The 144,179-nt window shown below is 39.5% G+C and overlaps 1 protein-coding gene and 1 long non-coding RNA gene across 2 annotated transcripts; one reads left to right on the plus strand and one right to left on the minus strand.

Moving 5' to 3' along the window:
• Nucleotides 1-43,767: 43,767 nt before the first annotated feature.
• On the minus strand, nucleotides 43,768-70,826 carry LOC132073683 (uncharacterized). The gene is made up of 3 exons (XR_009418518.1): nucleotides 70,758-70,826; nucleotides 50,701-50,783; nucleotides 43,768-45,849 (listed from the first exon to the last, which is right to left on the minus strand). It is a non-coding gene; the product is annotated as an uncharacterized LOC132073683 (long non-coding RNA).
• A 3,685-nt stretch (nucleotides 70,827-74,511) lies between these two features.
• MTPN (myotrophin) lies at nucleotides 74,512-104,871 on the plus strand. The gene is made up of 4 exons (XM_059473378.1): nucleotides 74,512-74,679; nucleotides 95,988-96,101; nucleotides 97,051-97,134; nucleotides 101,629-104,871. Exons 1-4 carry the CDS (start codon nucleotides 74,608-74,610, stop codon nucleotides 101,713-101,715), a joined length of 357 nt encoding a protein of 118 aa, XP_059329361.1. The 5' UTR covers nucleotides 74,512-74,607; the 3' UTR covers nucleotides 101,716-104,871.
• Nucleotides 104,872-144,179: the final 39,308 nt, after the last annotated feature.

Consider the following 144,179-nt stretch of genomic DNA (forward strand, 5'->3'; position numbering starts at 1 on the left):
TCTAAATTCAGCATTGACTCTGTTTTGAGCAGGAGTTTGACTAGAAACCTCATGAGGTCCTTTCCAGTCTAAATGGTTCTATAATTCCATAAATAATTTGCCCAAGTTCCATTATGTTGTCAGAGGAGCTTTAAAAACCTTGAGAAAGGTCACAAGAGCAGTTCTGCTGGAGAATTGGATGCCAGAGAGTTACTTCCCTGGGGCTGGAGCCCATCTATATGTTGGTGTATTTTTCTTCTTGCTATGTATTGATAGTTACTTCTAAGTCAGACACATATACTGTGAGGCTGGAGCTTATGGAACAGAAGCTGTGCTCAATTCTAGATAGAATTAAGATTTTGGTCTTGATTGTTAGCTTTGGGACTGCAAAATAGCATTGCTTATTAGAGCAGGTTGTGTTTAGTGAGTATAAATTTCTTTGAGATCAGTCTAGTTCAGATTGTGGAAGGATAAGGTCTTCAATTCATAGCACACATTTGTGCCTTACAAGACATTCTTTATTCTTTTGGTTTTGTCTGACTGAAAGACCACTCACATAAAGGCTAATGAGAGTCAGGATAGAGACACAAACTGTTTCCATTCCTTTTTTTTTCTTTTCTCAGTCATTTGTCTGCATCATGTTGTTTCTTTGTTTGTTTGGGTTTTTTAAATTCCTCCTTTTATAACAAGGATTGAACAAGGTCATAGAGTTTCCAGTATTCTTCTTTGTAGCAGTTTTTATGGTGATCAAGATAGTTCACTTCTCAGAGAGAAAATCAGGCAGCTTTCCCATTTGAGTATGATACTCATGATGATGCTGTGTTTGAAGTTGTTTCCAAGGATTGGGAAAAGTGCACTTGGTCATGAATGCTGCAGCACAGAACACCTGAAACTCCAGAATTTCCCATTTGAAGAAATGATCACTTAGCCCAGGTGATGTACAAATGGAAAAGTTAGGTTAAAGTATCTTCCTTTGGAAGAATTGATGAACCAGAATAGATAATTTTTCTGACTGCAATTAATGTGTTGGTTTTTTTGTTATGTAATTTTCTCAACAAAGAGATTTATTAAGCTTTTCATTTTGAAATCTAGGACTGACAGGTTTTAATGGTGATTTCAAGTGCAATTGGTTCTCTGGTTTTGCTGCTTTATTCTTTGGTCAAAATTTTACGCTAATGTGCTGCCCAGTTTTTTCCATCCAGATTTTCTTTTCTCTCTCCTATTTCCAGTTAACTCTTATCAAGTGTGTCAGATGGAGTTATTATTTATGAAATTGGCAAATTTTGTTGCACTTTTTATCTTTTATGTGATTTTATTCAGCTGGAAATATTGATTTTGAGTGCTACAGTGTCACAGCAAGCTTCATTTGAAGTTATTATCACATCTGTCTGTGTTATATATATGAGCAATCCCTCTTCTCTAGTATTTTTTTTTAATTATCAGCATTGAGCCATTTTTGCCAAACCCACTCTAATATCACTTTTCCTGCCTGAGCTACAGCAGCACTCTAAGACATTTCTTTTTTCAGTTTGATAAATCTTTGTTGAAAGTTTATTCTGATGCATGATTTAACATTTTCTGCTTAGCACGAAACCCATGTGTTGATAAGCATTTTGGAATCAGTGATTTTCAGGGATCTCATGCTGAAATTGCAGCCCTGTCTCCAGCTACACATGTCAAATACTTGTTCCAGTGCCAGTAGTTTCAGGTACAACCAGTAAGCGCAGATTAGGCACAAAAGTCTGGAGCTTTTATGTTATTATCAATACTTAAATAAGACCTAGCTCCACTATGGGATGTAGAGGCTGTGCTCACTCTGCTAAAAGTGGACTAAACACTCATACAGTGGAGGACAAGATGGATGGAGGCTCTTCCCTGCTTTCTCCTTTAATGACAATGCAGACAGATTTTATAGACACAATGCAAGTTACTCTATTTATTCTGGGGGCACTGCCAACAGTTAGGGTTAGAATGAAGCACATTCTTCTATGAGTGCATGTATTCATATCTTCATATAGAAAACATTCATTCTTCCTAATGCCCAAAGACTGCTAATTCTGACTGAAAAACGAAATAGTATCTATCTTCCCAATCCCTTGCATGTAGTGAATTTATACTTTTCTTGCTCATTAGTACTTGCTTTTTATTTCACAGGCTGCACATCTGTGCTGATTCTCACTGGATTTCATTTTGTGATTGAAAGCTGCCTCTAAGAATTGCACAAAGGGCACACAAAATGTGGCCTGCTAACATTTAAAGAGTCAGCTCTCCGCAAGAGGAAAGACCCAGGAAAAAGGCAGAGGAGGGGCCTCATATTGGAAAACAGCTACAGAGACCTTCAAAAAAAACCCATCAGATTTTATAGGAAAGTGGACACAGATGAACAGAAAATACATGTTCTTGGGAGAGACCAAATATTGGTGGACAGAAGCAAAACCCATGGGCAGACTGCCATTTCAAGAGGAAGCATTGGCAGAGATAACACAGAAAAAGATACAGAGCTTAAGACCCATACTAACCAATAGCTCACCCCTCCAGGGCACAGCAAGGGAAATTTATCACTATGGATAGCAATCAGGACAAAGATGGTTATCATAAAACATCCATTTAGGGACAGCCTACATGCTCAGAACTCAGGCTGTTGAGGAGGAAAGTGCATAAAGGACATAGGTTTTCATTTCTACTGCTTATGGTGGGGGGCAGAAGAAAGAAAATTAGATATGAAGGAGGAAGACAATTAAAAAATACAAAAAGAAGCAGAGAGTCATTATCCCAGTGAGGAATAATAAAGCCTTTTCCTGGCATATGAACCCCTAGGATGAGATTTGTTGCTGCCATGTGCAGCACAACCAGTTGCAGCCCAGAGGCTCATTTGAGGTATAGATGAGCAAAGGAAACAGCACATTACACTGTCTGACAGCTGCTCATCCTCGAGGCAGATGTGGCTTGGGGTAGTGCTGCCTGAAACATCCTCCCAGTTACATCTTTTTTATTTTTAGCAGTGCAAGACAGTTCACTTTATCATTTTAATCAAAGAGAACAGGCTGCGATGAGCAAGGGAATGCTTTCATCTAAGCCATTGATCACTTCATAAAATTGGCAGCATCTTTTCAGCCTCTCAGTCAATTCAGATTCCCCTTCTGACCCCCAAACATGTGACATGAAACCAAGCAAGTTTTTAACTGTAAAGATAAAATTTATTCATATACTAGGAGTATTTAATTGCCTTTTCCTCTTTCAAAGCTGTTGGATTTTTTTTGTTTTTGTAAGGTGTTGATTCTTGGTGTGCTACTGAGGGTCTGCTCTAACAGTAGCATCAACTGTCAAGTGCCAGCAGGTGACCCTGAAATTAAGCTGTACTGTCTTCAACTTAATAGAAAATATTCCCCCACACACACCTCAGTGAAAAAATGCTTATGGAAAAAATTCTTCCCTGAAACATGATAAAGATCAAAAACACTGCAGGAATCTTTTTCCTCCTGGGTTTTTATACCCAGCCCAACAGCCTCATGGAAGAAAGCTCTACTCAAATAAGTTCAGATTTGTATGCATGCTTGCTTTTACTAGAGCTTTTAACATGCATGATGGAGCAATCAGACTTGAAACTCAATAGAAACATCTGATGCCTCGCTGCTGTACCTTGGGCAAAGAGAGAGAATTTCCATGTTTGGAATTCTCCTCTTGTAATAAATGAAAGCACTAAAATTGAATGACTGCAGGTTCAAAAGAAAATGTGGAAATGAATTATCAATCAGGAATCTGAGGGCATTAGATAAAGGCAATAACAATCTCACAGAAGCCATGGGTTGAGAGAAAGAGCTATTTGAAAGCACACAGTTGCAAACATTGCAATGCTGTGTGAGACACAAACATTTTTTCTTTCTTCTTTTTTTTTTTTTTCTCAAGGGATTTCTACAGGAAGGTAGGCAATGATATCCATTAGCTTTAGCACAAAGCTAGGAACCAAATTTCTTACAAAAGGCAGAATTCCCCTGCTATGGCTTTTCCCTAAGATACATTTGAAATGAAGTAATTTAGCAAGGCAAATGAATGCAAAGATAAAAATGCCTGCCAGGAGTAGTAGATCTAGAGACACAAGCTCTGACCCCACTTTTATACAGAAGAGTTCCAAGAACAAAGCACCTTCCCATGGCACAGTTATTCTTCAGGCAGGGAGAATTTCCGTTCTTCTAATGAAATATCTGTCTTTTGTTTAAGACATTTTCCTGTCCTTTGCTCCCAGGGGAAAAGGAACCATAAAACTTTCCTCTTTTCCTAACCCTAGCTCAAGTTACTATTGATGCCTTTCAAACCAAGAACTTCTGAGGTGTCTAAAATTACCTCTGAAGCACAATTAACTTTCCTCTAGGATGGCTGTACTGCTCCCAGAACTCAGTGCTAGCACTGTTTTAAGGCTTTGGACTAAGTAGACAGAAATAAGGTAGACATCTCCCTCTCCAAAGGAGAGAACCTGACTGCTGAATAAATCTGCCTCCCAAGTGCTCAGTACCTTGCCCAAACCTTTTTAGTCTTCAGCTACAGAGACTAGTGCTGCCTTTTAAATAAGAACTACAATTGCATCTCCTCCTCCCTTCTTTCTGAAAACTGCTATATAAGGCATCTTGGAACAAAGCTCCAGCAGGCAGGAATGCTTCCTCCTTCATCTGGTAGCCTGTGCAGGAACTATTTTGTAAATGACATCTGACCCAGGCTTCAATGGCTGAGGCATGAACCTGTAGTAACAGAGCTACTCCAGATGGAGAACAGTGCATTAGACAAACCCTTCCCACCTGGTTTGTTCAGTGTTTGCACATCAGTAGTGCAGCTAAACTGACAGTAGTGGGAATAGTAACTGTATGAAACCTGGACCACACACAAGACAGTAACCTTAAGACAAAGAATAACTGGGCCTTTGCCACAGTTTTAATTTATTACAAGGTGCAAAGGTCCTATTCCTGTGCTTCCAGTTTTAATCTGAAACACTGATCTTACTTCAGAGGAGACTGTGGGTTAAGGGCTGTCACCAAAGAAATGAGAAGCATGAAGAGAGAAAAGACTTAAAAACATAGGCCACTGAAGAGCAGAAGAGGTAAAACACTTGTGCAGACAGTTGTTAACATGAGGAATGCATGCATTGCTTAGGGGAAGACACAATTCCCAGTGTTTTTTCCTGCTGTTAAGACAAACCAGTAGTAGTGGTACTAGTAGTAGTCTCTATATTGATGTTTTCCTTTCACCTGAACATAAACGTTCTCTGGTCACCTGTGCTACCTTTTATCCAAGCACACATGATTTGTTTTTCACATGCCATAGACTTCACTGGCTTAGGGAACCAAGCATCTTGGCCATTTCAACACACCATAATTGCAGCAGGGTTTTTCAGGCAGGTATAAGACTTGAAGGATGAAAGTTCTGAGGGATGCTGCCAGCTCTCTTGCTCAGTGTTTTGAGGAATAACCTGGTGAAATACACCTATACCTTCTTCAGTCCAGCAGGACATGACTTAGCAATGGCTTGGGCTCATGCATGGCATGAACCCAAAGATTCTGGTGATACTGACCCACATCCCTCTGTGACACAGCCTCCCTCTCTAACAGGAGTTGCCAACAGACCTGCAGGGCTCAGTTTTGGACCACCCCAGCCTGTGGAAAGGTAGGGAAGGTCCTGAGCCCAGTGTACAAAGGGAAAAGCAATTTCCCTACAAGGTTGTTGCCAACAACAGGAGAACTGAACTGAACCCACCTTCAAATCCTTATCTCCTGGAAGAGCCATTTTGCTGTCTAATCTCTAAAGAGATGCAAGGTGCCCAAACTTTATTGAAAAAAAGGCAGAAAGTAGGGCTAGAGAGTCTATGCATATGTATGGTCAGAAACTGGGGCCACTGTTTCCCTAATCTTGTCAAAACTGAGGCAGGCTCCAGAATTCCCAGGAGAATTTCAGAGTAATGACAAATATAATGACTTAATTCCAGGAGTAAAGAATGCTGTGAATTGTGCATTAGCTTTCAATGCAAGCTGCTTAGAAGAGATTTACCAGCCAAATCTGGTTTAGTCAGCTTTAGGTAATGTCCATTTAAAGTAGCCAGGGAGGAAGTAGCAAAGCAAATCTATGTTCAAAAAACAGGAGAACTTTCCACAGCTGGGGAAAGCAGCCAGGAAAAAAATTTCCAGCAAGGCTTAACCAGCAACACAATCTGCAGTCTCAGATGATTTGCTTTGGAAAGTGGAAGAGTCTGGATTTTCCAGTGATGCTGTATGAGCTCTTGTGTTCTCTCTAGAACTTTCCATGGTTATATTTAAGCTGTGCTTAAACACGGCACATTTTGTGCTTTTCAGTGAGTGCATTTCTGGCATGAGTGGCTCAGGTACTTTGGGGTTTGGTGATCTCAGATGAACACAGGGGAAGGCTGTGGAGGTTTTGAAGAGGATGAGTTAAGTGATTACCTACTCATCTTTCAGAATGAGAGTTCTGATTTTCTGGTAATGGCACAGTGCTGGGGAGTGATGATCTGGTGCCATCTAGACCCGTGACAAGGAGCAACCCAATCACTACACCCACCACACTCCTCACCTTCAGAGCTGGGTCATTTCACCAGCCCAGGCAAGGAGCATTTGCCCTGGGCAAAGCTGTGCTGAGTGCCCCTGATTGCTTTCTTGCCATCCACATATCTGGAAATAAACTCCAATAGAATGTGCTCTGTGTTTCCTGCAGGGACTGAGGTGAGGCTTCCTGACCTCAGAGATCCTAATTTCTTTTCCAATTTAAAGGAAAACTGCAACTGAGCAAAAAAAAAACAACAAAAAAAAAAACCACATTCCAAGTTGGTGCTAGTTTGTTGAGATATAACAAGCCCAACTTCAACCTTCTGGTCCCAAGAGCTTTTCAAACACAATTAATCAAATCATAGCAGCCTCCACAGGAATTCCAAATTGTCGAAGCAAATGAGGTTCACAAGCATGTTGCATATTTCATTCCCCTCACACCATTTTTAAGCTGGTGCCTTCTGTACCTTGCAGTTGCATAGCTTTAACCAGTTCAGCCACATAAACAATATATTCAGTGATGATGTCACAAACTCAGCTACTGCTGATGGTCTCAGGATGAAGAGCCATTTGAAAATCTTTTTCTTCATCGTTTATGTAGGCTCTTCAGAAGAAAGATACTGAAGAGAAGAGAAATACTGCTAATAATATTATAGTAATATACTATTTTATACTCCATGCAATCAACTTCCTTGCTTTTTACTGCCTTTCCAGCCTACTGGAGCCAGAATATGAGGAAAGATCAGTGCACTCTCTTACCAGAAATTTTCCCTTGCTATTTAGGAACAGGCAGAACACAGCATGGAAGTGAATTAGGTTCCTTGTCTGGGAAGCCACAAAGGTCTCTTCTGTTTCTGCTCTACAGCATTCCTGTCCTGTGCCCCTAAGGAGAACCCAGAAGGTGCCCCTCTGACAGACAGGTTGACAAGAGATTAAGGAAGAAATAATCCTTTTTTTAGAACTGAAGCTGCAATGTTCTGTATTCTGGAGATCAAGGAAGAGACAGCAACAGTAACGACAAGTCAAATCATGCTGAAAGATCCAAAAGCAATTTTCATTGGGGGGATTATTAGCAAGATTAATCACAAATAGATGTTAGGCTGTCTCTGATTTGGGTTCAGCACCATGTTTATATACAAGTATGTGATAAACAAATCATAAGCTGAAAAATGTAATATGATTTCTCAGAACATCTTTTGATGTTAGATACAGGCTGAAAAATAATCTTCACTTGTAAATCCATGTCACCAAGTTCATAAAATACAAAATAAGAAGACTCAGATAAAAAATAAGAATCATAAATGCAGACCAAGCAAATAAAAAGAAACTATTGCCACATACCTTTTGGTGACATTTTCACCACTTATCAGTGGGCAGTTAGCAAACAAACTTTAACAGAGGGAAAATCAGTATTTTTACTGCTTTTTCATGCTCCATAAATAATCAACATGAGGAAAAATGAATCAAGAAAATCACTACTGAAAGAAAAAGAATAAGAAAGGGCCTTTGTAAGAACAAAACCTCATGTCTCAGTAATGTCAAATCACGACATTTCTGAAGAATGATCTTAACTGTGACATCACTGAAAGAAGCAACATTTTTTTTTGCTGTAACATTTCTTTATCAGGGGGACTAACAGAGAAACTACAGAATGTAAGGACATTTTCACATCCTTCATACTGCAGCTGTTTTGTAACATGCATGGGAGCCCAAACCAGAGAAATCATTAATGACATAAACTAGCATTTATGACATTTTTTAGGGAATGTTTACAATTTTTTTTAAATTCAGATGATTTGAGGTTTGCAAATCTTATGTTACGTCTGTAGAAAAACATGCATTTAGCTAATAATCAGAATTTGCATATTTATGGCCACTGTGCTGGAAAGTACTGCTTCTTGGCACCAAAACAAGCTAAAAATATACCTTCTATTTATTTATTTTGGGTTTTTGTTTGTTGTTTGATTGCTTGATTCTAAGATGCAGATTTCAGATTCTTTTGGAAAAAAATTAAGCATGAAGATAGACAAATTTCATTATTTGCTGTGTAGAACATATATAAACATTATTTTCCCAGTAAATATGCACAGAGCTGGCAGGACACTGTCCTCCAGACACAGAAGGCAACTTGAAGCAACAGTCTTTGAGTGTGTTGGTGCTCATCACATCAATTTGGCAAAGCTGGCTCTTAGTGTGGGAATATTGAATTTTGAGCAGCCCAAATGGAAATGCCTCAGAGGCACCCCACTTTAATTCTCTCCTTCAAAGCTCAGTCTTCCTTTTGTCCAACAGCTGGAAAAATAAGGGCCCCAAACCACTGGTGATTTTTTAAAGTTTGTCCTCAGAAGCATCATGAACAAACTTTTAATGCCAGCAGGGTTAAGTGTTACACTGCTCAAAAAAGGAAGGTATTTATTCACCGAAGAACTGTCCACCTTCCTTTTGATTTTGGGCTATCAATACCAGATTTATTTCTTTATAGACCATTGACTTGCCTGCAGATGACCTAGTTTCCCTTGCCTCTGATAACTAAAAGGTTTCACAAATCAACTGAAACCTCTTACTTGACTGTCCATTTCCTTTTTTAATTTAATAAACATCTTTTTGTTGACAGTGTTTGATGTGCAGCCAGCAGATTGAAACAGCTCCAGCTTTGCAGGTATAGTCCATTATTAACTTTTTGTATGCCAGTGGTTTTCATTTGCTTTTGCCCTTTCTAGAGTGCAAAGCAAGGCTGGCTGCAGCAATCCACAGTGGATTAAATACTTCAAGTCCATAACTGTCACCACAAACCTTTCTCAATGCATTTTGCATTTTTATTGTCACCCACTTTGAAGCCATTCCTGTACCACAGGAAATTTTCAACATAACTTACTTTCTTGCTGTTGTTAGTTGCAACAACATGTTCTGATTCTTCTAATTATGCCAGAGAAGGGAAGGCAGTAGATTGAAATACTTTCAGTTGAAATTAAGATTCTTTAACTGAAACATTTCAACTATTGAATAAATAAATAAATTCAAACACGGTTGCAATAAAAACGAGCCTCTTGAAATTAGTCATAACTAGAAGTTGGCAAGCAGTTTATAATAACAACATACAATTAGCTGCAGGGATTTAACAGGCTTTTGCAAGAATTATTATTGAGTCTGTTGTCTTTCTGATTAATGCTATTAACTCTTGCTTACCTAGCTTCACTGATCCAATTCTCCAGGTTCTATTAACTGTCCACCTGGAAAAAAATAAAATTGGTCCCAAAATTGCCACTTTAGGGTCTGAATGTGACATTCACACAGGATTTAAATAATAAATAGAACATGACTGTTCTGCTATTTGTCTGATGGAGGACTACAAGAAAATTTGATGCCACAATTCAGTTTCTGGCTTTCTGCAGGCTCTGAACATGATGAGGCACATATGTCTGTAGCCTGGGGCCCCCTGCACTCATTCAGGTGCTGAATGTTTGAGCTGCAGCATTCACAGGGCTGGAGACAAAGAGTAATGGGGCTCTGCAAGAAAGAGAATCTGCCCCATTACCTGTGATCAGCATGAATCTCACATAAAGGGAATAGAAAAAACTTTTCCCCTCTCACTTTCTCATACAGACATCAAGACTGTTCTTTGTGAGCATAAATATGCCACTCACCCACTAACACTTTGGGCTCAAATTTGGAAGGAAATTTAAGGATGACCAAGGAGTAATCAGCAGTTATCTATGAAGAACCTAGCTTAGTCAACTTCTACAGTCAGGTCAGCAATCAATATTTAATTTTATCTCTGCATCTCTGCATTTATTTATTCTAGTCATCTTCTCACACACTCATGAGATTAGAAATTGTTCATACTGATAAAAACCATTAATTTGAAATTATATGGGAAAAAAAAAAGCTGTTTGTTTGGTCTTCTGAAAAATCAGGTTTATTACTTGGCAAGTCTCCTTAGCTAAGTGCTTCACCTAATCAATTTCAATATTTGCTTTTTGCTTTATATATAACAAAGCAATAGAGATCATTGATTAAACATGAAAGGGATGTGTGGTAGCTCCTAGTGATGTGAATAGATAAAAGGGCCTAGGTCCACCTTTTTTATTGGAAACCACCCAATTGTTTCAGGGCAGCCTTTGTAGCCCTCTGGAAGCAAAAGCCTAAGCAATGTCAACTGGCCTTACAAAATACTAGATATCTGCTGCATTCTTTTTTCTGTGTCCTTTCAGTCTGTTTAGACAACAATGAAAGGGAAAAAATTATCCAGAAATCCACAGAAACCTGAGCTGCTGTAGAAGGGCTTCATTTTGTGTTTACAGAGAAAACAAACGATACCGACTTCTTTCTTGCCAAGGGGGAAGCTGAAGTTAAAAAATGGGAGCTCCCTTGGGGAAATCTTGCTTCTTACAACCTATTCCACAGCAAGTAAAACCCCTTTTGGGGATATTCCTGACACCAAGCTCAGGCAGTAATGGTTAAAAGGGACTGACAGTGAGAGGCAGCAGCCAGGGCATGCAGACATTCCCAGCCCAGCCAAGGTGCTGCAGCACCCAAGGGCTGCAAATTCCCTGTTTAGGGTTAGGGCTGGAACAAGCCCAGCTCAGGGATGTCAGCAGGCACACAGTGAGCTCCCTGTGCTGCCCAGAGCAGAGCAGAGCCCTGTGTGCAGCAGGGCAGCTGCTGGCAGCCTCCTGAGCTGTGAGCACTGCACAACATCAGCTCTGCTGACATCTGCCTATGAGCAGCCTGGCCACAGCCTCCCCCTGGTTACCAGGAGGTGTTTGAGAGAGCCTAACTTTGTTATCTTCAGCCCCTGTGCATGGAAAGTGTGGGAGTGATGGGGTAGGGTGGTCTGGATGGACAGAGATGAGAGATGTCTGAAGCCAGGTCGTGGAATTTGGGGTTTATTGCAGAGGGCCTGGGTGCAGGGCCCTGCTGGGAGCTGCCAGCCACAGCTCAGAGCAGGCCCGAGAGAAGTAAAGAAAGTGGTAAAGAGAAAGAAGGGAAGAGCATGGTAAAGAGGATGAGAGAGTAAAAGAGAGGATAAGAGAGTGAGGTTCCTGTTGCAATACAACAACTCTTCTTCTGTGCTGAATATTCTAATTCTCACTAACCAATCTAGTACAATATACAAATCCTATAGCATTTACATACAGCCTATAAGAATCAATACATTACCATACTGTGTTACATTTTAAACCCTAAAACCTACTCTTTGGACCCCTTCTGCCAAGCTAGTAGGGTCTGCTCTGACCCTTGGGCCTGTCTGCAAGCAGAGGGTACTCTTTAACCAAAAGGAGATTGCCTTCATCTGGCCACACCATTGTTTTCCAGTTGTTCAGTAACTAAGGCTTGGTATCTCAAAGCTTGCTTTCATTTCAATCTCGCTTACAGTTTCCATATTCTCAAGATCTTTTGCCAGGCAATCATATTCATAAGGCTTTCCTGTTTCATCTTCCCCAACAGAAAGTTCCTGACCAAACACTGCTCTGGTCTTGCTGACCTGTTCCCAGGACTGACACAGATCCCACTGCTACTAGAGCAGAAAAGTCCAGTTTGGAACTGACAACACAGCTGAGGATTTCTCCTCTACACTCCCTTAGGTCTCCACAAGTTCTTAAAGGCCATACACATTCTAAACTTTGTTCTGCATAGCTCCTTTTCCTTCCAACAGGATGCTGTCTGCAAAGCTCAGTATGGACAAAGCAAGACATTCTGAATTTGCTCCACACTGTATACTTGTCATAGATACATGGCATCAACACAGAGACACTGATACACAGCACAAACCCATTAATGCTTGAAGAGAATAAACGTTAAAAATTCTGTTTATCCCTGCTAGTGAAATTTGCTCTGAAATCCTTCCAGGTTTGCACTCAATAGGATATTTATTTAAAAGGGACAGGAAGGAAAACAATAGAGGTAAGTGAAAATCCATCAAAAGGCATCATTCGTCTGCCAGGTGCAACAGAAAGAAAGATAAAACAGATAATAACACTGCTGGAACAGAATGCCGTTAAGGTTGATGGATGGGAAGAGCTGACAGCTCACAAAGACTGTGAGGGCAAGCTGTTGGGTACAGTGTCAAACTGAATAAATCTATACATCCTTGTTTCACCCAAACACAGCTCTATCACAAATGATACAGTCCAGCACTGTGCCTTCAGCTGATTTTTTCAACTTTGAATGTGAACTAACAGCATATTAAAAAAGGTGCGCACTGTTTCCTGCAGGAATCACCACAGGAGATGAGGTATCATATCTAAGAAACTTTGATTCTTCTTTGTCCCACTATGATTTTTACACCACTGAGAATCCATGTATCAACAGAAATTATATTCAGCAAGCTGATAGGATATAGCTCTTGGCATCCTCCTCTTTGGGGATGATGCTAATATGTTAAGGGACATGGGAAATGGAAACTGTTGTAAGGAAAGTCCATGCTTAGGATCTACTGAGAAATCTGGTGAGAGGAAAAGGAAAATAACTTATAGTGCTGCACAGTGAATATACAAAAATCTGGCATTGAAAGTCTTGCACTTCATTTTATTTTTACTTGGTGGTTTTGGGTTTTTTTCAATTATCATGAAAAAGTCAAAATTTTCATGTAGCTGTGGGATTAAATGTGAATAAAATAAGCAAGTTTTTAGTTTCACAAACTCATTAGCAAACCTTAGATTTTTCTCCTTAGATTACAATGACTGTGGCAATGCTGACATAGTTGTCACAGAGCACTTTTTACTTGTGGGCCATAAACCACTGAATAAAGGTTAAAAAATTAAAATATGAGCAGTATCTCATACAGAGAGAATCGGAGGAACAGAGAAGCACATTGATTTCTCAAAGGTAAATGAAAACCATGTGCTATATATCCAGAATTATATCCACTGACCTATCTGGGACTGTGGGGCTTTCTTTTCCCTTTTAAACCTTCCTTAAAATTTCAGGCTTGCCAGTGAAGTTGTATTTGTGGCACCACCTCCAAGGATGCTGCATGACTTCTCCTTAGAGGACAATAACAGCTACAGGAGACAAACACCCACAGGAGATGTCAAGTTCTCAGAAGAGTAATTGCATTTCCTTTTCTAGGCTGTCCTCAGGCAGTCTGAGCTCAAAGAGAGTGGACAGAGCCATTTTGTGAATGTCTCTGTATCCAGTCTCCACTTCCAAAGAGGATTTAAAACAAGGGATTGAGCTTGGCTGGTCAATTTGTAACTAGAGGATGATAGGAAGGTGGGGAATTCTGCTGCTAAATTCTGTTATTCCTTTGGCTTATTCTGCTTGTTACCTTGTGAGTGCATCTACTGACCCACAGAGGACCACAAATAGCATACACCAGGCAGGTGAAAAAATACCCCATTTACTCCAAAAGTAACTTCATTTACTCTCCTCACATTCACAAGTGAAGTTTTCTTCTATTTAGAAGGTATTTCTGAATACCAAACTTTAGATTATATACCAATTTTACATACCTCTATACCTCCCTTACTGCATAACTTTAGATTGCTATGAATCTTGGGTTTGAGTACTCTGAATGTAGTAAAATTTTCTTTAGGAGGAGTGAGGGAATTTGAAACAAAAGTTTGCTGGGCCTTTCTGTAGCTGTCAGACTTGAGAAATTAAATCTGAATCAATGTCAGTGTTTTTATACTGCTCTCATTTTAAAATAGATTTATTTCAACACTTGAATTTTACTCATCATGTAAAATTCCATAAACTTTTCCGTCCATCATCAGTGATGTGTTAAAAGATGATGCATAGATATTAAAATTCCTGGCAAATTCTCATGGCCATTCTCTGCTCCACAGTTGCAAGACAAACCTGCTGCTAATTTAAAGAGCGGCAGGTTTGGCTCTTAGAGGCAGTGCTGGATCAGGAGAAGGAAGAGCCAGAGGTGCCCTTATCCCTTCTAGTGCTCCATGACCCTAAGGCACTGTGAGCCATCTCCAGGCACTGTGAGCCATGTCCAGCTGGCCAGGGCCTGAGCAGCAGCCCCACAATCACACAAAGGGATGCTCACAGAGTTGCCAATGTCTAATTCCCATATGGATTTCTGGTGCATTTATTATGTCCCTCCAAGGACTGCATCTTCCAGGGAGAGAAAAGTACAACCTTTAACATAACAGGCTATAATCAGGAATTCAACTTCCACAAGCTTTAGATCACTTTAGAACTCCAGTCCCAAGTTAGCAGGAAACTCGGGAGCTCTGGGTTTTCAGGCAAGGCAGATTCTCTTCAGAAGGTTTATTTGCTCCCCTAGCCTTCAGTGGCACCTAGTGGAAAAGAAGCAACTCGAAATGAAGAACAGTTGGGAGAGAAAATGAAGTATTTTTTCCAGCTCCATCAAACAACCTTCCTCCAAAGCCTCTGAAGGAATAAGGACGTGGAGTGGCTATTTGAAAAAATAACAAGATGTTGGTATGGCGTAGAGCTGCTGGCAACAGCAGCCTGTTCTCTCAGGAAGGGGTTGCTTTTCAAAACAAGTTCAGAAATTAGCACATGAAGGTGGAAAAAGGGCTTAGTGCAGCATGATGACAAAGCCAGCAACCCTGAAAGAACAGAGAGGGTGCAAAAGGGATGAGGAAGGGTAGATCTGACCTGGGGGACCACTGGAATCATTTAACATTTCCTATTTGAATTACAAACAAGGTGTTTTACCTTTTTTACCAGAGCAGACATTGAGCCATCACTATCTGTTTAAAGTCATACTGGGCAGTTTAAGAAAGTCTCTTTTTGTTTTTTTTCTGACCATGTCCCTGTAATTTACTAATACAGATTAGATTATATCTTGTTCTGGGAGAACACATGCCTTGTTTCCTGGTAGCTCTGTGCCACATTACTGTAATATTGGGGAGTCTATTTACAAACACTCCTTGTGGCTTCAACTACTTTTCAGGGATGGGATTTTAAATTTCCCTGCCCTTTCCCTCCCTCATCACTCCCAGCTGTTGGAGTTCCTGATTCCTTGTGAAATTGGTACTGCCCAGTTATATGTTTATTTTTTCAGATTATCTCTAATTCAAGTGGTACCTGAGGTGAACTGACAAGAAAGATGGGGAGACTTTTTACAAGAGCATGTAGTGACAGGATAAGGAGAAATGGCTTCAAACTGAAATAGGGCAGGTTTAGATTAGATAGGAGGAAAAAAGTCTTTAATTTGAGGGTGGTGAAGCACTGGAACAGGTTGTCCAGAGGAGCTCTGGATGTCCCTTCCCTGGAAGTTAAAGACTTGGTTGAATGCAGCTCTGAGCAACCTGATCTAGTGAAAGGTGTCCCTGCCCAGGGCAGGGGAGTTGGAAAAAGATATTCCTTAAGGTCCCTTCCAACCCAAACCATCCCATGATTCAATGATTCTAATTACATGACTTAAAGAAACGTCCACATTTTTCAGAGAAACATTTTTCAGAGTAGTACTTGGGCTTGTAGCTTCCATGTCTTATTCACCATGGGAGAAACAGATCCTGTAAAGCTCATGTAAAAGCTGTCCCCACTGCCAGTGCCATGCCACATGCCTTAACCCTATTAGCTATTGTGTCATAGAGTCACCTTTTCCATTTTTCCTCAAAACACTGGTAAAACTTCACCAGTGGCAAAGTGAGTTGGGCACTCAGCTTCCACCAAACTTCTAAACATTAGTGTCACTCTGTGGCTTCACTGGGGTTTGAGGAGTGCTCACACGGGTAATGCAAAGGTCTTTGATTAATGTTCATCTCCCCTGATAGCCAGAACAGCTCATTCTCTGCATCACACTTTCATTGCCTTTCAGGGAAACACTTGCTATTGTATTTCTATGTTCCACCCATTCCCATTTTGGTATTTATGCATTCAGTTTTCCGGGATGCTGTCACCCCTGAGCAGTTGGAAAATGACAAGCTAACCAGTTCATAAGTGGGTTCCTTCTCCCTCTGTACTTTACCCACAATGCCAGACACTGGATTTGTTCTTGAAAGAGCAACACACTGCTCACTTCTGTGCTCACATCTCTTTGGCAGAGTTTTCAAGCAAACAACCCACAGAATGCTAAATACTGGACAGATTTTGAAAAGCTCCATTTCTCTCTGTCCTGTGGTTTTAGTCTTTTCCTATATTTTTTTTTGATACTTCTCCAAATACCAAGTGTGATGACTTCGGTATGTGGTTACTTTGCTGGGTAGGTGGTTCTTTGTTTGTTCCACACATCCTCTCCATTCACACAATTTGATATGGATTCATTCCATGATGCTGAGGCCAAAGGACAAAAAAACTCCAGACAGGTAATTTATCAACAGCTGCAGCTCCATCCCGTGGAGCTGCTGCATTCCCAACAACACAGGTTTGTCCTGTCTGGGTACAGCTTGTCCCCATAATGCCAAAAATGACACTGCCAGAGTTTGCTTTTAGCATTAATCCTATGGCATCACTCATGTGAACTGCTCCAGTGGTAACCCACAGTATAATCAAGAAGGGATTAAGACAACCTTGATTGTTAGAAAATTACAGTGCCCTAAACCTGATGGAAATAGTGAGTATTGTCCACTGTTTATTAGACAAGTTCAAACATTAACTTGTTAGGGAGGGAAAAAGTTTGTAAATGTTAGTGCTTAATAGTAGATCCGACAAAGTATTTAATAGGTCCATCAAAGACAGGACTTTATTTCATACTGCAATGGGCTGTGACTGACAGCTCCACCATATTCCATGTACTGACTCGGATTGGATTTGAAATGAAATGTCTTTGTTTCCTGAGACCCTACTTTTCCTAACAAATGGTCCTGCTTCTGCAGTGCCTTGAAATGCATCATATTTTCATGCAAAAATCAAATAGTGTTTTATATTTTTATATTGAGTAATTTCATTCCTCCAGCACACACACTGTTTTCCCTAACTAATATACTCTAATAATACTAATATACATTTATTTTAGCTCTTTCTCCCTTTTTCCTTAAGTGCTAACAATATAATGAAAGCTGCAAACAGATAGGTTTCATATCAGTTGATCTGATTACCTTTAATTTCAAAATAAGGTACTATAATTTCTTTCTCCCTCTTGGGCTGTGCAGTACCCTCTAAAATCTATATTGCTTGTTTACATATCTTTAGAAAACAGTTTTATACCTTATAATATTGCTTGGGGAATCTGGAGTATATAAAGTACTTAGCAGGGTGAAAGGACGTGGCTGCAGTGCCATTTAGAATATTTCTGGGATAGCAAAGCATTCCATTGTTTGTTTTTCTGTGTACTTTTTGTAATAACCAAGATCTTTTCCATTCTCTTGCACTTTTGGAGGTCACTAAAGTCATGCTTGAACCAACAAGTCAAAATTTGCTTCCAGAGTAAGTGCTTCCAGAATTTCTTTAATTTAAATCTGACAGAAGACATTTATTCTAGTCATTGCCAGTAGTAAGAAGCAATGTGAAGTAAGCTGCAAGGAATCTGCAGAGCCCAGCTCTGTACACAAGAAGTCCAGGAGCTTTTGTAAAAGGTGAGATGTTCCCATTACAAACTCTCCCACAGAGGGGATGGCCCTGGTACTACCTACAGAATAGGAAAAAACCACAATTTCCAGTCTTTGTACGAAGAAAGCTGAAGATAGAAGCACATTTAAATCCATGCAGGGACTATTCAGCCTTGCTAATTCCATCCACTTATTGATTTAAATGTGCCTGGTTTAATATGCATCTCTTGGGGACCTTTCATTATGTGAGTAGTTTCAGAAACCAGCACAGCAATAACACAGGTGAGAGTGAAAAAAGTTTGCAATGACATCAGGGTGACAGGTACAAATCTTGTTTGGTGCCTGCCTATGCTCAGGTCAGACTTAGGTACTGCCATGAAGCCTTCCTTTCATAACTTTTTTTAAAAACCCAGAGAGGATAAAATTAATTAGGAAAACAGAGCTATATGGCAGATGAAGGTCCCACCTATCAAAATAATGTGCATCTGTTCAGGACTTACAAGACTAATTTCCCCCAAATAGCTGCAGATTAGTCAACTGCTATTTTTAGATTTTGCGGATAACCAAGGGAAAAAGTAGAATTATACATCTGGAACACTGCATATGTAGCATTAACTAGAAAAGCTTGTTTTCAAAGAACATATTTGATGTCTTTTCCAGATTTCCCTTCCACCATCTGTAATATCCTCCTTGGTCTTTTCCATCTGCTGAAGAACTTCATTGTCCAGGAGCATGATCCTAGCAGGGACCAGCAGCGCTCAAGCAGTGTGAGCAGTTATCACAGGGGTTGGATTCTCTCTGGAGCAGGGGTACTATCTGTCTTCCAGGGACTCTGAGCATTTCACAGCATGAGCTCTGAGCTGGAGGATTATAAAAGTCAATGCTGACTGCTAATGTCTTTCCTCATTAACAACACAGGGAGTAAAATGAAAGGTAGAGCACCACACTGCAGTGAGTGCGGCTTGTGTTTGCAAATCTGAAGATGAGGGAAAACTTTGAAATTTAAGTAGTCAAAAAAAAAAAGAAAAAAATCCTTAAAATAGTCCCCAGTAAAGGCACAGTAGTTTTGTGCTAAAGCTAATCTTGATACTGGGAGAAAGAAACTGGTATTACTTTTTTGGCACAGAAATTATAGCAGATTGTCCCTGCCAGCATCACAGAAGGTGGGAGCACGGGGACATGCTGGGAGAGCTGGCACTGGTGATTTCTTCTGCCTGTTAACCTGGTCCTGCTGCCTCAAACCCTCTCTCTCCCAGATCCTGTCCACACTGGGTCAATGAGCCCCACTTTTGGAAGAGATCCCATGTGAGACTGATTAGGGCCATCATGGCTTATTGTGCCCTCAGAGCTCCAACAGCCCAGAGGAAACGCATGACCAATGAAGAAAAGCTTGTCAAATTATTTTTGTCCCCCTTGAAGAAATTCTGTAATAGCATCCAGCTATATTGTTGCCATCTAATCATGAAAAGGTGCTAATTGTCAGCTGATAAGGAAAAGGTAACACAGAGGCATTGCAGCAGATCTCTGAAGTGGCTGGGCAGTCAGGCCCTGCCTCTGGTGAGAGATGTAAATTCAATATTCACATCAAAGGATGCAGTCATGCACACAGAGAACTAAACAAGCACTGGGCACCCACTGACCACTCACATATTTCATGTCATGGGAAATACCAGGATGGAGAGGAAGGGTGGTTGGAGGCTACATGCAAATGTTTGTATCTAGCCTGGACGTTGTCTGAACCCAAATTCACAGCTGGCTTTGGCCATAAACATAATTATGAACATAATTGATAAAAACATTATCATTTATAATTATAAACATAATTTATAAAAGCAGTTAAGCATCTAAGTATGCATGAACAAAATTTGCAGTGAGGCTTAATCAGCTCCTTAAAAGTTAGGGATATATTTGAGTGTCTTCATGTATTGAGATAAATTTAGAAGCCACACACATCTCCAGAGCTGGGGTCACAGAGACTGTAGAGCAGAGATGATGATGTTTATCCTGTTCCTGACAGATTCCTCCCAGAGTCTCAGTGCCTGCTTTCCATCATCAGGGCACAGACCATCACTCACTGAATGTGTGTGTGTAATACACTGAAATATAGATATATAAATACAGAAAGGGGCAGAGCTGGTGGTGCAATTTGGCTGCTCTGGCAGTAGAATGTGATATCATTACTCTTGATTTTGGTACTTATGTATGTGAATAATAATAATAATAATAATAATAGTAATACACATTCTGCCCCTTAATCTTACATTGCCTTACATCTTCATTATACATATCTTTGGGGAAGGAAGGCAAACACTTCCACAAAGTAATGACAGAAAGGATTTTGACCAATACATGGAGGACAGATTCCTCCTGCTGCAATACAAATTAGGAAACCCTTGTTCTTTTGCTCTCTTGCAAACTAGAAAAATAGTCAGTTTAGAAGAGATTTCTTTCTTTTTGTTTGTTTTTTTGCTTGAGCATAAGAAAATACTGAGTTTCTCTGCAAGCCTGCTAGGATCTGAGGCCAGGACCACAGGCATGTTTACCCTGACCAGCCATGCTCCAACCTGTCACACCCTAACAAGGATAAGGTAAAACTTGTAGCCTCAGCTCATCTCCAAGCTTTGTAGATGTGGGCAGTGCAGCATAACAGCACTTTGTTATACATAACTCCCTCAGAGGGAGGTGTCATGTAAGGCAAAGATTTTTGCAGCTTATAGCAGCTGTGTGTAATGGCTGCCACTTATCTTGTATTAAAATTCCTCATCTGATATTTTTCACATGAAATTTTTATGAAATATTTATTACTTAAAAACACCTCTCTGCAGCTGAACATAGGAACTAAAGGGCTCCCAGCAGTGTGTGTCACAGGTAATGAATGTGGTGATGCTTGGCAAATCTCTCTTCCTCTCCCTGGAAAAGTCAGAGTCTACAGTCTGGGAATAGTCTTGTACTAAGGTACAGTGAGAGGCATTACAGCTCAACACATAATCAAACCAATATTCTTCAAAAAGTAATGAAAATACAGTTATATTAGGGGTCAGTAAACTTATCTGGAGGACTGCTAAATCCAAACCACAGCACAGTGCTGCAACCACTGAAAGCACCCGAGGCAGAGGGCCTGCAAGGATGGTGCTTCACATTTGTATTTCAATTCACCCTTCACTGTACTCAAGGAAAAATAGAGGCCCTTTTGTGAGGAGCTGAGCACAGCTCTTGCCAGCTGATGGGAAATGCACATGGAGGGATTTATGTGGTGGAGCTCCTGCCTGTGGATCACAAAACCCCAAGAGGATTAATGCTTCAGGCTGAGAAATGTGCACAGCAGTCGGTCTTGGCCCTGGATGGGAGAGTCCAGCAATTACTCACTCTTGCTCTGTTTTCTGGACACTGCAAATAAGCAGGCAAAGTAGCAAACAAAACCAAACAAATAAAACAAAATATGAGACTCTTTATAAGAAAGTAGATGTGGCATAGAATTAATGTACTGCACTAAAATACTCCTTGATCATAAATCTAAATGCCAACTAAAGGGTATTGTTGTTCTGGATCAAAACAAAGTATATTTATCTAAAAGACACCAAGGCAGACAGATCCACAGTATTTGTGGTTGAGAGACACATTTCTAGCCTCCAATTTAAAAGGAATCAGAACCATTTAATCTGTTCTTTTATACTGCCATCAGCCTGGGTTTCCGGGGGTATTTTCAGCAAGCATTAGTTTTCAGACACAGACATATCTATGATTTATTTATATGGGACTGAATCAGAAAATATTTAGCTCAAAACAAGGAAACAAGCCCTGGTGTCCATGGAAATTTCATTTTCAGACTAATTACAAGGTTTCAAGAGCCAGTTCATTTAAATGGCTAATTTATATTAGACAAATCTGGCTTTGCATAATATTAAGAGAACCATCTGAGTGGAAGTAAAATTACTCTTCATAGTAAAGAGCCATCAAGCCATCATTTCCATTTTCTAAAAAGTCATTTAAGTATTTTTTACACTGTTATGACCAGAAAACATATCACATCTGGATTTCAGGAGATTTCACTGCATAGACTAAAACATCAAAGTGGAAATATATTTTTTAGATCATGAAAATTTATCTAATTCTAAGTAGATGTACACTCAGTCAAGTTTCAGACATGGGGCAGAAGCTGCATGCAAGATGGTTTGTACAGTAATTTTCGTTTTCCTACAATAACAGGCTTTGCACAGTGCTCACCATGGAAAGTGAGGGGCTGTGCCTTCTTTTGAGGAATGAGATCCTGCCCAGATTTTTCTTCTTCTTCAATTCACATCTGTGAGAATGTGCTGCTCTAATTTAGTGACTTAGCTGGAGATATTAGAAGAGTAGAAAACAATCATTGTAAACCTCATTAAAATGACTCAGGTCCAAGCAGGTCTGGTAGTTATGAAAGTATAAAATAAATTAAGAGGAAAATGCTGTTAAAATTGAAGAAATCAGAATCATGCAACTTTTTCCATTGTTTTGCAAGGCTCATCCCCTATCTGACTCAGATTCCACCTATTTCTAATAACTACCACAGCCATAAAAACAAAATTTCAGACTCTCTCTTGTGTCTCCTTCCTCACCCTAAGGTAATCCCTTTTAAAACCTTCTCAGTGTTTATCAAATCTGATCAGAGAGACAATGCTCAGAGATTGTGGAGGCCTGTTGCTCCATGCTGTTAAGCAAAGCATCCATGCTTTCATAATACCTAAATCTTCCAAAGTTTCAAAATACAGAAGAGCTCTGTAAATAGTGATAATAACCAGAATGGGTTTAACTGCTTGTGGCTGAAAATCAGGTAATTTCATCAAATTTACAGAGAAGTATTTGGGTTGTGATTAAATTTTTGTCCTGATTGATGTAAATACAATTGCTGAGGCCACACCAATTTTCCTAGATAGCTTTCTGCTGAGGGCACAAAGACTCTCTTCCACAGTTCCCCACATTACATGTATATATCCCTGAGCCTGCAGCATACATAAATTATAACAATAATCTATACTTATTTCACATTTTATTTTAAATACCTCATAATTAAACTATTTCTTGAAGCTAATGTAGTCTTAGAGGGAGAGAATAAAATTTTCTTATTAATTTTATTAGGAGCTGATTAAATATTTACCAAAATGCACTCTGACAAATCTAATTAGAAATGCTATTAAAAAACCCTTGCTTATGAAATATTTAAATGTCTGGAATAAAGCATTTTAAAACTGCATTTAGAAATTGCATTGATTTTAAAGAGTGAAATTTTAAAATAAAAGTAAAATCCCCTGAAAAATAAATGCATTTCTCACGACCCCAATACATTTGTGAGCATTTTTCTGTAATAGCTTTGCAACACTGGCTTTTCAGGATGCTGAAATTCTCACATTTTCTGTGGAAAATTTTTAGCAATTTTGTGTAGCCAATATTTTTGTAACTGATTCAAACTGCATTTGCTCAGGTGAAAGTTAAATTCAGATCACAGAAGTACTCTCATGAAGCCACATCACTTTATTTTACTATCACAGACAGATCTAACCATGGACTAAAAACATTTACTGAGCCAAAATCAATTTTTCTCATGTCTGCTGCCTCTCAAACGTCTCTATGAGCATGAACAGCTCAATTTCAAAGGCAGATTCCTTGGAGGAAAGTGAATTCCAACATGAGCATCACTCCCATGCTCAGTCTTCTCCTTCCTCTCCCAGCAGCACCTGAGAAATGTGATTGGAACTGAGGCTTCTGCATTACCAAGCAGCAGGACATAATTTTGGGGTGGAAGCTGTTGATCTTGTGTTCTGTTTCAAGAACACTTAACTTTCTATATTCCTACAATGTTGAGAAATTACCCTTCTCAGGGAGCTCTGTGTGTGCTCCAGGGTAGGGGAGTAGTGGAGTGCTGTTCCCTATTCCCCTTCCAGAGTGATGACTCTTCATTTAAACTTTTCCTGGTACTTTGCATGAAAAGATGAAATTTTAGCTCTCCCTGCTCCTGTTCAGTGCATTGTGCAGTTGAATAGTCTCTTTTTTTTTTTTTTTTTTTTTTTTTAACCCACAGGTGGTTGCATGAAGGCAACCTCATCATTCAGCAGTATGGAAATGTGTCACATCACATAAAAATTAGTCACTGAGATGTGAGTAGGGTGATTTTCCCAGATTCCTGGATTATGAGGCAAAACAATCTTGTTTTGCAGCAATCTCAGTGTCCCCTACTATTTATGGTTCTTTTTGATAAGTGAGGAGTAGTCGGGAAATTCCTTGATGTCACTTTGGACAAAATTGCCCAAATTTGCCTTCAGGCATTGTTGCTGTATCTTTAATCATGTGGTGTTTCATCTACACCACATGATTAAAGATATAGCAAGTCTTTGAAGAACAATGCTAACTGACCAAAATTCATTTCATGAAGGGCATGGATGTGTCACACTAGCCAGCACTAACATGTGCACACTTCTTTTAAATCTCACCTAAGCCCAGGGAAGCCAGAAGATAAGGCAAATAGTTTTGGAATGCAGTGCCAAATATAGCCTGGGTACTTCAGAGAACAAGAAGGGGAAAATTTACTTGGTTTGCCCATTTGAAATAAGCCCTAACAACCATTTCATAGGGAATTCCTTTGAAGATGACACTTGAAATTTGGCAGAGCTGCTTCCCTTTTTTCCCTTGCACTCTTATGCATATGGCATACATGATGTGCATCTTAGAGCTCCTAGGAAATTTCTTCCACATTTGGTTACAGGCTTTGAAAAATTTCTCTGCAAAGATATGATTGAAATTTGTTTAACACTCAGAGACCCTGTCTGCAGTGAAATGTTCTTACCTGGGTCTTCAGGGACAGAGCAGGACTTTCTCTTCAGCATCTTCTCTCTCTTTCAGAAGGGAAGGAGGTTAGTGGCAGAGCCTCAGAGATATTCTGCAGGGCTGTTTTGCACTCAGGTGCAGCTCTCACTCCCTTTACTTTACTTTTTTTTCCTGTGAAGAGTGCAGAAAGACATGGGAAGTTTAGCCTCTGTGCTCCAGCCCTCCTGAGGGCAGGATAAATTCTTTTCTGGTCTGTGTGTGCCTTGATGCTGGGCTGAGCCCAGACTGGAGAGCAGAAATCCCCCCTCAGTGGTGCCCAGGTCTTGTTCAACAGCAGGGGCACAGCAGTGGGGAAGGCTGTAGGGGCAAAACAGGGCAAGGATGCAGAGAAACTGGGAAGAGATTAGGATTGTAAACAGGAGGCAGAAGGCAGCAGAAGAGAAGGAAGAATTGAACAATGGAGATGGGGAACTGCAGGAGAAAACCATAAACAGGAGATTAAGGAGAGGGCATGTGTCAGAATCCAGGGAATTCCTCTGGCTACCCTGGAGGATTCCAGACCCTGCCCAGGGGGCTCAGAGACCTTGGCACAGAGCCCAAGAGCCCTGTGCCTTTGATTTAGCCCTTGGAAAAAACAATTACCAGCCTTATATGAAGAATTACCGGCCGTGAAAGTTTGAGTAGAATGATAGTGAATTTATCACAAAGTGAAAAAATATAATTTTTTGGGTTTTAGAATGGGGTTTCAGGGGGCAAAATGGAGGATCTGGGCATGTCCAGATGTCCAGCCTTTCTCCTTCTTCTTCTTGGCCTCCATCTTCTGCTGTGATGTTGGCACTTTTAGACTGGTTTAGAGTAGAAGCTCACTGTCTAACATAGGTGATAGGTATTGGAAAGTGATTGTAAACATTGTACAGGTAGTTTTTAGTACAAAAAGATAACACCACTCAGGGGCAGGCAGAGTGCCTCGGACTGTCCAGCTGAGCAGACCTCGTCTAGACAGGAGAAAATATTTTATAGATAAGAAACAATAAACAACCTTAAACCAAGAAATGAAGAGCTCTGACTCCTTCTTCGACCACTGGGCTGGGAAAAGAGACTTTCTAACTCTTCTCAGGGTCATTCTGAGCAGCGAGAGAGCCCGAGAGGCAAGGAAGGAGTAGAGGTAGATGAGAGTGGGGTGGGAATGGAGGCAGGCTGTAGACACAGGGACTGAAGAATTTGCAGCCACTGGTGAATCCCATCCTGCACAACCTGGAGCTGAACTCCAGTAGTTGTGAAAAAATGAAAAGTTCACATATAATTTTTCCTATCCCTTCTTTTATAACTAAACAAGCATGGTAGCTGGGTAATCCAAGAACGGTCATTTACAGAAAAGGAGTTACACAGATAAATAGGGTGAAGATACTGGTTATGTGACAATTCTCAACTCTGACTATTATAAAATCAGAGATGATAAGAGAAAGAGGGGCATAAGTAAAGGAAAAAAAGAAATAAAAAGAGGATAGAAAACAATAGACTTAATGGAACAGAAATGCTGTGAAGATAAGAAGTCAGAATTAAATTGGGAAATAAAAGAAAAGAAGATAACAATGAAGGAAGGTGCTAGAATAGAATTTCCTAAAATTTCTGAAAGCATGAGTGTGCTTTCTCTCATCTGTCTCTGTATGACTTCCAGCGGGTCCAGACACCTGGTAAAACATTTTTGGTGGTGCAATAGCAGAAAGGATCTTCATTAATGAGTTTATTAGTCATACAGGTACATAACTGTGCAAAACCAGTAGTAATAAATGTAAAAATAATATAAATAATTAAACGAAATCTCAGGCATGGAAGACTCAAGCTGCTTGCCTGAAGAGTTGAAGAATGCACCTAGTTCAGCCCCAGAGTACTAAATCTGGCAGTGTAAAATGAATTAATTATAGCAAGGGCTCCCTTGCCATAATTTTGTCTCTAATGTACAAGGTCACTGCCTAATCCTCATCTGGGAGGCCAAACCCAATCCTCACTTCACCCATATTCATACAGTGAGATGATTTCTGATGCAGAGCATTTGGCTTTAAAAAAAGGCTTCAACATGTCTGGAAATCCCTTGGGAGCCTCCTACAATACATGACCTCTTTGTACCACAGGGGCCTTGCTTGTGCTTAAAGGCCCAAAGTTTCTGAGCTCAGAAACATTATCCTTTACACACCTGCGTGATGCTGTCTTTAGCCTGTGAACTGGGATGGGGTTTTGCTCAGTAATAGTAAAACACAGGAGCCAGGGCCTTGGAGTGATGATTAATAAGTAGCTATCACCCTTTACTTCATGGTAGGCACCCTACAAGGAGCTGAAAGGTTTGGACTTGAATTTGTGCTCCTGGTCAAAACTATGTATGCAAATTCTTGGACTTCATTAAAATTGTAAAACAACCACTTGATTTTTCTGATGATAAAAACTCAGAGCTGCAGTTTCACAACCAATTAAAATAACACAAGTAATGAAACAGAAATATGCTAATTGCATGTCATAAAAGTGCCTGTCTCCAGATGCATTTTACGTTGCCTATTTCCTCTCCATAAAAATGTACATATTTATCTCTTTTCACTAAGCATAAAATGAAAACCAAATTATGGTCTTTTATGCTTATCTGGAAATAAATATTAAAACTAGACATCAGCTTTACTGGAAGCAAATTTATTTATCTTCTTCATCTCAAGGGACTTTTAAATGAAGGGACATTCAACCAAGAGTCAGGGAAGGCAAAATGATCATTGATCAGCTGAGCTTTCCATGAGTCTCCAACATTGATCCTAATATCTGTGTGCCCCCTAGGCATTTGTATGTCTAGCAGCATAACATTATGACAAAGAATTTTGGTTTACTTTCATATTAGAAACAAAAGAGCAAATACTTTCCACTGAATTTTTTCAACAGTTTTCAGCTGAGGAGAGAGACATTACAAAAAAGGTGTCTGTACGACATTAGGAGAGCAAACATTATGCAAAAAGGAAAAGGAAACTCCCACCCTGTGTTTTACAGTCAATTCCAATTACTAAAATTAAAACCTAGATTATTGGTTTTGGCACTTGGTTTTTCCCTCTCCTCATAAGTCTTTAATTTTGGTGAGCAGAACTACAACACTGTACATTAAGAACAGGCTCAAGGCCAACGTTCCTGACTTTCCATCTGGCTGAAACGTGGCTGGAGCTGGCTGTGGGTGACCTGTGGGGAACATCTGTGGGGTGTCCTGAGGGACTTCCACATGCCTATGACTCAGAGCTGCCAGGTAGTCGTGAGTGAAACACAGACCTTTAATTTTGGAAGTATAAAAAGGAGCCAGAATCTTAATGCACTGACTGATAGCTGCTGCTGTCTGTGCACTGACTGCAGTGGAAGATGATGACTCAGGCTAAAAAAAACCTGAAAAATAAACACATAAACTTCTATATTATACATATCATAACATCAATATTTTAGAAGTACTGAATAAATTGCTTAGATGTATTGCTCCTGGCCTGAGTCAGGCTTACAGCTAACTTTTTATAATTAAATCATTTATTCTAAACGTGCAGTAAACCAATTCACTCATGCTGAGGAGGAAAGCCAGGTGTCTGTAACTCACTCTCATTGTTGCAGCATTTAAGCCTAGGTGTATATCTAGTACTATTTTTACAGGTCTGTTTCTTTTGCCACTGTGATCTCCCAGTTCCAAAATAGATGCAGTTGGGAGACCCCATAGCATGACTTCCTCACATCACTTACCCCACAAGCCCAGCTGTTCAGTGTAGAAATTCAAACTGATCAACTAAGGAGTCTCCAATACAGAGGGATCACAGGAAATTCAGGACAGAAATGGTTCACAGCTGTTCAGTGTAGAAATTCAAACTGATCAACTAAGGAGTCTCCAATACAGAGGATCACAGAAATTCAGGACAGAAATCAAGAGCCCAAGGATGGTGGAGGAATTCTTCAGGATAGAGTTTAGGAATAGAGAGAAGGCAGGTGGGTGCTTGCTCTTGCAGCTACATGCCAAGCAATTTCCATCCAACATCCTTTCTGCCTTCTCTTCCTGCAAACCCAAGTTTCTAGTTCCTCCATACCTGAGATAAGCTTGCTTGCTGCTGCACACACCTCTGAGGCCATGGCAGGAGATTTGTTAATCTCTGATGATTGTTAAGCCTCTGATGAGAGCACAGGAACTAATTGAACTGTTATCATTGAGCATCTCAGCCCATTCTTCCCTCAGTTTAAATCAGTGTGTTGCAGCTAGGTTATTGAAATAAAGATTATCAAAAGGCTGCTCCCTTTGTGTATATGCATCACTAAATCACACAGAAATACAAAGCAGCTGCACTGCCTCTTCTGTAGGAACTGCACTTGCTAAAGCTTTCTGGAAAAGGCAAAAAGTCAGAAATTTTTTGTCCCCTCCATCCATAAAATGGAGACAAAGTTATATTGCACAAGAGGTGGTGACAGGGAGGAAAACTCAAAAAAATAGTCTAATTCTGCTATTTTATCCATCAGAAGAATGTCCTCATAAAAGCTGTCAATTAGAAAGCTGTCACAGGAGCCACAGCAGGCAACTGACTGCCCAGAAGTGGCTTTTGTCCATGCATGCATGGATGGATCTTCCTCTTCTGTAGCAGAGAAGGTCACACTTTGGGTTTGTTTCTCCAGACCAGCTTCTACACAGTGCTTGGCAAGCAGCTCAAGTAAATAACTGATGCATTTGTAGCATTTATTTCCTAGAAGTCCTGAAAAAATGTTGTCACTGTTGGACACGAAATAACACGACACAGACACGCTGCTCTTTCAAGGTAAAAAGAGACTTTTTTAATTTCTGACTCCAGCATTTATAGGTTTCCAAAAGTGACACTGGATTGGAGGGTGAAAGTGCCACCTCTCCAATGACACTGGACAAACCAACAGTCCATCAAATTTCTCCTCCTCCAATAAAGAATGCAAACCAATAAGTTATTTACATAAGTTGTGTGAGAAAGTTCATTACAAGATTGTAAACATCAGAAGGCTTAGAAAATCTTAAAAAATCAGGGCAAGAAAATTTTCTTTCTATTTTCTCCAAACAGGTGGCAGCCTAAAGGGTAGAAAACTGAATCCCTTGCAGGGATCACTCTTGCTCTGCTAAGCCCTTGGGGCAGACTGTGCAACCAGAGATGTGGAAACTCCATCAACTCCTGGTCAGTCAGCCCTGGCAGAGAGATCCAACCAATGCAGACAGTGACCTGCTGCTTTGGCTTTAAACAGGAGAGACAAAAATGAAGCTTGTAAACTATTTTCTATTATGAAACATGAAAAAAACAGTACTAAGAGTGAAAAATTCAGTGCAGGAAATTACAGCTCTGTTTCTTTGAAAATCCAGCACAGCCTGCTCCAAAAACATCTGAGCCTACAGTGCTTCAGAGGTGTTGGAAAGTGACTGTGAAACAGCAGGAAACTGGAAGATCAAGACCAAAGTCAGACGTGTGGCACAGATGTGTTAACAAAAACTGTGTTTCTTGACTATAATTCAAAATTTTATACTCAGTCATATTGGCCCTTAAATGACAACTTTAATTTCCTTCGCATGCCAATATTATTTTTATAGACTTTTCAGTCAATGCTTTTTTTTTTTAATTTTTATAGCAAGTTATTAAGTACAGGGCTTTAAAAATAGCAAGTATAAATCTTTAATAGCTCTAAGCTGTAGCTGAACATAAACTAATAAATCTGTTAGTATTTATTGCCTTACTTCTACCTCCATGCAAAAGCCCAATCCTGCAATTGCCTCTAGAAGAATATTAAGCAATCAGAGACCTTAGATACAGCAACAAGCTGGATGTGGTCCCACCTAATTCCAACCTTTCTGAGCTCAGCTGAGCTCATAGCCTGTCATTTCTAGATAGGTATTAAGTCATTGCCTTGAATTTAAAATAGAAATAACATCATTAATAAAAAACAGGACAGCAAAAAACCAGCATTCACAATTATTAATATTAATTAAAAAATGAAACCTCAGATTGGACTGAAACTTTTGACATCTGTTTTAATGGGTCTCCTTCAAAGGGACAGCTCTGTGAACTAAAAAACTGGTAAAAGAGCCACAAGGAGGAGCAGGTAATTTAGAAAAGCAGGCAAGACTTTGGTTTTTTTATCAAGAACATGCATGACTGAAAACTGTATCCAAACCCAAAATATTTAACTTCACAGGCAAGGGTGAAGTCAAATATTAACTTCTCACTGATGGGTCCTAATTTTGGAAATTGTTTTCTTCAGCACAGGTATAAAATATGTAGATAAATGGTCCAGTGTCTCCCATGATTAGTCCCTACAGTATTTTATTGTGAGTATTTCAGTCAGCCAGTTGGCTTCTTTTCTCTTCACTGAATCCAGCAGGAATTTTGCTTGCAAATTTAGAAACTAAACAGAAAGGAAGAAATTCATTGCCATAGGACATGCTTGCTAAAACTTAAAACTACAGCAAACACTACACAGCTTAAAGAAATTTTAAGGAAATTGTAACTATTCTCCCTAGACAAGTGATGTTTTTTTCACTTATAACAGTGCTCAGAATTGAACAAATATCCTCAAAAGTCAGACATGCATGGCACCTTGCCATTAACACAATAAACCCTGCTGGTTTATACCTGGTCTTCTCAAACAGTGCCTGAGATCATCTCCTGCTTGTTTCACAATGCCAGGACAAGAAATGGCCATTCCCAGAGGTGGGCTAAGCCACTCTTACATCCATTCACTTCCCATAACTCACAAATAACAAAAGAAACCTAGTGCAAGCAGCACTTAGTTCATTTCATGCTTTAGTTTGTGGGAGAAGGGATTATTTTACATTCTTGATCACTTAGCTGTTGATTCCACAATACATGATACATGAGCAGGAGGAAAAGAGCCATATAAGCATCTACACAAAAATCTTGAATGATAAAAAAAGGCATGCTAAACACCCTAATGTGCATAAAAGGCAGTTATTTCAGGCCATCTAACAAACACTCCCCTCATAACTTATCACAAACAGTCCCAGTCAATTACCCATTCAATGCATTCAAGTGAACAAATGCTGCCTATTGAATAGGAAGCATAATTCAGGCTGAATTCAGACTTTTTTTTTTTTTTGTTTTTGTTGTTTATGATTAGTTCTCAAGCTTTATTTTACTTGGTTGAATGCAATTAGTAGCTTGATGCCAGACTTAAGAATTTCTGCAAAGGGGTATTTATCCCCACTTTTCTCTTTGCAGTTTGCTGTGAATCCTCAGCATTGAAATGTATTGACCTGTATAAAGATCAGAAGTACTTTTTTTTTTCCTTTCTGTGTCCCAAAGACTTGAATTTAATTTGTAGTGCCAGGTTTATAGAGTAATACTTATTCAATTCTCCTTGAGTTCTCATTCTGTACAGCCAAGACCTTTTGTGCTTCAAATTTGCTCTTTTTATGAACAAATATTTTTAGAAAGCAAAAATAAAAAATAACAATAAATGCACAAGCAACCTTTATACAGCTCTTCACAATCTGAATCTCCTGTTCTGACTTTGCTCATAGACTCTGAGAAATTTGGGTATTTTATTCCTTTATTCTTCTCCTTAACCTACAATTAGTTAAAAAGAAAATAACACTTTTCCTAAGGTATTGGTTAACAGGGCACACACCAGCAAAGTGAGATTGCAATTTACTGCCTCTTTTAAGCCACCAGGAAATGTCAATGCATTTGTAGTCCCATAAAATTAAGGAAGTCTGTACACAGTGAGCCTATTTCTATATATAACTCCCTCACCCATCATCCACAGATGGCACATTTGAGATGACGAACACAGTAAAAACACTGAGCCACTATGTTTATCTAAAACATGTATTTTTAATTACGTACTACAGGCCAGCTTTCTTCACAGCTTTCACAGTCGGGAAGGAATAATTTGTTTACACTTGACTAAAGCAAGTATTTCATTTGCCTGTTAATATGGGGCACACATTCCAAGATGGAGCTGAGGAATATAGCAGCAAAGATCAACAAATATTAAAATAATGTGCCAAAGCCTGCCAAGTATAATCATTGGGGCACATTTAACACAAACTACACTTGTGTGATAAACTCTGTAATGTTCATGAATATCAGAAGGGCCTACATAAAAAAAAAGGGTCTTTTTCTTGTTAGATTTATAAGGCTGATCTGCAATGATGGTGAGCAAAAGAGCCACTTCTCTCTCCCTGCCTCACAACTATGCACTTTGCATTGTTTGCTTTTCTGTCACTGGAATGTTGTCATATACAGCAGAGGTCCTTAAAGTTTCAACAGCAGACTGGCCCCACAGATAAATCACAGCAGTAAAAACCAGTGTTCCTGTGTCCTCTTGATCTACTTATATCCCTGTTTTCTCTTTTTTAACTGGAGCTCCAAATGCCACATTTTCTACAGATCCAGGCATAAAATGTTATAAACCTACTAAGCACCAACTGAAATACATTCAAACACTAAACGTGGACAGGCAGCATTTCATGAGCAGTGGGACAGATAAGGACACAAATACCTGCAGTCAACCCCCACATCTTTTATAGCACTCCCATGTTCCCAAGCACAGCTTTTTTTGCAGCCTCTATTAGTTCACTCCTGCCTGGAAATTCTGTGTTTAAGGCCTGGCAAGAAAAAGGTGCCCCATGGCTGTCCTCTGTGAATGGGCAAGGGGCAGAGTTCTTGCTTTTCTACCAGTACTGCTTGTATCCATCCCCTCACCCCATTCCCAGTATCACAAGGATACTGGGAATTCAAGATCTTTCAGCTCCCTGAATTATAACAAGAATGCAATAGCCTCAAAAACTACTGGGAGGAATGAAAGGTATGTGGGCAAGCAGGCTAGAAACCAACAAAATGTACATCCTTTGTAGATAATTGGTATTCAGACTTAAAAATCAACAATAAGACTAACCACATACAATAACTCTCATCTCAAACTGTTTTACAAATGAATAGCAGAGATCATTTCATACTCTTCCAAAGTGAAGCCTTTGGAACAAAGCTGCAATTCAATAAGGCACGTCAACATCACTAAATAGTCTTGGGACAGGGAATGAAAAGGGATTCTGCAGGCAGTGTAATTCCCAGCAAGAAGCAGATTAAAATTCTGTACTAAACAGAAAAAAAATCTTTTTTTTTTAATGTAATGCAATGCAAAGATATCACAAGGGTAGCTAACAGTGGAGCTGGAGGGATGCGCAGCCTCAGAGCCTCTCTCAGGACGTCCTTCCTTACATAAGTGATTATATCTTTTACTGACAGTCCAGATGAAGATGTTGGGAATATCCACATGACCAACCATCAGCACTTTCAGTACAGAAGTGGCTAAATTGGAAATGGGTAATCTGTTCTGCTGATGCCACTCCTTGGGCATAGATTACTCCTTTCTCCCCTGCCTGACCTTCCCCATGACACTGCAGGGCTTTTGCAAACTCATTCACACAAATTTTGTCTTTGTCCAAGTTGTCTGCCCAAGTTTGCCATTTTCCTGTGAGAAAGCCAATTTACCTTTGCTTTATTCAAATAGATAGACATGAGGTAGGTGAAGCCTACCAAGATGATGTGGGGGAGAGCACAGATCTGAAAGAATGTGAGAGACTGCAAGGACTACTTGATTATAGATTATGTGATGTGAAATAATGGGTGAAGGAAAAGAGAGAGGTTAAAAAAAACCCCTAAAATTAAAAAGTGCCTGGCTTTGAAAGCTAGGAGAAGTAGTATACTTTGAGGATAAAAGTGCTAAATTTATTCATTAGTTTATGTCTTTGAGAATTTTTATAAAGTAGCTTTTCTGAAGGCAGCATAGATTCCTTTCCTGGCTGCAGAGGAACTGGACCACAAACTGATGTGCTACACAAAACCAGTGCTCCCTGCACTCCCAGGTGCCACACACTGGATTAACTGATCCTGAAAAAGGTGGACACTTCTTGGAGGTGCCTACCTGAGCACTGATGCAGTCCCTGACTGCTTAACTGTTGCACTAAGGTAGAAAAGTTAGAAAAGTGATAAAAGAAAGGTCTCATAAAATCAGGCCTGCTCTGTTAGATCAGTGGCTTGTAATTTCTTCTAAGCAAAGAAAAAACTTTGCAAGTTCCCATGTGAAAACAATCCTGGTGTGAACAGCTCGTTAACATAACAATCTATTCCTGGGTAAAAATACAACTAGCACCTGCATAAACATTAAATCTGTCCCATGAGAATCAGTGAAGAAAATATGTAAACAATTTAAGAATAGAGAGATTTCATGGACAAGAAAAATACCTTTTACTAACCAATAGGATAATTGGCAAGAAAACTACTAACCAATTGGAGTCACACAGGAGGTCAGTAGAACTGTATAAAAAAAGGAGAACATACAGCACAAAACCAAGCTTTTGCTACATTTCTCAGTGTGTCATTTCTGTCTGTCTCTACTACAACAATCTCTTAGATCTGATGGATTTTCAGCATAGGCTGAAACAACTTACAGGACATCTTCTATGTTTCTGTTTTTTCGATGTGCTGCTACAAAAGTCTCTGCTGCTGAAATGGAGTCAAATACAATTTGTTTAAGAAGTCCTGTGTTTAAACCACCAAACTTTTACAAGTTGCACATGCTCAGGGAGCCTGGAGATGTCATTGCTCCAACTTTAAAGTGTTAACCAGTGACTGGTGCAAAAATGAGCATTTCAAAACCACAAAAAAATTCTTGGGTCCAGTTTGTGAGTTACATTCCCAGTATCCTCACATCCCAAAGTCACTATGTTACTAAATGTGAATGATATTTACTGCAAACAGAGTGTCCAGGAAAGCATTCTCAGCCTTCCAAAGCAATTTTCCAGCCTCTGATTTCTGGTATAAAATCGTTACATGTTTCTTCTTCTCAACTATGCAGTAATTTGAATGGAGTGTGGTTTGCTGCAGGGAATTAATCAGAGGAGGTGGCTGAACTTCACTTTCAAGTCATCAGTCAGGACAGACAGAATCAGTGGCAGGGGTCAGTGGAGTGAGCCACAGCTGTGAGGACAGGAATCCACCTTCAAAGTTTTATATTTACTTTTTAAAGGGCCAGAAAGAGATTCGGAAGGTCACAAAATCTTGGCTTGTAGCCTAATGCCTACAGGCTCATCACCCTCTGTGCTTGATCACTGACTACACTGCAGATGATCTCAGGAGCAGAGACCTTTTCATCCCCTGTCTGGAATAGCCTGGTGGCCTGAAATTGATTTTCTTTGACTTTTAATATTCAGAGAAAATATTAAGATATTTAAGCACTTTATCAGATTGCACTTTATCACAGTATACATGAACACATGCAGACCTACATTATGGAAGACAATGAAATGAAAACAAACTATACTACTGGAAAAGCTTCTCTTTAGAGGAATTATACAAAAAAAAAAAAAAAAACACATAATTATTCTTTAGCTGCAGCCAAAAGAGCTAAACTGAAATTTCAAGACTACACATGAAATGGTCATTGCCTAAAAGTTATCGAGCCCCCCTGTCAAATTAAAGTCACCAAATGCCACACTGCCTTTCCCAGGGGTTGTGCCATATAACAAATCAAAGAGGATTAAGTTTGTTAAAAAGTTTCACCAGTGGGTTTAAAGTTTCTGTATTGAAATCAGTACAGGCTGGGCAATGACATCAGTGGGACTGTCAGATCAACATTAATGCTTTGGAAAAACTTGCTGATGAGATGCAGCACTTTAGCTAATTGAACTTCCTCATTTATAAATGCAATAAAAGATTCTATATTTGTAGTTTCATCTGCAGAGAATTGTTTTTACCACAATAAAAAGAGTTTTACATCCTCCCTCTCTGTTGAACCACTCATTTATTTTCCTTACAAAACATTATACACAGATGTACACAGACTGCCTTTGCTTTCTGAAGTCCCCCATCCATATCTTGGTTGCTTAGTTTTAGATACATTTTCAAGATTACTAAACTGAATTTCCACTTCCATTGCCTTTAAACTAAAAGAAACACATGACAGCCTTGATCTCCTCTCTAATATAGGGGTGTCTTCAGATGTTAACACCAGTACATTTAATTCCTAGACTAAATGACCCATTTCAAATACTACCTATCTTTGAATTTCCCTTTTTTCCATTCTGCTTCAACATAATCTATAAAGAGATGAGAATACTGGCAAAATGTGTGAAATTGTTTCTTTGCTAATCACATATATTTAAACATCAAAAAGATTTGTATTTCTGCTTAGCTAAAATATATTAAATTGCCATACAGTATTGTCAAAACTATGCTCATGTCCTAGATTTGCTGTTTCCTGTACATATTGGAAATAATTTTTTTCCTCTTTTTGTTTTACTTTTGGGGAGAACACGGGAAGAATTTCTGTTATTTTCATAATATGGCCCAGAAAAGTCACTGCCACTGCAGTTTAGCATAACCTTTCTGCCATCTGAGGATTTTTTTAATCATTATAGGTCACTGAAGTTCACATATTGCTAGTAAAACCCATGTTAACATTCTTTTCAGGCCACTGCACAGTGACTGATTCAGTCTCACATCCAATCTGGCTCAACCAGCCCAACCTCTTGAAAACAGACATTATATATACTAGAGTTGTGTAACCATAGTTTGATCCAGAACATTTAGCTGGGAAAAAGAATGAGGAGAAACAAAACCACATGACAACCGGCATGGTGTTCAGCAGATAGTTTTGATATTAAAAGGTGGAAAAATTGCTTTTTAGTAACATATCTCATTTCCTAAAGAAAATTCTCATTTTGATGAAGCATTTGTTATTTTTAAATTTTTAAAAATCACAAACAAACAAAAAACTCAAAAAACTTCTCCTAGGCAAATAACTAGTGGGAAAAAAAGGCTTAGAATTAAAATTTTTGCCCTGTTCTTCTAAGTGCTTCTAAGTCTTCTGATGTTTACATTCTTGTAATGAATTTTCTCACGTGCTTTTCTCTAAATAATTACTGCTTTACAGTCTTTTCTGGAGGAGGAGAAATTTGATGGACTGTTGATTTGTCCAGGGCCATTGGAAAGGTGTCACTGTCACCCTTCAATTCACTGTCATTTTTGAAAATCTTTAAGTGTTGGAGTCAGAAATTGAACTTCCCTTCTTTTTACCTTAGAGGTTCCAGTGTCTGCACCAGTTTACTTCATGTCCTATAGTGACATTAAAATATTCTGCTTAACCAAAGTGATGTATAGCTTAATCCAAGAGAAAGCATTTCAGAGATATTTTCAACATTCTCCAGGCACTAACGAGGGCCGCCATTAATTGCCATCTATCAGTGCTTGAGTCAAAGAAATTCTTACAAGCAGAGCCAGGTTTAGCACACACCCCAAGAAAAGCAGAGCAGCAGGAGGAGCTCAGGCAGGACTGCAGAAGCTGCTGGGATGGAGGGAGGGATGGATTCTGCAGCCCACACTGAGCAGAGCACCAGTGCAGAGCTCCCATGGCACAAAAACAAAACTTGGCCACTGAGGACCAACTCCTGTGCCCTCAAACAGTGCTTGGAGAGCAATAAAACATTCTACAGCAAGCCTAGGCACCAAAGCCTTGCCTGGATGGTTTTCCTCTGCTTGGGCTCTGAACAGTCTTTCTTCTACCAGACAGCCATTTATACCAAATTTCTTTCCTAGCTTCTCAGCTTCTAGACATTTTTTTTTTTTGTGACTTTTTTGTTGTTTTGTTTTTTTTTTTTTTAATGATTCCACTCAGCACGATCTCATAAATTAACAACAAACGACTTGTGGGAGAGACACGGCACGTTTAGAAGGAGTGTCACAGCTTTGGGCACCTAAATAAACCTGCTTAAATTAGGTCACTAGGGGCCATCTGAACACTGGTTGCTCTCTTAAGGGCACAAAGACCAAGCATTTTCTAGAGGATAGTTCAGCACCTCTAGGTGAGGATCCCACCCCCAGTTACAGTGAGAATCTAGAAAATGAAGCTGGGTGCCGCAAAAATGTATTATTTACTCCTTTGGATATCTTAATAATTTTTTTGGTTTTTGGGGGTAGGTTTTTTTGAGTTTTTTATACCTAACAAAAGAGGAAATTATATTTTTTCGTTTATACTTGGGGGGAGGAGATTTAATCTTGGTGTACAATAGAGTGATTCTCTATAGAGAAAGGACTATGGCTGCAAGTTTTCCTGATGCAGTTTTCTGACACCGCTAGAACATGATCAGGTGCTGTTTCTGCAGAGCTGAAAGGCATAACTGAGGCAGCCAAAGCATAGATTTCTATAACATGTTCCTAAATAAAGATATATATTTGAGTTAAAGGGGCATTGCTCGAGGAGTTTTAGCCTGCAATGTGTGGAGTAAAACTTTGGTTAGAAGTTTGGTGAGGAATAAAGTAGCATATGATATCAAATATTGTGTGACACTAAGATAAAGTAGGCGAATGCAAGTTACTGAGGTGCTTTGAATCTTTTTCCTCACAATCCTTTTGAAAAAAAACCATGACATTTTCTCAGATTGATTGCTGAACTTTTATGCCTTTCACTTAGTCATAATTACACTACTTCAAAGCAATAGGGAGGGGTTTATCACTGCTGTGTTTTGTTTGGGTTTGTTCTAATCATTATTAGAACATATAATACCCAATTTTATTATTTTTACAGTTTATATGATTTTCAGGTACATGATGACATCTGTGTAATATAAACACACAATATGACTTTCATATGCTCCAGTGTAAACCTTGTCCTTTGCCTTACCTGTAAATCCTCCCAGAAAACTCTGAAAGTACATTCTAAATTGCTAGGATTAGTAAGAGCAGATTACCAAAGCAGTCTGAAATTAAAACTGGCACAGATTATAGTGATTTATAGTGTACCTGCCACTTGCACCTGTCAGGAACAAAAATGTGAGACTCCCATCACCAATCTCTCCTAGGACATGCAAAGGGAATTCAGTGTTACCTGCAAAGGATGAGGGTGCAGTGCAGGAGAAGAAAACACTTTGGTGTTCTTCTTGTGACCACCCACTCACAGGTACATTTGTTGTGATAAATAAGCATTGAGCTCAAGCAACCAGATCTTTACAAGGGATCTTTACCTTTTTTAGTTTGGTTTGGTTTTTTGGTTTTTATTTTTTTTTAATTATATTCTAATGCCCAGTTAAAACTGTAAAAGCTTCTAGGGATCTTAGAGCCAATTACAAATTCATTGTCCTAAAATTTTGAAGCAGAACAGGTGAATAAGCTTAAAAAGATTGTGAATTATTCACTTGTTTGCTCAAAGAACTCTAACATACACACTTTATAACTAGGCATAACACAATTTCCTTCTTCTGGGCCATACTACCTTTTTTCCTAGGTGCATGTTTGATGATGGAAGGTTCTCTGACTTTCCAGTTTTCAGGTATGCAAACAATTTTTTTTTTTTGTATTGTGGAGTGGAAGCACCAATATATAGAAAATAATCAAATTACTGAAACCCTGGTGTTGCCTGTGGAGTCATTCCAGGGTTTTATGGAAAGCAGATCAAGCCACCAGCTGCAGATGTTATCAGACCCCTTGGAAAATTAAGGCTATGGTGGGGTTTTTTGGTTTGGTTTTTTGTTTGGTTTGCTTTTCAATTGTTTTCTCCTAGCTAATGAAAGCCCTGGAAGAAGAGCAGAGTTGGTTTTGCTTCCCACTTAATTGTGTGCTCTCATTAAGGCCAGGAGAGACACTGGGAAGCACTTGGGGAATGGGATTTGCTCTCCAGATCCAAGTACACAACTGCTTTCCCATTGCAAGGGATAACATCTGATGCCTCAAAATAAGTCACCTTGATAACACAGGAAAACACTAGGGGAAATATTTCCAGAGAGACAGAGCCTTTTCTTGTGCTATTTGCCTCAATACCCAGTGGTGCCAGTTTGTACCAGTGGAGGACAGCCCCAGTTTGTGGTGAATATCAGAGAGTTACATTTTTGTACAACCAGTAGTTCACCATTTTGCTACAGTTTGTGCAGATATTCATGCTGGGAAAGTGCAAAATATTTTCTCAAACCTCATTTTTCTCTTTTTATCTAAATCATCAATTTGGATTCCTGATAGCTAGTAAGTTATGACAAATAAGTTAGAGCATCACGATCTTCATGTACAATATGACTGAAAAAGGTACTCACAGTCTCTTGGGTTGTAGATTTTAGAATATCAATTTAAATGCAGATTTTTAAGTCTCTGGTTAAGCATCCATGAGGGATGTCTCTCATTTGATTAAAATACCAGTACTGAAAATATTTTGGATTTAACATATTCTTCCACACTGTGAACACGATTAATAGGAAGCCCCAGAGAGGATAAAGTTTCAGGGATGAATTTGAGGGAATTTTCAGGTAATGCAGTAATTCTCCTAGCAGACTTACTTCAACATAGGCATAATCACAATATACTTTCAAAGGAGTTAACACATTACAGCAAATGCCTAAGTAATTTTTCCTTTTGTCATCAAAATTAATATTTACCTGTAGAAGAACTCTTGACCAAGGAGTTCCTGCTGGTGAAAAGCCAAAAATTGTAATTTACCACGTTGCATCTTGACTGTGTTTCAGGCAGCCCTGAAACTAAAGTCTTTGCACTGATTAAGTGGAGATGTATTATTTGGCTGTATAGGTACAAAGCTCTAAAGCTCTGCACCAAAACTGATTGAAAATGGTATCCTCTTTCACAGCTCAAACCAACTTTATGAAGTTTAGGCAGACCAGCCAGGCCAACTCAACTGGATAAGATGGATCTCTCTGAAACTTAGGATAGCATCTTCCAGTCATGTCTTTGCTGCATTGAATGCATGCCTGAAACCCAAATTATATCAACCAACTCCAATAAGGCAAATAAATGCTTAAGTATTTCCAGTTTTAAATTATAAAAGATCCCCATCCTCCCAAAAAAAAGTTTAAAAGAAATTGGAGCTAAATATGGCTTCATTTCAGGAAGCTGTATAGCAATTATGAGATACCAAGAAAAAGCCCTTCAGCAAAACTGAAAATTTATCACTGCTGATTCTTGCTTTAGGAATTGCATTACTCTCTAAAACAACCTTGAAACCAAATGTCTTTTATAGATAGGGTTGTCTGACCTGATCTACAAAGCACAGAAAGAAGTCAAGCTAATGTGAGTTGTATTTATCTTAATTTTAAGCCTAGTGAAGGAAAATAACAAAAGTCTGTCATAAGTGGGCTGATAAGAAGCAGAAGGATGTTGCATGATAACTTGGGCATGTCAGAAACTATACACACGTTTCAGAACAGAAAGGCTTCCTTCCCTTTCCATCTGGCTGTGACAGTCTCAGCCTTGTCACTGAAGGACTGCTGCCCTTGCAGTGATGGATTCAGATCCCCATGCAGAGCTAATTATTCAGTCTGCTCCTGGCCCCAGAGAAATGAATTTAAGGCAAGATAGGAGACAGATATCTCCTGACAGATAACAATGTATGAGGAACTATCACTCAGCATGATGATCAAAAGGGAAGGCATGCCAGCAGCCAAACATTCCTCTAGTCTTCCTGAGGCCAGGGACAGTTCAGTGAGGATGGTGAGGGACATAATGAGACACTCTGAGATGCTTACAGAGCTCCTCTTGGTGTCTGACTCCCCAAGTCCTTTCAAAAATATTGTGTTTGCTCAGTGCAGTTCTTTATTTCTCCTCCTTCTGCAGATGTTGTCATAAAGCTGCTGGTCTGAAAATAACATAAACCCTCCAGCATCACTAACATTACATCAAACAAAGTTCCAGGGACCTCTGGAGCACAGCAGAGACCATAACAGGGAGTCTCATCTTAGTCCTTCTGGGAATGAGTCATATATCCAGCTTGGACTCTGTCTTGAGTGACTCAGCAACAAGAGAAGTCCTCCCTGACTTTCATCATAGAACACCCAGCTTGTCCTTCCTCTATCTCTCACTCTCTCTAGCTCTGCCCATCTGAGGCAGCTCCCTAATGCATTTAACCTCCTGCAGCTGTGGTAGAGAATATTTTATTGCTCTATTTCTTTAAGTCCACTAAGTGACATCAGTCACTGAGGCTGATGATGACCAGAAATGTCATAAGCATCACAAGAGTCAGAGCCACACAGCCACCTTAGTTCACATTTTTCTACTTCTGAAATAATTCTATTTTCCAATCTCATCTGAATCATCTAATGATTTTAACTGAAATCATCAGGTACAGCAGATTTAGATGATTAGAAAGCCTTCAAGATACACTTACTCTTCTTTCAAAACAGCAATGGGCAAACTTCTATGCAAGTTGGAAATGTAAAAACCAAAAGAAGTAGTAGTTATTTAATTGCACCACAGAGAATTATTTCACAATGCAGCATGTTGTGTTTAAAGTTTAATAATACAAACCTGTAAAAGTAAAGATCCCCCCCCCTCCGCCGCATCAATTCTATCAGATTTTCCTTGCCAGTGATTGTGGGTGAGCATGGTGGTTATTATTCTGGAACAAACAAGAGCCTGCACCTTATTCCTAGCCCAGAAATTCCTCAGTAACCAGTTGACATCAATGCTGTGTCTCCATAGGCACAGAAAATCAAAGAATAAATCTGACCAGCTCATACTCCAAACTCTGTTTGAAAGTCTTTTTTGTATTGCCTGCAGGATGGAAGACTGGATAGCAGAATGAGTTGTCCAGCTGTTGAGGGAAAAAATAAAATCATCAACACTGCTTACAAGTCTTTCATCTGAATGCCACTCATCTTGCTAAAGTCTGCAGTGGTAACAAAGACCAGGTAAGCAACAAGCATTAGCTACAGAAAAGGAGCAAAAATAACTTGCAACACCTCAACTCCTTTTTCCAAATAGTTCCTGAATCACAGCAGATTTTTGAGCAATTTTTAAACAGTTTCTTCTCAGTTCTTACAAAATTCAGGAATTATTTTATTGAGACTGCTTTTATATGCAGCATCTTTCTTTCAACTACAAGCATCCAAGCTCTTCTATCTAAGGACTCTCCTATCCTGCTGACTGAAATGAGCTCTACAAGACTCAAAGGATGAGCTGAAAAGGAGCCTTTTTCTCCTTTTTCTTATTGAGACTTTAATATTTTTTATTTTTGCAGTACTCAAGTTCTTCAGACAAACTAGGAGGTGTGTATGTATCTTCTGTGTGGTTTCTGGAATTTCACAGGTACTTTGTCACAGGAGCTTGCTGCCAAGGGCAAAGATGAAATGTGTGGCAAACACCATGTTCCCAGCAGCTGTCTGGATTTTCCAGACAATATGCCAAGCACAGCAGCTCATGTAAACTGATGAGTTCTTACTAGATTCAAACTGCAGAAGTCTTCAAGTTCCACAACTCCTCAGAAAGTGGGATTATAACACTTCTCTGAAATACCTCTTTCCAATACTTTTTAAAAGAAAGGCCATCATAAAATCACAAAAGTTGTCTTCATTTTCAGTGCCATTAACCCATCATTTGTCATTTCCTCAGAAAGTGTTGAAAGTGCAGCTCCCAATGGTGCCAAAAAGGGGACCACAAATGAATCCAAGAAATATTTACATTTTTAGGAAAACTCCAAGGGTATAGCTACCTTGGCTACTTTAGTCTTTTGCAATTTCTGTTCATCCTGGCTGTAAACACAAGACTCCACTTCCTGTGACATCAGTCACAATGATGAGGTGACCCAGCTGGAATTCAGAAGATCTAGTAGTATTTTTTCCCCTGACAGATCCACAGGCTCTGAGCAACTCCTTTAGTTTCACATGCAGTAAGATATAAGTATCCGAATTTGGCATAACTGCTTCTGTTAATGCTTCTTTCCAACATAATTTTTAAAAGCACCTTCAATAGCCACCTAACTCAGGAATTACCTGAACTTTTATGATTTTTACCTGAGGTGTTCTCAACAGCTTTTTAAACCCTACATATTATTGCTCTTCCCTTGCACTTCAATTGTTCTTGAAGCATTCCAGTGTCCAGGACCCCTGTAGTGGTTTAGCCTTCAACACATCCCTTCCATCTTCCTTGGAATGTGAGGGATTCCTCTGCTGCTCCTTAGAGATGTGACTAGTCCACATGTTCCTTGCTCTCAAAGATGAGGTGACCTGAGATTGGTCCTTATCACATTTCCAAATGTTCCAGACAGAATACTTGAGATTTGATGGCATTTGAAAGTAAGGAAGTGACCCTGTAGCCTGTTAGGAGATTCTCAAGTGGAACAAGAAAGCAGTGCAAAGCAATCCTCTGAAAGCATTGAGGCATTACCCACCTTAATGTTCTAATGGTCAAAAAGGCAGGCATCACAAATTCAAATTGACTTGGATTTAATTTAGGATAAAAACCAAAAATCTTTGGAACTGCTTGGATAGCTGGGGAATTCAGCAGAAACTCAGACTCTGGCTTCAGTCAATTTTCCACTGTGTTCCTGATTAAACAAAATATTGCTACATCACAAACTAAGACCACTTCAGGAATCCCAGACCATTTTGACTCTCTTCCACACACTTGTCTCATTTTGTTTTCTACAATCTGAAGAAGATAAAGGGTTTCTATGGACACCAAAAGTTTTCCTGAACTGCAACACATGCTATAACTTCGAGTGTCCAAAGAGTGGCTACTGCACACAGAACAGTTGAGATAGAATGGGATCATCCAGTCAAATTCTGCTGCTCTAGCAGGAGTCACCTACAGCATGCAGCCTGGAGTCATGTCCAGCCATATTTTTAATAGACCCACTCATGAGATTGAATCTTCTCTGGGAAGTTGGCTCCAGTGTTTGACCATGCTCATGGTAAAAACGCATTTTCTTGCGCTCTGCGTTTTCTGAATTTTAATTTCTGCTCATTGCCTGTTGTCCTTTCAATGGGTGTTCCAGAGAAGAGTCTGGCTGCCTCCTCATCCCCTGCCATCAGATATTTATATCTGAAAAGATCCTCCTGTGAACCTTCTTATCTCCAGGTTACTGACAAGTTAATGCTTGTTCTGCTGACATAACAGGAAAAATCTGTTTCTGGTTGTGCTTCATTTTCTGAAGAGTTGGAAAACTTTTCTGAATCCCAGGAAAGCTTTTTAAATGTTTGATAAGATGGCTTAAAGAAAGCAACTGGCCTCAGTGGTATTTGTTAGTCTAGGAAACTCTCCAAGACCTTTGCTGGCACTTTGAATCTTGTTCTTGGTCAGGTTTTCTTTGAGACAAACCTGAAACTGAGATGGCATATGGACTCTAATAAACCTCCCTGTGTGTGTGCTCTTATTTATATCCTCACAGTAAAAGGCTCATAAATTCCTTGGAAAAAAAAAAATACATTTTCTAAGTATTCCGTTAAATAAATGAAAAATAAAAGATGTTGCCTATAAATATTTTATGTGTCTTTCAACATGGTTGACATACCAGAATTAGTAAGAAATGCTGGAAGAAGGGTATTCTGCTTAATTTTATCAATACCACCATCAATATATGGTGGAGTGCTACACAACAGAATGAAGATAACCAGAAACACAGCAAAGAAAATACATTGTAGAGTTTTCTGAATTTGTGGCAAAATCAGTCACAGTAAGCACAGAATTTAATCCCACAATTAATATGTTGCCCCAACATACACTGTCATGGATCACTAGATCCAGAAAAAATAACAGCCTCTCACTGACTTCATTTAGGATGGGGAGGGATTAATTTTGTTGAGAAGTCCAGAACTGAATAACAAAAAAATAATCTACAACTGTTGAAAGAGAGAACAGGAAAACTCCTTCCAAAAGTCAAAAGTGATCTCATTATCTTTGCCCATGCTGGGTAAGTTTGCTACTCTGAAGCTGGAAAATACTTTTCTCAACTACAGTAAATTGCCTTCCACTCAGTCATAGGACATAACTTCAAAGTAATTGGTCTGGAGCCCTGCTTTTGTTACCCACATGTCTGACTCTCACCAATTCTGTTTGCAGAAGGACTGCAATTGTCCTGCCTGTAGACATGTGCTGTGCTCCCTGCTGTTGCCCAATGAGTCTGTAAAACATAGCCCAACAATACTGAACACTTAGTTAAAGCCAAGGCTGCTCCTAACATCCCTATAAATGAACACTCAGTGAAAGGCAGGGCTAAATCTATTCCTCAGCAAAACTGCAAATGAGTTCCACGACAATTATAACCTCAGCATCTGTGTAGGTGGAACTCATGGGAGACCTTCATTGTGTTGGAGGGCACAGCCCCTGGGAGCTGACATGGGGAAGGTTAAGTGACTAAAAGCTGAGTGAATGGCAGGGCAGGTAGCAGACAGAAAAGGTTTAATTGAGTGGCACTGTATTTTATTTTTTAACTAGCAGGGAGAACTACAAATGAAGCAGCTGTGCTGTGAAGTAAACACAAGCTGGTGAGCAGCAGAGTATTAAAATAATGGGAATGGATCAAAATATTTTGTTTTCATAAAGGAGAAGGTTTTTTTTGTTTTTATCTTAGTGTCAAGCCTTTTATATAGAATATCTATGCATTAATTTCCAAACTTTTTTTTTTGATTGAAAAGCCCCAGGTATCCCAACACCATCAAAACAAAAAATTGAAATGCTACAATAATATATAATTTGATGGGAAAATTTCCAACTGAAATGTCAGCAAAGCTGACAGCTTTTAAGAATGTTTGAACAACAAAGAGAAAAGAAAATCAGTTCCAGTATATCCACTAGCTACAGAAGATAAACAAAAAAAAAATCATGCCAATCAACAGTTTAGTCATTTTCATCTAATCATTTAAATTCATTTTCATTATCATTTAAAGGATAATTATGAACACCAAGGAGTTTAGAACAAGAGCAAAGAAACTCAAAACACTTGAAGTTTTTTTCTACACTTTGATAAAAAGTGAAAAAAGAGTATATAGAAGTACCCTTGAGTTTTTTTATTTAAATTCTTACAACATCTCACTCCCCTGCTCCTCTTTTTCCTTTCTATTCCATTTCTCTGCATCCTGTGCCCATCCCCAGGTACTGCACAGTAACTGCTCTGTTGCTGTCTCTGACCACACTTGTCTTTTCTGCAGGATGTCCAAGAAACTGCTTCCACTCACTACTGCAGGAGTGACACAGTCACTGCTCTGTCACAGACATCTTTTATGAAAAATCCTTTCCTTCGGATTTTTCCTCCTGAAAAGCTGAGAGGCCTCAGGAACAAAATGTAAACAATGATTATCTGCTGCTGTGGAATGCAACAGGTGCATCTGTGATTGGCCTCATGTGGTTGTTTCTAATTAATGGCCAATCACAGTCCAGCTGGCTCAGATTCTGTCCAAGCCACAAACCTTTGTTATCATTCTTTTTCTATTCTTAGCTAGCCTTCTGATGAAATCCTCTTTTCTATTCTTTTAGTATAGTTTTAAAATAATATATATCATAAAATAATAAATCAAGCCTTCTGAAACATGGAGTCAGATCCTCGTCTCTTCCCTCATCCTCAGACCCTTTGAACGCAGTCACACTGCTCCCCTTCACAAGAGCTGTCAGTGTGAAAATATGTTTATACAAGGCAAATAGGGAGAGCAATGATGCTTCTCCTAGTCATCAAGAAAATAACTCATCTATTGTCTATAATTATGGAAAAACATGGATTATTTCAGCCCCTGTTCTCAGCAAGATCCAGATTTGTGGAAAGGGATGGTGTTCTGAGAAAACCCAGCCCATTCTGGTCCATTAGGAAAGGACCAGAAACATCCAGAGTTGTGACTTTAATTAAAGCAAAGCTCAATCTGAGCATGTGTTTAAGGGTTTTTGTAGAATTTGGGACTGAAAGATGACAGTAGATCCATTAAATATGTGCTTTGGTAGAAACTCTGCATAGAGATAAGATCATCTTTTAATTAAGTGTAGCTAATTAAAGCAAACAGCAGAGTTTATCTCATTTGCTGCACTGAGACAAAAACAACCAGAGCACTGTCACACAAGGGCTGTACAACAATATACAGATCTCAGGTCAGCTGCTCCAACATTTTTCCAGACATATTCAGGATTTGGTCTCTGTGTGTAACTCATGGGGGGCAGATTTGCAGGGAAGGGGGAGTATAACAGGCAAAATCTCTCAGTTTGCAAGGGGAAGGCAGTCAGCATAAAACAAAGAGGAGGAAATCAGTTGTGTTACAAAATCACTTGTGACACATCCTTTTCCTGTGGGAAAAGAAAAAGTAATAGATGCCATAGTACTGGTCAACACTTTCACCTACTAAACCACACAAATTATTTCCTCAGAGAATCAGACATTTAATCTATTAGACTATTAATCTGATGTTACCACAAAAAAAATTTGGAAACATGTACAAAGAAACAAGAAATGTACTGGCAGAAAGCAAGCACAAGGCTCCAAAACGAAATACTGAGGGGGCTCAATCCCTCTGCCTCCACTGCAGTTGTGTCAGATGTGCATGATAAACTCTTCAAGTCACTGAGATGCTGCACACCTACATCCATGAAGGAATGTAAAGTCCCAAGTTAATAGAATGGCTGTGTAATGAAAACACCCCAAGGAAATGAATAATTCTGTTTACATTAGAGAAAGGGAGGGAAGGACTCAAAGTATCCCACCAGATAACCAACTAAAAAAAAAAAAAAAAGAGAAAACTAAATCAGTATTGGGTCCAGTCATTGAATAAACAATTTTTTTCTTCTTTAGGATTTCCCATGGAAACAAATCTTACTGCAAGGACAAAAATTGATAAAGTCTTGTTTCTACTGGATTTATGCCTCTTTCTTGATTGACTTTTTAACTGAATTATAGCAACATTTCCTTTTATCTCCATATATAACTGGATTATGAGGCTGAGGTAACTTGTTTTCCTTGTTCCAACTGTCCTCCAGCAAAGCAGGAAAAAAAACCCCTCAATTCCTCTGTCTACTCAAACATCTCAAGTATTAAGCTAAAGTAATCTATTTCCCCTACAGTATCTCCCACTACCTGCATACACATGAGCAGTCACAGCCAGAAGAACAGAAATTTATCCAGGACAATCTTACAAGTATTTATGAGTAAATGTTTCTTATCCTCTACAGCCCATTCTTCAGCAAATCTAGCAGAACAAAATTGCTTTTGAAACCACTGTTTCTGGAAAACTTTTATGAGGTGATATAACATTCTGGTCAAGTGATTCCCTAAGCATTGTTTCCACCAAAATTAGCATAAAAATATGTGATGCAACAACGCAAGTGCACAGAGAAAAGAAAAAACCTGAAACAAGTTTTCTTTGGCTTTTGAATCTTAGAAGCTTTTGTAGCCTTAACATTTCATTAATTATGAATATTTAGAATACATATAATATATTTTTTACAAAATATAATCATATTTTTAAGTGTATATACTTATACATGTATACAAGGCAGTGCAGTTTATATATTTACACACCTTAAGTTATACACCACTGGATGATAATATTTGGTTTTATTATTATTTATGCATCTGGAATAATTGCTATTCAAGCCTAGTAATTTCCAGCTACGATCTATAACATTTCTCCAGGAAAAACTGCAGTGCAAAAAAAAAAAAAATCAATTTAATCTTTGCTATTGTCACCTGCTCTAACAGAGGTACTCTTAATTGCAAACTGGGGATTCCACTATTAAGATTTCAATAATTGCCATTTCACTCTGGAAGTAAGTAATAGATCTTCTTTGTAGAAGTATCTTAAGTGACAACTGTTCATCTTTACATAGAGCAAAGATCTCTGCTTGACATGGAGTTTTACCGCAGTCAAAAAGATCTCTGCAGACAGCTTTTTTCTTTAGCCTTGAGACAAAAACACAAGTAGGTGACTCTAAGGATGAGTATTCATTATTGAAGTGGTTTAGGTGCAAGCAGCACTGCTCAGACATTTACAAAGATAAACCCATCTTTGCTCTGGAGAATATGCAATTATCAGTCTTAAATGAAATTGATGAAAATACTCTGATGGATAATGGACCAGGATGTATGAGCAGGAAAGGGCAGATCTAGGTTTGAAGTTTCATGCATCTATCAGAACACACAGAAGCTATGTATTATTATGGAAGAAAAACTGCAAAAACCAGGATTTTTCACTGCCTACTAACCTGGACTATCTCCTCTGCTTAGCTGGCTGGTGATTTTTTCTTCCCACATTGAAATGGTCAGATGAAATACAGTTTCCAAACATCTGAAACAAAGGATAAAATCATTAAACTGCCTGGGGAGCTTACATGAAGACATCTGAATTTAGACAGTTTTTACTGCTTTGCCTAACAGAACAGGTAGAATCCCATGCACCACTGGAGTCCTGTTCAAGATCATTTTTCAGGGCTTCATTGTTAGTAACATACACTGGTTTCACTTTCCTCCAGGAAAATTCTCAACAGTGCAGTGAGTGAACGTCTTTAGCTCAGAAATTCAGTTCTACCTCTGTGGTGTGTTTTTATTCCTTTCAGGAGTCAGAGGTAGGAAAGCAGAGAAAGACCAATAAAATCAATAAATTCCTGCAGGCTACCTATGGAATCCAATTCAGAATTCATCCTGATTACTTCTAACGACTTCTAGTATTACCATAAAAAGGTAAATTCCAAATCTTTCACTTTATTTTTATCTTAGTACAGCATAAAGAAAATACCTCATAAATCAGAAGTGGTTATTGTCATAAATGACAACTTTTATTATCTTATAGTGGATCAGTGAGTATTAATTTTCTTTCTTAATTTGAAGCCAATATCTTGTTCTATTTTTGATGAGGTGCATCAAATGAACATAAAATAAGGTTATGTAGTTGAAGTGATAAGACTAATAAATTTTAAGAGCCTTTTCCTTCAGCACAATGTAGTTTTGACTGCACTGTGGGTTCTGGGGAAAAAACCCAAATCCATAAAGCAAACCAGCTCTGAATAGGACGAATATGGCAGTGTCTCAAAATGTCTTCCATCCATTTTATACTTCTAAGTGAGAAATACTGACAAATGTTATCAGTAGAATTTCTTACAGCCTTAATCCAGGAGAAACATCTTTAGTTTCAGGCCCCAGTTAAAAATCACCATTTCAATTAATCACATATGCAATGAGATTTAAAGGAAACCATATGCTTGTTTTGTCCAAATGTATTGTTTAAGAAAGACTATAATTCCCTACAAAAACGGAAAGGCTATTTTTTCAATAGATCTTAGATTAAGAGTCTGGAGACCAGAGAAGGATTTAGGCACCAAAACACCAAAAGAAAATAGAATAGAATAGGTTGAGCACCTGTAAAATTTCACTGGTCTAGGCCTCTAAGGTTTAAGTAATATTTGCCCCAAAATTAAGTTTCTCAAATCATTGTCAAATCAATCTTGGGGATATTTGTTATGCATTTTAAGATAACATGCAGGTAAACCAAAGCTGATAAGACAATGTTTAACTCATTAATTTTTTTTTTTTTTTACTGTTTGCTTCTAAGTATATCTAACAAGGCAGATGCCTTGTTAGATATCGATATATCCATCATTAATTACTATGTCTAAAGCTTTTCCCTGAATGATAAAGAGTTAAAATGAGTTTCTGGTTGCCCTTTTTTGTTACAAATTGCTGCTGTGTTCACAGTTATTTATACACATCTGTCTTTCCTGCAAAAGAAATACTACTCAAGTACATCTTTTCCCTGAGAAAGAAGAAAAATGAAACAAAAACTCTGAAGATTAATATACAGCAGCAGTTCTGATGCTGAAGCCAAAGGGATGCTGTTCAGTTGATTAGGCCACAAAATTGATTTACCTTTAAAGATGCTTCATATTATAGCTCTTTACTGCCAGACTCCCAAACGTGGTTCTATTGAAAATCAGTCTTCATTGACAAATGTTTTTGACAGAGCAATAACAAATGAGGCAGGGAATGGCTCCAAGGGGTGTGCTTATTGCTGCCTCCTCCGAACACCCAAAGGCACTCTTAGGACCTGCTTCATTGTCTTTGCTGACAGTAAATGTCAGCAGCCCAACTCCCTGCTGCAGCCTGGAAAGCATCTTCCAGAGCACTCAGGACCCATATTTAAAGCCATGACTGCTGGTTTAGTGCACCTTGTGGAAGCATAAAATCCTGCCAAGCATTTCTGCTCAGGTCAATAACAAGGTACCCATTTGCATGGGAAGTTCCACAAGGTTCCTGGGACCTCTTTTTAAATAGACAGCAAACAATTTATGAGGACCAATAAGAGCAGAAAAAAAAAATTCAAGGGCATGAATGACAACTATATATCTCATTCCCGTTTACTTTCTGCACAAATTAGGCATTTAAATGACATCTGAGGCTGTGAAAAGCTCCACCTGCTAATTTTAAAGTGCAGGATGGTAGAATGTCGTAAAAAATTAGAAAGCATGTCATTCTGAACAAAAGACATCTTTGGACTATGAATCTGCTGCAGGCTCATCAAAGACAAATGTCACTGGAAATGCATTCATTAAGTTGGTGCATATATTTAATTCCTTTGTGGTGGAAAAGCTGTGGTTTCTGCTGATTGTTAAAAAATTAAGAAATTTATCCCCTAAAGCCATAGAGAAGAAACATTAAACACTAACTTCATGTACATTAAGGCATAAAGGGGCATAATTTCAGCTAAGAAAATGCTAGCTAAGACATCTGGATCTTCTAAAAGTTTCTACAATAGACTTTCATTTTAGGACACAGCAAAGATTTTCTCCATGATCACAGGCTTGTTTACTTCATCTTTTTTCCCCCATAAAGCAGGGCTGACTTAGGCTAACCATTGCAGAGCCATCTGTGAGGGTTAGCATGTTACACCCAAATGTGCTCTCTTTGCATCATCTGATGTGCTCTGCTAAAATCACAGGACAGCATGATGAATTTTATCCTGATTTGATGAATGATGAATTTTAACCACCTGTTGTAAGAACTGGAATATTTGTACTCATGGAAACCTTGGTGGAAGCTAAAATGGTAGTTGGGATCCTTTTCACCTGGACAATTAAAAACCTGGACTTTGCTTGCTTTAAAAATTAAAGCCATTATAAAAGTTGAAATTTTATATATAATAATATTGAAGGCAAAGATTAAGCTCCAGAGAATAACAGAGCTGAGAGCAAGGACTGGAACATGACTTTTAACTCAAAGGTGCTGTGCTCATTTTTCAAGATACAATATGTTAGAAGAATTAATGTGACATTACACAGACATGAGCTGATTTTCTTTGGCTCCATGGAAGGAAGTGAGGGTAAGTGTAGTTGCTCTGGTGCTGAATTTTCTAGCAGCTGTGCTAAGTCAAACTGCTAAGGCCATGAGTTTTAAGCCCCGCACAAAAGCATGATCCTGAACAGGTATGGCAGGAGTGGCTGCCCATCTGGTCTGGCACAAAGGTTTTGTACACAAGCTGGGGATGTGATTCTTTCTGGTGGAAAGCTGTCTCCTGATCTGAGAGATTTGCAAGTGATCAAATGGACAATAGTGCAGAACTCAAACTTCAAAAATTAAAGTGGTAGAAAAATGTTTTGCAGGAGCACAAGCATGTTTCACTACAAATGAAGGCAATGAATATAGGCAAAGAATAACCTGAACCATGGCTGCAGGATATCAAAACCTGAACTGACACAGAGTGCACTAAAAAGACCCCAGAAACAGTTGAGACCATCAATTCATTATGTCAGCAAATCAATAAAAGAAAAAAAGTTGATATCACTTGGAAAAGTACTGAGAGCAAGACAAAGGACTTTATTTTGTTACTGTTAGAACCTTTGTTTGCCCATATGCTGAGTCCAGTGATAGGTTCTGACCCCTCAACTCAAGAAGGCTGTAGCAGAGTTAGAGAAGGTATGGAGGAGAATAACTAAGAGGATCATGGTGGTGGTGAAGCTGCTTGATGAGAAGATGCTAAAAAGGACCAAACCCTTCAACAGGAAAATGGAAAGTGAGATAAAGATTTACAAAATAATTAAAGCAGTAGATAAAGTGAACTGTAATTCACTGTACACAATACAGGAGCTAGAGGTTACCCATCAAAACTATCCAGAAATCAATTTAAAAGGTTGGTGACTCTAACACTTGCCTGCACAGCCTTGATAATCTGCAGTGAAGGAACTGGAAAGGACTCCTTTATGCAGTCATAGCAGCAATATTGCAGGTTCTCATGTATTTCTGGGCAGAATATTGTCCACATGTTAGTTACTGCAGACTTAGAGTGAAGTATGACTGTGCCTTGCAGGAACTGACTGATTAAAAACTGATTCAGGGTTTTTGGAATGCATGCAGAAAAGCTGCACAACCTATCAAGGGGAGACAGGAGACACTCACTGTGCTTAAAATGTGGCAGAGAAGCTGTTTGTTTCAAGCATCCCAGCTCCAGCAGATAGCAATCAACTTCCTAACTAAATCAGCAGGCTGTAGATCAAAAGAACTGTAAGTGTTTTAAAGCACTTCAAAGAAGGAATGGAAGGTCAATTACCAGAAGTGATGCCAAGCTGACAGGCAGCCTGTGGAGGGAACTAAGGATAATCAGCCTTCTTAGAACCTGGAAACACTAAGGCTGGGAAAAAGGGCACACACATTTTGGGCTCACTGATTTTGTGATACACTTTTCTTGAAGACATTTTATTCTAAGAAAATATTAGATGGCTTTTAGAAGAGAGCTTGATCACTGTATGAGTTACTGTTATTTTTCCACAATGAGTGGCAGGATCTTTCCTTGCTGAGAAACTCTCAGAATGTCCTGGAGAGTAAAGGATAGATCACATTTGAGGGTAGGAGATGAAATAGGTCCCATGCAGAAACAGATGATGGTAAGAAGCCAAAAGCAGTAGAATGAGGAAGGCTGCACTCTTGCTGAATTGAAGGTGGCTAAGGGCACTTCCCAGCAGGCAGACAGGCTTTGAATATAAGGTGTGTTGCTAAATAATTAACTTTACCCACAACTCTGACAGTTAAAGTGACCAGTTTGTGTCAGAACTAGTTCCTACCCATGAGGACTGCAGAGAATGCAGGTATGACAGCTGGTAAGAAAATGGGATAGACACCATCTTGCACATGAAGAATGCAAAGATGGGATGATAAAAGACTTGTCTGAAATAGCAAAGGTGCCCCAGACATAACTGAAGAGTGATCCCTAGATTTCTGAATCCTTATCTGAACCCTCAAGCCCCAGACCTCTTTCCCACTTGCACTAATACTGTCATAATTAGGCAGGCACAACCCCAGCTGGAAAAGTTAATACCCTGCATTAGAATAACTCCATATAATCAATGAACTGCAAGGGAGCATCTGGCAAAATAATCCTCTTGCTTTCCCTTCCTTCTGCTCCTCTCCTTGTTTCACTAGCTTGTGATTTCTTCCTTTGGATGGAATATCCTTTTGCAGAAGAAGATTTCAATATCTTTCCATACCTCCCTCAGCCATAACATGAACACAGCTCTTTTCTAGTACCACAAGAACTAAAAACCAGAGTGGAAGAAAAATATCCACCAATGTTCATTGATAGTTTCAATGAAATTCACTTCAGTAATATTTGTGCCTGTTCTTGTTTTTGTGTTACAGGAGGATTTTAGACTGACATGGAGGGAAGGATGTGTGTGTATGTGGAAAGCAGGGGGAAAAGAGACTGAAAGAAAAGATACCTCCAAAGCAGGAAAATTAAATATAATCTATCAGGTAAATGGATAGGATGCCCAGAAACTCAAATCAGCTCTTTCAACAATTCTGCCAGTTATCTCTCTATGGGAAGATTTCCCATAGTTTCCCTACAGGTTTTATCACGTTTTCATTCATATTTAGTCTATTTAGAGTAAAAACGCAAGCGATGGAGGAGACTTTTCTTTGGGAAAATCCCAAAGTTCTAGCCCCACTGAGTGTCCCCATCACATTTAGAATGAGACAATGGAGGCAAAAGAGCATCTTGAAGAGTTATAGAACACAAATTGCCAACTTTAAATGATCAATTACAACACAGTGTGTATTTAAAGCACTTCTGTTTATCACAAACCTGAAAAATAAAATTTTAAAAATGCACTCACTGAAAAATGAATACTGGGGAGCTACAATTCACTCATAGATATTTAAGAAAATTCGCTCATGATTTAAGAAAAACTCATGAGATAAATTGTTTGTTGTGAATTATTCACTTGGGTCTCAAATTGCTACATATTCAAGCAAATACAATGAAAAGCTATGACTCCTTGTCATTGGATTTGCTCTTTGGGAGCTGCATCACACTCATTGTTTTGAGCAAAACAGGCTTTGTGTGACAGTAGCATAACAGTACCAAAAGGATTTTCTTGCCTTTTCCTCTGGATTTTAAATTCACTTCCTCCTTATTCATATTATAACTCTACCTTTCACATACAGACCCCAATCCAGCAGAAGATTTCAACTTCCTTGCCCGCACTTACGCAAGGCTGAAGAAATATCTTAAAACCAGGAGAAAGAATGTATGGTAAAGGGCACGCTTCTCTTCCCTGCTGAATTGGCACATTAACATGTTCCACAGCTGATCTGAACTTTACATTCCAAAGGCAAATATTTTTGTCAGTTAACCCAAGCACAGCTGAGGTCTGACAAAGGCCCTGTTGTTGCTGCCCTTTTAAGCTGCAGCAGCTTAAGAGCCCACCAGAGCACAGTCCTTTCTCCTCACAGAAAAATCACTGGGCACTGCAGAAAGAAATGGTTGAGTAAGGAGCTCACAAAAAAATATCACAAGCAAGCAAAACAAAAGGCTATAGAAAATAACCTTGCTACTGCAAGTAATTGCAGAGAATCAGTTACCAAAAAGAAAAAAATTACTACAACACATTCACTCAAAAAACTTATGTCTACAATTTGAATCTTCTTTCCCACTCTTTCAACTTCAGCCATCCAGAAACACATAGCTTATTGTTTTCAATTTAAGAAGCCTATCTTCCCCTTCTGCCTGTTATATATGAATACACCCATACAAGGCAGTATTTTTCCCCTCCCAGCTCTCTCTATCATGATCAATAATGAACTTATATTTCATTGCCATATCCTTGCCAATCTCCTTCAGCATTTTTTGAAAAGGGATTATTTCAGTTGCAGAGTACTTATAATAGTACTTATATTTTTGTTTTGTCCTGCTTCAGTCAGTTGTCTTGAGATGGATGACTCAAAAATAAAGGAGGTACCATAAAAGTACAGCTGATGCACTATAAATCTGCACACCTAGCTGTGATTAATAGAGACGGGTGTTTTAGCCAGTGACGTTGGTGAAGAAAAGAGGTCCAAGAAACCATATGAAGAATAAATTGCCTTGACAAAAGTGGCAATATATATATATATATAAATGTTAACTATCTGCATAAGATAAATGGTGGGTCAACAGCAGAGAATGTTATTTGCCATAGTGAAAAACTGTCCTTTCCTACCAGGGAGCAAGACAGCAGTGCCTTTGGCTGAAACAAAGTACAGAAAGTACCTGAAAGCATTACTTTTTGGACTGTTTCCCCAGATAAGTACCTTATTTACTTCTCCCAATCCTCTGCCTCCTTATAGGGAGGCTGAAGGAATAAAAGCACTTAGGGAATTGCTCTCCTAAACTGTCAGGTGCAAGTCTCTGGATGTACCACAAAGTGCAAAGGGTCATATTCTGCATATGGAATCTTCTCAGGCTCTTTCATGCCAAGGTACAGGAAAGACTCCCATTGGTACATGAACTTTTGGGTTGGGTCATAGAGACATTTTCAGAAGCCCTCAGGTATATACCTGAAGTATATACCATGCAATAAGCAAAGCAGCAAGCATGTAAGTTTATCTTCTGTCTGAGAAATTCAGCTGCAGATAAAACTAAATGTCATGAGTCATGTTAAGGTTAAGGAAGAAGTGACTTAGGGTGGTTTCTAAAAGTCTGAATAAGAGGTTGAATGAGGGACCTTCACATGCCAATGAAAAGAGTGCTGGACTGTTTTAATGATTGTCTGCAGAGAGGAAAGTGAAATAGTGCCTGTCTCTCACATGTATATCCATACAATGAAAAAACTAAAGTTTTAACTACCCCAGAGCACACAGACATCCCTTCAGAAAGTTGCAAATAGCACTTCAGCAAAGCATGCAATGGTAACTTAGAGAAGCTACCATGAAACTAGACAACCTTTCAAATCCATATATCAAAGTAGTTATATTTCTCATTTCAAGGCCAGTGACAGATAATAAATACAGATCAAAGGAAGCCTGTCCATACATGAAAAGTTGTATTAAATGAAAATTTGATTCACAAAATAGCATTGTATATTTTATAGGTTCTTCAAAGCTCCTATTTAAAAACTGAGCTTTGTTTTCTACATTGAAACTTAACACCTATCATATCACATAGCTATAAACCTTGGGGGGGGGGGGGAAAAAAAGTCACAGATTAAAGATCTGTAGGGACTAGAGATGGGTCCAATCACAGTCCAGAAGCAGGATGGGAATCCTTTCAGATTCGAGGGACATCTAAAATGAGATTTCAGTTGGGAAACACAAACAAATGCTTCAGTTAACAAAATTCATGCTAGAAACCAGATTCAGTAAACACCTTCAGCCATCCTGCTAAGCACACACTGACATTTTAGAATTCTTTTTCTGAGGTGCAAGACAGCAATGCATCTTCCCATCAGACAAGTGGCATTCCTGGTGCTTCAGATCACGTAGGTGGGAAAACCCCCAGCCCTGGGCTTTGGGTGCAGATTGTGCCACTTGGCAGGACAGTGTTTTACTCAATGTTTACTGATGGGTAACCAGCCCCTTGGCAGCAACACAGGGTCCCTGATTCTGCTCCATTTTGTGATCTCAGCCCATGACTCCACAGGTGATGGCCCCTCAGCAGGTTTATCAGGAGAAAATGTCAGAGACAAGCCCTGTCAAAGACAGACAAAAGCCCTTTATGCACGGAGCAGTGAAGGAGAAGTCAGAAGGATGAAGCTCACACAGAGTGGCCAAGACTTGACAGACGCATGGATGCAGTCACCACTGCTGCTTTTGGGACAAAATAAACAGTGGTGCTGATGACCTTCACACACAGCCTGCTTCTCATCCCTTTGCAATCCACCACAAGTGGCAGTGACAACACAGGGTGTCATTTTCACCTTCTCCAGCTGGTTGTAGCCAACCTGGCTCCCTCAAGCACAATAGCTTTCTTTTTGAACCTGACAGCAAATAGGGATTTTCTAGAGAGCTGAAGTCTAAAATTTGGCCATCATCACAGATTTTATAATGTACCTTGTCATTTCTGGCTACTTGATCCCTTCCATTCCTATAGTAAGAACTGAAAAGTTACCTTGAAATTGCAGAAACTGAAAGAGGGATTTTGCATCCCCTAATATCTTAGGGATGTTTGACCATAAAATTTGTACACAGTTTGAAAGCTACCATTATTTTAATAGACTTCTTAAAATTATAAGTGCCAATTTTTCACTTAATTTTCATTATAATTCACTCCTTGGACATATTAGGGAGAAAATTTTAAATGTTCCATGCATTCCAAAGTTTATGCCTGAAGTTTTGTTAGAGTTTGCAATGCATGGAGTGAAATCCTAGCTTCTGATCTGGAAAAAAAATATTGAAACTCTATAGAACACTGCATGAAAATTCTATAGCCTGTCAGAAGTGCTTTATACAAAAACAGCATTTCTACAGATTTTCCTGCATCTGAAAGGCTTAGTCCGAAAAACATGGTTTAAACACAGAAAATACTAATAAAGCAAAGCCAGGAAACAGGAGAAAACGTGCATGTATTGGTGAGAAAAAATCACAACTTCCTGTAATGCCATGAGAAAACCAGGGAAAGAAATGACAGTCCTTTGGGATTAGCTATTCAGTCCCTGTGCTGGCAACACACTGCACAAAACAATGTTAATTTTTCTGTGGTCTCTGCTGAGGTTTGCAGGTTTGAAGAGAAGCTATAGCAATGAGAGTTTAAACATATCTTTTCCTCTCCTTTAATATCTAATCTACACCTGCCTTCTTTCAGTTTAAAGCCAGTACATCCCTTGTAAAAAGGGCCTCTCCAGCTCTCTTTGGCTCCCTTCAGGCACTGGAAGGTGCACCAGGGTCTCCCCAGAGCCTTCTCTTCTACAGAAGAAACAACCCCAGCTCTCTCAGTCTGTCTTCAGAGCAGAGCTGCTCCAGCTCTGAGCATCTCCATGCCCTCCTTTCACTGGAACCTGTGGGCAGATCCCATGTGGTGTCTGCCCTGGCATCCTCTGCCTTCCACACCTTGCCTTTAACTAAAAGTGCAGCAAGAAGTTCTCATGAGAGCATCCTGTAGGAACAGAGGGGGTTTTTTTGTTATATACTAGCTTGAATGACAAAAAGGGAGAATTTTTCTCTGCTCTGCGCAATGCTGTGGGAAAATCTACCCAGGCTCCATCAGATGCTACACAAACAGTGTGACAAATGTGAAAGGAAATGAGATTTACTGGCCTTCTATATTCTTATTATTATTTTTTCCTATTAAAGCAGTTCTCTTAAGACATTTGTTTTTCCTGTTGAGGTTCAAGGAGGATCCTGCACCATCCCTCTCTTCTCTCACCTCTCCACCCCCATGCAGAACAGCTTTCAGATGAACACGGTCTGGTATCATCTCATTTAAAAGGGCACAAAATCACCATGGCACTCCCCAAAAATATCTCCAAGCATTTCTCACAGTGCTAACTCCTCCAAAATTAACACTAACATTGCATTAAGGATGGGAGCTCGAGCTAACTGCCACCTCCATCCACTCTGACAGGAAGGTAATGCAGAATCTGTCTTTTTGCAGAAGGCACAGGCAGTTTACTGACAGGATAACAGAACAAAGCTTCCATCTGCATCCCATTACAGGTGCTGCACTGACATCTATAAATTAACCCTTTCTGCTTCCTCCAATTGGAATTGCTCCTTTAAGGACAGCAGTAAAATATATATGACTCCCAAATACAGGGCATTGTATCATTTTAGATACATAATGAATCATGGACAGGGAATACTATGGTTTATATGATGTTCGCTAGTAAAACAAAATCACTTCAAAACATCAGTGCAGATTAAATCCAGTTCTTAGCTTCTTAGAAAATGAACCAAACAGCTGGAATCACTGCTAGCTAGCAAGACTAAAGCTGTGTTTACTCTTTTCCTGTATATATATTTTTTCTTACAGCAGCTGCAAATGGTGATTTTAATTAAGGCTGACTCCTCATTATCCCACTTCTTAATTTTGCTAAATTTTAGGCACTGGTTAATAATAATAAAGAGGACAATAATAAGTGCGGTACACCCTAATTTAGAAGTGCTTGACCTTGCATTTTTAATCTACTCTCAATAATGATCTCAAGCAGGTAAAGCCAATTTATGATGGCCAAACTCTGCACAGCTACTTCAATTACACAACTGCCAGATTCAGAAAGTCTTGACAGAAAATGTTTAATATTACTAGCCCAAGGCTATAAAAGTCACTAATATGAGAACTGCCAATAGATTACAGAAGTTTTATGCCTCCAACATCATGATTCATCCACTAATTTTTTTTATTAATTAGAGTTTTAATTCAGATTCTATTCTTATGATGCTGACTTCAACCATTAGTTACCCTTTTGATGTCAGATGGTTATGGAGTAAAACTCCCCTAACTGCAGGCAAATGGAACAGCTACCCATTGATGGTAGTGTGGAATATTACAGAGAACATTCAGCTCAGCTCCAAATCTGCAGTTTACTAAGGTAATGCTTCAAATACTGTGCTGGTTCATCAACCATGCAAGGTTCAATAACAGAAAATTAAATTTAAAATTTAATATATTAAAGAACTAGTTAGGTACAACAGGGACAGGCTCCAGAGAAAAAGAAAAAAAATCTGTTTACTGTTTCTCAGAGTACATTCCCACATTTTCTCCTATTTTCTCTCCCTACTTGCATAGGAAAACTTATTCCCTTTCAGATGTTCAGACCATGATGCACTGGGATTTTACACCATTACCCAGTCTGGTGGATCTATCAACCAGAAACCTCTTCCAAATGCAGGAAGGCTTATCCTACCAATTTTAGTATTGCAATACAGACAGCAAACATTAATACCAGGCTAAAAGAAATCAGTAATGCTAACATTTCTAAGCTGAACTGCTTATATTAAAATCATTACCAAAAGAAATTGGTGCAGGCACCAACATTAACCATTTTAAAGCCACATTCATTCTTCTGGGAGAAAAACCTATACACAGAGATCATTTTTAGGATTAGGTACATACTGAAAAGCAAAATTTTTATATTAGCAAGGCAAATGTAGCCAGCAAGATTCTGGATAGAAAAGTGCAGCAGCATCTGGGAATTTGCAGAGCTGAGCTGCTGAGATACAAGATACTGGAAGAGCAGTGTGAATACCTGCCCATTCCTTTCTTAGGTGACTTGGTTATGAACATGTCTGTTCTGGTGAATATGAATTATTTATGCTTCATCCATAGTTCGTTATAGCACTTTTTAAGTAAGCAGACAGTTATGAAAGGTTCAAATTCCCAGAAAAGGAACATGACTAATCCTCATAGGAAAACCAGGTTTGAGGACGTCAGGCTGATTGTGCACCCACTGAAATAGGATTAAAGCAAGCAGAAATCTGCATGAAGATTCAACCTGCAGAAATATGTTCTAACACTTCTCTGCATAACTTACACATACATGCACATAAACAGACCTGCAAAGAGATAAGACCTATAATTACAATGATGGCTTCATTTGATTTTACAAGCAATAGAGACAACCTTTGAGTACCCAGGCAGTGGTGTGTGATAAATATGGACATAACACACAGAGTACACACACCCTAACACAGCTCAAGAAGGTCATTCCTGCTTTATAACCTTAGGTCAGGATAACTTCTATTTGTGTCCAACTTCTTTATCTCTGCTTCATCAAGTCAATCTAAACCCATGAAAAATTTATCCATAGATTTTAAAGTACTTTATAAAGGTGGAGAGGTATTATTTCAGCTCAACAGATGTAGAAGGTAAGACTAAACTCATGCTAGGGGTTTCAAGTCTTTAATCACACACAACTACACAACAACCCTGAGAAAGAATCATAAAATAATTTCGGTTGGAAAATACCACTAAAATCATCTAATCCAACTACTAACTTAATGATGTAAAGTCCTACAACTTAACCATGTTCTTAAGTGCCATATTTACATGTCTTTTACCTCCAGGGATGGTGATTCCACCATTTCCCTGGACAATCTGTTCCAATGCTCATCAACTCTTTCAGTAAGGAAATTTTTCCTAATATCCAACCTAAACCCTGCTGGACAACTTAAGCCCATTTCCTCTTCTCCTATTGCCTGTTTCCTTGGGAGAAGAGACCAAACCTCACCTGGCCACAACCTCCTTTCAGAGAGTTGTAAGAGCAGTAAGGTCTCCTTTTCTCCACCCCCAGCTCCCTTTCATAGGATTTGTGCTCTACCTCCTTCCCCAGCTCCACTGCCCCTCCTCTGGATACACTCCAGCAGGTGTGTCCATGTCTTTCTTGTAGTGAAAGGTCCAAAACTGGACACAGCACTCGAGATGTGGCCTCACCAGCTCCCAGCACATGGGGACAATCAGTTCCCTGGTCCTGCTGGCCACATCCCGGCTGATACGTACTGGGATGCCACTGGCACGCTCCTGAAATCCCATTTAGCTTCTCTTCGTATTGCACTCTCTGCACGCAGGAGATTCACTTCGGGAAAAATCCACTAGAGGTCAGGCGGGGTATAATCATGGACACAATGAGAAGGGAGATTGCTCAGTGTCATTAGCAAGAGAAATGAGGGACCAGAGTGACACATTAAAAAAAAAACTGGCTACTTTACATGTCAGGAAGCAAAACTGATTATATATACTTAAACTGATACATTCAAGACAGATCACATGCACTGGTATGAAATTATCAGAGAGAAAAGAGTTTATTAGATAGAAAACAGGTGTGCAGGTAAATACAGGTGTTCTATATAAACTGAAGTTGTTCCCAGTAAACACAGTTGCTGAACAAACACTCAGAAAATGCTAAAATCTACCCCAAATTTACTTATCTTCAGCTGCCATGTGAAACAGGTTTTCCACCTTGCTTTTGTTATACTAAGGTGTCTGGACAGGACAATATATACAGAAAAACACTAACACTTTTTTTCCTCCTCTGAAGGAGGCCGCATGAGAACTGCAGTCCCAGTCTCAGAATACACGTAGAATATCATACTGAAATGAGCACAACTGCTCAGCAGCTGCTTCCCTGAATCTCTCAGTCAGTTGTCAGTGTTCTGGTGATGTCCTCAGGGACATCAAGCTCACAGGTGACCCCTCCCTGTCACAAAACCAGAGGCACCACTCAGTGGGAGAGCTGACCTGCAGCTGCCACAGCCTCCTTTAGCCTAATAGGCTTTCCTGGCCACAGGAAAAGTGCTACTTCTGTCAAAAATATCCCTCTCCTCTGATATGGATACTCCTTTTCCCCTGCATCCTCTACAGGGCTGTAAGCTCAAAGACTAGATGGCATCTTGTACTTCAGAGAACGATTCAGAGAATTTCCACAAATAATCATGCGTCTTTCTCCCCTGTGCCACTTCACTACCTGGTGCACTCATCATCCTGCCTGATTTGGAGCTATGTGCTCCAACAGCACTTCTATATTTCCTGGAAGCTTATTTCCCAGGAAGCATCCAAAGTAATTTCACCAACACTGACATTAGGGTAGGCTTAGTTATCAACAAGAAGGCCACAATAGCTTTGGTTTGTTTACTCCCTTGCAAATAGCCATATTTTCTATCAGCTACCATGTCCACAGTAAACAGAAGAGATGATTGAAAACTCAGTAACGTTTACTAAGCTTCACATCAAACTGTATCTCCCACATTCAAAATTCAGTATAGATCTGTAAATCTGTAATATTTATATAGCTCTGTAATATTTAGTGATATCTGTTCTCTGATAGTTCTGTGAAAAACAGCACATCCAGGAGAAATATCACTTAACTCAAATTTACCAAAATCTGTATAGGCACTTGCCATCTACTAGACTGAGACAGCTGTCTGAACTAAGTCCTTAATGGCATTAGACAAAAACAAACAAAAAATTTACATGTACTTGCCACAATATGATGGGAAATAAAGAGAAAACATGCAAACACGTTACTCATTAAGAGAATATGCTAATCTTTTAATACTTGCTGATTTCTGACAGCTGATGTAATCTCTAACAGATATTAAAACGTAAGTTCTAATCCATTTAGCTGTTTCAATGTCAGAACCAAATTTACACAAAGCAGAAAAAGCTGAGAACTCCTCTGTTCTGGTTTATGTCCAAATAGACACACAAAAATTAAGGTGTAATTGCTGTCTGTAACAACCTAAAAGTGTTTCTGAAACTGTGGCTAATACTAACTTGATTATTTGCTTCTTACCACTATGAACAGGGTCTACAGAGGCAAATTGAAAAGCGCTTCTGAAGTATGCTCTGGAGCCTGTGTCCCCATACATTATATATGTGTGGCATTGCTGTTTTAGTACTTCTAAACCATATGCAAAGCCAAAATCCATGTATACTTCCATTTCCTTAGATTCAAAAAATAAACAAGAATCCCTCAAAACAACCCCCAAACAAACAAATCAGAGGATCAACTGTTCATCAGTTTCCATGAAGAGGAACAAGAACACACAGACATAGGAAAATTCATTCTTTTTCTCTAACTTGTATTTTAGCTCCACTACTACATCCTGAATTTCACATTGAATAGCAGCTCAAAATTAGAGAGTAACACCTGGTGGATGGATAGAGAAAGATGTCACATCTCTGTGCACAGGCTTTGTTATTAGCATGTACATAATGTAATCTGCAATTGCCCTTCAAATGAGAACTGTGAGAAAACACTCTAAATACTCAATCAGGTGCCATTAGTGGTTCTGCAAGATAAGGGAGACCATTCCAGAAAGAGGGAAGAGATATGGGATAAGACATACACAGCATGTGTTGCTTTATCCAGAGAGGCTATATTAGCACACTGCTCCTATATTCTATCCTCTCTGGCAGAGACAGAGTAGGCACCACCACAAGAAAACTGACAGAGCCCCTGAGCATATTGGCTGGATGGAGAAAAGCATGGATAAAAAGCAGCTCTGCCAAATCATGAGGGATGAGCACAAAGCTTTAAGATTGTCTATAGCTGCAGAAATATTCCAGGCAGAGGACTCTACCTCTCCTTTTCCAGGTTGAGACTTTAACTTCATTAATCTGCTAAAGAAATAAACAGAAGTACCCTATTAGCAGAACGCTGGTTAACTGAAAGTACAAATAAACCATGAGAATCCGGAGGGGCTACCACAGCCCATCTTTTCCATTACTGGGAGTACTGCAGGCACCGTGGGAGGCATGGGACAGCACAGAGCAGAGGCACCTGAGCTGGCTCCACTGCTCCAGCAGGCATCTCCTAGGACAAGAAAGAGCAGTTCAGATGCTTTTGTGCAAAGAGCACACAGTGATGGAGAGCTGCAGTCTGCTAACAGTGGTGATGGCTGGACCCTGTCACTGCAAACATCAGCAGCTGTGCTTCTGGAGTGTGACACACAACAGGAGCAGCCTGACAGAGCACACCGAGCAACGCTCAGATCTTCTCTTGAGATACTCCTGCAGTATTCCCACTACAATGCTGGAATAATGAATGTTACAGGTTTGCTGGGGCCTTCAGTAACTGCACTATAAAGATGAAAGATAAAATTTTAAGCCATTTCAATTCAGGATTGCATTTAGTCCTTCCACTGCCTGCTAGGACCATGGAAAATGCAGCAAAAACATTCCTTGGAAAGATAGAAGGGGCAGCATTGCAACACAACGTTGTTCCAGACTGTACTGCACCAGAGATGCACTCCAAACAGAGTAAAATGTTTCATAATCCATACAACCAATGCAGCAAGATGAATATACAGCCACTCAAAGCTATTCCCTTCTGCAAAAGGAGGCACAAACTCTTACATAGATTATGGTAAGAGCATTACCACAATTCTGCCTCTGTTAGCATAAAGGGATAGCCCATGTATTAAACAGGAAATGGACAAGAGAAAAATATGGAAAGAGAGGAAGGAAGGAAAAAAAAGATTAAAAACCCCAGCTGCTGCTTCAAAGTAAGGAAAAGGTGATTAAAAATGGACATTAAATAATTATGGTTAGCTGAAAAACACTGGAGAGTTCTCAAGCACACCATTTTCAGTTTATATAACCTGTCAGATTTTTACAGGAAAAACCCAACTGGAGACACAACTGAAATACAAGTGACATAAGAATATGATTAGTTCCTGTGAAACAAGAACATTTTCATTAATGGAGATAACTAAATTTTTTCAGAGCTGTACCACAAAAAAGAATTTGTAGTGTGGCTATGGTCTTTCTTGCATCTGTTTGCAAGCATATTTAATTTTTGAAACAAAAAAGTCTCAAAAAACAGGATATGTTCCAATTTGTGAAATCTACATGTCAACAAAATATCCTATTTTTTTCCAATTCTTCTCTAAAGATAAGTAATAAGTGTAACTGATTCCATAGACTTGTCTATTCTGCATCTCAGCATATGATTGTCAGGAAAAACCACATCAATAGTTGCAATATTTTTCACTGATATTCCATTCTTCATCTGAGATTCTCAAGGCTCTCCATTGTAGAAAAGTATTGGATTATAGATGGGAAAACAAAGGCATAAAAAATGACAGCTGGGACAATGGAGTCTCCCTGTGGCAAAGCAAGAGTGACTGCTATTGCTTCTTGTTTGTTAAGCACCACTAGTGAAGAAGGCAAAACCCAAGAAAATAAGGAATTTACTGTCTTTGCCCTTATAGTTATAAGGAGATACTTGGCTTATCAAACACAGTGGAATAATCAAAATATTCATCAAAGTATTAGACTACACCAATTAGCACAAACACACAACTGAATGAGGGTTTTTTTTAAAAAATGTTCTGATTGATTGGAGTATTTTCAGATTTTGGTTTGGCTTATCTTCTGATGCTTATAGAACAACCAGCATAGCTGTGATGAGCCTACACAAATGCAGCACCACACAGCTCTGAAAATGTAGATCTCAGGGTGGAACCCTGAGCAGTACCTCAGTAGTCCCAATTTAAATATGATACTGAGTGGACTATGAGCATAAATTTTTCATCACTGTTGTCAAATGCTCAAATATTAAATCCCCTGTGTATAATCTGTATGATTAATTTGGACATTCTGAACTTGAAAACTGTTGGTTTGATTAAAGCAGATTTATTCTGTATCTGGTAATCACAACTTCTGTGTTTACTAGAACAAAGACAGCTTACAGTACCCATGCAGAGCATACACACTGTAGAGTTTCAGATAGTGCTTAATACACTTAAAATATGAAACTCTTTCAAAAATAGCAAGATTTGGAAGCCAGCAGTCAATGTCTCTCCCACTTGTAAGATCTTTCCACCATGGAAAAAAGGGTCACAGAAAATTCCTATTAAGAGTAAGGAAACCATAAGACACAATGAAGTACATAGTTCATGAGTGGAAAACTGCAGATCTAGCAAGCAAGAGATCATGAAGCAGCTTCCTTGAAACTTTTAGACATTTACTTGGTTTTTGTCTTACTTCTGGTATTACTCAATCTCTCTGGTCCATCTTTCACCCAGCATTTAAATTAGACATTTATGTTCACTTTCCAAATACAACTTTTACACAAAGATTTCTTCTGAATTAGGCTAAAAATACATTCATAGGTGTGGTTTTTCTTTCCCTCAATGGCCACCATTTCCACAAAAGACAGAAATTTGCAATTCAGTTCTTTCATAAAGAGCTGGGAATTTTCCTGTTTTCTAAGTGCTCATAAAATTCTACAATGTCACTTACAGTGTTACTTTAGGCAGCTGAGAAAATGCAATAATAATTTATTTTCATTTGGCTAAAAAAAAAATCACATCGCTATCACTTTTAGTAGTCAGTTGTTTATTGCTTTAACAATAACAACTGTGAGGGGAATAATGCATCAGCCCCTAATGCATGCAACTCTCATTTGCTTACTAGCAGAAGATTTCACCTGTGTCAGCACTGCAAAGCCCAAGCTGTTGTGGAAAAAACCCCAAACTGCAACCTATTCAGGCTCTGGCCCCATCAGCAAAGCTTCAGGCTAAGGTCTCCTGATTGCGATGCTCAGCTGTGCTAAACAGCCCCTGCTTTGGAACAGAGATGTGTTGACACTCACAGGGTTGGATACCTTGATGCTTAACCCTTCATTTCAAAGGTTTGCTTGAAGGCAAACCCAGCCTCCAAAGGAAAATCAAGGACTGACCCTTTTTAGTCATCTCTTGTGATGCTGCAGATGGAGTACTGCTTCCAGGTTTGCACTTCCAGGGTAAAACAGCGGCATGTTGGATGAGTCCATTGGAAGATGACCAAGATAATAAGCTGATTAAACAATTGACCTGTGACAAAAAGCTCATAGGAATTGCCTTGTTTAGCCCTAAGATGACAAGGTTAGGGTAGAGGGATCTCACTACTATCTTCACCTAACTCACAAGAACACAGAGGGAAGATAGAGAAAAACGCTCTTGAAGAGGTAGAGATAGCACAAGGAGTAACAAATAAAGTTACAGCAGTGAAATTGGAACTAGAAAGAAGGACTTTTCATTTGTTTTTTTGAAAACAGTCAAACACCAGAATAAACTCCCAGAAAAAAGCTGTGGTTTCATAACACTGAGATACTTAGAACTTGACTGGTTGCCCTGTCCAGCCACATCTAAACCAGCCCTGCTTTGAGCAGGGATTAGATCAGGTATAACCTCCAGGGGTCCCTTCAAACCTAAATTATTCTGTGTGTCTAGAATCTTATGACTTTAATTTAAAGAAATAACAGATTATCATAAGATTCCTTCCTATTTGAACCTCCACCTCCTTCCTATTTGAACCTCCACCTCCTTCCTATTTGAACCTCCACCTCCTTCCTATTTGAACCTCCACCTCCATTTCCTATGGCCTGCTCTTGGAAACATAGATGAGATAATCGAAATAAAAGGTAACTTGCCTTGTACAAAGGCATAAAGACTTTAGCTTGCTTTAGTTATGGACAGTAGAATAACATAATAGCAACTTACAGGCACACTCCTTTAAGTAAAGGGTGTAGTATGTCACAGTTGAGATGAACACAATAAAAACAGTATCACTAAACAATTTGAGAAATCTTTAAGGACTTACCCAAACAGAGTATCACCATAACACATGAGAAGTTTTCAGGTATTCACCCATAACAGAGCACCATCCTACTACTTCAAAGGGCTGCAAGTATCCACCCTTGCTGCTCCTTAACTTAACTTTTTATACCCCTCACGCTCATGCATTGCACATGTGTGCCCTCTGTTCCCCTTGGTGATTGGTCAGTGCCCCTGGGCACCCATTGCCCTCAATGCTGCTCACCTGTCCTGCACAGCTGTAGCCCATTGGGGATGAGGCTCAGCCACAGCCCCACTCCCAATTACCACACCTGTGTGCCTACAGCAGCACTTAGATGGGAAAGAAGCAATGGAAATTATAATACTGAAATAAAGGAAACCTATAGCCAAAAGGAGATTAGTACTCTGTGTTAATAAATAAGTCCGGCCTGGTTATGTATTATGGGTCAAACTTCCAAACCATTATTCACCTTTTTATTTGGCTTAGAGTATTTGTCAACATTGAATCATCCCTTGGTTTAGTTTACAGAGCTAGCCCCTTGCTTAGCAATTGCTAATTGTGTCTACTATACGGTGTCCAAGGAAAAGGCATTTCCATAGACTGACACCCTTCCCCACCACCAAAGGCTGGCCCCAAGTGACTTTCTGAGGCCCAGCCTCACTGGGATTCATGAACAAGCACCAAAGAATGGGTGGTGTATGTCTGACTTTGGCTGCTTCCCCTCCTGCTTCAAGTCCCACAATGAATGCAGTCAATAATTGTTGAGTTTCCCTGACTGCAAGCTTCACTTGACCTTGGGAAAGAAAAAAATAACTCTTCTTTCCTTTTCCTTTCCACTCCCTCTTCTTTCAGTACAAATACAGGCTAATAAAGAGAAAGAAAATGAATTGTTCAATTTTCACTTGTCACTCTTGTGTCAGTTCCATAACTTTATCTAGGCTGCTATCTGTCACCTTTATTATTTTCTCCTTAACAGACTGAGTTCTATATGAGGGTATTTTATATTACTGCTTGGCTGTTGTTGCTGAACTAACAGCTGTTGGGTATGAATTGTTCAGGATTACACAAAGGGAGTATAACAAGTATGAGATCAAACTCGTGTTTTTAAATCAAACCTGCAATGGGACCAATATGTATTCCAATCTCCTTCTTGGATTTTTATGTTGTTTGTTCTTTGAGTTTTGTTGCCTTGGTTTGATTCTTTTTAGGTGGATAGCAGAATTAATTAGATTATCTTTTATTCTAGACTGTTTGTGTGCTGTATTTATGATTTATACAAGTGGGTACATTATAGAATACCAGCAGCATATAACAGACTGCAACAATGAATTCCAATTTATTTATTAAAACAGATTGGGACACTTAAGCAGTAAGGTAGGACTTCAAAACAAAGCTTAAATAGTAAGCAGAGAGTTGTATTTTATCTCAAAGGGAGTAACTGGGCCACAAAAGGCAGTCTCCCTACACTTTAACTCATTCTTACAGAACGATGGATTCATAGAATCATAGAATAGTTTGGGTTGGAAGGACCTGAAAGATACATCTAGCTCCAAGCCCTGTGCCATGAACAGGGACAACTTAAATTAGACCACATTGCTTCAAGCCCTATCCAGTTTGGTCCTGACACTTCCAGGGATGGGACATCTATTAACTTCCTTAGCATTATAGATGGATAATGAGACGATTTGCTCTCACAATTAAAAGATAACTATTGTGTGATATTAAGAAAAGCTTTAGTGCTGTACAGTTATGTTATTGTAGTTTAGATGCCCTCTGCTCTCCCCACAGTTCCCTTTCCCCCCTGTGTTGCTGCCATCACACAGCCTGGGCTGTCCAGGACAGGTACAAAGGAGCTGCACAGGTGTCCCTGGCATGGGGCAGGGGGGAATGGAAAAGCTTGGGGGTGCTCAGGGGGGCAGCATGGCAACACCTGACCTCCAATCCAGTGACAAGAAAGCATCTCCACTGATAAAGGGCCAAGAGGAGCTGACTGGCAGACCCAGCTGGGGCTGGCTGGTGCAACCCCAGGGGTATTGGGTTGCAGGGATGGATGCTCAAAGACTGAGCATCCATCTTGAAGATGAACCAGCCATGTGGTGTGCACGAGAGGCAGTTCTCAGCACTGCACCTTTTTCCTTATGTAGTCCTTTTGTTGTGTTTTTGTTAAGGTTTAATAAACCTTTTGAAATTTTCAAAGTGAGCAGTTGTGTCTCACTTGGGCAACCGTGCCAGTGACTCACAACCCTCATAGTAAGGAAATTCTTCCTAACCTGTGTGTTTTTGTGAAAAACGCATGTATTTTATGATTGGCTTTTTGCAAATATTAAAATGAATATTATATGTGTTGTGTTAGAAAGTTATGCTGTATTAAGTTTTTTAAGTACTGTGTTAAATATAGTTTTAGGTTATAAAAATTATTAAAATAGAAACTATGCTATGTAAGATGCTTTGTTTAAAAGAAAGGACTTGCAGCGAGATAGCAGCCACAGGACACCTAGATCTTTCAGAGAAAAAGAATTTATTGCCCTCTTATCGGAAGAAACGAACTTCTTCCCGCCTTGAAGGTGCTATTAGGATTAGAGGGAAGAAGTTGACGCTGACCAGACAGAATCCTGTGTTTGAATAGAATTTATGCATTATGTATGTGATGTATGAATATGCAATGGGCTATTGTTTTTAAAGGTTAATCCTTTGTTAACGTGTGTCCCTTTTCAGGCTCTGATGCCCAGAAAAAGGTACCCAGGCATCCATAACTCTTTGTTTTTATTGTCTCATATTGTCTTAATTCAATTTGTCCAAATTGTTATTACTCTAATTGTGTTACTATTTTTATAACCATTTTATGACTATTAAACTTTTAAAATTTTAATAACAAGTGACTGGCGTTTTTCACATTTTCATACTATCTCCAGTCACCTGGAGGAGTCCAAGGAAAGCCTGGATGTGGCACTCAGTGCCATGGTCTGGCAGGCATGGTGGTGCTGGGTTACAGGTCAGGCTGGATGATCCCAGAGGTCACTTCCAACCAAACTGCTCTGTGATTCAGACCGGCTACAGGCACTGCAGAGCAGCTCCAGCTCCGAGGGTGTTTGGGATGCTCTTTGCCAGGGGGGATTAGGGAGAGCGGCTGCCTGCTGGCAGACAAGCCTGAGTCACACAGCAGGCTGCATGTTTCGTAGGCAAAACATGTGGCTTCGTTAAACAGATGCAACCGCCGAGTGCCAACATATTAATTAACCACCACATCCTTCCTTTCATGTCTCCCCGCTGCTGCTTTGGAAGCATTATGATAATTACCCGCAGCTTAGAGCCTCGGGGTTTGCAGAACAGCTATTCAGACACGTGGTTCCCGCAGCAGGCACAGACTGTGAGGGCGGGTCCCGAGTCCCGGCCGAGCTCGGCACGGTTCGGTCCGGGCGGTTCCGGCCTAGGCCGCGTCTCCACGGCAACCGCGGGGCCCGGGCGGGTCTCAGGGCGCATGCGCAGCCCTCCCTGCTCGCTCTCCCCTTTCCCCCCGTGGTATCCGGGGCAACGCGGGGACGCCGACGGCGCGCGCATGCGCTCTGCGCCCCGTGTGCCGCCGTCCCGCGTGGGCGTCGCGGCGGAGCGGGGGGCCGGACACGGGAACCGGAAGCGGAAGCGCGGCCGCGCGCGAGTGAAGCCGCTCCTCGCCCCGGCGGGACCGCCCGCGCTGCCTCGTGCCCGGCCCGGCCCCGCCCCGCGCTGCCCGCGCGCCTTCCCGCGCTGCGCCGAGCCCGGCCCCGCCCCGCCCGGCAGCCGGGGAGGGGCTCCCGCCGCCCGCCCGCCCGCGCTCCCGGTGCTGCCGCCGGCCCCTCGCCGCTCAGCGCCCGCGTCCCCCCGCCCGGCGGCCGCGATGTCCGACAAGGAGTTCATGTGGGCCCTCAAAAACGGAGACTTGGATGAGGTGAAGGACTACGTGGCCAAGGTAGGAGGCGGCGGCGGCGCGGGCGGAGGAGGGAGGGAGGGAGGGAGGGATGGATGTGCGCGCAGCCCCCGGGATGGGCCCGGGGTGCGGGAGCCGCGGCCCGGGCGGGTACGGGCTGCGCTCCTGGCCGTGGGCTGAGCTCCGTGCGGAGCCCAGCGCCCCCTCCCCCTCCGCGGGGCCTCTCGGCTTCCTCCTTGTCTCCTGCCCCCGCCGCCCCGTGTATGCCGCTGGAGTCATTCCGTGTCTAGGGAAACTTAACGCATTGACAGGCGGGATCCCGGCCCCTGATCCTGTGTGGATTTGTGGCCTGCGTTTGGTTATCCTTCCCCTCGGTGCCTCAGGGCTCGTCCTTAATAGGGTGATGCTAAGCTGCCGGGTGTGCTGAGGCTTAATTCATTAACCTTCTGGGAAGTGTGCTGGTGGCTGGGCAGGGCGAGTGCTCGGGAACAGCAGACACCTGTGTGATGGCTGAACACTCCTCAGGTACACGGCAGGGTTGGAAAGCTGCATTCTGTCCTCATTCGCCTTCTCTTGTCACTGAGAAAAGCACACAAGGGCAACGTCCTGCTTCAGTGAATCCTTGCTGTTCAGGGAGATTGTCTGGGAGCTGTTACATCAGAGCAGAGGTGTACATCTAATTTACCTGTAATTATTTTGATCTCCAAACAAGTTAATGATTGTCTTTGGGAGCTTGACACATGCTGACACAACTTGCCGTGATGATTTAGGTTCTTTCTACTCCAGTTGTCAACTTGCAAACTCGTAGTGCTCCTGGCAGAAAGAAAAGTGTGCAAGTACTTCCAGCTGCTTTTGTACAAAGTCCAACAGCTTAGCCTGAATAGTCTTCTCTGACAGTTCCAGCTAAGCTTCTGGACTTTGCATCAAAGTGGCTGTGCACTCACATGCTCTGCCCATAAAGTTCTAGAGGAAATAACTGGGAACAATTATCCCACTTCAGCTGTTTGCCAAGGGTTGTGTACCTGTCTGTGTATTAAAGGTTGGGTAATACATTGGTATGTCTAGTATCTTCTCAGATTTGGGGATTTGCAGAGTGTGTCAGCAGCATATTTGGATTTTCCTCCTGCTTTTAAATGGTTTCCATGTCTAGAAAATTCACTGCACGCTAGTAATTATTGGTTCCTTGTGTATCTTTTGCTGAGGCAAAAGCTTCAAGGCTGTGGCATTGTCTTGGTTCAGTTTCTATCTACAAGTTCACTGCAGTGCTAATTAGAAAGGTTTTTCTGTATTCCCACTCTTCCTGAGTGTCACTGCAACTCGTGTAGCAAATGGATTTATGTGATCACTCCTCATCTGCCTCAGTGCCCAGTCAAATACTTGGTTCCATCTGCTACTCAAAGAGGCTTGAGCCAGCCTGGATGCTGCTGTAGTGGAGAGGCTGAACTCTCTCATCTAACTGCACTAATGAGGCAGACATCCTTAAAAGAGAGATACTCACTGGAATTACATGATTAGTGTACAAGGAGCCTGCAATCCTTGAGTACTCTTACACTGTAGAACTGCTCCTAATGTAGAAGTTGAATAAACTCTGGGTGTTTTCTGTTGGTTTGTGATCTAATCTTATTCATACTTTTCTCACACTTCCAAGTATGTGTTGTGTCTTCAGTTGTTAAACAACCTACAAGAAGTCAAATGTTTTCAGTCCTTTTTGTTTCCTTGACAAATTGGTGGACTAGTAAACTCTTAGCCTGGTTTCCTGTGGAAGCAAAGCTTATATAACCGAGTTTTGGCTGATCCTTATCCTTCCTAGTGGTTTGTAAATCTTTTTTCTGTCTGATTTTTTTGTGAGTTTCACAGAGGTGCAGGTAGGTCAGTTTTGTTAAGGTAAATGAAATGGAGGGGGTGCCCTCAGGGAAGGGAAGAGTACAAGAATGAGTTTGGGTTTTACTGTATAAAGGAAATGCACGTTGAGGAGGGGCAAGAGAACTCTGTAAATCATCTGAATGTAGGTGAAGCCTCAACTGGAACTTCACATTCTCAGTTCTGAGATTAATGAAATATGTGAAGGCAAATCATGCTTTGGTAGCTGGAGTTCTCAGGAAAGTATCTGTTCTGTGCTCTATGTTCTTTCTGACTTTCTTCATTATCGGTTACATGGCTTCTGCTCCCTGCTGCTTTCCTGCTCTAAGTATGATTTAATGTTCAGGAATTTTACTTATATAAACTTTGCAGTGGCATAAATTTCCTCTCCCTGTAATGGGGGAGGCAGTCATATATATCTTACAGTCTGCATCTTCATAAAATTCTTCCTTGTCTGTCTTCCTGAAACTTTTGGTTCCCAGCTTCTCATTTGTTTTGTTTCTTGTTCTAGTCTTGTTTCCTCATTATTTGTTTGGAAACAATACAGCCTTTAACTATGATCTTGCAGTTTTGCCACCAATTACCACATGAAGGGTTTGACCTCTGATTTTGTTTCATGTTTGAATGGCAGGGCTTGAAATGCAAACTAGGTGACCCTGGGTGCTCTAAAAATAATAATATAAATGGATGTTATCAGTGGGAATGTAGGAATTGAACTCCCTTAATCAGACTGGACTTTTCTTCACTTGTGTGTAATAATGTAATAAGCTATGGAGTTTCTGTCTGTGGAGTCATAAGTATCTTTTTTTTTTTTCTTTTAATCTGAGGTTTGGCTAGTAAGTACCAAGAAGAATGTGAATGTTTCTGCTCCTTCAACAGTTCCTGGACAAAGAAAGGATACAGAAACAGAAGCAAGGGTCTCCATTTGCGTTACATATTTTTCTACATAGGGATTTTGCATTCTCCTGAAGGTACTTTCTTCAGGAATAAAAGTTTTTACAGAAAGAGTAGTTCTGAGGGGTGCCAATGAAACAGACAATGCCAAGTGATACTGCACTGTTGCTTAGCAAAAGAGATCTGTGTTGCCAGTCTGCATTTGAAAGATACTGGTGACTTCTATTTTATTAAAATATGAAAGATTATTTTTATAGTTTGAATAGCCACGTAAGACTTATTTCTGTTTTTGTAAGAGACATGATATTAGTGTCTATGTTTCTCAACTTACAACAGTGTCAACTTTATGGTAAATGTAAATTTCTCTTGGAATAGTGTATCTAGTGTGTTATGCTAGCAAGTACAGTGTCAGCTATTTTTATGATGACTAGATTAAAAAGTAGTTTTTTACTGTTTGCTTTCTTTGATGTCTCCCTTTTTAATATAGCCAGCATATGTTAGCTTCAGAGATGCCTACAGGAATCTAAAGGATTGAAGGAATTCTGCACTCTTCCCACGTACATCCACTCAAATTTTTAGAATTCCTCAAGAAGGCAGAAACTTCCATGGGAACAAGTGAATCAAATGTGCAGTTTAATGGGTGAGGAGGACCCACGCAGCTGAAAGAAATTTACCTCCCTCAAGGTAGGGAGTGGGTTAAAAAGTACTAGTTAGACAAAGAGCAAGTTGTATTAAGCCTACAGAATTTCTTAATATGAATAGCGTTTGCTCTTTCTCCTTTTCTTTAACCTTCCTCCCCAGTGGAATTAGATAAGCTGTGCATTTGCTTAGAAAGGACTTCTCTATCAGCCTGTGCACATAGCATTTCCAATCACCAGTAGATTTCTGAGGTGAAGTACAATTTCTTTTATTCACTAGGCATAAAGTTTTTAGCAAGATAAACTTAGATTTGTAGTAGAGGCTTCAAAATATTTGTTCTGAAGTAATTTCATCTCCCATAGTTTAACTGAGAATTCCCCACTTCCATGAGCTGATTTAATCCTTTGCATCATTTCCTAAACCTACCACTGCTTACATTTAAGTTTGGCAAATCAACTAGCCTAATACCATAAGAAGACAGGACAGGCAACAAAGCTGGAAGCACCAGATTTTTACTGCTCAGAGGACTGGGAGGTTGAAGTTATGGTAGGATGTGAAATGGGTATTTCTAGAAAGTGGCCCTCATAGGTATTTCTGGTGTGGAGTCTTGTTTTTTTAAATAACAAAACAAACAAAAGCAGATTCCTGGAGCACCTCCAATAACTCATCTAGCCAACAGCGACCACCTGTGTGTTCCTGACAAAGCTGTGATGCTGCAATCTGCAGTTCTTTGGGATATAGTGAAGTTTGAGTATGTGTCTTGAGAAATGCATAAAACTTGATAACTGCTAAACTAACTATGGAGGCTAAAATAAAAAAAATGTGCAGAAGTAACTTTTTGAACAAGAAGCAGCAGTGAGGGATATAGTTAAGTGTTGTGAAAAAGAGAAGAAACTTAAATATATCTGCAAGAAGAGAGATTAACATGAAGTAATAAATAGCTTTTAATTCTTTGGGATAACCTCTGTTCTCTTCAATGTCCATTCCAATGACTATTACACCTTCAGTTACAGACTAAATGAAAGTGTGTGCTTAAATGGTTGCTGTATACGAGAGGATTACTTGATTTACAGATATAATGGATACATTGAAATTCCCCTTATCTCATCATGCTGAAGTGCACATTGTTATTATGGCTGCATTGATACCTGAATTGCCTCTGGTCAGGTAACAGGTTTCCTGCTCTTGAGTGACAGCCTGGAAGCCTGTCTGGATTACAGTGCAGGGCAGCTCGACCTCACTGCCTTGTCCAGGAGCATATCCCTGATCTGGGAGCTGCTGCACTGAGCTTATTCCCTCTGGAGCCTCTTGGATATCTCTGTAACACTCCCCAGTGTTAGCACTTTTACTATGAGGATTTGTTTTTATTTGCAGATTCTAGGAGTTGTGTTATTTTCCACTTGATTACTGTTGAGTCTGCTGAAGTGTGATTGCTAAAGATAATTTTGTTTTACTGGGTAGTTCTAATTAAGCTTGGCGTTCAATTTACATTTTTCACATTTTAACATGATGACCTAAATCCTTCTTTTATGGAACAAGATAATTGTTTGCTACTGTAACCTGCCATTAGCAGGTTCCATTTTCATGGTGGAGTTGCTCTTAACCAAAATCCCGGGAATGTACCAGAAAAACTTTCAGAAAAACACAGACAGCACAGCTGCCACTTCTTAGTAGTGTGCACAATAAAATGAATGAGGTTGTTGAAAACCACCTCTTCAGGATGGCTAATTAATTTCCCCAGTCTGATCCAAGAGTATCTGAGGACATGTGGCAAAGAATTATTCAAAGATATTAATAGTTTGTGCCTCAGTTCTTAAGTAGTTTATAGGAGCAGCATGAAGTAACAAACTTGCCTGCAAACCTGGCATTGTGATGGAATGTGTGACTCACTGACTGAATGAACATCCCAGGATTCTCAAATCTCTCCCTTTTTTTTGTGAAAGTATGGAATTGATTCTTCAGCCATTTCAATTTGAAATTTAAATAGAGCTCATTCCAGCTGTGATCATTTGAATGATCATGAATCTGGAACTGCAAAATGTAATGTTTTCTTTGGGATGTTGATATCAGGCTATGGTGATTTTATTCATTGAGTTTGTGTCTGTGCTCTGAAAATCTTGGTGGCTTTAACATATTGCTAAGTGATTCATAATTGACCTTTCCATGCTTAAAACCCAAGTTAAGTACTTACTTACTTGATTCTGTCTGGGCTGTTCTTACTGTGCTGATTTCTCCTGTGCCTCATGGCTGTTTGCTGCAAAAAGTAGAGTTATATTAAGACCAGATAATAAAACATTGAATTTAATCTTCTTTTCTTTTTGCTGATGTACTAATGTATTCCACTCCCTAAATTGAAAGCAAATTTTATCTCTGAAATATATCCTGTTTTGTCCAAGTTTGTGGTATACAGCATATGCATTCCTAAGTATGACAGTCAAAGTTGGGAATAGGTTATGAATAACAAGCAGAGAATTTAGTGGTGTGAGGAAAACACTTAATTCTAGTACTGCTCTTTTTTCTGCCCTCCTTTATTCTAACCACAGTTTACCCTGTGGTACCAGTTTTATCTTTAATAAATCCTTGTTTTTCAAGCATAGCTCAATTAGCTATTTTGACTTCAACAGAAGGCTTACAGGAGATGAGCTAAGCTTTCTAAAACTTCAGGAGAACAGTTCTGCAGTGGTGTGGATCTGTATCCATTTGGAATAATATGTGGAAAGTTGAGTTAGATGTGAAGATCATGCAGTGCTGTTGACTTGGGTACCGTGGCATTGGTGATGCAGGTCATAGAAGTAAAAAATCCTGAATGAGTGGATCTTGCAGCACTGTCAAAATGCATAAATAAGGATTCCTTTGGGTACTTCTCAACAGACCAAACAACTTCTGTGTGGTTTTTCTGAAGGACCATGGGCTCAGCTGGTAATATATCAGGATTTGAAGATCAAATATTCTACTGAAGTTCAAGGAGAACATTGTGGACCGAGGGTTCTCATGTCCAAGAATTGTGATGTCTGATTAAAGGTCAGAAGAGAAAATTGAGGAAATATGCAGAAAACCAGGGGATGTGTATGATTATATTGCTGAAGTGATGGGGATCCAGTTTTATGTGAAGCATCAGTTGAATTTAGCATGTTTTTTATAGTTTCTTGTTAATGTTTGTTTGAACTTCTGAATGTGTGTCCACACAAAAGTGTGAGCAAAGTTACTTCTTTCTACCTAATTTCCCCACTTCTCAAGTTGAAGGCTTGTGTTAAATTATCCCTAATTTTTAATTCCATAGTAAAATGAATGTTGAATTTCCCAGTACAGTTCTGTGGAAGGAAGCAGTTGTCATTTCCATAGACAGATCTATTGCCAGGGACAAAAGCATGAGCTGGAATTAATAAGTGCCAATAACTGACCAGTTGGTTATACAACAGTTGTTTTTCTTACAAGTTGCAGTTTCAGCAGTTTTCAACAATTAGATGTTCTTCTGCTTTAGCTCATTATGAGGAGGGGTAGGTACAAATCAGTACAGTTCATATTAAAGTGAATTTTAAACTTTTATCGGATGCTGGGTAGGAGACTGACTTTTTTGTAGTATACTGGTGTTAAAGCCTATGTTGATCATGACCAGTGATGGCAAATTCTACAGTCACAGGCCACAGATGGGGAAGGAAATAATACTTTCATTTAAATGGTTAAGGAACTGCTATCTGTAGTGTTGCTATTTTGACTTTGAATGCAATCAGTATTAATAAATCCTATTGAACAAGCTTCAGTATTTGTCTTAATTCTCTGATTGGAATGTACTTGGGTGTGTTTTGTGGGTTTGTTTTTTTTGGGTTTTTTTTGGGTTGTGGTTTTTTTCGTCTTTTTAATAAAGACTAGGGTAGCAAATAATTTGTTTTCCCAAAAGCAGCTGAAATTCTGATGAGGGGGAGTAGGAAGGGAAATAAAAATACAGTCTTGAAAACTCATAATGCACATGAATATGGCTTTGAAGTCGCTTGAGGGAGTTGGGATTTGGTGCTTTTAGCACTTTGCCCATTTTTACATACTTTATTAGTATTTCTTATGCAGTGTAATTCTGTAGCTCAGTTCAGATACATTGTTTGCCAAGGGCACTGCATTTCTTTAAAGGAAGACACAAAAATTCTTTCTTGCTGCACCAAGAATTAGAATATGGTCTGCAGTTTTGTCTTTGCTTACACACATTGCTGCCTTCCTCAGTGGTTACCGGCCTGAAGGGAAATGGTGAAATCCTTTCACTTAGCCTTCAGCTATGCTTTGGAAATCAAAGAGAGTAATTGCATGCTGTGGCTAATGAGCTGAGCAGACCAAAACATCACTGGATAGGTGTTCTGGAGATTGCCCTGCCACACTTGCAGCCAAAGTTCAGAGAATGTTCTGACTCACTTTATACAACCAAATTGTGTGCTCAGAGTTTCTGATGTGCTCAGATCAAGTCTTGATAATTACTGTTGGATGACTAGTTCTTTCATTTCCCAAACTCTGGTCATTTATGAACTTGCTTTTGAACACACTTGTGACCTATAAATTAGTGATTAGCTTCAAGAAGGAAAGATGAGCTGTTAGGCCATTTGAGACAATAGATAGAGAGCTGTCCATAGAACAGTTACCATCAGCATCTCTCATTTAAACTGATTTGCTAATGACACTATGAAAGCAAATACCATAGGCAATAAATGTTTAAAAAGTATTTTTCTCTTGGTTCAAAAATGCTTCCAGTGCTTGATTCAGGTAATGCAATTGAAAGTGGAAGATTTCAAGTCCAATAAAAAAGAGGCTAGGAGAGTTCCTGTGAGGTGAGATCTGCATTTCTGTTTGTGCCCTGTATTAAGAAAAATCAAACTCACAAAAAACCCCACAGAATCCTTTGTACTCGAGTGAGGCATTTCTGAGAATCTTCATTTCTTGGATTGCTGACTTCTCAATAACTTCAGTAATGCTGTTAACTGTTTCTTGGCTAAAGTCTTGGATATTTAGCATAGTTTAAAAAACTTGAATTTTTCTCATGATAAAAACAGTAATTGTCTGTTATTTAAATTTATCTTCGGTACAATGACAGTAAATATAATTACTTTCAAAATAGGGTCCTCTAATCAGAGTATAACATGAGATACAGTTTCGTTCCATGTCTGTGACAAGTCAATAGACTGTAGTTACTAAAGCATTTTCAACAGTAATTCCTGAAGAAAATAGCTTAACTTTTGTAAGTGGATTATTTCAAACTTAAGTACAATACCAATCTTTTAAATTTTAAGGAAAGTATTATAGTGAAGCTGAATACTCCAATGTGTATAACTGTTTTAGGAGCCATGCAGTAGTTGTTAATGCATATGTTTTTAAGTATATACTGCTTAGAAAGCAGAATTTATTTTATAGATGTAAAAATAGCTTTTCTGATCGAGTTTTTGCCTCTGTGCTTTGTTTTTGCATGACTCCAATCACCAACTGCTTCATCATGTCAACAAAACTCTGCATTAAGGTACAAAACTTCTAGAACTCATTAATGCCGCTTTTGACATTTCGTATCTTTTTATGGATTGCTGAATGAAGAAAATGGAAATTCACTGTGCACAGGAAAATAACGCTTGTTAATCTTATAGGAAAACCCTTTTAGAAGCTAAGCTTCATTGCTTTGGATTTGATAGAACACTTGATTTTGCCTTGGACATATCTTTTGTTCAGTTTCTGGAGAGCTAATTCCTGCTTATGGTGCTAAGCCCCAATTAAAGCACTTAAATTCAGGGAATTTTTAACCATAGCAATAATCTTTGGGAGATACACTCATCTTCCTGTTTATTCTCTCATCTCTTCCTGCTACAGTACAACCTGAGCTTTGAGAATTTATATTTATTATTGTTGCAGGGGTTTTTACTTATTGTGTCTTTAGATCACGCAGAGAATTCAAGATACCAAGCTGGCATCTATTGAAACTGAAACCCAGCAGCTGGCGCCGTGTGTTTGCCTCAAAGGAAAACATCCACTTCCTGTTCATTCCTTGGACAACATGTCCTGAGCAGCTTAATGCAGAACTTGATGTGGGGCTCTTCCAGAAACTGAAAGTGTTTTAATTGGCGGTTAACACTCAATGCAGAATGCATGGCAATGGCTGGGATCCTTTGCTCAGCTGCTTAATTTTTGGAGCAGTTTCTGACATGTTAAGCTTGAAAAAAAAATTCCTTTTTGCAGGAACAGGTGTTGTTTTGTAGATTTTTCTGTTTTCATCGTGTCATCTGTTGTCAGTTTGCTGGTGGTTGAGTACTGAAACAGAATTAATGCTCTGATTCTGGTTTGTGTATGGTTGATGGCTCCTGTTTAGCAATTGTCTGGCACCCATGTGAGCTGGAATATCTTCTGCTTAGTGTACTCTTAGAATAGGTATCATGCAAATCACATCATCCAAAATACACTGGTAAAATATGAAGTCTGGCCAATCATTTTTGCAATAAAAAATCCAATCCCTTTAGGCCAGCTCAGTGTTGCCTATGAAAATGGACACTGCACCGTGTGCACTAGGTGCAGTGCCTAACACTGAACATTATGTCAACTTAAGGTATAAAGGCATTAGATTGATCTGCAGTTCTTTAGAATTAATGGTTAAAGGCTTTTATTTTTGTTTGTCCTCTCCATATCAGGGCTGACAGGTGAGTCCTGATGCAGTAACTAAAGCATTTGAACTTTAATTCTGAATTCTAACAATCTTTCTAAGCAGAGACAGTTTGGGAAGTGTCTAATCATTGGCTGCTTCAGTTCATCATCCAGAATAATTCATGCACTAACATTCATCAGTTAAAGGGTAATCTGAACAGAGAGCAATGATACCTTTCTCTGCAGCAGCTTATTCTGTCAGAACTATTTGCTGTCATTACTCTGAGCTGTTGCCTAGCTAAGAAACAAACTTATAAATGGAAGTTTTGGACCAAACTTATAAATGGAAATTCCTGGGAGCCAAGAGAAGCTGCACAACTGGGCCCTTCATTCCTGTTTCATCCCTTGCTAGTGCAAGTAGTGAGTGGATTGCATGATTTCTCACTCAAATCTTACACAGGTTAAGCATTTTTTGGCGGGGGGGGGGGAGAACAACTGTTTTCAATAACAGTGTTTGGCACATCTTTGAAGCTGGGATTGTAGCATGAGCTTCTAGAAGCTGTAGCTAGGAAACAGTTGGTTCATTGCTGTTCTACAGAACAACTCATGTATCAGGTTTGTTTGTCTCCCAAAATGCTGATACAACTGAAGCACAGATGGCTCAGTAGTTCAGTTTATTTAGCAGTTGTTTCTGGAATTGTATTCATTTGACTGAGACAAAGGACTTCAGATTGCATTTGATTATGGTGGATAAGCTAGATACTTGTTTACCACCAACAAAACCTGAAAAGTATGCTTGTTAAGCACCTTTTTGTTGGCTTAAGCCAGAATAATTGTAGCAGTGCTTTAAAAGCTTTTCAGAGTACTTTAGATATGATATCAAGACAGGCAAAATTCATCATCAGGTTCATCATTCATTTTCTTAACTTTCATAGACCAAGTATTGGTGTTATTATTAGCAATTAAGACTTCTCCTAAAGTAGAGAACTGCAAAGTAGATATCCATTTTTTACATGGACAGACATCTGTCTGCTCTGGTTGTACAACTTGCTACAACATGCCAGCTGGAGACACACACTATCCTCAGAACAGAAACCCCTTTTTGATAAACTGATGAGCATCTTTTAGGGGGAATGTTGTCCTGCAATTCTTTGAGTAGCCTTTTTTTCATATTTTTTTTAAACAGAAGCTCAGTTGGATATTGCAGGATAAACTAATAGTAAATACTAGAAATGAGTCCAGAAAAATAATGAAAATTTGATACTCATGTCTTCAGCCTCTTCCACAGGGATTTAACTTTCTGTGTTCAAGTTCCCTTCTCAGCATCTGTTAACTTGGATTTGGTTTTTGATCACTATCTCTACAGGATTTCTTGTGGATGTTTTTGCTATTTTTGTTTGTTTCAGTAAGATGTGATAAGGGGGAGGTGTTAAATCAGCTTGTCCCATATATTTCCCAAAGCATACAGGGTAGAAAGAAGACATCTGGGAGAAAATTCCTTTTTGCTTCAAGTTATAAAATTTAGAGGACGGGGAATAAAACACCCAGAGGAGTTGAAAAGATGTGATTAAATAATCAGTAGGAAGGCTTTGCTAATGCAGTCACACTCAGCTGTTAAACAAAAACCAACAAACTTCTAGGTTTTCTGAAGTTCTCCAAGTGCAAAGTGGTTATCCCACACAACAAATCTAGGTCATTTGCTTTGGATCAGTTGTCTGCAGGTAAGTGTTGTCCACTCAGGCTGCAGTTGGAGAACTCTGGAATGGTCGGAATATGCTGAACCACTGAGCAGCAATAGCTGTTGTCTCTGTGCAGGCTGAGTGATTTTTTTGTGTAGACTGAAAGTAAGTAATTTTTTAAAATATAGAGGATTCACATGAAAATTTGGATCTGGCACAAAATTTTTGCAGTTACAGGTGGGAACTGCCTACTTTCAGTTGCAGTGAGTTGATTTCCTTGGCTCTGGCAGGATCTTATTGCAAGTTTTTAACGGAAGAAATCAGCTTCAAAATCATAAACAATTCACAGCTTACAACATTAATCTTTTTACTTCCCTTTCTGCTCTTTGGCTTAACCCAGACTTTGAGTTACTGGTTATTTCACCAGGTTCCACTCTTGCTCTTGGTTGGAATATTTAGTGACTATAAGTGAAACATGGTCATTTTTCTTGTGAATCAGAAGATAGAGACAAGAAAACTTAAGACTAAATAAACTTGCTGGGCAGAAATGATAAAATACTCTTGCTTCTTCTTAGGCCTCATGCATTGTTTTAGAAGTTTTTTCAATAAAACAGGTTGAGTGGAAATGTGAAATTTATCTTTTCCATCTACTCTGTCCAGTTCTTAGGTCTGCAACCCTTGAGGCATCATATGGCAAGAGTTTTTTTCCATTTATAGGAAAAAAATGTACAGAAGTTTAAATTATAGATTGCACTGACTTATTTAGAGCTGATCATTTGAATTGTTCTTAGCTAAAACAGATGGGAATGTGAAATCAGCACACTGGACTAGTGTTATGATGAAATACACAAAAGCTTACATAAATTATTTCCTTGTCTAAAGTATTGGACTGGTGGTTCAGTTACCTTCAGATTTGTATTAAGGCAGATGATGTGAGGGTCTGTCTGCTGTATCAATGTAAAGCTGTTTCAGTTCCTGTCACTGTCCTGTCCAGATGCAGAAATTTAACCTCTCTACCCAGCAAAAACTGCTTCAGGCTGGTGCTCATTTCAGTTACCATAACAAAGTATTTAAAAGAAATTTTATAACCAGCTTGGAAGAAGAAATTAATTTATTTTGTCTGCTAGTCAAAGGTGTTTAGAGTAATGTTAATTTTACACTTGAAAGCAATATTTTTTTAGATACACCATGAAATGGATTCAGTAATTCATACCTAAAGTAATTTCCTATTGGTAATCTCCAGGGACTGGAGTGTGAAAGTGCTAGCATGGATTTTGGTTGGCTAAATCAGTTTGTCTTGGCAAGAATGAAAGCTACTTCATGAAAGTCAGTGCTGCTTTTTAGACTCTGAGGCTGTTCTGGACTGATGGAATGTTCTGGGGTCACTGAAGTGAAGGCCTAAAGGGCAGACCAGGTGACTCTTTTTGTGCAGCAAGCTGCTATTCTGTAATGCTGTCAGATTACTTCAGCATATTTTACAAAAATGCATCTCTTGGGTGTGTAGGTGTATTTCATTCCAGTTTGCAGTTAGGGTTGGCAGTGTGTGAATTGGTGCTTTAGGTGAGAACAAGGTTTCCAGAATGGAATCTGTACAGAATCCTTCCAGAGGCAAACTGAGGAGCAGGAAAACACTCTTGTTCAGGTCATATGGGAAATCTAGTACTTCTGCACATAAGCCCAAGGATTGTTTCAATAAAATTCCAATAAGTGAGAAAATTGGGGTAGTAGCAGTTGAGTCTTCATTGGTAAAACTCAGTCTGCTGAGTTGACTTTTTGTGTTTGAGCTCATAATCAGTTTTAGTTTATCTCAAATCTTCAAAGTTAATTGAAAACAGACTATTTGAGGTTCCAGTTCTGTGCTTGATCAACTGATTTGTGGAAGAAGAATTCAAAGGACGAAAGATACATTAAGTTCTGTTTCCATGATGAAAGGTCAGATTACTCTTTTCTGTGTTATTTCATAGAATCATAGAATGGTTGGGTTGGAAAGAACTTAAAACACCATCTAGCTCCAGCCTCCCTGACATAGACACAGACACCTTCCACTAGACCAGGCTGCTCAGAGCTCCATCCTCCCTGGCCCTGAAAACTTCCAGGGATGGGGCATCCACAGCCACCTGTTCCAGTGCCTCACCACCCCCTCAGTAAAGAATTTCCTCCTAATATCTCATCTAAATGTTTCCCAGAGCTGAACACAGCACTCCAGGCGAGTGAAGAGGGGCAGAACTGCCCTGCTGGCCCCATGGCTTTGGGGTCCAGGGTACATTTGGCTCTCAGGGATGTGTCAAAGCTTCTCATCCACCAACCACCCCCCAGTCCTTTTCCCCAGAGCAGCTCTCCATCCATTCTCTGCCCAGACTGTACCTGTGCTTAGCTCTACTTGTGCTGTTGGAATACAAATAAGATGGCACTGCAGCCTCTCTAAAGAGAAGAAGATCCTGCAGGGACCTTTCTTTAGAACTTGGAGCTCTCTTACATGAGAGCAGGAGAAATGCTGAGTGTTTTTCAATACTGCAGCTTGCATCTCGTGTCACATACTTTGAGGAATTTATAACAAATACTCTGAGTTACTGAGAAGGGGAAAGCAAAATGATCCACTGGAAGGAATCTAGAAACCTTGTACAAATATGCAGAGATGGAGGAGGTATGACAGCTGAAGTGCAATTGAAATTAGTTTGGAATCTGGAAGGCATAGGAAGATCTGTACCAACTGTTTTATGAAGTATAGGATCTACTGAAAAAATTATAAAAGCTTTTTTACCTCTAGTTTTATTGGTAGGTGAAGGATGCACAAGTTGATGTTATTAATTGTGGTACTTGGGTTTTTTGGGTTTTGTTGTTTGTTTTTGGGTTTTTTCCTTTTGGGAAGATTTTATAATTATCTTTAAGTGAAAAGGGCAGGATATAGAGAAGTTTGCTTAGCTGTGCACAGTGAAAGAGACAAAAGTTCCAGTTCAAATACAAGAAATTCTGATTAGGTGTAAGAGAAAAAATACTCCCTGTGAGGATGATCAAAATGAAAGTGCTTGTGCCTGGAGAACTTTTGGAATCCTCAGTCCTTGGAGGTCTGTGGAACTCAGCTGAGCAGCCTGATCTGATTGGACCTACATAAGAGCAAATGTTAGACTGCATAACCTCCAAAGTTCCCTTTCAGACTTAAATAGTCTGTAATGGCATGAGTCACTAGACTGACAAGCTTGTAGAATTAAACTCTCCTTATATTTTTAGATTATTAGTCAGATTTCAGAAGTGTGGTATTTAAGTTTTCCCTCATTTCCACCAGTGTTTATGACCCATGGATTAGATATATAAAAAACATCATGTTGTTTTTGCTGTTTGAGTATGGACTGAAGTTTGTGCTTGGCTGCCAATATTTCTGAGCTCAGTGTTATTTTAGAAATTGTAGAATTATTGACCTGTGTGTAGAAAATGGGTGTTTTTTTCATTTGTTTCTATGATATTGATTTTAGGGATTCTCAGTCAAGGTGTTTACATTTTCCTTACTAGAGATGTAACTTGGTTAGATGAGTCCCAGAGCTGCCATGTGGCAGCAGTAAACACTTGAAGACTCCAGGAACATACAACTGAAACAAACACAGGTTAAACAGTAAAGTGCTTTGGCTTATGTACTTAAAACACAACCATTTTGAGAATTTAAATAGAATGGCAAAAATAACTTAATGTATTTTCATTTTCAGAGTGTTTACCTGGTGTTTGTGGATTTTTGTGGAGTGGGAGAGTGGGGTTGTGGCTTTCTTTAAAAGTCTTTCCAGTGATGAATGAATCTGAAGAAAGTTATAGTAGAGAATGATGGAAGGGGCGTGAGCATGCTCAAGCTCGGAGAACATGAAATAGAGTGTTTGGGGAAGATTAAGTCATAATCAGTTCATCCACATACCCACTGTGGAAGTGCAAGATGGTTTTCTAAACTGTTTGAGTATATGGCTAATAATTTTTTCTACAGGTGTGATTTATCCAAGCTTGCTCTTCCTTCAGAAGACTAAGGAATAGATTGTTCTTAAGTGATTTCAGAGCTCAGTTATGTATGTTCCACTGCAAAATACAGCCAGCATAAACAAAGCCTGTGGAGAAAATAGTAAATATGAAGTTTTTGGTATTAGTATTTTCAATGTGCAGCAAAATAGTCAAAATATCTCATGCATAGGACTTAAACTTTTCTTCATAGAAAGAGGATTTTTTTACTCTTCCTCTTTCACACTGAGACAGCAAAGTTGTTGCTATGCTTAAAATGTCAGAGTTATCTAATACACTGTAAGGGTGGCCATCCCTTGTGCGCAAAGAGATGGAAGTAATGCAGCAGACTGTACAGTGAGTTATTTTCTTTCCTATTATAATGAAGACAGGAATTACACAGTAGCTCCTGCAAGAGGCTCCCCTGCCCTCTAAGGACATCAGACTGCATTTAGTCTGATTTCCTTCATTAAAACTGAAATGGAAGGAATGCATGAAAAGGGGAGATGCAGTTATTTTTGCATGATAAGCACAGATGGGGATGTGGAGTTGTTTCTAAATCTGAAAGAGCATTTTAATGCCATAAGTATTACAGGCACTGCTCTACTAATACAGTTAACCTATGCAATAGGATTTAATGAGGCCACAATTGTCAGTTTCTATTCCTGTGGTAGGACTGCAGTGCAAATCCCAGCTACTAATTGCTGGTGTGTTCAGATGCCAAGTCATGGAACAGTTGAAGGAAATGATCAAATAAATTCTCACACTGATTAGTTCCCTCACTGAATTCATCATTCAGCCACTGATTCTGGTGCAGGGGTGGGAAGGGTCAAACTTTGGCTGGAAGTAGCAAGGCTGTTGCTGCCACACAGGAGAAAAGCTGGTGCTAAAGGGAAGGGTGAGCTGTGGCATTTGTAGCCTGGCAGTAATGTTCTAGAACAACACTTCTGACAAACCACAGTGCTCACGTGAACACCTGGCTCAGGTTTGGTTTCAGTTCCTGTGCCACTGCAAAATAAGCCTGTGCTTGAAGCACCTGGAGTGTGCTACAGGGTTAGGTTTAACCTAGATTAGGTTAATGGTGAAATTTAACCTAGATTAGGTTAAACTTGAGTTTAGCTCATTTGATGCTTCTGAAACTGGCAGGAGCTGGGAAAAGAGGGAGTTTTCAGATAAAGGGAGACCAAAGCAGGCATTGAATACAGCCTTGTGTAATAAAGGCTGCAGAAAGGCAGGGGCAGTTGAAGGATGGAGTCAGTTAGGTGTGGTTATTTAATCTCCCTGGAAAATAATGAGCTTCAGAACATGTACTTTATGACTAAACTTGTTCATTTGCATGGAGCTGATGTCATAATGTGCATTAGGGACAGAGTCAGCAAACTCTGGTTCATTCTTTTAACAAGGGCTGCAAAAGAAAAAGTAATTAAATTTGGCACAACTTATTCAGGGCAGCTTGGCTGTCAGGATCTCCTCTCTGAGCTCAGAAAGAAAGAGGGGAGCATAAAAATGGGATTTGGGGGTGGGTACCCAAGAAAAGCACAGACACGTCCCCAGGGTGTGCAGGGATGGAACTTAAAAAGCCAAAGCCTTGACTAGAGGTAAAGAAAAGGACATGAGATGTAACAAGAGATTTAGTGTAGGTATATTGGCAAGAGAAGGTAAAGCAAGGAAAATGTGTGAGAGAGAGGGTAATGAAAGAATCAGGTTCAAGAATAACTATTTTTGACAGTAGTCACTTAAGAAATTAGTTAGAACAGATGTTTCTATGGATTAAATTGCTCCATTACAGAAAGTGGGTGATAGTTGCATTCATAGGGTGTGCTGTAATGATTCCTACTCTTAGTTACTTAAAAAGCAAAGTTCTTAAAAGTATTTGGAAGTGAGTTTCCAGTTTTTATTTTCTTGTCCTCCAGTGAAAAATTGAAAGGCATGTTTCAACTGACATTGATACCTTAAGATCTCCAAATTTAAAGTTCTTCTGTTAGCCATTTTAAGTGACTTTTTGAAATAGGGTATAAAAATCTTCTGTGTCATCTTGCTTAGTAATTCGAGGCTTTTCTTTACTCATAATCAGATTTTAATAGAGGGGATTAAAGCAGATACCTGGGAACTGATGTTTCATGGGTGTAACGTGTTTTTAGTGCTAATACATAGCTGGTGCCCTGGGTCTTTGATCTGAAAAGAAAAATGTGACCAATGTGGTTTATGGCAGACTTAGCCTTAAATGGCTGACTGAGTAAGTTCAGTGTATTCTGGAAGGTCATTATAGAGGTGATCATGTCTTCTCTTTTGCCTGGGCAAATTACTTTCTGAAGCTGTACAGAAATATTCGCACCATTGTTAGTGAATGTGTGGGTCTACACTAGAAAGTGAAAATAATCTTCTTTCAGGAGAAGCCTGACCTTTGACTGGAGCTACATTTTATTTTGAGGGTGATATGATTCCTTGATCCTGGCTTAATTTTATCTCCTCCAAATATACAGGTTAGCCTCCTTGCTGCTCTGTTAGACTCTAGAAAATGGCAGAAGTCCCATAAAACTTCCTTGAAGAATCATTCTGTCACTTTTGGCCTTGTGCACAGCAGATTTTGCTCCTGTGGGTGTAAAGGAAAAATTAAGGTCCATTTTTTCAGTTGCTGTGGATTCTGACCATGCGCCTCTGTAGGAGATGGTGATTTTTAGTATAAACCCTTCAGCAGCTTCATTTCAGCCCACCAATATATTGGTTGCTTTGCTGTCTCAGAGTTCTGTATTGAGAATCATCACCTCATAAGATTGCTGTTCATAACATTCTTTATGGCATGTTTGGCCAGTATTACTCAAAACCACACTAAATCTGGAAAACTTGATGCAGAGGTAATATTTTTCTTTGAGTCTTTACTTGTGTGCTGTTTCCTGCACCAACCTCTGACAGGGCCTGAGAGACCACTTCATCTCATCGTGTTGGTATAATCAGCCACACCTTCACCAGAGCTGTCTCATTTATGAGGCAGGGGCTCAAGTCTTTATCTTATGCCTAAAGATTTAGTTCCAACCCCCCTGCATGGCAGGGGCACCTTCCACAAGACCAGGTTGCTTAAAGCCCCATCCAGCCTGGCCCTGAGCAGGTGGATTGGGACTTGATACTTAAGTCAGCTTCAGTGTGTACTCCTCTACTGTGTAATGTGCCATTATAAAATATGCCCAAAAATGGAAATTAAAGATGAACTAAAGGTGAAATAAATGCTATTTTTACATTTTATTAATAGTACAATATATAGTTTATTTTCACACCCCAGTGGATTGTCTTGCACCCTTCTCTGGGTTTTCACACCTCACTTTGGAAAACACTGCTTGTCCTACAGAGAGATGCCCTAGGCAATATAAATAGGAGACCTAAAGACCTGAGAAAAATTACCTGTGAAGAGTCCTGCAAGTTTTTTTTTAATGTATATGTGTTGGTGACTGCATTTGAAACAAGTGGTTTTGCCGGAGTTTGATCCCTGCATGTTAAATGCATTGGTTTATCTTTCCTTCCTAATTCTGTATTTCTTGGACTGGGAGTAGGAAAGGCCAGTTAAAGCTTCATGACATTCAGTGGTTTGTTTTACAGTGGCTTTTCAAACCTGTGAAACAACTGGATGTTTGACTTGGTTTATTGCAGAATATAGGAGTTCTTGGTTTCATTTAATTTTTGTAACTTAGGTGATGTCTGTGTTCTGTTAATTCAGACTAAAATGTTCTGATGTTTGACTTGGAATATTAATGATACGTGTTCTCAGTCCCAATATTCAACACCATGTAATCTGTGTTTGAGACATTTTTATTTGCAAACCTTTTGCTAGGTACTCCCCTATAAACAAGTTTTCATCATCTTTATGGGTATCTTAAGAAACTAGGAGTTTGGATTTTTTTTTTTTCCTTCTGAAAGCTCATCATCCAGCAGGAATTTATTCCACTGCCAGCTTAGGGAGAGAACAGAGGAACTTTGTTTTATGTTTTAAAAACAAAAGAAAAATTACTATCGTATAAGCCAGTGAGCCAAATAACATTTATAAGCTTAAGAAAGTGAGAGCTTTGCTGGACTGTCCTAATCTTGAGAAGTGATGACTCTAACTGTCCTTTGGACTGTGAACTTTATGGCTTGACTATGTGCAGTCCCAGGAGTTAGCTTGCCTACCCTTCTCCCATGCTCCTTTACTTGCTGTGTTCTTGGCATGTGTCAGGCTTTACAAGCGTTTTTGGAAATTTCTTTTGGTTTGGGTTGGTTATTGTGTAGCTTTCATGTGGTTGGCTTCTCAAACCTGTGCACCCAATCCCTAATGTATCCGCAAACATGATGGGTTATGTAAATGCCAGTTGTTTTAAAATTATGGGAAGAGTCCATGTGCAAATAAAAGTATGGGTAGAGTTTAATGTTCAACATAAGTATATTGCTTCTTTATGTGCTTTCCCAGACTATTTATGTGCTCTTAGCCTACTTTGATCTGGGTGTTTTTTTTTTAATTGGGAACTTAATTGTCAATGAAATTCAGCAAATGAGAAACTACATCACAATACTATCTGCTACAAGGGTATATGATGAATAATTGAATATTCTGTTGAGAAGAGAGGAGAATAACGAGGTCATCTTGTTATTTGACTAGTAGTGTAAAACTCTGATTATGCAGAACATCAAAAGCAGAATAAGATTTCCTTCTGGCAATCTTCCCTTCCATTCTTAGAAGGGAAATAATGTCTAGAAGATGTATGTCAATCCCTCTATTCTGTGCATTTTCCAAAACTTTGGGACAGGAGTGGAGGAACTGCAGGGGCTCTACAGAGAAGTATGAATTGGTGCTTCTGATAATTTTTCTGTGGAGATACAGGGCTTGAGGTATGATGCAAAATTCAGCCACTTCCTAAAACACTAAGTTTCCCTGCACATAAGAACAAGAAGCCACTTACCACACAGCTTGTCTCTAGCTGGTTTCCAGTAACTTCTTGTCACTAAGGAAGGGCAGTAAATCAGTTTATCCTTAGTTGCACAACCCAAGGTGAGGAAACAAAGCTGATTAGGTACTCAGTAAATTAAATTTTGTTTACGCCTTAAGAGATGTCTCAATCCACTCGTATGAGAGGCATTAGAGTACAACTTCCTGTGGCCTGATCTGCTTGACTCTTCAGACTTGTTTGTATCATGTAGAATTGGCAAGTGCTATTTAAAAAACAGGGTGGACAGTTTCATAATTGGGTTTTAAATTATGGATGGCCTGGACTCACTTGCTGGTAGTTATGATGCTGACTTACTTCTATGCAGCTGGTTTGTCATTATGCAAAGCTCCAGTATTCATAGAAGCAGATAAAGGAACTTAGGCAGATAATTATGATCCTAGTTGTGGGGCAAGAGAAGCAAAATGAGCCAAGAGGAGCATTATGTACAAGCTCTAATGATTTTTTTTTTTTTTAATTGGTTTGGTTTTTTAAATCGAGTTACCTAGTGCACTTGTACCTTGTGTGCAGCGACACCTGAGATGCAGTACAGAACAAGGGATCAATGTTGTCTTATAGTCATAAGTGCAGATGTGAGGGAATAGAAATTGAACTACTTAATTTTCATTTTTCTTGGGCAGTGAGTGGAATATTTGGGCGGAACATTCTTCAGCATGCTTAAAGGTGTTGGATTTCTGTCAAGCTCTTCCTCTTGTGTTAACTCTAAAATTTTGCTGATGAGATTATGTTTATTTTAAAGGGTGAAGATGTCAACCGGACACTCGAAGGTGGGAGGAAGCCTCTTCACTATGCAGCAGACTGTGGCCAGCTTGAGATTCTGGAATTTTTGCTCTTGAAAGGAGCTGACATTAATGTACGTATTATTGTATTTGCAAATGGGTCCTAAAGTCTTCCCACACACACCAAAGAGATTGGTGTAAGTGCCTAAATGGTCACTGAATGATCTAAATCAGACTAAACAATTTGATGCATTTCAAAACATTTGAGAGGTGGGATTCTAGAGGTTAGAAGTTCACAGTTATGCTTATTAAATGTTTTAATTCTTTTTGGATACACTGAAAAAAGTGTGTCTCTTTTTTGGAGGCATTCTTTCTTATTTAAGACATTTTGCTGTAGCTTGACATGCATGGCTTCTTGTTTTGAAAAGATTTGACTAAGCTATATCAGCCCTCCAGAAGTTAAGTTCCTAAATACTTTAACCATACACCCCAAATGTTGACAAGCCTTAGAATGCTTGTCCAAAAGTTAACATGTACGACATCTTAGCTTTAGTTCATAACAAAAATGCCAGGATTTTGCTCCTGGATGTCTGGGAAGATTATCTCTTCCTTAGGAATTTTCCTAGCTGGGGAAGAGTTAAAAATAGCATTTCAGTTGTTCCATTTCTTACTCTTTCCAGGACTGGAGTTTAGAGAGAAGACAGCCAAAAGAATATTCCAGCCAAAACTGTTTTGTGAAGTGATGCTGCCTCTGAAATGGGAAAATTAGGAGTAGTGTTTTTAAATTGGGCAAAATTTGTCAGCTAAACTGCACAATTGGCCTAAAATTATGGACAAGCTTTGTGATACCTTGAAGTCTTGTGGAAGACATATCTTGCTATTACCTCTTTTTAAAATTATAACTTTCCTGTATTAAAAAAGAGGTAAAAATTCCTATGGAATGCATTTCTGGCTAATATTCTTAAATTTTTACTTCCTTACTGTTTTTTACTTCCTTGCTGATTAAAGAAAATTAAAAAGTTCTGTGAAACATTATAATGCTGTATGAAATTGTCCTTCAAGTAACTGTATCTCAATTTGCAGGCTCCAGACAAACACAATATCACACCACTCCTATCAGCAGTCTATGAGGGCCACGTTTCCTGTGTGAAATTGCTTCTGTCAAAGGTGAGATAGGAATGTTTTGAACAAGTTATCCATTAGCAAAGCATATTACTGGGATTTTTTTTTTTGCATTAAGATTATGATGCTCCAGATGATATATTCAGAGCATCAAACAGATGCTAAAACAGGGAGGGTACTCTGATCATGGTGAAAGATAATTGAAAGTTGAAGGATTTCTGTTGTGTAGCAAAAGTAACAGTGACCATAAGAGTACTGTGGGCTCCAGCTAAAGAGCAGAGCTGCAAATCAGTGAGGGGGGAAAAAATGCATTCCTTCAGTGGATTTGGCTTTGGCAGCTGTTTAAATGCTTCATGTGATGCAGTCTCTGCTGTGAAGTTGCTCAGAGGTGTGGTTTCCCTCGACTCTTGCCAGATGACCGAGAACCCATCTGGGTTGGCAGAGGGAGGGGAAATAACAGTAGTGAGCCAAGCTTTCTCTGTCCTACAGCTTGTAAATTTTGTCCTGAGGAGAATAAGCTTAATCTGTCTCTGTTTGCACTTCGATTTGTATTAGAAAAGTGATCAATTTTACCAAGCCAGTAGTTAATTCAAGCAATCTTTTTTCTCCATTCACATACACTCCTTCTTGATTACACTTAAATCATTTGGCCAAAGGAATTCTTTCCTTGTAATACTTTCATATGCCACTTCCAGGGTAAAGTTTTCCTTAACTGCCTTAATGCTGCATGAATTTCACTTAACTTTGATCTTGTCTGATACTACTTATGCTTTTTTGTAAACAAATGCAGTGACTCTTAATTTACAATTCAAATGGTGTGTCCAACTTGCTTGAATTTATTCTGAGGATTGATCCTTCATTTAGGATCGTCAAAAAATAAGGTATCCTTTATCCCATGTTGATTTATTTCCATTTCTGGTATGGAGGGTTTTCCAGCCTAGATTAGTTCAAATAATAAATTACATTCAGATTTCTTCATGCAGAGTTAAATGTTGATTGCTCCCATTTACATGGGCTAGCTGATAAAATATTTATAAACAGGAAGTTGGCTTATCAGCTCTGTCTGTTTGAGGCAGGGCTTATGTGTAGAGATTGTTCTGTCTCTTAGCACAGTTATTTTATGAACCTTGTTTAAACATTAGTTTAATCATGCCTTGTTTGTACCATAGTCATATGTTCTTTGGTAGCAGATACCTGGGAATCAGGAGTCAGCCCTTACTGAAAGATCTGAAAATTCCTGACTGTTTAATGTTCTTCCCAGTTACTCAGCCAAATTCTCCATTGCTTTTTGTGGTGAATGGACTGTGGAGGTGTTGGAAACCTTTTATGTGAGACTCTCAAGCTACTGAAGGGAGGAGGAGGAGTATTTCAAGAAATGGTTCAGACATTGATCCCTGGTTTTCTTTAATAATTTGGTGTTTGATTTGTAATGTAAAAAGTTTTGATTTTTTTAGTGTCAGAGAAGCCAATATGTTAAAATAGACAATTAACAGTTTTGAAAGCTTAGAGAATGAGGGCTATTGCATAGGATGCAACAAACTTCATCCATTTGTTCAACTTCCAAAATAGTTCTGCTTTTGTTTTACAAGAAATATCCTGTTAAGCTGGGCAGTTTAGCCCCTTTTTTCTTCTCTGACAGTGGCAAAAGGAAGAGCTGTGAGTATGACCACATCTGCTCACTCATTTCCCTCATTCATGGTTGCTGTACTGGGGATTTCAGAGGTGCATACATCTGTCCCCTGTTCAGGAATGTTGGCAGATCTGTTGGCCATGACTTCATCCATGTACTTGTTGAACAAGAAGACATCTGCCTCTGTTGTGTCATCTGGCAACTCTTTTTAGCAGTTTGCTGCTTGCTGTGTAAACCAGTCTTCTCCCAGCTTCGTTTAGTGCCCCCAGTTCTGGTTTCACAGTTTGGTGGGAGCTCAGCTCTCATCATGGCTTCTGTCCTTGTTGCTTTGGGTTTTTTCCAGAGCTGCAGCTGGAGCCAAGTAGCTCATGTGTGGCTCTCAGAGCCTGTTTAACATTTGTGCTTTGCCTGCTGACTTAAGTGGGCAAACATCCTTGTTTGTTATTACCCTGCCCAGGAGAGAGGGTTTATATTTATTTGTGTATGTGTATTTTCAGAGTAGAACATAACACAAATATTAGGAACTTTTTACTTTGGGGAAGTGGAGAATACTATGAAATCATTGTACTTCCATGAGTTTTTTAATAAAGTTGCTTCCAGGCAGTGTTGTACTTCTACAAATTAAAGTCCTCTTGACCTGACCTTTATTGTTTCCTTCTCTTTTTATTGAATGTAGGCAGGAGTCTTTCTGTCTAGCTAATGGCCAATTTTCTAAATTTATTAGTACTGAGTTTAATAAACGGTGTCCTCCTTAGGTAGTCATGACCCTCTTATCCTACATTCAATAAAGCTGGTTTAGAAACACAGGTCTTGAATGTCAATAATTCTTCTGAAGTATTTTTCTGAGGGGGGAGAGCAGTCCTATGTTAAGATTAAAACCTCTCTTTATTCTTCAAAGTTACCCCAGTTAACTGTTATCTTTGGTACCCTAAGTGCTGGTACATTGGTGGAGAGTTTTATGAATTAAAGTTCTTTAAATTCTGTCAGGTCAATTATTCGATAGTTCCATTTTTCTTCAAATCAGGATTTTCCATCAATGAACAGCTTTGAAGCCTTCTTGATTTCCACGCAGATTTTAATCTGAGTGCTGTCTAAACAGTAGAAATAATCAACACCTGCAGAAGAAGCTATTTGTACTCTTATTTGCCTTTCTTTTCCCTGGACAACTAAGATTACAAGTGTTGTATACCTGCTAAATCTCTTGGGGTTCTCTTAGGGGAAAAATAAATGTTTTACAAGCCGTGTTCCCATGGTTTCAGCCCAAGTGTGTCTTTGCAGTAACCAAACTGTCATTTGTTGGGAACAGGCTAATTCAGCTCATGTTCATATGCCAGAGAACTGCAACATCCTTGTACTGTTTGGGCCAAGGATGTTACATAGTGATAGGAGAGACAAAATACTAAAAATTGCTCCTGTCACTGGAGTGAGCTCAATGCATCTCTTGCACTGAGAGTCTCTAGGGGCCACAAGGAAGATGAGCAGCTCCAAGAGGATCAGTTCAGCCAGTGGACCACAAGACTGGCAGTGCTGCCATAAAAACCACTGCAAAACCATCTTTTTCAAATGGCAGGTTGAGTACATTCAAGTAAAGAGTGTACAAATTTCAGAGAGGGAAATATGCTGCATTGTGAAAAGTAGCATTGGTAGCACATCACAGTGGGATCAGATCCAGTTTATTAGACTGTTAGAGAAGTTTAGGGAACTGAGAGTTGTCTTGGGAACAGACATGGTATTATGTATGGAAGTTCAGTGGGGATTTGTGTGTTTAATTAGTGAAGAAACTATGGAAATTCTAGGTACGTTATGTCCTTAAACTCTTCAGTGTCCTTAATAGTAACTAACAATCTTCCTTGTAATTGAGAAGGGATTTGTACCTACTCTGTGGAGAGCTTATGCATAAACTGAAGACAAGCCTCTGCTGTACACACTTTTGACAAAATGTGTTTGTACCCAAAGTGTTTTTCCTGTCATTTTCAAGTGAGATTTGCATATCATCTTGCAGAGTTGTTCTGAAATCAGTCCTGTGATCTCTAATAACTTTTGTCCCCTTATTTAGCTACCCTGTTTACAGTTTAGCCTGTTTTCCCTTTCATGAATGTGATTACACAGTGCTCAAAGCAAACATGACTAGTTAATCACTCTGTTTCCCTTCTTTTGTTCTCCTCCCATAAATCTGGCACAGTGCTTGTGCTTACTTGCAGCAGTTTATTCTAATTCTTTGATTTATCCAGTTGGTGCATTATCCTCCAATTTATCCACTTGGTGCATTATCCTTCATTTTCCTGTTGCCTCCCTGTTCTGTTTGGTTGCCTTTTAAGTGTAGATGTAACTCTTTCAAAACAAACCTGAGCGGTTTTGGACTTGGAATGATTTTGTGGTGGTGTTTTTGTGATATATCAATAAGGACTTTTTTTTCAGAATGGAAGAGAAGCACGATCCTTGATGAGTGTGGTCATTTTATGACATAGAACTAATATAGTATGATTTGTTAGTAAATCAGTTCTTTCAGGTATTACCTGTGTAATTTAGCATGTGAGAGCTTCTTGCACTGTAGATTTTGTAGAAGTGTGTAACACTGAATTTTTGCTTTTGTAAGAGTAGTAGTTGCTGGAAATAAGAAATGCATCTAAGATTAACTGATAATTTGTTTGACTTGCAACTTTCTGTGTAACAAAAATTGTGGCTTTTTTCCTTATTTTTAAATGACCAAGTTGGAAACTCAGATTAGCTGCATGCTGAAAAGTTCTGTACATAAATCTTGTCTGGTTGGTTTCTGAATGAAAACAAGGCACTGCAGTGAAAAGCTGTATGTAATCAATATAATGATTCAAATTTTGTATCTTTTGACACAATTTGTACTGATTTAGCCTGGCTTTATGAACTGACAGTCCTTCCCATTGTGTTTCCAGGGTGCTGATAAGAGTGTGAAAGGCCCAGATGGACTAACTGCCTTTGAAGCCACTGACAACCAGGCAATCAAGACTCTTCTTCAGTGATGGATGGACTGATATCTTAAATGTCTCTCCTGTGGCCTCACACTGCTGCCTGTCTGTCACTCTTTGCATCTTCCAGCTTCTTCAGCTAAATACTTTGGGGGGAGGGAAATTCTTTATGAGTTAGTTAGGGGCTTCTATCAAAGATAATCGGGTTGGAGAGGGTTGAAAAGTATTATGAGCAGTGTCCCTCTAGGACTTCTTTCCAGTGCACAATCTCTTCCCATTTCTAGTGAAAATGGAAGAAGGAAGACAGATCATGCTGAATATTTGGCTTGTAAGCCTCCTAGATTAGTACTAAGATTTTTTAGATGGATGGAAGTACTTCCTTTAGATGGAAGTACTGTGCTATGTACCTGAAACTAATTGTGAAGGGGACAATAGTCCCATGCTCCTAGTGTCTGCCATAATCTGAAGTGTAGTAATTTAGGTGGCTGGGTTGCTCTTCTCTCTTCTCTCTCACTGGGTAGCTTTATTCTTCTTCTGCCTAAAGCTTTTGTTGCAGTTTTGAGGACTTTTGATACTAGTTATTGGAGCTGTTCTTTATATTGACTAATTGGATGTCACACTAATGTTTTCTGACTCTTGAGCAAACCAAGAAAGACCAGCTGAGGCATGGTGGTGTTACACTCCGTAATATCTGCCAAGGTACTTTTGGATGCTTGAATTTGAAGGCTTTCTATCCCATATTTGTTTCAGTCCAGGACAGACATTTTAAGTAACTACTTTTGAGAGAGACATCAAAATTTCACTGTAGTTTTTTTTCCAAAAGGAATGTAAGATGAAATTTCTTTACTCACCACATCAGCATAAAATTCCTGGACACGTGTGAAAGCTCCAGGCTGTTTGGTACACAAGGATAATCAAGGCAAATGTGGAAAATGAACAGTAGTTATTTAGCCATTCAGATCAGCTGAATATTGTTGCTAAACTTTTCTGGTAAACATAGAACCTTTCTAAGTTCAGATGTAGAAGCAGGAAGATGTACAAGCAGAAGTCTTAACTTGCTCTAACTACTACAGAATTTTTTTAAACTGTGCATATCTTCAAATGAGTGTTTCATTGTCAAATGGACGAACCTCTTAAATTCCATTAAGGCATGAGGCTTGTTCTGGAAGCTCCCAGTGTGACCATATCACATTAACCATTGACTTTTAGATAAGATTTACTATACTAGTATGACAGTCTTGAACATTGATGGGAAGGTATTCAATGATGTTGTAGGCACTCCTGTCACACCTTGTGGTCCTCAGGAATATCTGAGCTGCTGGCTTTCATCCTGAAAACTTTCATTAGACTCCTGGTTCACTTAAAACTGAGTAACAGGCTCTATTCCACAAACTCTACATCTTCCTCTCTCTTGAAATACAGATTTCAAACTTTCTGGTAACAAACAGAGTACAGAAAAACAAATGTATATAATATAACTTCTCATGAATTCTTTTAAAAAATAGCTGATATTATTTTGGTATCACTGTTGAGAGGATATATAGAAGTAGACTGGTGACTACCACTCGTATTTAATGGAGATTTAGTTTTACTTGAATAAACTTGCATATTAGGATTGAATGTCTCGGATATGAAATGCATTGCATTGAGAGTGTAAAGTGAGAGCAGGAACTGATTTACATCTACACATAGCAAAGGAAAAGCAGTGGAGAAAACAATCAACTCTGGCCATAAACTGCACAGTGCAATTACTCTGTTTCTTGGAGATAGATGGCAAGGAAGAACAGAAGGTTGGAAATCAGTAATAAATCAATTGATGAACTGCTGATAAAAGAACAAGAATATTTGGTGAACAATGCTTTTGATAACTATTTATAAGAGGACTCTTTAATCTTATCTCTGATCAGTGCTGGATTGTCATGTCATTGTAATAGTGTGAACACAGACTATAGGTTTAACTCTTCATTCAGCTATGAAAGTAACAATCTTTGGCATCAATTTGCCTCCATATTATGCTATTAAATACTTAGCTATTCAAATACTAGTCTAGAAAACTGCAATCTGTTTTTACGTGGAGAACTTGATTATTCAAGTTTTTTGTGTTGATTAGTATCAAGTTGTCTGGCCATAGTGGTTTTGTATTTTTGTTTTTTTTTTTTTCTTCTTCTGTATTCTTTCCTGCCCTTCCCTTTAACTCTCATTTAAGTGAGCAAAGAAACACCATCTTTGTACTAACTCTTCTGGAGATTCACTGAGGCAATTTTGCCTCCCTTTTTCTACAATTATGGGGACACCTTATTTTTTCTTACTTCACCCTGGGGGGGAAAAAGAAGCAAACAGACTTCAGTGAGTCAAGTGTTAATTTGGCTGTAATATATACCCAAGCTGCCTTTTGAGAGAGTTAAAAAGATGGCATTTAATGTTTTAATGTTTGGCTTTTAAAGAAGAAATACTTTTATGCTTTTTGCACTACATAACAGGTGTTTAATCATTTTGCCCAGGATTAAAAAAAAAAAAAAGGTAAAAACAAAAGCTTATACATTTGTAATTGTCTCAAGACTGGGCTTGTTCATTTGTTTCTTTCTTGTTAGCTATTTTGTGAAAAATAATGGGTGGCTTCCTCTATCTTTGAGTAGGTCCTAACTAGATAAAAATACCAAACTGTAAATTATTTTTCATTCTATAAACAGAATTTAAATACTTTGTCAGACTGGAATTGCATATACTTGGAAATCCACTCTGTTCTTAAACCTTTTCCTTTGAAATTTTGCTGAATAAGTTATAAACTTAAGTATATTTTCAATTTTGTACCCTCTGCTCCCTTTTTCTTACAGGGAGCAAATGAGAAAAGGAGTACAATAGTTAAATGGAACTGAACATAACATTGATTATTTGTAGAAGAGGCTGGCAAGAAGAGAGTGTCCTAGGTCAAGCAATTGCAGTGTTGCATGCAAAATTTCAAAACAAACTTGTCTTAATTATATTTTGTAAATGGATAAACAATCATCTTTCTACGCAGTGACAGAAGAAAAATTAGTGCTCTGTGCATTTTGATATTTGACTTTCTCTTTTCACCATTGTTAACTGTTTTGACACAGTTGGGTTCATCATTATCATGGTTCATAGACATCAGAATGCTAAATGATACTGTATTTTTAAGTTTGTGTTGCAAGAATGAATGGAATAAACTTGAATTGTGCGATATGAGAATTTGGAGTTTCATTTCTTTTTCTATTCCTGTGTTTTATTAACCTCAGGCTACAACTTTTTATTTGCCTCAAAGGGATCTAAGTTCCAGCTCACATGTACAGTGATTAAACTGTTTAGCTGCTGCTTATAAGAAACATGGAATGGAAGCTGCTTTGAAAACTAAATATATAATGTTCTTTTTGGTTGTTTTAGGGGGTTTTAAAGTACACTCATTTAAAGGGGTTTTGATAATTTTTGTGGCCTTGTAGTCTTGCTTTTCCTGTTTAAATGGTTAAGGTTGAAGATCTTCTATTCATGTTAAATTCTAAGAGACAGTCTGTACAGAGAGGAATGTTCCTTCTATTACCTGTGAAGACTGAAGCAAATTGCTTTCTCCTTCATCAAAGAAATTGAAAACAGTTATTAACAGAAATCGCAGCTGTGAAGTATGAATAAAATTGTATAGAAATGTTTATTCATTATTCTTGTGACATCTTTGCAGTGACTTTGTCAGGACTTCCTTTTTTAACTTTGCTTGTCAGTAGAGATTTGACTCTAATTGCCTGAAGTGTTTGATATGATTTATTTTTAAATAGACACTTATAAAGAAAAGTACAGGAAGATGTGTCAAAGTAGAAGAACTATAAATATCAAAAAAATATTTCAAAATAAATTAAATTTTTCTGGTTTTCTCTGCTAAACTTTGAAAAGTTTACAGAACTTCTCTTGCTGTAGGCACAACCTTACAGTCAAATATTGGAGAGAACAAGAGTGTGTTCACTCTGAATACCAAAGCAGTTCAAATGTAATGGCCAATGGCAACTGATGTGTGTGGGCTTCAGTTCTTGTGTTCATATTACTGATTCTTTGTTCTGTGAGTGTTTTTGGTGTGACTTTGGGGCTTTTTTTAATGGGCAGTTTTTCTACAGGAGGAATATTCTCAGTTCAAAATGCAGATTTCTTTCACTTCCATTCCTCAGTGACTGGCAAACCAAATTCATCTATGCAGGTAAAGAGTCTCTAATATTTATCTGTCTATGGCTGGTCTTTTGAAAGAGAATGGTTTCCCATGCAAAAGGATGTTGGGCCATGAAAAGAGTTTTTTTCAATTGCACCACTTGATTGTTTCTCTCAGTTTGGAGAACACTATACTCTCAGAGCTCTCCTCAAAATATTTATGTTTTTTCTCATGATGTGACATCTGGAAACAGCTTTCAACTCTAAGCTATGCCATAAACTTCCTAGATGAGTGTTTGAAAAGCACTTGGTTTCATGCAGTGCCTTCAGAGTCCTCAAACCCATGCAATTTCTGTTTGCTTGGAAGTAAATGAACATTTTTTCCTAGGATGAGGGCTCTTCTCTTCCCACCTTAGCAGTCAAAACAATGTTTTCTAATTTTAAACCTGGAAGTGTTGCATTCAAATACCATTGCTTGCTATCGTGACCTAATGTTGTTTTGGAGAGCCTTCTTTTAAATAGAAATCCCGGAGTCTCTTGTGTCTTCACTCTTCAGGTGGTGTTGGGAGAACACCTGAGTGCACCTCTCCACTCTCCCATGTCCTGAATGTCTCTGGGGTGGGTGCACTGCAGGCTGCCACAGAACACAGGATTCTTCTGTGCTTTTCAGTCACTCCTTGTTTACTACACAATTTTGCAACGTTTCAAAATTAAGAATAGAGGCTTTCATGCACTGAGGTTCATCTCGTGGCCATTCAAGTTAAGAGGCAGGACAGTGTGCCAAAACCACAACAGACTGCATGTCTCAATCCGTTTATCAAAATTAATTAAAGGAAAATTTATTTCAGTTCTCTCAAGCTGAACATAAATTTGAAGGGTCCAAAACTCAGCCTCAAAAATAGTTTCTTGGCTGGCGAGCTCAATTTTGGTGCATATATTAAATAATTCACTTCTGAAACATTTCTTTCTGTGTGTTTCATATTATTTTTCCTCTAAATGAAAGTAATTCCTCATTGCATTTGAAAGAACATTCAGTTTGTTCAACTTAAGCTTTTGTCACAAAATAAACAAGATCTAGTTTGGATTAATGTTTTAACTCTTGTCTGAAAAGTATTTGGAGGTGGGAAGTCTTGAAAAGTATGTAACTCTTCATGGAAGTTATGCTTCCTCTTTCCTTTTGAAATGCACTTTTAATTAAGATATGTAGCCTTTTGTTTTGAGTAGCAGCCTCTTGTGACCATGTCCAGCCACCTTTTTCTTTTTTCTTTAATTATTCTTTTTATTTATTCTTGTATTATTTTCAGTGGAAAACTAAGAGATCTGTTTGATTGACACAAAATATCTTGTTGGTTGGTTGTTGCCAACTTCTCAGTGCAGCCACCAAACCAGATCTATGACAAATAAATTTTGGTTTTACATTCCAGAAGTCTTTCTCAAAGTTCATTCTCCTTACTTATAAATATTTTGATGAGCTTTTTGTTGCAACACTATTTTAAAGAGTTTTTAATTGCTCTTTTTGAAGCAATAATTTCACCTTTTACAACAAAAAATTATCTTCTACAATATTTTGGCAAAAAAACCAAAAAAAATTAGCCTGTGAGTATCTGTTATACAAGAACATTAGTGCTGAAGGATCAATACTTTTGATAGATTGCTATGAACAATTACTGCTGCACCCCCTACCATAGATAAATCTGGGACAGTTTTTGAGATATTGGTGAGCTGCCACTAGAACTGGGATCAATACAACAGCAGCTGGTTTTTGGTTTTGGTTTTTTTTGTGACTGTGCGCATGATGCATTAGTGTGTAACTCTGAACTTCATATAAAGTGCTAGCAAGTTCTCTTCACAGTTTAGTCAGACCAAACAATCCTTTTCCATCCTATATGTAAATGGACTAAAACTTATAAAAGTGTCAAAACTTGGGACCGTCTTGGATGGAGCCATTGCTGGGCTCTTGTACTGCCCAAGGTGTATCCTTGGAAGGCTTTTTAATAAATAACTACTTTATTCCTGTAACACTGTCCAGCTTCTGTTCTAGGTAGCCTCTCTAGGCATCACACAGACTTCTCTGTATTTCAGTTATCGACTTCTTTCCTTCTCTTTTGTTCACTTAAGGTGTAAGCTGATGGGAGGATTATCTCTCAGGTCTTGATACACCTAAAAGGGTTTCTTAGTGCAATTTGCAGTCACTATCAGTAATGTTCTCAGAAGCACAGAAGAGCGCATTTAGAGATGAGACAGATGGAGGAAACACACACAAATTTCTAGTGTCAGAGGCTAAAAACATAAGAACAAGACCTGGAATTATAAATTAATGAAATTGCTGGAGGTAGCTCTACATTTAAATATTTACAGAGCCATATTAAACAGTAACTTGAAAAGAATAAATCCAGCCTACAGCAATGAGGCTGCATAACCTGTACACTTAATAAGGAGGTGTAACCCTTCTGAGGCTGTGTTCTCACTATAAAAAGCTGAATATATATTGGCCATCCTTTCTTTAAAAAAATAGGAGCCCAAGAGGAACTAGAGTTTGGCTTTGCAGGATTTTAAAATATTGCACCAATGAACAAGGCAGGCAAGTGAAGGATAAAAAATAAGATCCCTTAGCGACTGAGTAGTTTTTCACAGACCAGTTTCTATTTCAGGCTGATTTCTTCACAGTTTCTATTGGAGACTAAATGCTTTTCAGTAACAATTATAAGCCAAGTTTATAAAAATCTGAGCTGTAGATTAGGGAGTTGGAGGGCAGTACATGCTGAAGTAAGGCAAAGAAAGGTGTATTGCATTCAGGTTTTGTGTTTGACAAATCTGAGCACCTGCTAATTTAATGAATAAGAATTTTTTTGTGCATCTGTGAGATATAATCTAATTAATTAAAATGGTTGTCTTTTGTTATATTTTGAGTTTAAGTGTTTGGTAATACTTGTGTATGTTCATGCTGAACATAGATTCCATTGCCTTCCTGCTTCAAAATGAGAGATGAAACATGTTCTCTGTGAATTGGGTTTTATTAGTTGTTTGTTTTTTTTTTTTTTTTTTTCAGAAGATCTTAGGTGTCTCTTGCTCCTCAGCCATTTGGGGTGGAAAATGCTGATTTTATTGCCCTGCAGTTTTGCTGTGAAGCAGAGGCCCATGCCAGTGCAGAGCTGCCTGCTGCACACACAAGACTTTCACTCTGGAGAGGAGCTGTGACACTCTGTGACTGGGAAAACCCATCAATAATCTCATGGCCATCTAGGCAGAAAGCTGTTACCTTTAAAAAAAAGATTTCAACCAGATTGTTTATCTATGTTTATTTTTATCTAGTGATAAAATACCAAAGTGAGGAAATGCTGATTTGAAACAGCTTATGTGAGTTTGACCTGCCTGGTGAAAACTTCCTGCAGAAAAAAAAGCAAATCCTACTGGAATCTCTCCCAAGGAAATGCTCAAATCTTTGCCAGGCAGTAGGCACATGTGCTAGGGTGCACCCATGGATGGGTCAGCCCTCAGTGATTTTCTGAGGGTTTGGAATGTTTCTCCAAAGGTTCTGTGGCCAAAACCCCCAGTGTGAAGCTTTGTCACTCTTGCCAGCAGTCCCATGAAGGAATCACTGTGGATGCACACTGAGAGAGTAGCAAGTTTCTTTTTAAGTTTTATTTCCTGTAAGTGCAGCAGTGATGAAGGCAGGTATCTAGTCAGGGATTCAACTTTGGAAAGTATTTGACTAAGAACAAATACAAAGCTTGTCTTGCAGAGGCTTTGAAATTATACTAGATCTATTTTTTGACAGGTTAATAGTAAGAAATGTCACTTTTTATTATATTGTCAGCAGTTGGGATTATTTTTCAGGGTTTCTTTTGTCATAATGAGGAATTCAGTCAGGTTTTTCCTTTGTGTTCAAAAATTCATCTATCTGTAATGGTAGATGAATTCATTATTCTGTATCTTTTGGGTCTTCTAAAGCTGGGAGTCGTGTTGTGTATGTACTTTGATTAAAATAGAATAATTCCTTGTTGCCTGAGGGAAACTTCTGTATATGTAAACAGTCAGAGTAGTACCTAACACAGAAGTAGATTTTTTTTTTTCCCTTTAATTACTATTCTTTCATTTAGGAAGAAAGAGAGAAGGTAATTCATCTTACTCATGGACCATTGATTAGCAGGTAATAAGAGGTAGAAATTTCCCTGATTTTCCTGGACTTTGATAAAATTTTGTGGTTAAAAATTGATACTTTATATCTTTGGCAGGGTTAGATAAGAATAAGAACTGATGAAGTTTTTGTAAAAACTGAATGCTACGTAAATGGATCACATCAGACATCACTGTTATCACAATTGGTACCCAACATGTAAGAATTTCCTCTTGATAACTGAGTAACTTAGGGCTGTTTAATCCCAACAATTTCTTTGTAATGAGGAATTAAATGGTTATACTTTGGTTTGAGAGGCAGCTGGTAAGAAACATTAAAAGCTGGTATGAAAATAACCTTGGTATTCTGCCACTTCCTTTCCAAATGCAAAACAAATAAACAACCTCCTACCCTCCCCTCTCAAAATAAAAAAAAAAAAAAGCTAACTACAAAAAAAAAAAAAAAAAAAGAGAAAGACAAAGAAACAAAAAAAAAGAAAACCAACCAATGAACAAAAACAACCAGAAAAATGACTTTGTGTTTCTGCCACTTACTTAAGTTCTTATTGGTGTTTTGATACCTATGCCAGTACTGGTAGCATCTTATAACTGGTTTCCCCAAGGTTGTGTGACTACATCAAAGAGTTATGAGATACTCAGCCTCAAATGTTTGTGTATAAGCAAAATGTATCTGCTCTGTTTGCCACCATGTCAGGAGGCAAATGTTTCTGTGTGGTGTTCTTTTCATAGATATCGAAGCCAAGTGTCTACAGGAGGCCAGCACTTCCCAAAAACTTTCATCATTTCTACTCCTGTGAGATGTAGTGCTTCCCTCACTTGAGAAATACCAGGGGGAAATATTAGGGAGGGTGTTAAATAGTTTCACTGTCTTAATCTGTGGCGTTTAGGTCTTGCAAAGATAAAGTTGAACTCTGAGTGTTGTTCCTGCAACAAGTTGTTTTTTCAGCAGAGGAATTCAGACTCATACAAGAAGTATGTAGGGAGAGCAAAAAAGAGAATTTTGTTGATTTCTGGTTCTCCAACATATAAATAAACTCAGGGCCCAGAAAATCTGTGCCTCCCTCAGTTTCACAGTTATTTAGCAAGTCCCTCCTTGACAAGACTTGGTTTGACCTTGCCAGTTGTGATTTCCCTCTGGGAAGGTAGGATCAGAAGGAGGAAATGCTCATGAGTTTAAGCACTGTTAACCTGTGCAATGCAATTGCCCAGGGTATTACTGCCAAGTTGAACAACTCTGAATTTCTCCTGCTTGCATGTCAAGAAATAATGCTTGGCTGGAAAATAAGATGTGGTTAAAAAGTGGAGCCTCGGTGGGGAGGACTTTTTAATAAACACAAAAGAAGAAGCTGAAGTGTGCAGGGTTATGTGCAGTTCATGTGGCTGTGCTGTCGCAGCAGCTGGGTCCAAACCATTGCTCTCTTTTTGATTATGAATTGCTGAGTTCTGGAGGAAATTGCATTGGAAAGTGATGCTACAGAAAACATCTCTAGAGGTAATATAGAAATAAGAAGGGCAAAGCAGAATATTTTTAGTGTTATTAGGGAAACCAGAAAATTATCAGGTAACACAATAAAAGGAAAATAATGCACAGTGTGCATTGCAAAAAATTTGGTTAACAAAATTTTTCTTGCAGCAAAGCTTTCTTTGTGGCTGGGGCAAAAGAAAGAGTTTTAACCCTACAGGAAAGGAAAGCAATGAGTGTCTCTTGCAATGCATTCACTAATAAATTTCATGTTTACACAGTCCAGTAGCTTCTGCTGCAGACAGCTTTGACTCAGTATAGTAAGGCAAAAGCTGATAAAGTTCAGGGGACTTTTTGTGCTGCAGTTTGGGAGAGAACAAGAGAAACTAGCCCAAACTTCAGATAATATTTTCAAATTAATTAATTGTGCTTTTTCATTTAGCTTTTTTTATTTTATTGTAGTTTTAAATAGTTTTAAATACATGGAAGTTTAGACTGTTTTAAATACATGGAAGCTGAATTAGTGAATGTTGCAGCTTTGAAGTTCTTTGGCTCAATATTTGCTTTCCAAATGGTGCTATTATTTAACCTTGAACTGTAAAACCACTATATTCTGCTGAGTTGAAAGAGCATTGTGAAATATAGTATTGCAAAATGCACAGGAAAGCAGTTGTAATGTTTCTTCCCGAAACAGGCAAGCACAGCAGCACTTCTAAAATGCAAAAGCCTATTTAAAATTAGCAGTGTATAAGCAAACAATAATTACCAAGAGCTACTTTCCACAGACTTTCTACACTTTCAGACTCTTGTCTTTTTTTGAGAATGACCACATTCTCTTAATTTACATACAGCTGGCTTGAGGTTGTGAAACTTCCTTCTGGTTCGATTACGGAGAAAAGTTTGAGAGCCACTCACCCAAGGCAACAATCCTGAATACAGAAATAACACAGAAAAGTCTGAGAGCCACTCACCCAAGGCAGCAATCCTGAATACAGAAATAACAAAGATAAATGCCTATTTCAATGCAATAAACAAGCACTACGCTCTCTGCACTCCGGAGCCAGCAATCCCAGTGGAGGCTGGGAAGTACAAATCTATCTGGCTGAAGGTGAGCTAATCCACTGTGACAAAGCTGTGGGCTCTCCTGTCCTTGAGGCAGCTCCCTGCCTCTCAGTGGCAGGACTGCCTGCATAGGGTGGCTGCAAATGACTTCATTTTTCACAGCTGTCACCTCCAGGACTGCTTTAAGCTCTGCTGAACACCTTCTATACTCTATGGTCTTGCACGCCTTGCTTGATGAGCTTCCACGAGTCAAAGGAGAAGGACTATAAATTCCAAAAAAAATATTTCAAAATAAATTAAATTTTTCTGGTTTTCTCCGCTAAACTTTGAAAAGTTTACAGAACTTCTCTTGCTGTATGCACAAACATTCAGTCAAATATTGGAGAGAACAAGTGTGTGTTCACTCTGAATACCAAAGCAGTTCAAATGGTGTAATGGCCAATGGCAACTGATGTGTGTGGGCTTCAGTTCTTGTGTTCATATTACTGATTCTTTGTTCTGTGAGTGTTTTTGGTGTGACTTTGGGGCTTTTTTTAATGGGCAGTTTTTCTACAGGAGGAATATTCTCAGTTCAAAATGCAGATTTCTTTCACTTCCATTCCTCAGTGACTGGCAAACCAAATTCATCTATGCAGGTAAAGAGTCTCTAATATTTATCTATCTATGGCTGGTCTTTTGAAAGAGAATGGTTTCCCATGCAAAAGGATGTTGGCCCAAGAAAAGAGCCTCCCACACTGAAGGGAGAGGAAAATTTATTTAAAGAGTGGCATATTGGGGTCTGGTGTGAAGGGTCCTTATGCCAGTGGTGTGACATGAGCTGTCCTGGCTTCTACAAATTGCAGCAGTGGTGGGAGAGTTAGAGATACGCACAAAAAGGCACTGTGGAGACACAGCCAGGAGAATATTGCTGTTCAGTGGTTTCCTCTGCTGAGAAGAATTGCGTTCCAAATGGTTGAATGGCCATCTCTGGATTCAGGAGAGCTGATTTCCTTGTTATTTTGTTTGATCTTCAGACAAATCATCTGTGCTGTGGTTTGGTGAAACAGTTAAAATAACAAATGCTGCTGAAAAAGCAGAATTCCCCCCCCTCTCCTCATTGTGGTTTGAGCCCCAACCTCTTTTCCTGCGTTAGCAGTACTTCTCACCTGGCCCTAAAGAGAGCTGAAATAGCAGAAAATGCAGCCTAACAACAGCAGCAAAACTATGATAACCCTGACACACTAATTTAACTGCTGTTAGGGAGAAGAAGCAAAATTTTCTTTCTTAATTGACAGTACTGACAAAAATTGTAGCTGTCTGTGGATTCATCACATCTGGCACATTCCCCAGGTCTTTGCTGGGTCTTTCCAAAGTTTATTGAAAATGCCAGTGGCCACAAGAATCTAGAATAATCTAGGGGACACGGTCACCTTGGTGCTCACCTTCCCTTTCAATTCCTTAATTCGTGGGTTGAATGTGCTCAGCTCTCTCCTGAAGCTGGTCCCTAGGTCACTCCAGTATTAACCTCTGTCAGTAGTGAGAAATGGCTCCTGATGTCCAGTTCTTTCTGTCTCCAGTTTCAAACTGTGCCACGACTTTTATCCGTGCTGATTGCCACATTTCTTTAATAGCTTCTTGTGAAGTCATTGGAAAACTTAGACATTTTGTCTCCAGAAGTTTCTCTTCTTTAAAATCAATTGGCTACCAGGGGTGAGGGGCAATAGAGAAGAAACTATAGGGACAATTATTTTACAAAGCATAATTCCTTAACAATCAGTAATTATCCTGTAACTTTACAGTCCTTGGGGGCTCGGGACTCTGACTTCAAAGGAAGCAAGAGAATGCAAGAATCCCAAATGTGTAAATGGTCAGGCAATTAAAAGTTCTCGTTTTCCCCAAAGTCCCTGCGAAGCATCCTACTCCATAAACTGCTCTTTACAAGGGTAAACATATGCTTAGGGGAGCAATCGATTCCTTTCCTGAATGAATGAATTGATTCCCTGCCCCTGCCTCTAGTAGCAAACAACAAATTACCAGTGGCTGTTCAGGCAGCCTCCATGCACGACTTCATCTCCATCTAAACTAAGCTGGGACACATCATTAATTTTGCAGGCCCCAGAATGGAGTGAGCTTGTATCTCTGCAATATGTTCCAGAACTCCATTGCAAACTGAAAATCCAAGGTTTCCAGCAGGCTGACATCTCAAACAGCCTGTGACAAGCCATCAGAGTGTCTTGTGTTTCAATTACTTATCATCAGTCTGTGAATACAAACCATTCCTTTGGAATTTGAAGGAATACTTTGAATGGAAATGTATCAACTTTGCTAGAGTTCCCCAACACAATGATAGCATGGGCAAAGAGCTGAAAAACAAAATTAGTAATGCCTGGTTCTTAAGCACCATTTGCATGTGGGAGGTTTGAGAGAGGAAGCAGATACTTGGAGATAAAAGCACCATGGTCAAGAACAGAAATAGAAGGAAAATTCACAGTCTCCAAATTCTTAGTCAAGTTCCTCTGGGGCTTGCTGGTACTAAATCTATTTAGGGCCTTATAGGGGTGTCCAGAAGTGCTGGCCAAACACTGGTGTCTCTGCTCTGTGATACAAAGCACACAGGTAAACAGCTTATAGCAGGCTAATGTTTGGCATCAGCTGCCACTTCAAATAGTTCTGAGAGATCAAAAGTCCTCAGTTCCAGCAGGATAAACTCTGAGTGCTCTGAAAGCAGAGGAAAGCAGCAACAATGATCAAAGGTCCTGAAAACATGCAATAACAGCCCTTCTGATATGCAAAACACTCCTGCAAAGAGGAAGGGAAGCTGTCTTTCTCCATGGCTGTGGTGGATGAGATAAAAATGGGTATAAACTAAAATGGGTATCAAATTGGTATCAAGAAATAGTGAATTTCTGAAGCATTTCTGAGAAAGTCTATGGAGTCTCCATCACAAAATGCTCTTAAAAGCATTTTTTTTCTTTTCTTTTTTTTTTTAAGGAGTTACTCATGTAAACCTTTTCAACAATGTGCTTTTTCCAAACTCCTCCTAGGCCAGCAATTTTGTGAAGTTTCATCTTCTTGAGGGGTGTATATATATTAAGTGAAGCTAAATATACTTTTTAAAAAAGCATTAAAATACATGCCTGACAAAAAAAAATGTATATAAGGCATGCATATTTATGCAATTTATATGGATTATCATATTTTAAAGTCATATTGAGAATTAGAAGTTCAGGTGCCTTTCTGGGCTTGTTAATGGTTGGCTTTGGATTTACCTCTGTACTCTCTGAAACTGAGTAATTCAGCGCACTTTACAGATATTTTCAAATGTTTTCAGAAGTTGTGCTTGTTGAAGGCAATCTCTGTGTACACCTTATGGAAAAAGAAAAGTGACAAAGGTTTGGAATTTTAAAAAGAAAATTATAAATCTTGAAGATGGAGTTGTTTTTCCTTCTTTCTTCCAAGGATGTATCCCCTGCAGCTGTTTGTATTGATTCTAACACTGACTACTCTGCAGAATCCTACTGAGTCACTGTGACAGCTCTGTCTATGAAAAACAGATTGCAAACCACCTGAAAAATATCTCAAAAATGGCTCTGAGAGCCATATTGGATGTTGAACAGTGTTAAAAACACAAAGCTGTTCAATTGATCAAAGTTAGTTCTGAGCCTTACTCAGGCACAGGCTATATGCTGGTGTAATTAATTAATTTCAAAGTGTAATATTTTATTTTTCACACTGGCTGTATTTGTACTCCAGTGTGAAAACAGCTTCTAGAAGTAAAGTTTATTTCAATTTCCACTTAGATATGATTTCTGCCATCACTCATGCCATGCTTAGCTACATCTACAGTGCTAAGGTTGTGCTTCTCTAGCTGTACAGGTCTACAAGTCTAGACAGGATTTTTTTGTTTGCTTTTAATAGGTTTTAGTTTCCTCCATGAAACTAATCATCATTGCTGATTAATGGATCTTTATTTCCAGGAAAATGGGATTTATAAAAAACAAACTGTTTGCCAACTTGCTTTGGAGTTTTCCCCCATTCATTTTAGTTAATTGAAATTATAAAAATTCTCCATCTTCTCCAGCAGAGATTTCTCTGCAGAGTACCACTTCTGGCCATCCTTCACAGCTCTGTGTTACTTCATAGATACAAATAAGATATATCAAGAAATGTGTGTTAAAAGGCCCCATTAATTTGAAATGGCCTGGGGTATTGTTTTACCCTTTAATAGAAACATTTTGGATTGTAAAAGCCTTTGTCTTTTCTGCTATGATGGTACTATTCCCAGAATTTTGAAAAAATATTTCAGGACAATTTATCTTCTATTATTCATTTGTGCTTAAGGTACAAGTCTGGTGTTATTATTGTCTTTTTATTAGTGGCAAATGATGTGCAAATGAAAGTTGGGCAACAGCAAGTTAAGTGATAGAAATTCAAACCACCAGGAAGACACTGCCACCAGAGATGTACAATTCCAAGGATTTCTCATTTCTCCCAGCAGGAGGCATTTTTGATAGGCTTTAGCAATAGCAACAGACTAAGTGATAAAGATTCAAACACCAAGAAGACACATCCAGATGTACATGTACATCCAGAAATGTACATTCCAAGGGATTTCTCTCATCTGACTAAACCCCAGCAGGAGACATTCCTGGAAATTGTTTACCTGATATAGGATTCCAGCAATTTTTCACCGGTTCTGGGAAATGTGATGATATGCTAAAGAAGACCCCCTTCCAAAGCCAGAGAGACTGTATAAAAATGGACCCCTTAGAACTGACCCTTGGTGACCCACAGGGAATCTGGTGATATAGAGACCAAGTCCTGAGTCTCCCTGATTGCCTGGCTCAGGGTCAAATTGCTTGTGGCCTTTTCCAAATTTATACTTTTGATAATTTAATAAATTTCTTTAATTATTAAATCGGAGCATTCATTTATAACTCCAGGGACGTCTGGTGAGGCGGCTCTGGTGTTTTGGGGTCTCCCAAAAAACAGCTGCTGTGGGTGATCCAAATAGAGATGTCCAGTTTATCATGACCTGCCCAGGCCCCTCAGGCAGGCTCCAGGGCCACAGGCAGCCTCAGCAAGCTCAGCTCTTGGGTGATATCAGCTCTTTAGGGATTATCAGCTCATTTGTGATTTCAGCTCTTTGCTTGCTAAGTGCCTTTGGCAGAGCAGGGAGAGAGAGGAGAAGCCTGTGTGAGGTTCCACAGAGATGTTTTTCTTGGCAGCTTCTGCAAAGGTCCCCAATGACAGCTTCTTCTCCTGAACTGGACAGATTTTTATAGGGTATAGGGGTTTTGGAAACTATCCAGTGGTGAAGATGGAGGCAAATATGACCTATAATGTCACCTTGATGTTTTATGGAAAATCCCTTTGCCAGGATTTTTCTCCTGAGAAGCTGAGAAGCCTCAGAAAATAAATGTAAACAATGATTATCTGATTGCCTGGAATGTGGTTTGGACATTGCTTACCAACAGGTGCATCTTGGATTGGTTCCATGTGAATTGTTCTAACTTAATGACCAATCACCATCAGCTGTGTCAGGACTCTGGTCAGTAACAGGTTTTTGTTATTCATTCTTGTCTAGCCTTCTGATGTCCCCTTTCTCTTTCTTTAGTGTAGTTTTAGTATATAATTTCTTTTAGTATAATATAGTGTCATAATATAATAAATCATCCTTCTGAGAAGTTGGAGTCAATTCTCATCTCTCACCTTGTCCTGTTATGGCCTTGACACAGCTGGCTGTGATTGGCCATTAAGTAAAAACAATTCACATGAAAGCAATCAAACATGCACCTGTTGGATAAACAATCTCCAACCTCATCCAAAGCAGCAAAACAGGGAGAAGCAACCAGATAATTATTGTTTTCATTTCTCCCTGAGGCTTCTCAGCTTCCCAGGAGAAGAATCCTCAGCAAAGAGGATTTTTCAGAAAATAGGACAGTGACAGGGAAGAACTGAACAAACCATGTGATACAAACAAACCACTTAGTGCAATATGAAAACTACTCAGTGCAAAATTCCAATCACTCAGTGCAAAATAATAATTGAATAAACCATTGTCCTTCAACAACACCAGTGTCTACAGCAAACACATTTGAGGCAGTATAAAACCTGAAAAGCAACCCTGCTTACAAAGAAATATCATAACCTCAAAGGACTCCAAGACACAAAAGCATATCAATCATAAAAGTGGCCTCTTTGAGCCAGTCCTACATTATTAGGGAGAAAACGAGGAGCTGTAAATAATCAGGAGGGTGATTTCAACTGTACATTAACAAAATATTGGTTAATTCTAAATTTTATTGTGCTGCAAACACATCCATGCTTTTTCTTCTCTAGTTACTTGGTTTTTATTAAGTTACAGGAAACAAATACAAATAATTACAGCTCTAAGAATACCTGGAAGTGGGATAAAGCTTTGACTCTGCAGGGCTTTTAACTGTACCTAATTTTAAGGATGTTCTCACCATGCTTGTCAGCTGATAACGCATAAAACACTTACTTCAGCACCTAACAGCATGGCTGCTATAACATATTCCTTTCTGGAAAAATGATCTGCTGTGCTGTACTCACCTGGGACAGCTATAATCTCCTGATGTGACAAAATGCAGGTTTTTCATGCACAAGTTCCAGGCCACACATGGTTTGATCTGAATCATCAGTGAACAACCTCAATCATCCAGCTCCCAGTGCCACTTTTAGTACAGATTTTGTCATGCTGACGATGAGAAAGGAGAGGAAGATCAATCATCAGAGCAAGGGCCAAAAAAAGGAATGAAAAAGAGAAAAATGGGAAACCTGTTTCCCACAAGCTGGGAAAAATGGTTATGAGACTCTAGATAGACACACAGAGCCTTCAATGAGCTAAGAGCATTTTGGTCTTCAACAACAAATGTGTAAGTCTGTGGCTGAGCTGGGTAAGAGAATGTTTCTTTCCAGTGTTCTTGGCTTGGCTTCTCAATAACTTCTTTCATCATTTATTGAACCGATCCATATGGCCTCATAATGAATAGTTAATGCTGAGATATTAAATGTCTTCAAGCCCTGTTTCAGCTATTATGAGATCTGCCCTTTTCATTTGTAGAGAGCTCTCTTAAAAATACCCAGAGAAAAGTTCAAAGGTGCTACAGGCACCTTTTGTATCCCAGGTTTTTTGCTTCCTGTTGACTTGGGCACATTTATTTTGCATTTTCAGAAGGCCTCTGTGGAAGCACTAGAAGACATCAGATACACGGAAACTGAAGAAGGGACCTCCTATACCTCAAGGATAAAAAGTTCACTTGGTTTTAATAGGCTTTAGGGAAAGGTAAACTTTCCTGCCTGATAAAATGTATATTTTTGATATAACTAAGATAAAAAGAAGCAAGTGGGAAGGAGAGGAAAACTAGAGGAAACCTTAGAAAACCTCAGAGCTTTAGTATTACTTGCTTTTAGAAAGGTGCAATATTGAGAAAAGATAATGGTTTTGTTATTTATTTCCCTAACTCTTAGGGAATTCATTTATTAATTAATTTTATTTTAATTTCTGTATATGAAAGAATTCTTGGTTACTTCCCAAAATGCCTGAGTGTTCTTATACCCAACATGAGCAAAATAAGGAAAACAAAAGCTGGCTTCAAGATCTTACTTTATTTCTACAAGTCTGTTACATAACAGGCTTGTGGGAAAAACCATGTGGGCTCTGATAATAACTTTCAGAATTACAGAACCACAGAACACTCTGAGTTGGAAGAAACACACAAGGACCATCAAAGTCCAGCTCTGGCCCTTCATGGGACAGCCACAAGGATCTCACAACGTGATCTCACATTTAAAGCAACTCATGTTTAGATCTGGATTTTGTATTATTTTTGTATTATTTGCAGAGCCATGTATTCCATGCCAGATGAATCCTGGGTTACCTTTTCATGAAATTTCACCGCTGCCATGGCTGGAGTAGAATATCTGACAATGAGCAAACTTTATTAAGTTTAGAAATTTCATTTGGGAACTAGCAAGAGTTCCCAAAAGCTGAATCTGACTTGAATCTTCATCTGAATTTAGTGAGAACAGTGTTGCATGCTTAGCTTTGGTTTCCAAGTATTTTTGCTGTGGCAAAAAATAGTGTAGCTTATTTTGTATATATTTCAGCACTCCTTATTTCAGCCAATTCTAGCAATAAGCAGCAGTGACGCAAACAGCTATGGCAAAAAAAAAAAAAAAATTAAAAAATGACCAGTTTCATTTTGCTGTCTCCTTGCTTTGCATTTTGGATTAGTGGATCAAATTCCCTTGGAGGGCAGCCATTGTCATCAGCTGCAATATTAAATATTTGAGAATGACTTAAAGCCAGCTCCAAACCATTCTGGGTAACCTGACTGTCCTTATATGTGTAAGTCACACCTAGGAGCTTTGGGATGCATCACAAAAGACTGAAATGGAAAAAAACCCAGAGATTTTGATGATGAAACTTCAAAATAGTCTTATTTAGGGTTTCAATTATTCTGCTTCTTCTCCTGCCCCATGCTGTCTGGTCCTGCTCCCTTCTTTGGTGCTTGTATGATAGATTGAGGAGGAGACTGTAAAGCTGCTGAGCATCTCAGCCTGTGAAAACTTCTGACTTTCTGAGGGTGATGCCAAGCAGCTCTGCTGGCTCCTGATGGGCAGCACCATCAGGATTGTTGCAAAGGAGAGGGCTGAGCTGTGTGACTCGGGGTGACACCTCCAAAGCAGATCATGTGAAGCCTCTGTGCAGGTGCACAATGAATTATTCAAGGGCTGTTATTAAAGTGGTGGCAAGCTCAGTGTGGGTTAGAAACAGAGCTTGGGTTCATCAAACAGGCATCACATCCAGACAATCAGAGGCCCTAAACACAGCATTCAGGAACATTGTCAAATCGCTCAAAAAATAGGAAAGAGAAAGTGCAACTTGGATTAAGCTTCCTATTGCATTAATTTGAAGTACATATAAAATTCTGCATCTGGAGCACTAGGATAACTAACATCTCTCTAACACACAGTCCTAGATTGGGTCACAAATGACAGACACATGATCTAGTTTGTGACGGTGTTCACAGGGGTCCAGGGATGAGGGAAGAGATGAGGATCTGACTCCATGTTTCAGAAGGCTTGATGTATTATTTTATGATATATATTACATTAAAACTATACTAAAAGAATAGAAGAAAGGATTTCACCAGAAGGCTAGCTAAGAATAGATTAGCAAAGAATGATAACAAAAGCTTGTATCTCGGACTCTCTGTCCGAGCCAGCTGACTGTGATTGGCCATTAATTAGAAACAACCAACATGAGCCAATCACAGATGCACCTGTTGCATTCCACAGCAGCAGATAATCATTGCTTACATTTTGTTCCTGAGGCCTCTCAGCTTCTCAGGAGGAAAAATCCTAAAGAAAAGATTTTTCATAAAAGATGTCTGCGACACTAGTTCAGGGTTGTGGTTTTTTGCCTCTTTTTTTTTTTTTTTTTAACTCGTTTTATTTTGTAACGAACTTTCATTTGCGAAGAAGAAAGGCCTCATCCTATAAAAGTCCTTCTCTTGGGCAGTACTTTTAGCATCACCATTAATTTCTCTAGGGGAGGTTTCAGGTGAACTAGGCACTTTTCAAAGACACAAAGCCCTTTTCAAAGGCAGAAGCTCCTTCTGGTCACGCTCCAGTGTCTCACTTTTGACAGGAGGTGCCATAGCCCAGGTGAATATGTGATGATAAGGGACACCAAGAGGGTGCTTTGCTGTGCATTTCGTGTTTGATGTTTGGCTGGGGCTAACACACTGCCTGCTGGAGAGCTGCAGTCACTTCAGTGTGACTCAGAGGCCAGGGAAGTGAATCTCTCCTTATAGACCCAGCCTGCAGATGAATACAAACCTTATCTTTCATTATAAATGACACCTGTGAAATGCAGCTTGGCTTCCTAAGAGAAGGAGCACTCCAGCTCAATACTAATTCAGCAGCTCCATCCTGTCCTGTGACACAGTGATCAATGGCTTGTTCTCCTTCTCCTGTGGATGTAGCACATCTTACTCGAGCAGGGAAGCACTTTAGTCTAATGTGTGGATTTAATTTTCCCATCATTCTTCCTGCTCTGTAGAATATGTGCCTGAGCTATGGGAGAGAAATGTAAATTTTTCCGGGAGGCTGTGGCTGGGAGGAGTGATTGAGAAGCAGGGAGCTGTGAAGAGCTCATCACAGTAATTGCTTCATGCCCTGTTCAAGCTATTCTTTATGATCTTCTGTGACATGGAAGAATTATTTCCATGCTTTGAAGTCAGGGGCTGGGTGCAACATGTAAACCCCTCTTTCTCCTGATTCTGAATCCACCTCTGGTGGTGCTGGAAGATTTTATGCACTGTCTGGAATTGGTGGGGATTAGATCAACCTATGACTACCCCTTTTCCTGCAGGATAGGTGGTTTATCCCTAGAACTAGAAGATTATGAGTCACATTAGATTGTTACTTTTCCTCCAGAATTATATTTTAAAGATAATGCCAAGCAGGAATTTCTTTCCCATGTAACTAAAAAAAAAAAAAAAAAAAAAACCAAACAACTATGATCTTGCTAGATATTACCTAATATTACCTTATTTCTCATAGGAAAGAGGAAAAATACAGAGCCATTAGAAAGCATAGAAAAGCACAGTTCTACAGGTTCCTTTATAAGGACCAGAGAGAGCTCCTTCTAAATTTGTTTCAGCATTACTCACTAGAGTTTGCAGAGGTTTGCAGAGGGCAGTCTGACTTTCTGCAAGCCTGTCAAAACTGCCTTACATAGGGGAGTGGTGCCCTTTAAGAGGAAAAAAAAGCGTCCTCAGCCTTACAATCGAAGCATGCAGGTGGTGTTTCCTTTGTGGCCACATATCTCGTTTTCTTGATCTAAAAATAACAAGTGGCAGCAGGTTTTGTTGTAGCTGCCAGCTTATTCTCAAGTTCAGGTAATTTGCTTCTGCTTCAGAAGTGATGGGACACCTTGAACTGGATCACCTGGCATCTGTCTTGCAAACACATTCTCCCTCAGGGCTGGAAAGCTAGGCAGAAACTGAAAACAAGGGTCAATTAGGAAAGAAAGGATAATTATCTGGTCTTCCTTTTTTTTTTTTTTAATTTTATTTATTTTTACCTTGCAACCTTCACTGACCTATAGCTACTGTGAGTTCATTTCCCATTCGGCCCTGGTACTGGTGTGCATTTGAAATAGCTTTGCCCGCTGCTTCTCTGCTTAAATAAAACCCTGGGGATTCTCCAGCCTTTAATGAAAATTACAAAAGCCTTTGCATATTGTGCAACTACCTCTCCCTTTGTTTTCCTACGAAATGGATTGAGCGGCTCCCCGGTGGGACACCAGAATTAGCATGCCAATATCCCAACATCTCTCTGCGGAGTCCCGTTGGGTCTGTAGCATTCTAATGTGTTTTTAGGTGCAAACCACTTCGGAATGAGCTGTTTGCCCCGGCACCTTCAGGGCATGAGAACAGTGAGTAAATTGCTGGTTCCTGTCCTAGCTCATTAAAACAATTGTGGTTTAGGGTGAGAGGTTTCAGAGGAGTTTGCCTTTCCAACACCCTGCCCACCACTGCTGCTTCCCAGAGTCCTTTCACATCAGACTCCCTCTACTGCTCCACTAAATTCACATGGAAACAAATTTTATTTCTCTTCCAGCTTGGCTTTAAGCATTGGAGCCCTAGCAGTGGGAGCCCTTATTTTCAACACATTTAAGCTTATTGCATCTTCACTATGCTTTTCCTGACCTACATGCAGTGTATAGATAGTGAACCTCATCTGAGAAAAAATAAAGTACATTTATATAGATATCTATCTATTTATCTACATCTATCTATCCATCTATCTAATCTATCTATCTATCTATCTATCTATCTATATCTCTATCTATCTATCTATCTATCTATCTATCTATCTATCTATCTATATCTACCATCACTTCAAAACCACAGGCCATTCTGAAAAATTCCCAAGGTCAACGATATCACTTTGATATAATGGTGTTTTAAGGTTAAATGTCCCAATTAAAGTCTGTCTCCAGTTCTGAGTCATTTGACTTGCACTAGAGGTCAGAAATGTGTATTTTTCAGCTCGCATAGCAGAAAGAAAAATACCAAAAATACTGGTTTTGAAGGTTCTGGTCCTGTTTATGCAGTCTACCAGAGTAGATTGTGCTTTTCTGATAAGAGAGGGGCAGGTGAAACCAAACAAGCAGTACAACAGAGAACAGCAACACCCAGAATCTGGTGAAAAAACAGTCTGCACAAAGCAGAGCTTCACCCCTCAGATCTCCATCACTAAGCCACAACTCTGCAGGGAGATCAGAACAAGCCTGGGAATTGCCACAACCTTAGCACTGCTTCAGAATAAAACCACAGACCGGGTGAAAATACCTCCCCTCCCATTTCTCTTTGAAACTGTTAAACTAAACATCATAACAAGACTTTCAGCAGGGTTGTACTCCACCCTCTGCTTAGCAGGACTGTGCTCTGCCCCTTCCCAGCTCATAGGAAACATTAGCTCTGTCTCTGATGTGAAATTTGTATGTAGAGCAGATCTTATTTTCTTTTTTCCTTTCTTAGTGCACTCTGTTGATTTTGGAAAACACTTTACCCATCCCTTCAAACCATAACTTTCAGAAAAGAGTGGCATTAGCTGATGTCATTGCAGTGTTTGTTGCTGATGAAGCAAGTAAATAAGTTTGGGTTGTGTGCACTCCTGGATGCATGATGCTCTCTTTTCTTTGGAAGAGATAATAAAAGGAGCTTGAGCAAGCCTGCAGCTGGATCAGGCTGCATGTTTGGCTCACTCACCTCTCCTCCTTCTGCCTCAGTTTCCTCATCTGTAAAATGGAAGTAATGATGCTGACCTCATTACAGGGTCTTGAAGAAAAGATTTGCAGAGAGCTCCTGAGCTCACCAAAGCCTGAGCAAGAAGTGTGGATGCCTGCTTCAGAGCTCTGCTCTGGGAGCATCAAAATGTTGATTATTTCCAGATTTCTGGGCCTAGATCTGCATGTCCTCAGTAGATCATAGTGCCTTGTTCACTTCAGTGCTGTTTATCTGCTTGTCCATTCTTCTTCCTTCCTTCCCTGCTAAGAACTCATGAAGATGAAAGTTCACTTCTTCCTTCACTTGTTTTATCCTCTGCTTTGGTATTAACAGCTTCAGAGCATCCTCAGGCTCAGCAACATCCCACTGGATGCTGCTGGACTTGCTGCTGCTGCAGCTGAACGACACCAGAACATTCAAGTGAACTCATGGACTGATGTGTGACCGCGTTCACAGGTGTCTTAGGATGAGGGAAGAGACAAGGATCTGACTCCTTGTTTCAGAAGGCTTGATGTATTATTTTATGATATATATTACATTAAAACTATACTAAAAGAATAGAAGAAAGGATTTCACCAGAAGGCTAGCTAAGAATAGAATAGCAAAGAATGATAACAAAGGCTTGTGGCTCAGGCTCTCTGTCCGAGCCAGCTGACTGTGATTGGCCATTAATTACAAACATCCAGCATGGGCCAATCCCAGATGCACCTGTTGCATTCCACAGCAGCAGATAATCATTGTTTACATTTTGTTCCTGAGGCCTCTCAGTTTCTAAGGAGGAAAAATCCTAAGAAAAGGATTTTTCATAAAATGTCTGTGCCACTGCTGTGTTACAGCAGCTCCTTGGGCTCCTCTGAGGCACAGGGACCATGCCTGCTGCCAGACATGGTGCATGAGCACCTCAAAGTTTACAGCCTGGTCAGGCAAACAAGGCCCATGGTAAAGGAACAGCCAGCAGGCATCTCCAGCTAGCAGACAACACACAGCAAAATAAAGGGATTTGCCAAGGACATGGCCTTATCTTGCTGCACCTCTCAGGTGAGAGCTGGGTATGTACAGACAGAAGGCAATGTACCCTTGTTCTGGATGAACACACACTTTGGATTTTGAAGTGGTTTTACTCCTTCTCCCACCCCCTTTTGCTCTCTTTGTCTCCTTCATTCTTTAATCTTTTCTTTGTTTCTTTCTTTTTTTTTTTTTGCTTTCAGGCCTGCTCCACACTGTCCCTGGCATTCTCTGTCCCTCTCTCCAGCCAGGTCACAGGTGAATTCTGTCCTCAGCCAGCCCTCACTTCCCTCACACAAATGCTTGTAGGCAGCTGGTGCCAATTCCTCTTGTCTCCAGTAATAATGGATTCCCTGGGACACTCTGCCTCAGCTGTAATTTTGGCCTTGACCAGAATAACCTGACCGTGCCAGTAGCTGGAAACAGCAGCTCTGTGCTCAGGTCTTTCTGCCTCCTCCCTCTGCCTGTTTACAATTCCACCTGCTCTCCCCTGCCTTGCCTTGCAGTAGTCTGATCATTCCCTCAGCTTCCCAGCCCTGGCTCCCAGGGGCTGCACAATTATGGAGAGAGAAGCAGACCCAGACTAGGGGGATGCTGTAAGAGCCTGAATGAGAGATAAAGGACTCCAGGTGGCTCTCCAAAATGCAGTTTATTCCATCCAAGATGTTACAGCAGCCCAGGGTTGTGGGTGACAGAGCTGTGCCCACAGCTGTCAGCTCCAGCTGCAGGCAGCCCTGGAGACCCTGAGTTTTGGTTACAATGCATTATATACTTTTCTTTGCTGAGCATCTTAATACAGTAGAACCAATCTATACCTTAACTTTTACCTATAGCCTGTCATAACAACTATAATTACCATATTCACATTACTATTCTCCAATCACTGAGAGTTAGTACATTACAGTTGAAGCTAGAAGTTGTTTTTCAGTTTTCTTGCAGTGGAAAATTCTGAGACCTTTTTTCTACTCGCAACATCTGCACACTTGTTTGCCTGTGCTCTCTTTCTGCTTGATAAAAACATCTTGTTTGAGGTGGGTTTATCCTTTGCTGTAAGTCACAAAACCCCTTCTAACTAACAGACCCTTTGCCTCCTGGTTATCCAGTAAGACTGGCTCAGCAATTCTTTTCCTCTGTATCAAAGCTTGCTTCCATCTCTATTCCTTCATCAGACTCTACATTTAAAAATCTTTCTGCCAAGCATACATATCTGTGAGACTTTCTTGTCAAACTTTCATCCTTCCTAACAAGATACAGCACAGGGTTTGGCTATTGAGTAGTTCATCAGCAGCGGCATCCCTGTGGAAAACAAGTCATCAGCAAAATGAGAGGTGTGTGACCTTCCCCTCTGAACCCCAGGGCAGCTCTGACTGCTGATGGCTTCCTGTAGGGCTCCTTGTGCTCCCTCTGTGCTCTGCAGAACAAGAAGAAATCTGCTTCCACGGGGAAACCCTTCCAGCAAGGCGCCCAGGGGTGTTTGCACATCCCCACCAAGTGCCTGTGCAGCTCCTGCAGCAGCTCAGAGCTAATGTAGGTTTCCACCTAAGGGCTCTGTCGCAGACATCTTTTCATAAAAATCCTTTCTTTATGATTTTCCCTTCTGGGAACCTGAGAGCCCAGAAAAAAAAAGTAAACATTGATTATCTGCTGCTGTGGAATGCAACAGGTGCATCTGGGATCGGCCCATCTTGGATGTTTACAATTAATGGCCAACCAAGGACCGAGCTCTCTCAGGGACAGAGTCAGAGAGAGCTCCTTTGTTATCATTCTTCTCTATTCTTAGCTTAGCTAGCCTTCTGAGAACTTTTCCTTCTATTCTTTTTAGTATAGTCATAATGTAATATATATATCACAAAATAATAAATCAAGCCTTCTGATCATGGAATCAACATTCTCGTCTCTCTCTTCACCTCAAAACCCTTGTGACCACAGTCACAGGGCTCCACCCTGCAGAGCTGCTGTGTGCACAGAGCAGCTGGCGCCGAGGTGCTGTGCAGTGTCCTTGCCTGCCCTTGCTGTGGTGGCCACAGGCTCTGTGCTGCTGCAGCCCTGGGGACCACAGCGCTCCTGGCTGTGAGCCACAGCTCCGAGCCGGCCTCTGACCCGCGGCTCTGCGCGTTTCCATTTCAGTCACAAAAGAAAAAGAGAATTTTGTTAAAACTTTGCAAAGGGTGTGGGGGATAGAGCTCGGTTCTGTGCTTTTTCTAGAAGTGCATTTCTGCAGGATGATGCTGCTGATAAACTCCCAGCACTGCTCTCTTACCCATGCATCTCCTCTCCTATACCTCCCTTACTTTTGTGTCAGTCGTCCAGTCCAATGCAGCATAAGCTATGTGTGACACAGATATCCAGTGACCTTTCCTGGAACATCTGTGTGAAAAATGCGTATTTTATGATTGGCTTTTGGCAAATATTAAGATGAATATTATATGTGTTATGTTAGAAAGTAGTGCTGTCTTAATTCTCTTGAGTGGTATCTTAAATATAGTTTTGGGTTATAAAAAATGTTAAAATAGAAACTATGCTATGTAAGATACTTTTTTTAAAGAAAGGACTCGCAGCGAGATAGCAGCCACAGGACACCTAAATCTTTTAGAGAAAAAGAATTTATCGCCCTCTTATCAGAAGAAACAAACTTCTTCCCATCTCGAAGGCACTGTTAGGATTCAGAGGAAGAAGCTGAAGATGACCAGACAGAATCCTGTATTTGAATGGAATTTATGCATCATGTATGACGTGTATGAATATGCCACAGGCTGTTGTTTTTAAGGGTTAATCCTCTGTTAACGTGGGTCCTTTTTCGGGCTCGTGCTGCCCAGAAAAAGGTACCCGGACGTCCGTAACTCTTTGTTTTTATTGTCTCATATTGTCCTAATTCAAATTGTCAAAATTACTATTAGTCTAATTGTATTACTATTTTTATAACCATTTTATTACTATTAAACTTTTAAATTTTTTAAAAAACCAAGTGATTGGTGTTTTTCACAATCTGAGTCCTGTGCTTTAAAGAATACATTGGCTTTCCATTCCATACCACTCCATATTAAAAGCTGATTCCCCAAACCTTACCTCAACTAGATTTTTGCTCTTACAGATTTGCCCTGCTTCAATGGTTCAAAACAGCCTTGTTAGCTAGAAGAAAGAAGTTTTTTCCCCTTCAATTTTCAAAGAGAGAGTTGTGTGGGCCTGCAAGTCTTCAAAGCCTATGGTCTGTGGTCCAAGAGCTAAAAACAGTCACAAACTTCACCACCAGATGGATGGAAACTTAAAGCTCATCTTGCTCCTCTTTCTCCTTCAGCAGTAATAAAAAAAGAGCTGCTTTTAAAAGAGTTTATCAGTTGGAATTTTTCTCTGCCTGTAACTGGGAAGAAGCAAAGAAACCATGGCAAGATCCCAGATTTAGCCTAGCTGCAGGATTCACAGTCCTGAGAAGTGCTCGCAGTGAGGTATCACTCAAATATGTAAATACATTTCCCATGGGGAGCTCTCAGACTCTGCCTCAGAGGAAGAGCTTTGCTTAAACAAGCTCAGAGCAGCTTTGCTGCCGCAGCTTTGTGGAGCCTGTCCCTTCAGGCTGCTGGTCCCAAAAGCTGTGCAAGTCCTGGCCAGGCTCACTGGAGAGCAAGGAAATGTGTTCAGCTGCAGGCACTGCCTTCTCCAGCCCCACCAGTGCTCCCCTCCCTGCTCTGCTGCTGCCCTTTGCTAATAATAGAGCACTTGTACTTTTTTTAAGGGGAGGAACATAGTGCATGTGGGTTGTGCACAGGGAGGGTGACCCTGAAATGCATTTTTTTGTGAGACTAAATTATAATGATTCAGCTTTTGTCTTGCTTTGAGATTAGTGCAGTCATGCTATGACAATTGTAGATCCTTTTCTTGCCAAAAATACAGTGCGAGTTGTCCCTTAAAGTGATGGCAATTCCTGCTTCTCTGGAGCAGCCTCCTTCCTGACACAGAACACTGGAATTGTTTTGCCATTATTTTTGACAACTCTTCCATTTATCCCCATTTCTTTGAACCAGAGATTTGGAAATCTTCTGTGCCAGCACGGCCAGCATAATTTAAAGCACAGAGCGCAAAATTTTAGATAAATTATTCTCAGAATAAATTATTTTCAGAATATTTTAGAAGAAGAGATAGTTCAAGATCTCCAGAGAAAATAGTCACGAAATGGAATGAAAAGGAGGAGGAGGTGTCGGCATAAGAACAGCAGCAAAGGCACAACCAGGAGAGAGGGAAGAGAAACTGGATGAAATCAGGATATAAAAGCTTATAAATCTCTTTATTTTAAGGTACAAAAAATACCAAGTCCTAAAATATCATCTTTTCCTGGCAATGACCACACTGTTAAGAAATTTGGAGCAAAAAGGGTGGGTGTGCTAAGGGGCATTTTTCCAGCCTTGTGCTTGAGACCTCTTTTCTTCTGTGCCTGATTCAAGCAAGTGCTACTGCAAGCCATACATGGGCACACAAGCAAAAATCCCTTAAGAAAACAGAAGTAGGCTGTACTTGAGACAGCAAAAACAGAGCAAGCTTTGCATGCAGATGGCCTTCTCTGGAATCTCACTGGCTTTCAGCACGTCAGCATGGCTGTGTATCTCTGAGTTACTGTGACAAGAGCTGAGAATGGATGGCTGACTGATTTACTGCAGTTTTTGAAGCCAGTTTTCAGAGATTGGGACTATTTTGGAAGGCCAGGTTTTAGAATCTACTTTCAGAAGGTGCTTGACATCAGCAAGTGACTTTTGCCACTCTGGTATTTCCTTCAAAGATGACAGGGGTTAAAGGAAAATCAGTCATAAAGGAGAACTGAGTTTGGTTTCTTGTCACATTCTGCTTGTCTAGGGAAGTGTTTTTCAGAGGTTTGTCAGACCCAGCAGTGGGAAAGGGCTGTGATCAAGGGAATAAACACAGTCCTGAGCACAATACAGTTACACTGGCTTAGCTTGTGGCCTCCTGCACTGATTGGGAAGAAGTGGGATCAGCAGGTAATAAAACAGGCAAATTTATTTTTATTGGGTTTTTACTGATTATTTACTTTTTTACTTTTCATTTTCCTTCAGATTTTTTGTTCCCCCTGTTGGCTTTCTGGTGTCCTGGGTTTACTTTCTGCTCTCAGTCACTTGGCTCCCTGCCCCAGTGGGAAATCATTCATCCAGCATGGCAAATGAAAAGAATTTAAATGACTGCTGCTAGTGTTAAACATTGTATTCCTGAATCAGTTTTGTAAGGCAGTGTCTGGAGAAGTGAGAAGAATCATATTTGTCTGACAAACTGCCATAACTCCACTGACAGCCAAAATGAGCAGTTACTTGGCTTAGGACTGACTGGGGCCTCTCATTTCATTTAAGAATGCATTGCCCTCTGAAATTCATGGCTGCTTTATACTAAGAATAACTATTCTTTCTGTCTCATTTGGGTCACATCCACTGAACCCAGTAATAGATGAGGGAACAAAACTCTAAAAGATGTGTCCCTTCAACATTGCTAAGAAGCAAAAAGTTGATGTGTCCATCAGCAGTTATTCTCTTTCCCTTGTTCTATTCAGTCTTGGAACAAGAATTTCCCCAGATCTCATTTTTTGCACAATTTAACTGTGTTGTAACTTGTTATAGTAGAGAAGTATAGAACAATATTTTCAGAAAAGCAAGATCTCTAGGGAGAGACAACATTTTTTACTAGCCTTGCTGATACATTTGGAAAAATCAGGTATGCTGCCAGGTTCTGAGGCTCTGCAGGTAACTGTGCTTTGAAAATGTTTTATATCTGTTCTGATGAATGATGTTAGCTCTGCTCCAAGCTTCACTTTCTCTGGCCACCAAACCTACCACAATGCTACTGTCAAAAACCATGCAGGGGATCATTCCTTCACCCCAGCCTTCCATAGGCCATTAAAATAAAGTTATTATTGTATGTCCTTTAAGAGGTTGGGAGTGAAGAATAAATGTGTTTTATATCAATGGGCAACATTTTCTTTCCAGCCCTTGTCTGGTGTTGGCCTTTGATCACTCCTGCCTCACATCAGTTGTGATTATCTCAGAGCTGAAGCCAGGCTGAACCCTCCCACTCACTTCTGGATATTCCCCCTGCTCCCCACACAGCCTACCATCAGACCAACAGCTTCTGCTCTGTTTGAAACACATTTCATAACTGTCAGCTTCTGGTACCAGCTTTTATAGACATGCAAAATAGCTTTCCTTCCCCCAGCACCCATATGCTGAACTGCCAGATTACAAAGATGCCCTTTTTTAAAGTTCAAATTTGTAAAGTCTCATTAAACTGAGAATTAACTGAAAAGTGGGACTTCAAACAGTTGCCTCGCTTAAGCAGTGCTACATGACTAGGAAAACTGTTTTCTTTGACAAGACTTTTTAAAGCTGGGTTTGCCCTAGGTAGTGTCTGGTTGTGAATTTCAGACCTAAAATTTCCTTTTTAGTTACATTTAGTTAAATTCCCAAATGGTCTTTCAGGGGAGTCTTTCAGCCAAACTTCTGCACCTTGGATCATATGCCTGACATACTGAAGGAAAACAGAAATCAGGAGAGAAAACAGAAGCTGGAGAGAGGCAGGATTTTGTCCAAAGTCAAAGGGAAGGTGGGAGCCAGAGCAGAGCTGCACCATCTCAGCCCTAGGATGTGCACCAGGTGCTGCTCTTGGGCTCCTGAGCTCATTGCTTCATGTTTTGTGGCAGAAATTTGTCATGGCTTCACAGCTGCCTGGCTGGGCTCCCGCAGGCTGAGGATATTTGAAAAGCAGAATAGAGGATAAGATCATGTGTTTTCCTCACTATAAACTAAATGAATAAAATTTCTTCTTGGGTTTGTATTTGGTCAGTTTGTATTTATTCATGACCATTTTCCCAGGATGAGGTAATACATTAAATGCAAATGTTTATATTAATGCACTACCACAGTTCACTTTGGCCAGGAAGGTGAAGCATGTTTAACCAATCTGTTAGCTGCCCATGGCTATTTTCCTAAGGGTTACCACAGTGGATTGCAATGCTCATTTAAATTCCAGCATCTTCCCATCTAGGACAGGCTGGTAGCCTGGTTTCACAGGCCTCTTGTTCACACAAAAATCAAGCAGTGCATATAGGCCTGGCTATATTTGCACCTAACCTGGATACAGATCTGCTGATGAAACAGAGGTGTGGCACAACTTGAAATGGTTTGGACCAGTTCTTTGCCAGGCTATACCAGAAAGAATGCACGCAAAGCTTCTAGGTGTTTTGATCAGTATGGTCATAGCAATTCCAGACCAAAAAAAAGGGTAAAAAAAATCCCACACAAGCACAACCATACCAAAGCCCACATATGTATTGTGGGCCAAACTTGATTTTCTTTATAATGTGTTGATAGCAGCTGATGAGCTAGCACACCTGCTAAATGTTTCATTTTTATTTAGAGCACAGATACACTCAGATTGGATATGTTCCCATTTTTTGTGCTTCTTTAGCCTTGTGCATGGACCCCCTGAGTCTCACTGTCTAGTAGTGCAAGGTGCCTTATTCTCAGAAAAATGAACAGAGACTCTTTATTTCTTGGGATTTCCTCAGTTTAAACATTCAAGTTTATGCAGTTTTTTCCTGTATTTGTCTGTCCTAAGGAAAGAGCAGGTAATTATATGAATGACATTTTCTTTTGCTGACCTTGTCTTCGTCCCAAATTGAGGATGTTTTTGACTGATTGGCCCCCAGATTTCCAAATTTGGATTTGATACATCAGGGCAGAGGCATAAAGGCTGTCTCCAGGTAGAGTCATCGCAGGCTGTAAGATTTCAAAACTTAAAGTGGTTTCATCTCTGAGTGCTCCTTGGATGCCATTTTGTGGTAGCTTTATAAAAGTATGACTCAGAGCCTGTAATTAATCCCCAAAGCATTTCATTCTTTGACGAGTTTTGCAACACATGGGACTTCACAATGATGGTAAAATCATTTCCAAAATGTCTGTATGAGTTCAGCTATAACATTTCTGCTGGGAATATAGCAACATGTTTATTTCTGTGCTCAGAATGAGGAAAATGCAATAAAGATGGATGTATTCCACCTTCAAACAAGGAACAAATTGGGAGACTCAAAAATACCTGTGCATATATATAAAATTTATAATCTTCTGTAGTTAAATTTCCTCATGATTTGTTAAACAGGGAGAAGTGCTGGGAGAACTTAATGATGACTTAATGTGAGAAGGCTATTGAATTTCTGGGACATTGTTCACAGAATTATCTACACTGTTTGAAGGTAACTATCCATATTGCTTTCCAAGACTGATTCATTGAGTGAAATTATTTCAGTGCAGGATTAGAATAAAGATTAATTTAGGTAATTTGCTGTCCAGGGCCAGGAGCAGATGCTTAGAAATGAGCACCAGCTTATGATTTCATAATACAGCTTAAGCCAAGATAAAAGCTCGCTGCTGCCAAGAGGGAAAGGTCCTGCCCTTCTTTTCAGCTTCTGCACCCCCAGCTCCTGGCTTCACAAACCCCAGATGGCCTGTGCAGTGCTGGTGCTCCTCCAGACACACAGTAAGCCAATTTACTGCAGTGGCAGAAAGGTCACTTAAATAATAACAAAAAGAAATGCTTTTGTCTGCGGTGATGCGTCAGGTCGCAGTGCCAGACGGAGAGGTCAGGCACTTGGGATCAGGGGATGTGGGAGGAAAGAGCAGGGAAGGCTGGACAGCAATGAAGGAAAGAACTCAGAAGGAGGGACTAGGAGAGAAAAGCTTCCAAGTTGTGTCAGCAATGAGACATTTATTTGGCTAAACCTTCTATTTTTGCCTGTTTGACACCTACTGGAAAATCCAGCTGGCCTTCGCTGAGCAGCGTGTACAGTGTGTGGAATAGCCCTGTCCTGAATGAAAATATCTCGTTTACAATCTATGAAAAAGTCTCTGTGGGGATTGTGGGGGGTTGTTTTAGTATTTGCACATGTGCATTACTTTACAGTCATTGTTCTTGAGTTTTATTGTCCATTTTATTGCTTGGTCAGTCGGCATCATGCAATCCTTCTGCAGCAGTTCACAGTAGCCAGAGCTGGAGGCCACACATGATCTCAGTATCCAGAAATTGTTGTTTTATCTGAAAACTCCTTTAACTCCGCTTTAGCCCATTTAATGTAATTCATTGATATGTTAAAGAATAAAGATCCCAGCACTGAACCTGGGTGCATCATGACAGGTGCCTTTCCACTGTGTTCAGTTCAGTGTTCTCTTTCCCAATCCTTAAACCACTATCAGTCCCTGAGGGAATCCTTCCTCCCCCACTGAGAGAGCTGAAGAGCTTTCACAAAGGAGCACAGTTGCCACCATTTTTGGAAGATGGCAAACTCAGCACTTGAGCACAGATTGTGTCCATGGATGGGTGACATGGATGTCTTCCCTGGATAAAATGAATGAGGATACATGGATCATACAGATAATATTTGCTATTTGTTCTCTTCTTTGGGGGATTTTTTTCTGTGATTTCCAGCAGTGGCAGGGAGCCCTTGTGTAAGGTTGGTGCCACACTGCCACCTTTCATTCCTCCAGCACTTTGTCAGTGCTGAACTATAGATCACATCTCATGGCAGCTCCACAGCTGAAGTGCTTTGAGCTCCTGAATAAATATCATCTGATCTGGGCAGTTTTTTGCTGGTTCGGTTTCTCAATTTGCTCCAAGTCATCCAATATTGATTTATCAAGCTGAGGCAGTTCCTCCTGGTGAAAAATATCTCCATTGTAGGAAATTAATGGATACTTTTAGGGGCATTAGATGCTTCTGAAAATCTCTGAGGTTCTTTTGTAGCTTAGCAATATCTGCTGTCACAAACATTGAATACATAGTCACTCTGGGGTGTTGTTCCCTCTGTCCCACCCCTGATAGGCATGAATTAGGTACTGTGTCTTTTTTCTTTTTTTTTCTCCAATATTCTATAACAAGTTGAGGTTTTATTTTATCCTCTTATGTTCTGAGTCTTGATAGACACTTTGGTTGTGTTTTCAATTGTTGTTTTTCATGGAATCACCATAGAATCACAGAATGGGGTAGGTTGGAAGGCATCTTAAAAGATCATCCACTTCCAACCTCTGACCATGAGGGTGTTTTTTTTTTTTCCCTGAACTGCAAAAGCTAACACAATATAGACAGAAGTTTAATATAATTGCCTGTTTTTTCTTTTTTTTAAATTAAGATTTGCCTTTATGGAAAGGTTATGAGACAGTTAATGATATGAGCATTAGGTTACCTACTTAGTATTTATTTTTTTAAGTTCCTCTGAAATTTGGACCCTAAATCCTTATGCAGATTTACAACAAGGCTACATGACATGAAAAGTGATGAACATACACCAACTTCTGCTGCCTTTCAGCCTTTTCACTGTAACTCAAAGCCCTTTTCTTGTACTTAAACAGACAGGTGCTCCTTTGTTTCAGCCACTTCTGAAAGCAGAACAGGAACTATTTCATTACTCCCTCTAGCATAGGTCAGGTGCTGTGAGTGGTCAGCTATCCAGATAGTCAGCATGCCAAGGAAGGGAGGGCATATTCCCTGGACACCCAACTTCAGGGCAAGGAGGCTTGTGCCCTTTGATTTTTGTAGCCACATTTCTGTTCACAGAGAAAAGCAAGGTACAACTTCCCAAGGATATTTCTGGGATTCACATTCTTTGAAACTCAGATAAAGAAAAAACAATTCTTATCTCATTTGCTGCTCCCGTGTTTTGGAACAAGTGGAATGCATTGAGGAGGATTATTTACCTGAAGGAATTTGCTTGATTGGATTCTGGTGTGAGTGTTTTGATTCATTGGCCAACTGAATCCACTTGTGTGTGTCAGGACTGTCGGCTGACAGTCACAAGATTCTGAGTGCAGTGAGTGTTTGTGCAGATTCAGTTGTAATATAGTGTAATATAGTAAAGAATAATATAGTATGATAAAGTACTTAATTAGCTTTCTGATAATATGGAGTCCTCATCTTTCTCCCCTTGTTGGGGGTTGCTTGCTTTTATTATAGGTTTGGAGCTGCTGTTCCTGAGGCTGGCAGGCACCTTTCTTCTTATATTGATGATGGGTATCCAGCGCCACAGGCAGCCTCTCAGCATCACTTATTTTGTTCTGCTAAAGCCAAAAGCCTTCATTTTTTATCCCTAAAACTTCTTTGAGCTTTGGCTCATACTGCCTTACACAAACTGCTAACTCATTCATTTCTTTCTGAGGTTTCTTCCAGTCAGGAGCATAATGAACAGCAGCCAACGTCATTGGGACAGCGTTGCAAATATCTCCAAATATTGCCAAACTGCCACACCATTGATTAAGATTTCATTGTGGGAACCAGAATTTAATGAGATAGCACTCCAACCATAGGAATGATTGGTCATTGGAATGATTTGTTTTGGAATGATTGATCTGTTGATTGGAGTAGATAGCCTGTAAACCAGAAATATTAAAATAAAGGGCACATAAATTTTTGTAAGGATGTGCTTGTCTCAGCCTCAACAAAAACTGTTACAGAAGAGAGAGATGATAGGAATCAGATTATGGCAGTTTTCTCTTTTTTTTCCCTCCTAAAATGATATAAATTGTATCTCTTAGATCAGAATGTTTTTCTGAATTATTTACCAGTTTACAGTTTTTATCATCTATCTTCACATCTTCGCTAGAATAGTAATAGAATAAACAAGCAAAAGTTTTTGGCTTTTATTTCTGAAGGGCAGAAAAAATCCACACTTCAAGTCACAGTCAGCACCCCTCGTTTTCATCTCCTTTTGATCACCACTGAGAACAGACATATTCCTCTTCCCCTCACTAGGCACGTGCTGAGCTCAGGAATTCCACATCTCATGGCTGTCTCTACAGGGAATTGTCACATGCCAAAGCCCACAGTGGAAAGGACTGCATTTTTACTGTGTTGGGTATTTTTAATATCTAGCAGGATTGGTAGAAAGGGTAGCAAAGCAAACAAAATTAGTGTGGACCTCAAGGTGGAAATAACTCCTCTTTGCTGTTAGAGTTTTCTTCCTCTTCAAGTCCGTTTCAGCTGAAGCCAAAGATGCTCAAGTTCAAATGCTCAGACAATTTTGCAAATGAATTTATGGCTCATTCTGTGAAGCACTGAAGGAAATGCTAGTTCCAGTTCAGTTCCTAGGAAAATATCCACAGTGCCTCACATTTCCTGCTGCCACAACTGCTTGTCACCCTTACCTCTGATCTCTCCCAGCCCACTCAACTCTTGCTGTTCTGTGGAAAGCTTTGCTTTCATACTGAAATGTGATCTTTAGAAGTGTTTACTTAAATGAACAAGATGCTGCTTTTGTACTTGTTCTGTGTTTCTCATATCATTAAATAAGTCATTTTCTGTTAATACTCTGATTCCAGAGATCAGTTCTTTGCCTTCCAGAGTAAGGCAGCACACAGCATGGCAAACACCACCTTGGTGTATTGACTTGATTATAGCTCAAGCAAAATTCTTGCCAGGCTTCTATAAAGAATTGTGGTTTTCACTGGTTGCCATCACTTGATTACTCTAATCAAGATTATATCCCTAAAACTACTGGTTCAGCCAAGTTGTCCTGCTCAGAATACAAGATTCAATCACCATGTTCAGTGTAATAGAACAAGTTGACTCCCTTACCCTTGTAGCCCAGGAGACTGATCACAGATGTGTCAGCCTAAAGTTCCAGTGGCAATAAATGTTTTTTTCCACATGAATAAAAAATGAGGAAGTGTGTACATGCACATTTTCAGCAGGTGGTTTCCAACAGCCTCACTCTCTAACCAGCTGTTTTCTCTGTTCCCTTCTCGTGGCTTCTGCAGCAAACATGCTGCATTATTATTCAGAAAATGAAGATTTTGAGGAGGGAAAATGGAAAGTCCCCAAACCATTCCTTTCCTGCAGCCTGCCTGGCTGGCTGGGAAGCACAAGATGTGCCTACTCAACAGCTCAGTGGAAAGGGGTAGAGCAGCCAATTTATTTTCCTCTGACAGCTGAAAACCTCCAGTTTCTCTGCTCTCCTGACTTCCTTGTCTCTACCTCTCATTGCAGGGGTCACTGCAAACTGGTTCCACCTGGCTGCAAAGAGCTGTGCTGTTAATTACTTCATTGGCCATAGAAGATCCCAACAGGTCACATTTTTGCTTGATTTCCCATCTCTTCTTTATGTTCCTCCTTGTCTCTGCAGTGGGAATTGAAAGCTTTCCCAATGCAAGAGGTGGAGTTTTAAAATAATAATGTATTTAATTGCAAAGGAATGTTTGAAGGGAAACAAAGTGCTCTGTTCTCAGACATGCTTTGGTACTTCTTTTGGAATTACAGCCTCTAGGAAGGCATTGCTTCATCTATTGCCTCTGCAAAGCTCCACAGTCACAGGTGGGATCACTCTGCCCCCTGTAATTGTCTGTTTTGTGTTAATTATTGTCTGCTGTCTCCTTTTATAAAGCCACATTTTATAGGGTTTTACAGTTACAAAGTCAAATATTACAGGTTTGTTATAGGGAGAAAATCATGAATTATAGAAGATATATAAGGGCAGATATAAACTACGATTATTACTCTAAGGCATTCATTCATCTGAACGGTTCTCATAAAGTACAGTAATGTCAGAGATTGCACTCAACACACCTTCATTGCATGGTTAACCCAATCATCACCTTAATTTTCTCCCCATTTCTACTATTTAGGTGAAAAATCTTGCACTATTGAACAAATACATCCTCCCCAGTAAGGGTGGCTACCCTTTGGAATCAGGTGGAAGATATCCAGAAAACAGCAAACAACAATTCTCCAGTATTGTTCCTGTGAATCCCCCACATTTATCAGTAAATAACTGAGACTATTAACTTACAGTGGCAGCCTAATTCTTCTGGTACTTTTTAAAGAAAATATCTTTCCAAACTGAGGAACCTTCAGGTATCTCCATGCTCTGCTGAAATAGTGTTAAAATCTTCCAGAAGTGATAAAAGGGAAATGAAAATATGTTTCCTGCCAATGAGTAGGATTTCTTAAGACTTTAACTTTGCTTTGAGAAAGATGGTGGTAAAGCCTCTGGCAAAATGCATTGGTAATAATTGCAGCTGAAAGTAGAGCAAAACACAGGAATAAATTGTCTGGCTGTTGTGGTGTGCCTGTTGCTGATAGCTTTTAATAATACATTAGAGCTAAATTACCATCTCTCATTTTTGGGGCAGTCCAGTAGATCTTGCCTGAGGGCAGATGAATAAACTGGTTATTAGACTGAGGTCCCTCACAGCCCTGATCTTCTGTGATTGCTCACCATCCCAAGGAAAAGGCTTCTGCTTTTCTCACCCAGGCTATGAATGATCAAGGTCTGGGCGCTGTCCTGACTGTCTGGAGTCTTTTTATGTGCCCAGATGAGGAGTGGGACAGAGGGGAGGTAAATATTCCTGCTGCCTGGCTGGTTGTACTGGCCGACACTGTTTTACCCTGACAAAACCTTGTCAGCCCTGCCCACAGCAGTGTCTGAGCCTGGGCTGGGGTGTGGGGTATTTTCCACGGGCAGGGGAGCTGGGACAGCAGGAATTCTGTGGGACACCTGCAGAAGCCATTTCAGGATGTTTGTTCTGTGGAAGGCAGCCGCAAACTTGGGAGAACACATCTGCAGGTGTTGCATCCTGCTGCAGCGCTCATTCATCTGGCTGGCAACACTGAAGGGTTCAGAGATTTAAATTGCTTTGAGTTCACTTTCAGAGAGTTGCCAGAAAGTCCAAGAAAATCTGTTCCTTTCCTGTTTAAAGAACTCCATAGGCTGTGGAATGCAAAACCACTGGAGAGGAAAAAAAATCCTTTAAGCAAGTTACATTTTCATAGGATGTTATTTTTTCTTCTATTTTAAATTTACTGATATTTTTTATTCCTTATACATGCTGGATAGGCCTACTATAAGCTTCTTAAGCACGTGAAATGTTTCACCTAAATAATTTCTGAGAAAAATGAATAAATGCTGTTAGCAGCTGGCAAAGAACATCTCACTTAAGGTTCATTTATATTATCCCAATAAATTGCTTGGCACGTGCTTTAAAACTTGTACTGGAAGTCAAACTAGATATTAGTGTAGCAGTAATGGAGAATTATGTTTTATTGTTACCTAAAACTTTGCATGACAAGGAATCTACAGCTGGATGAGTTCAAACTAGAAACTTCCTCATGAGATTCTTTTAAATGGAACTTATTTGGGAAAGAAAATTCATCTTAAAAGCGGTGGCTTTCTTTAGTCTTTAAAATAAAATTGTAGGGTCCAAGATGATTCACCACATAAATGAACTTGATTAGCAAATATTGATTCCTCACATTTACGTAGGGCTATTCATCTGGGGAAAACAGCATCCTGTGCTGATTTATATTCCATTCTCTTTCTTACACTCTGTTCTCTTATCGAACATCTAAAATAAGTAGCAGATCAAATGCTTTTTACCACTGCAGAAAAGGATTAGAAAAGCAAAGAACTGCCAGGAAAAAAAATCATAGGTACATGGAATTATCAATGGAAATGTTTTCTGAGGGCTAACTGAGACCAGACCATGTAGGTTTTGGAGAGCTGAAAGTTTCTAAAAATGACCTCTATCCTGACCAGCTCCCAGGTAAATAAATAATGTCTATTTCTACACTTTTATTCAGAACTGGGCAGGCTTTGTCACAGTGGGGTAAATCATGGGTGTGAGGAATTTGTGGAAGTCTGTCTGTGATGATGTTCACAGGTGTTTTCAGGTGAGGGAAGAGACGAGAATGTTGACTCCATGTTCAGAAGGTTGATTTATTATTTTATGATGTACATTACATTAAAACTATACTAAAAAGAATAGAAGGTAAAGTTTCATCTCAGAAGGCTACCTAAGCTAAGAATAGAAAGGAATGAATAATAATAGTTTGTGTCTTGAACAGAGAGTCCAAGCTAACTGGGCTGTGGTTGGCCATTAATTATAAGCATCCAAGATGGGCCAATCACAGATGCACCTGTTGCATTCCACAGCAGCAGATAATCAATGTTTACATTTTGTTCCTGAGGCCTCTCAGCTTCTCAGGAAGAAAAAATCCTAAGGAAAGGATTTTCATGAAAAGATGTCTGCGACATATGTCCTAGCAGCAAATTCCAGGAGTGATCACCTAAGGGCTGTGAAACCCACAGGTACAGCTTCCAGTCCCACTGGGTCTATTTTCAAGAACAGGAAGATTTCAGAGACAAAACATTTCTCAGCATTGGTTCTGGGTTTGCTGTAAAAGAATGCTATCACACTGTCAGAGAAAGGACATTCAGGTATGGAGGCTGATGTTTATTTCCTGCTGCCATGGGTGAACCAACCACAACCACAGCCTTCTGTGCCTGCCAGCTTCTTTTTCTGCCTTACAGAAGCAGTCTGTGAAAACAGACATTTCTAGACTAGAAAAACAAGGAAATGGTTGATGTTTGAAGTCTCTCTCTGCTCTGCTTCTCTTTCACTTTGCCATGCTGATCCTTTATGGTGATATTCATGGAGCTCTCCTGTTCACAGCTGTTGTTTCATGACAGATGGAATCAGGTATTTGGACATGGCCAGTGGTGAATAGTGACTCATTCTACCTGGTTACCTGAGTTATGTGTCAGTGAACAACTGAATTATAACACACACAGGGGAAACAAACTGATGTAAAGTGCAACAGTGCAGTCCTAGGCAGGGGAAAAGAGTAAAGAAATTGCTGAAACAAAAAGAATTATTTCTCCAGAGTTTTGGCTCCCAGAACCTTTTGTCTGAGTCTGGTTTCCAAACTTCTCTGAGGTTGTTTTGTTATTCCTGCTCAGCTCACATCACTTGTGCCCAGAGCTGGTCAAACAGGCTTTGGCTGTCAGTATCCAGGTGCTCCCACCTCTGCTCTGTCTGCAGGTTCCCAGGAGCACAGGGAAATGCTCCAGGCTAAAATCATGACAACACTAACAGCACTAACATACCTTCCAGATGATTTATGGGAACCAGCACTTCATGAATGGGAGCAGCACTCAAAATCTTTCCTTCCTTCACCACTGCTGCTTCTGCCCTAGGACACACGACTGCTTTTGCCTGTCCAATGGAAGGGAATCACATCAGCAGCTCCTCTAAGATGAGAGACGTGGTGGCTGTACCAGAGCTGTAGACTAGCTTGGAAGAAGTGATTTAATATTTTATACATAGAATTCACTCTCACATGTATGGCTTGTGAGACTTTGCAGCCCTTCTAAGTCAGGTTAAGAATTCCTTAAGGAATACTTTGGAGTTCATCCTCTGGGATTTGTTCTCAGCACTTTACAATTGCTGTAAGTAGAACTGTACAAATAACTAATAACAAGTTACACATGGAACTTTAACTAAGATGTTGTCTTACCCTTTTCAATTTTCTCTATTACTTTTGTTGTTCACATTTCTAGAACCTACAGACAGAAAATGAGATCTCTTTCGAGAAAAGCAGAATGCTGCCTCTCTTTTCCAATTTCTCTGTTCTTCAGGGGCAATGAGCTGACACTGCAATCAGTCAATACCTAACAAAAGGAAGACACAATAACGCAACAGGAACACTCTCATGCTGTGCAGTTTGCTAATAAATCCCTTGAGTATCAGGCAGGTTATCTTAGATAGGCTGGCTTCCATGCCCACTCCTCCTGTGTATTATATTTGCCCTAAAAATATTGTGCCAAAATTTACTCTTATGCAACTGGCCATGAGAAATGAGCTTGACTTTTGCAGGCTTAATATTGCTGATATTTCCCCTTCTTCTTCTTGTATCAGCTTTATTTCTTTAAGGGGTCTAGTTCATTTTTCACACTCCTCAAAAAATGTGTGGCTATTTCCTGAATGAAATAACCAGGGCTTACCTCCCTGATAATGGCAAAAATCAAATTATGTAAAAAGAAGCCTGGACTTCTAGCTATTGTTAAAGAAAGTTTCTCTGTACTACTTTCA

Source organism: Ammospiza nelsoni, chromosome 5 (assembly GCF_027579445.1).
Source record: "Ammospiza nelsoni isolate bAmmNel1 chromosome 5, bAmmNel1.pri, whole genome shotgun sequence".
Lineage (NCBI taxonomy): Eukaryota > Metazoa > Chordata > Aves > Passeriformes > Passerellidae > Ammospiza > Ammospiza nelsoni.

Excerpts from the sequence above, each read along its gene's own strand:
- MTPN (XM_059473378.1), top strand. The coding sequence starts at position 74,608 with ATGTCCGACAAGGAGTTCATGTGGGCCCTCAAAAACGGAGACTTGGAT. Across the intron at positions 96,102-97,050 it reads TGAAAGGAGCTGACATTAAT|GCTCCAGACAAACACAATAT; the intron begins GTACGTATTATT and ends CTCAATTTGCAG. Across the intron at positions 97,135-101,628 it reads TGAAATTGCTTCTGTCAAAG|GGTGCTGATAAGAGTGTGAA; the intron begins GTGAGATAGGAA and ends TTGTGTTTCCAG.